The sequence below is a fragment of the Heterocephalus glaber genome, unplaced genomic scaffold (genome assembly GCF_053883595.1).
Source record: "Heterocephalus glaber isolate CG9 unplaced genomic scaffold, H.glaber_assembly_v1.0 deba00001613, whole genome shotgun sequence".
Taxonomy (NCBI): domain Eukaryota; kingdom Metazoa; phylum Chordata; class Mammalia; order Rodentia; family Bathyergidae; genus Heterocephalus; species Heterocephalus glaber.
Genome location: NW_028258384.1, coordinates 29,498,388 through 29,642,566, shown reverse-complemented (window position 1 = coordinate 29,642,566; position 144,179 = coordinate 29,498,388). Strand labels below are relative to the sequence as shown.

At 40.7% G+C, this 144,179-nt stretch overlaps 2 protein-coding genes, 1 long non-coding RNA gene and 1 pseudogene across 7 annotated transcripts; 3 read left to right on the top strand and 1 right to left on the bottom strand.

Moving 5' to 3' along the window:
• Positions 1-41,448: 41,448 nt before the first annotated feature.
• Positions 41,449-67,907, top strand: LOC101700092 (glycine receptor subunit alpha-4). 2 transcript variants are annotated; one of them, XM_087196702.1, is made up of 9 exons: positions 41,449-41,878; positions 45,678-45,805; positions 46,045-46,112; positions 46,744-46,967; positions 47,105-47,187; positions 48,675-48,815; positions 52,239-52,453; positions 57,153-57,302; positions 66,575-67,907. In XM_087196702.1, exons 1-9 carry the CDS (start codon positions 41,808-41,810, stop codon positions 66,662-66,664), a joined length of 1,170 nt encoding a protein of 389 aa, XP_087052828.1. In that variant the 5' UTR covers positions 41,449-41,807; the 3' UTR covers positions 66,665-67,907. The 2 variants fall into 2 exon arrangements, with proteins under 2 accessions (XP_087052828.1, XP_004875148.1); XM_004875091.3 differs by lacking the exon at positions 66,575-67,907 and adding an exon at positions 64,470-65,863.
• LOC110347512 (uncharacterized) lies at positions 57,028-81,881 on the bottom strand. Of its 4 annotated transcripts, XR_002392194.2 has the most exons (6): positions 77,150-81,881; positions 75,809-75,947; positions 65,859-66,022; positions 62,752-62,886; positions 57,885-58,003; positions 57,028-57,215 (listed from the first exon to the last, which is right to left on the bottom strand). It is a non-coding gene; the product is annotated as an uncharacterized LOC110347512 (long non-coding RNA). The 4 variants fall into 4 exon arrangements; XR_015445596.1 differs by lacking the exon at positions 62,752-62,886; XR_015445595.1 differs by lacking the exons at positions 62,752-62,886; positions 65,859-66,022.
• A 438-nt stretch (positions 81,882-82,319) lies between these two features.
• On the top strand, positions 82,320-93,862 carry Morf4l2 (mortality factor 4 like 2). Its single transcript, XM_004875092.4, has 4 exons — positions 82,320-82,578; positions 83,882-83,971; positions 90,688-90,789; positions 92,274-93,862. Exon 4 carries the CDS (start codon positions 92,298-92,300, stop codon positions 93,162-93,164), a length of 867 nt encoding a protein of 288 aa, XP_004875149.1. The 5' UTR covers positions 82,320-82,578; positions 83,882-83,971; positions 90,688-90,789; positions 92,274-92,297; the 3' UTR covers positions 93,165-93,862.
• Positions 93,863-108,076: 14,214 nt separating this feature from the next.
• Positions 108,077-111,556, top strand: LOC101700808 (zinc finger protein 639 pseudogene; annotated as a pseudogene).
• Positions 111,557-144,179: the final 32,623 nt, after the last annotated feature.

The window sequence follows — 144,179 nt, the reverse complement described above, 5'->3', positions numbered from 1 at the left end:
AGTTCAAGGCCAGCCTGAACTGCACTGGGAGATCCTGTCTTTAAAAAATAAACAAAATAATCATAGACTTTTATAGCCACTAGGCCACTGGATTCCTGAGTTGTTTATTCTAGGAGCCACTTTAAACATGACACAGTTTAAACTTTTTAAACAAATTTCACTTCTAGGTCTCACCTCAGTCAAAAGAAGTGGATATTATCAATTATTCATTTTAATCATTTTAATCCTTATTTACACTTTCAGTTTTTCACACTAGAGAAACTATTAGGTATTTACACATGTGTGTCCTATTTATTTCACTGAAGAGTATGGCCTCAATGTGCATCCATTTAGCTATAAATGTCTCTAGTTTCTCATTCTTTATGGCTGAGTAGTACTCCATTTTATAAAAAAAAACATATCTTCCTTTTTTTTTTTTTGGTACTGGGAATCGAACTCAGGACCTTGTGCTTTCGAAGCAGGCAGCGAAACCACTGAGCTAAATCCCTGGCCCAAAAACCACATCTTCTTTATCCAGTCTCCAGTTAATGGGCAATTGGGCTGTTTCCAAGTTTTAGCTATTACAAACTGTGCCTCTATAATCCTAGGTGCGCATATATCACTGTGGTATGACTCTTTTAATTCTTTTGGAAAGATGCCCAGTAGAGGAATAGCTGGGTCAAATGGGACTTCCAATCCTAGTTCTTTGAGGTGTCTCCATATTGATTTCCACAGTGGTTGCACCAGTCTGCACTCTCACCCACAATGAAGAAGGGTTCCTTTCTCCCCACAACCCACCAGCATTTGTTATTGGTTGATTTCATGATAGCAGTCATTCTTTCTGGGGTGAGGTGGAGGAATCTCAGCACTGTTTTCATCTGCATCTCTCGAATGACCAGTAATGTTGAACATTTTTTCATATGTTTATTTGCTGCTTTTACTTTTTTTTTCTGAGAAATGTCTGTTCATTTCTCAGAACCATTTATTAAAGAGGCTCTCTTTCTTCCAGTGTATATTTTTGTCCCTTTTGTCAAAGATCAGATAGCTGAATGTGCCTGGAATTGTTTCAGGCTTTCATTAGATCCAGTGACTAAGGCATAGCTATTTGGTATAAAGGCTGTATTAGCAATAACAAAATATGCACATACATACTTCAATTAGCTTAATTCTAGATCTCCATTATACTTAATGGTTTCTCATGCTATACAAACTGTCCTATTGACAAAATCAGCTCACCACTTTTTAGCTAATAGCCTAACCTATGAAAAATTACTGCTTTTCCCTTTTACAATGTCTGGTGCTGAGGGGCAGTAAACCTAATCATGCATCTTCATTTACTTGAAGAAGGAAGAACCTATAATTGCTTACTTCTGTTAGAGAATTCTCCATTTCCTGCACAATCCATCAGAGACATTTCAGTGCATTTTAACAGGAAGTGTCTAACTCTATTCAATAGCTCAGTTACCTTAGAAGGACACAAGTGTGCGCACTCCTTTCGTCACAACTAATACTTTTGCTCCCAATGCAATCTGTGCCCTTTGAGGGTACTTCTTCATATATAGGCATCATATATCAGTGCCACATCCTAACATATCCTGTGATTTTAGGGTAATTTTAGAGGCTTTTAGATATTTAAAATTACCATTTCTCCAGAAGATGATGTTTCTCTAAAAATACTTTTTAAATTATCGCAATATCATTCATTTACCTTCAATATGAGGCACATACAAGATATCTTGTAGAACTCCCAGAAAGAATCTTTTCATACTTACTATGGAAGCTGTAGATTTTCATATTAACAATAATGTAACAGGCAAAAAATGATTCAAAACTTGCTTCTGACCCCTAGCAAAAGTCAAAAATAACATAACTTCTACTCTAAAAGCCTAACAAACTATTCTAATTTCAATAGCTAGGGTTGTTATAGATAATCACATTGATTTCTTCTTAACTGTTCAAAGATAATTTTATGCTATAACAAATATTTCTATGTCCATATACTATGAGATAAACACAACAGATGACATTTTTTAAAAGTCATTTGTTCCCTGGAATAATAATCATTTCATTTATGACAGTTCTTAGCATTACAATTGGCTGATGTGTTCTGTCCAGTTTCAAATGCCACTGTACAATCATTGTCATTTTAGAGGATTCAACAACTCATCCTGCAACAGAGCAGATGAAAAGAACAGAGTAATGCTAGCCCTTTTACAGACTATATTCTTGCAAGAAAATCTTGCCATTGGTGAAAATCTATCACTGCTTCGTGTCCTATAGCCTGACTTTGCCTGCCCTTTGCTATAAGGAAAGTAGTAAGGAACCAATAAGCAGCCCTAAACAGCTAGGACCTGGCCTGATTCTACCAGATAGGCCTTGCTGTTCTCCTGCTAAACAAATTCACAGAACATCAGTACCAGTCGAGGCAGTACTGATCATGAGAGATCAAAACAAATCAAGATCACTATGTAATCAGATCTCAACACAGACAAAACATGAGCAGTGCTAAACCATAAACATGACAAAGCTTTCCTCCCATTCTGGCTAATATGAATGACTGCTGCTTCTTTAATTACACTTTTATCTTTCTTTCAATACTCTCTCTTTGTAGAGGAGATTTATTGAAATACTCAATTGTAGAATTACCGCACTTCCTCAGTGCCTCCAATCCAGAGCGAAACCCTACTTCCTTAGGTCCTCCCTAAATTACTTAAGACAGGTCAAATCCTATAAGTCATTTCTAACACTGTCTTACTGAGGCTCTACATGATTCCCCACAGTGTGCATTCTCCTTCATTGCAATGCGTAATATGTATATTGCTTACTTCTATCCCAGAAGGAAGAAGTTATTATCATCCCTATTTTACAGATAAAGAAAGTGAGAGATAGAATTTAAAAAACTTTCCCAAAACTACCCAGTTAGTAAGCTGAGAAACCCACACAAGAACCCAGGACTTGCTCTTTGCATTAGGCCACACTGCCCTGAAAGGAGTGCAGAATGGGAGATTCTATGAGGTACCTAGCAATTCCTTTTTTCAACAGGTTACAAGTTATTGTTAGTTAATATATTGGCATAGCATCCCCCGTGATTATTCTTGGCCAATTTGTAAATGTATGTGTATGTCTCTGTGTGTGTGTGTGTGTGTGTGTGTGCACATGTATGCATATGTGTTGTGGATGGATGGGGTGTGATGTATCTTGATATGTCATATAATTTGTTCTATCACTGAATTTGGTTACTAGAATTACTGTGACCATATTTAGACAGAACTAAAACAAGCAAATCTCTTTCTTCAGGCCCCTTCCAGACTGACCCTATTAGCTGAGGAGTTCTGCAGTTCATGGCCAGGCTGCTGTTAACTCAGCAAAGGAGTTTCCAGGGAGTATGAAGGGAGGGGGCAGAGCTACCACTGCAGAACTTCTATTTAGTGCTGACAGAGGAGAATCAGCAGTCAGTCTCCCAGCAAGGATAGAGTAAACTCTTAACTGTTGTCAGCCTCCTGCCCACCTTGCACTAGACAGAGGGTAGAGGGAGTTTTAGCAGGGGTATAAGATATGGTTTCTCCTCTGGGGAAGGCCAATGGATAAGGCCTCTCCCTCTCATCTGGGACCAAGTGTTGAGATGCTAAAAGTAACACTCCTGGGGAGAAGGGGGTTGATGCGCTGGCTAATATGGGCATGAAGCCCAGCCATCAGGGCCCTCAGATGAAGTGTGAGTATTCATTGACCAATTACTAGCAATTACCATTGCTCTAGGAAAATTACCAGGCCAAAAACATAGCCTCCAGGGGTATGGAGGAGGGAATATGGGAGGAGGAGAGGAACAGAGTTCTAGCCATTTTTATGCGACAGAAGCTTTAGAGATGCAATCTGAAGTGTGTATTAGGAGAACAGGAGAGTTTGCCTAGAGGCTGCATTTGTTGATAATTCTGTTTGGATTATACTTTCATTTGGGATGGTTTGGTGAGCAGGTGACAGCTTGCATCAGTAACAGTAGAGCTAAGGTTGCTCCCAGCCATCCCTACTTTCAGGTAGCATGAGAGGTGCTCCTTCTTGAGTCAGCCAGGCAAGAGAGAAACCCCGAAAGAGATGAGACCAAGGAGAAGGACCTGGAGTCTTGAGAAGGGGCCAGCACGGCACACATTATCTTAGATACAGTAGGTCCTTCTTAAGAATAACCTGATTTACCCGGGAATTTAGCTCAGTGGTTCCGCTGCCTGCCTGGCAAGCACAAGGTCCTGAGTTTGATTCTCAATACCCAAAAGAAAAAAAAAAGAATAACTTGATTTTAAAAATTAGCTGGGACAGTAGCTGTTACGGGCTGCCCAACACCATATTCAGGACCTTCCCACAAGGGCACTGTGGTAGTAGGGGCAAGAGTGTTTGCTAGGTAGGTACTACATGTAGTGGATAGAAGGATCAGGCATCCTATCCCCATAAGACACTAGATTATAGTATAGTGCCTTGGCATGGCTGACCTTTATTAAATAAACAGAGAATACCATAGATGTAGTAGAGGAGTAGGACTACTAGAATGATGCTTGGTGTTCTTTGGATTTCATCCTTCTATCTTCAAGATTAGGATGCTAGAGTGGAAGGCTGACTTGGCCCACCCAGACTCCTATTCCATTGTTTATCTCATGACTATCAGCCAGTTTCTGCTCCTCCTCATGGAAAGCCCCAACCCCAACAAAGACACAATGGCTATTTCTCCTTCAGCAGACCAGCTGATACGGTCATCTGCATTTTAAAAAAGGCTCTTCCTTCATTCTTCTCCAAACAGGAGATAATGAATAAAAAAGAATCAATTAAAATTCAACAAAAATATTTCTAAGACACTGACAAATTTTATAAGAGTTTGGGAGAGAGAAGGTGAGCCAGTCCCAGGCACCCAGAAGGAAGCTCCCCTGATGCCATTCCACGCTCCTAGGGCAGAGAAGCTGAGCTGGTCCCAGCACCCAGAAGAAAGATCCCCTGCCACCACTCCATGATGCTAGGGCAGAGAAGCTGAGCGGCACGGGCACGAAAAGCACCCCCCCCACCGTGGAAATGAGAAGACACGTAAACAAGTCTCAAAAACAGAGTTCCATATCACCTACAGCAACCCCAAGGAGAAACGAGATGGAACAATCTGATACTCAACCACCTGGGCTCTCTGAACTAGCAACAAAAGAAGATCTGGAAAAAATGAAAACAGAAATAATTACGCAGATAACAGCAAGAATTGTGCTCATAGTACAAGACATGATTAATAAATCTAGAGAGGACACAGATTAAAAAATAGAGGATCTGAGGAACATGATGGAATCACAACATAGGAAACAAATGGAATCCATAAAACAGATGCAAAGAGATTTGCAAGAGATTAAAAACTCCATTGAAAGTCTACACAGCAGAATGAGTCAATGTGAAGATAGAATTTCAGATACAGAAGATAAGATTGCAATTAATGACCAGGAAAAGAAAAATTGCTTTAAAATTGTAAGGGAACACGAGAAATCAATCCAGCAGCTGCTAGATGACGCAAAGAAGAATAACATAAGACTGACTGGAGTCAATGAAGAAACAGGAGAGAGTGCAGATGACATAAAAAAACTGTTCACAGAAGTGATGGCAGAAAACTTCCCAAGCAGGGGAAAAGAACTTAACATACAGATAAGTGAGGCATATAGGACCCCAAATAGCCTTGATCAAAAAAAAATCTACACATAGGCTTATAATAGTTAGGATTCCGGAAATCCAACAGAAGAACAAAATTCTACAAGCAGTGAGAGAAAAGAAACAAATCACATACAAAGGAAAGCCCATCAGAATCACAGCAGACTTCTCAATGCAAACCATCAAGGCAAGAAGAGCTTACAGTGATGTATTTCAAACCCTAAAGGAAAAGAGCCTCCAATCCAGATTGATGTACCCTGTAAAACTATCTTTCAAAGTTGATGGAGAAATAAGATACTTTCATGATAAAGTGTACCTCATGAACTTCATGAATACCAAACCAGCACTCCAAAAAATTTGACAATATCCTAGGAAAAGACAATGAGGATCACAACCCCAGGAAGCCCAGCAGAATGAATCCATTGGGCATGACAAATTAAATGCTAAGGGGGAGAATCCAACAAAAAGAAAAGTCATGACAAGGCTTTTAAAACTTGTAACTTCATCGTGCTAATGAGTGTATAATTCAATCTTGTTATTGTACTGATTAGTATTTTTCTGACTCTAGAGTTACACACCTTTCCTTGTGCTGTACTGGCTATTTATCATCTTCTTTTGTCTACTTTTTAATTGGGTTGTCTATTAATGAGCTGTAAGAGTTCTTTATATATTCTGGTCATAGGTTATATGCCTTGTAAATATGATCAGTTTAAGGACTACTTTTCATTTTAATGATGTCATTTAAAGTTCTAAATTTTGATTGAATCTCATTTATCAATTTTTTATTTTTTTATTTTTTTGTTAAATTCTTTTATTGGTACATTTTAGGTACACAACACAATTGCATTTCTCATTGGGAATTGTACCTTTACATAATGAATCTTGGTTCTTATTTTTTCCCCATTCCTAGCCCTCCCTTCACGCCCTCAACCCTTCCCTATTTACAAAGACTTTATTTCCATTTTTTCCATTTCTCAGCATTTTTCCTTTTCCTTCTTTCCTTTCCCCTGCCCCTCCCACTACCCCTACCCCTTTGGACCTTTTCTTCCTAGTTTGCATTATTGATTATTCATTCTAATCATTGGTACATTTTAGGTATACAATATAATGACATTCATCAATGGAAATTTGTACCTTTACATAATCTCTCTTGGTTCTTATTTTTCACCCTTGCCCAGCCCTCCCTTCAACCCCTCCAGTCCTCCCTATTTACAAAGATTTTGTTCCTATTTTTCCATTTTCTCATATTAATCCCATTCCCTTCTATCCTTTCCCCTAGCCCTCCCACTTCCTTCCCCTTTGCCCCTTTTCTTCCTATTTCACATGACCTATTATACATTTTAGTCCTTATTTACACTTTCAGTTTCTCACACCAGAGAAACTATTTGGTATTTATACATGTGTGTCCTATTTATTTCACTTAAGAGTATTGCCTCAATCTGCATCCACTTAGCTATAAATGTCTCTAATTTCTCATTTTTTATGGCTGAGTAGTACTCCATTTTATAAAAAAAAACACATTTTCTTTATGCAGTCTCCAGTTGATGGCCATTTGGGCTGTTTCCAACTTTTAGCTATCACAAACTGTGCTGCTATGAGCGTGGGTACACATATATCAGTGTGGTATGATTCTTTCAATTCTTTGGGGAAGATCCCCAGCAGTGGAATAGCAGGGTCAAATGGGACTTCCAGTCCTAGTTCTTTGAGGTATCTCCATACTGATTTCTGCAGTGGTTGCACCAGTCTACACTCCCACCAGTAGTGGAGCAGGGTTCTTCTTTCCTCACAGCCCCACCAGCATTTGTTATTGGTTGATTTCATGATAACAGCCATTCTTTCTTGAGTGAGGTGGAATCTCAGGATTGTTTTCATTTGCATCTCTCAAATGACCAGTGATGTTGAACATTTTTTCATGTATTTATTTGCTATTTCTACTTCTTTGTCTGAGAAATGTCTGTTCATTTCAGATGCCCATTTTCGGATTGGGTCTTTAAATTTAGGAGGTCTGATCTTTTTAAGTTCTTTGTACATTCAAGATAGTAGACCTTTGTCTGAGGAAGAGCATGTGAAGATTTTTCCCCACATTGTGGGTTGTCTCTTCACACTCCTGATGGTTTCTTTTGCTGTGCAGAAGCTTTTTAATAAGAAGAGATCCCACTTGTTGTTTGTGCTAGTTCATGGGCAACTGAGGATTTGTTCATAAAATCTTTTCCTACACCGATGTCATCAAGAGTTCTGCCTAACCTCTGTTCCAGCCAGTTCAGCATTTCTATTTTAATATTTAGATCTTTAATCTCTTTCAATTTTATTTTAGTGCATAGTGAGAGGTATAGGCCTAGTTTCAATCTTTGGCAAGTTGAAACCCAATTTTTCCAGCACCATTTATGAAAGAGGCTATCTTTCCTCCAGTGAGGGTGTTTGGCTCCTTTATTGAGGATGAGATGGCAGAGTGTGTCTGGCATTGTTTCTGCATCTTCCACTCTGTTCCATTGGACCTCAGGTCTGTTTTTTTGCCAGTACCATGCTGTTTTTCTCACAGTAGCTTTGGAGTATAGTTACAGGTTGGGGATTGTGATAATCCCTGCCATGTCTCTGTTACCTAGAATTACTTTTGCTATTCTGGGTCTCCTCTTGTTCCAAATGAATTTTTTGATTGTTTTCTCAAGGTCCATGAAGTATGCTGCTGGGATCTCAATTAGAATTGCATTAAATCTATATAGCAGTTATGGAAGTATGGCCATTTTCACTATATTAATCCTTCCTACACAGGAGCAGGGGATGTCTGTCCATTTTCTGATATCATCTTCAATCTCTCTTTTCAGAGTGCCATAGTTTTCAGAGAAGAGGTCTTTGAATTCTTTCATTAGGTTGATTCCCACGTATTTCAGTTTTTTGGATGCTATTGTGAAAGGAATTATTTTCCTTATTTCTCCCTCAGTGAGTCTGTCATTCTTGTAGAGGAAAGCTATTGATTTTTGCGTGTTGACCTTGTAACCAGCTATTTGACTGAATTTGGTTATTAAGTCTAGAAGACTTTTGGTGGAGTTCTTGGGGTCTTCTATATAGAATATCATGTCATCTGCAAATAATGACAATTTGACTTCTTCATTTCCTATCTTTATTCCTTTTATTTCTTTATCCTGTCTAACTGCCGTGGCTAATGTTTCCAGAACTATATTGAACAAGAGTGGTGATAGTGGACATCCTTGTCTTGTTCCTGATTTTAGTGTGAAGGATTTCAGTTTTTGACGATTTAGTATGATATTGGCTGTTGGTTTTTCATAGATGGCTTCTATCAGTTTGAGGTAGAGACCATCTATTCCAATTTTTTGTAGGGTTTTTATCATAAATGCATGTTGGATTTTGTCAAATGCTTTTTCTGTGTCTATGGAGATAATCGTATGGTTTTTGTCCTTGGCTCTATTGATATAGTGTATTACATTGATTGATTTTTGTATAGTGAACCATCCCTGCATCCCTGGGATGAATCCCACTTGATCAGGGTGTATGATCTTCTTGATGATCTTCTGCATTCTGTTTGCCAGTATCTTATTAAGGATTTTTCCATCTATGTTCATGAGGGAGATTGGCCTATAGTTCTCTTTTTCACTTGGGTCTTTCTCTGCTTTGGGGATCAAGGTGATGCTTGCTTCCAGGAATGAATTTGGGAGTATTGCTTCCCTTTCAATTTCATTGAAGAGTTTAAACAGTAGTGGCAGCAGTTCCTCTCTAAATGTCTTGTAGAATTCAGCAGTGAATCCATCAGGGCCTGGGCTTTTCTTAGTTGATAAGCTTTTAACTACATTTTCAATTGCATTGGTTGATATTGGGTTGTTCAGAATTTTTAGGTCTTCTTCATTCAACTTTGGTAATTCATATGTACCTAGGAATCTGTCGATTTCTTCTGTGTTGTCCATCTTATTGGCCTATAGGTTCTGGAAGTAGGTATTGATGATCCTCTGGATTTCTGCTGGGTCTGTTGTAATTTCACCTTTTTCATTCCTAATTGCATGGATTTGGGCCTTTTCTTTCCTTTTTCTGACAAGGTTAGCTAAGGGATGTCAATTATGTTGATTCTTTTGAAGAACCAACTCCTGGCTTCATTGATTTTTTTGTATCGTTCTCTTAGTCTCCATTGCATTGATTTCTCCTCTGATCTTTACAATTTCCTCCTTTGTATGAGCTCTGGGGTTGTCCTGCTCTTCTTTTTCTAGAAGCTTGAGGTTCAGCATCAGGTTAATTGGGCTCCTTCTGTTTTCCTAATATGCGTATTCACTGCTATGAATTTCCCTTGTAAGACTGCTCTCATTGTGTCCCATAGATTCTGATATGTTGTATTGTCATTGTCATTTAACTGTAGGAACTGTCTGATTTCTTCTTTAATTTCCTCTGTGACTCACTGGATATTCAGAAGTGTGTTGTTCAATTTCCATGTGTTTATGAAATTTTTCGAGTTTCTTTTGCTATGGATCTCCAATTTCATCCCACTATGGTCTGATAATATACAGGGGATAACTTCAATTCCTTTGCACTTACTTAAACATGTTCTATGTGTGAGTATGTGGTCTATTTTGGAGAATGACCCATGTGCAGCTGAGAAGAATGTGTATTCTGATTTTGTGGGGTGGAAGACTGTAAACATCTGTTAAGTTCATTTGTTCAAGAGTTTGATTGAGTTCTAGTATTTTGTTACTTATTTTTTGTCTAGTTGATCTATCTATTTGTGACAGTGGGGTGTTGAGTTCCCCCACTAAAATTGTATTAGTGCATATATGACTTTTCACGTCCATTAGTATTTGTTTTATATAGTTGGGTGTGCTAGTGTTTGGTGCACAGATATTTATGATTGTCATCTCTTCCTCTTGGATTGTTCCCTTTACAAGGATGTAGTGTTCTTCTTCATCTCTCTTAATCAGTGTTGGTTTGAAATCTACTTGATCTGCAAAGAGGATAGCTACTCCTGCTTTTTTGGGGGGTTCCCGTCACATGGAGTATTGTTTTCCACCCTTTAACTTTCAGTCTATGAGTTTCCTTTTGAATTAAGTGTGTTTCTTGTATGCAGCATATTGTTGGATTTTGCTTCTTGACCCATTCTGCCAGTCTATTTCTTTTGATTGGTGAATTGAGACCATTAACATTGATGGTTATAACTGAAACATATTGACTTGTCATTGGCATGACTTTTTCTTTTTGTTGGGTTCTCCCCCTTTACATTTAATTTCTTGTCATGCCAGATGGCTTCATTCTGCTTTGCTTCCTGGGGTTGTGATCCTCAATGTCTGTTCCTAGGATATTGTGTAAAATTCTTTGGAGTGCTGGTTTGGTATTCCTGAAGTTCCTAAGGTGCTCTTTGTCATGAAAGTATCTTATTTCTCCATCCATTTTGAAAGATAGTTTTGCAGGGTACATCTGGGCTGGAGGCTGTTTTCTTTTAGGGCTTGGAATATGTCACTCCAAGTTCTTCTTGCCTTGATGGTTTGCATTGAGAAGTCTGCTGTCATTCTGATGGGCTTTCCTTTGTATGTGATTTGTTTCTTTTCTCTAACTGCTTGGAGAACTTTGTTCTTCTGTTGAGTTTCTGGAATCTTAACAGTTATATGCCTATGTGTAGATTTTTTTGATCAAGGCTATTTGGAGTCCTATATGCCTCACTTGTCTGTATGTCAAGCTCTTTTCCCCTGCTTGGGAAGTTTTCTGCCATCACTTCTGTGAACAGTTTTTTTATGTCATCTGCACTCTCTCCTGTTTCTTCATTGATTCCAGTCAGTCTTATGTCATTCTTCTTTGCATCATCTAGCAGCTGCTGGATTGATTTCTCATTTCCCCTTATAATTTTGAAGCAATTTTTCTTTTCCTGGTCATTAATTGCAATCTTATCTTCTATATCTGAAATTCTGTCCTCACATTGACTCATTCTGCTGTGTAGACTTTCAGTGGAGATTTTCGTTTCCTGGAAATCTATTTGCATCTGTTTTATGGATTCCATTTTCTTCCTATGTTGGGATTCCATCATGTTCCTCAGCTCCTCTCTAGATTTATTAATCATGTCTTGCACTAGGGGCACAATTTCTCCTGTTATCTGAGAAATTATTTCTGATTTCATTTTTTCCAGATCCCCTTTTGTTGCCAGTTCAGTGGGTCCAGGTGGTTGATTATCAGAGTGTTCCATCTCATTTCCCTTTGGGGTTGCTGTAGGTGATCTGGAAGTCTGGTTTTGAGACTTATTTACATGTTTTCTCATTTCGATTGGGGGGGTGCTATTGGCGCCTGCACGGATTACCTCCTCTGATCTGGGAGAGGTGGGACAGGGGCCAGGAGCAGCGGTAGGGATGGTGGCCCAAAAGCCCTTTCCTCTAGGCTGGGAGCAGCGGGAGGGATGGTGGCTGGGAAGCCCCTTCCTCTGCACCAGGAGCAGTGGGACAGTGGCTCAGAAGCCCCTACCTCTGGGCCGGGAGCTGTGGGAGGGATGGTGGCCCGGCAGCCCCTTCCTCTGGGCCAGGAGTGGCAGGACAGAAGGTGGCCCAAAAGCCCTTTCCTGTTGGCTGGGAGCAGCGGGAGGGATGGTCTCTAGGAAGCCCCTTCCTCTGGACCAGGAGCAGTGGGACGGCGGCTCAGAAGCCTGTACCTCTGGGCCAGGAGTGGCGGGACTCAGTACCATGGTATGGTGGTCCAGTGTCCTCTGCATCTTTGTAGTGTGGAACCAGGTGGCTGTACAGAGGAGTGGGGGGCGAGGGTGTCCAGTGTATTGTTGCAGGGGTGTGGGCTGATTCGGAGTGTTTTGCATGATTCACGACCTTGGTAGGGTGTGACCAGAGCTCAATTTTTTTCTTTTATACATCATGTTTTTTGTATCCTAGGAAGTTCTTGCCTACCGTAAATTCATAAACATTTTCCCTTATAATTTCTTCTTAAAGTTTTATACCTTTAGGCTTTCATATTTAGGTTCATAGATCCTTTTAAGTTATTTTTATGCATGGAAATAAAGGGTTGAGGTTAATTTTTTATATACGGATACCAGGTATTCTAGTGCCATTTGCTGAAAGCACTATCTTTTCCTCAGTTCTTGAATTGAGTTTATATTCTATAAAATGTTAATGTTAAATAATCTTTCAAAACTCAGTGGACCATATATGTGTGGTTCTATTTCTAGATTTTCTGTTTTATTCAAATGATCTATATGTCTTTCCTTACACCAGCACTGCCTTGATTACTGTAGCTTTAGAAGAAGTCTTAAAATTAGGTACTAAATGTCTTCCAACACTGTTTGTTTTTTTTTTAACTTTTCTAGGTACTTTGTACTCCTACATAACTTTTAAATTTCAATATCCAATTCTTCATTTATAGCAAGTATACACAGACCTGAATTTTTATGTATACCTTGTGTTTTCTAATGCTGCTAAATTCAAATACAAGTTCTAGGGGCTCCTAGAGATTTCTTAGTATTTTCTCTGTAGGTGATCATTTCATCTACATATAAAGATTTTGATTCTGCCATGCCAATCCTATCCTAATTGTGTCATTTTATCACCAGACTATTTTGGTTGGGCCTAGGTTTCAAAGTTTACTGGACAGATAAAGAGTAAGCATATCTGCCCTTTTTCCCACCTTAAGGAGAAAGCATTGTATCTTCTCCATTCATATAAGGCATTCTCACTGGAAGTATGGAGTACATGTCTTTAATCTGTTGAGAAGGTTTTGTTCTACTTCTAGTCTCCTGATAGCTTTTACCATGAACAGCTGTGGAATTTAGTCCAATACTTTTTCTCCAACTAGTGACATTTCCTCTGTTAAAATGATGACTTTTGGGGGTGGATCTTCCAATGCTGAACCAACACTGCCATCCCTATAACAAAACCACTTTCTATATACTGCCAGATCTGACTTCTAATAGTTTGTTTTGTTAAACAAATTTCTATCTATGTTCATACATTTTTCTTCTATTATCTTTATACAGTTTTAGGATTAGCACAATGTTGAGTTCCTAAAATGAGGGGAGAAGTGTTCCTTTTTTTTCTGCTTTAAATGTTTGATATAATTTATCAGTTAAAATGTTTATGAGCCTGTTGTTGTCATATAGGTAAGTTTTTAAGCTAGGAATATAGTTTCTCTTATAGGTGCTATTCAAATTTTATATTTCCTCCAGAGTTAGTTTCATTAATTTGTCTTCCAAGGTACTTCTTAGAAGTTGTCAAATTTATTTCAAAACACATTTTTGAAATATGCTTTCTATATCCTTTTAAATTCTGTAAAATCTGTGGTAATGTCTCCTAGATCTTGATATTTTAATTTTAAAAATGTATAATTGATATTGTGTAATAGGAAGTAAAGTTCTAAAGGAACAGGGCAAGGGAGAAAGGTAGGGGAAAGGAAAGAAGGGAAAAATATGAGAAAAGGAAAAAAATGGAACCAAAATCTTTGCAAATAGGGAAGGGTGGAGGAGGTGAAGGGAGGTCAGGGGAAGGGGAAAAAAATAAGAACCAAGATACTCATGTAATGGTACAAGATCCCAATGATGTATGTAAATGTATTTTATACCTAAAATGTACCAATAAACTTAATGGGGAAATAAAAATTTATTAGAGTGCCTCACAGAATGGAAAATGCTATTTCCCAAAGTAAGTTTCAGAGAATGCCAGTTCCACTGGATAGTGAAAATGAAATGCAAAAAAGAAAACAAAACAAAACAAAAAGTGTTTTTCAAGCAAATATCCCTGGGAGGGGCTGGTACTATAGTTTGAATATGGTTGGTCCCCTCCAAAACTCATATTGAAATTTGATTCCCAATGTATTGTTGATAGTGACTGGATCTTTAAGAAGTGATTAGGTAGTTAAGAGGGTTTAGTGTTTTTCTTGCAGGGTTGAGTTCTTACTCTCCTGGGACTATATTAGCTATCCCAGGAGTAGGTTACTGTAAAGTAAGGTTGAAACTTGGGTTTTGTCTCTTCTGCTATACCCTTCCCCATGCCTTCACTTTCCATAATCAGTTGAAATAGGATGGGACCCTCACCAGTGCAAGATCTTGGACTTCGTAGCCTCCAGGATGATGGGTCAATAAATCTCTGTTCCTTAAAAAAATTTATTCTCAGGATTTTGTTATATCAACATAAAATAGACTAAGACAGCTGGGTTAACCAAAGTTTCTTTTAGAAAGTGTATCTAAGACTTCTTGGAACATCTACTATGCTAATGTGCATTATGGTCTCTAACAGAGAGAATATAACTTGCAGCACAATGCTATTTATTTATCAAGCACTTTACTGTATACTAGGCTCTGCACTCAGTGTTTAGATGTATAAATCTTCACTTCATTCTCACCAAGTAAAATAGATGCTATTATTACCTTCATTCCATACATGAAGAAATTGAGATGCAGAGAGGTTAAGTAACCCATCCAAGGTCATAGTAATTAGAAGAGCTGATCGTTTTGGGGGTTGCACCAGAGGTTATTGATTAGATCTCTTTGGCAGAGACTGTATAGGTGTTCACAGAACCCATTCCCTCTTCTTACAGGGCTTGCCACTAAATTACATTTCCCAGACTCCCTTGCAATGAAGTGGTCATCACTAACCTGCAGAATGTCAGCAGAGATGTTTCAGTTTTTTACAGCCTGAAGAAGTTAACAGTAGGTATGCCTCCTCTATATTCTCTCTTTCCACAACTATAAAACATGGGCAAATGAGCTTAGGTCTCTGAATAACTGTGTAGATTAGAGCCCACCAGTCCACCTCACCCCACCCTTGGACTGGGATAAAGACAAGAAATCATTGTTGATTTATTAAACAACTGAGATATGCGTATTGCTTTTTATAATATCTATCCTAACCTACCATGACCAATATAATTGGGACATTCTTTTTGCCTATAACTTCTCCTGGGACAAAGATTCTGAAGCATTTGTTTACACTGAAGAATGGTAGTGTAGGATAGTAAGTACTAGTTTCAAAGTCCGTAAGAACTAAATTCAAATCTGCACCAGCTTTGAAGTACTGAGCAAGTTACCTAACTTTTCTGAGCACCTGTTGCCTAAAAGTAGAGATGTCAATACCAAACTCACAGAATAGTTGTGAAGATTAAATAAGCTCATGTGAAGAAATTACCTGAAACAGAGTAGGTGCTCATTAAAAAGTAGCTGTTATCATTACAAGGAAGCCCTGGCACTTTGCCTGACACATAATAGTAAACATCTAATAAATAGCAGTTCTCTTCCTGAAATTCCTTGCTGCATCCCAATAGCATAAGGGCTGGCTTGGCTTGGCCAGACACATTGTTGAATTACTATTCTTTCAACTCTCTCCTGGCTACTGCCTTCTTGGTAGTGCCATCCTTTACCTTGTCCTTAGGAACTGTTTCATCCTCCATCCTCATCCTATTCCAGACAAATGTCAAATCCCCAAGTGAAGCCACATTCTAGTAAGGACCTGCCTCTTTAGAAGACATTGTTGGGTGAATTATTCCCCTCCTAGATTTAAGTTGTCAGCACCAATCCTGTAGCATTCCCTAGGCTGACTCCTTTGGCTAGAAATAAGCAAAACTATGATATCTTCCTCTCCTCCAAGTGTCCAATTTAATGCTAGCTTCAGTACTGGGACCATGTGTGGATTGAGTATCAGCTAACCTAGTGCTACTGAATGCTGCAAAGAGGCACACTCAGACCCCATAAAGAACAGAAGTTGCACAGCTGCCAGCAGAGGGCAAGTGTATAGGTGGGTAGGGGGCAGTGCTTGCTGCAAAGAAAATTCTCATGGCAAGAAGATTCTTGGTGTAATAACTCTGGACAATGATCTAGAAAATTGACCTTATATATGCCTACCTCTTCTAGAATAGGCAGAAAGAATGTTACTTGTGACTTGCCCAGTTCCAACCATTCTCAATCCCCACCATCACCACCACACCAAAAGAAAGAAAATATATTAAAAGCTCAGCTATTTTTAACTCTGTTTCTCCAAAGTTGGCCTGAATGTCTCATCTGCTTTTCCTCATCCCTCTGTACTGGAGTTTTCATTGATTTGAGACACTCTTACTCCCTTAGGCCATAAGCTGATAAACCTCTTGAGGTAACCTCTTTAGTGGGCTAACTGGTGGGTGTCCATGAGGAGCATGTTCTTGCTGAAGGTATGGAGGACCTTCACTCAAGCCCTGCAGGCTATGACTACCTCCCCAGCTCCTGCCAGTATTTCTCATTGTTCTTGACTATGAGGCTCATGGGTATCTAACCCCCTACCCTATCTAGACCATTCTGTCTTCTTTGGGAAGAAGACCAGTCGGTCTTAAGCCCTCAAAGAATCACAAAGTTATAGCCAGCACTGAAAGCACTTTCTGAAGGTCTCAAAGGTTTCAGGGATGAGCACATTGGGCCAAGGCTGATGGATGGACAGAAACCTTTAGGAGGTGCCATGGCCCTCATCAGGGTAGGCACCTAATAGGAGCCTCTGGCTGCTTGGAAGTTAAGAACAAGTCCTGCTATCCCCTAGGAGGCAGACTAAAACTATTTGTAGCTAATAGTTACAGAGTTCTTGGCAAATGCCCATCCCTGTTCTAACTACTTTATAAGTACACACTGAAATTGTGAAACATTCTTTTTTTAGGGGGAGAGAGATAAGATTTATTGATGAACTTGTTAGAGGGGAGTGAACATTCTTATAAGGAAGGTACATTCTTATAAGGAAGATTGTTATCCCCATCTTACAGGGAAGGCAACTGAGGCACTGAAAAGTTTCATAGATGCAAACACATGAAACAAGTTTTGAACTAGACAATCTAATCTAATCTAGTCTTTGATCTAGACAAATTGATCCCACACTTGTAACTGCTATGCATAGCACCAAGCTAGCATGTTTATCATTGATGAAGCCCCTCTTGTGCTCCTCACCTCCTGAGTTCGTCCTTCTTTACAATATGTGGTTCCCAATGTCTGGAGGCTTTATCCACCTCAAAGAAAAACCTAGTGTTTGGCATTAGTAGGATTTGTTTTGCATTGCATAGGATAGTGTGACCTTATGGCACAAAACAGGAAGATCCTCCCAGGAATTTGATGAGGGCCAGGAAAGAAAAGGAGGAAGAGTAGTAAAATGAAACATCTGAAGAAGGATGCAGTTAGTAAGGTCACTGGAGAGCAGATGAGAATCTCTTCCTCTTCCCAGACAATACAACTGCTTCCCCAGCCTTCTGGACATACACAGGTGTGCATGCACTCACACATATACTCCTATGTTCAATTCTTCCAGCAGAAGGGCAGGAAAGGGCGGCCAGAAAAGAGACTGCATGCTAGCTAAGAAGCTTTGTAGACATGTCCTATAGCTCTTCTTTTGGAAGAGGGTAGAGCACTGGGGAATGGGCAACCTGAAAAACTCCTAGGGATCAGAGAGCACTTCCCGCAAGGACAGATGCTGAGAAGACACTAGGCTGCTCTGCAAGACTAGCTCAGTCAACATACTGTGAGCATAGCTTTATGGACAGCCTCTTGGACTTACATTCTGGATCTTTCCTCAGGCAGGCTCAATATGGATATCCAGAAGAAGTTTCATTCCCTCTTCACTCTGCTTCTCCTGCAGGACCCCCTCCACCAGTGGGTTACCTGGCAATGGAGTTCAGTCTCCAGTTTCTTAGGTTTTGACTGCTCTGCATTAAAGAACAGTCCAGGTGAGCCCTCAGTTGCTCAAGAATAACCTGGCTGAACAGTAACCAAAGCCTTCCCAAAATGCTTCTCACAATGTTTCACCATTCTGTGTTGTTAGAAACTGCTCTCCACACACCATCATCTTGGAAATTGGCACCTACTCTGCATACTCTTCTCTTAGTTTTACAGGCACATGGTCTCATATATGTCACTTGTGTAACTCATCTGTAAATTGAATACTGCCCTGTATATCTCCTAGAAGTTTTTGAGAATCTGATGACAAAGTTTTGAATGTCTTGGTCAAGTACAAAACAATGCTATATGTAATAAGAGATACATCTGTTTCACCCACCAGGCTATAAGCTTCAATCTACCTGCTGGTTCCCTTCCTTGTACCCAGCAAAGTACTTTGCACATGGTAGATACTCAATACAAGTGTGCTTCATGAATTCAATATGTGACTGTGGACATAGTATTTTAGGACTCCAAATGCCTATCAAGCCTCTGTTACCATATAATGTTTCACAGTCCAATCCCTAGAACAGGCCCTTGTCATAGTCCCCAAGAGCAGCACTGAGAGGCACCAAATGAAGCTAATGACACTCAGTTGTTTTTAAAGGGATAAGTGAGAGTATGTATATGCTGGGCTGTAAAGAGATTGGATGAAGGCAAAGTTTCTCCCCCCACTGATGACAAGGAGGGAGCAGTGAGGGTAATACCTAAAACCAACACTGTGATAGTAAAGGATGATTGGGAGATAGGAGAACACATAGAAACTATTTTGTCTCTGATTCTTTGCTCATTACAAACTATTTCAGACCCAGTCAATGTGAGCATAGTGAAGGAAGAAAGTTGAGAAGAACCATTTCAGCCCAGCAGCAGGCAGATGGTCTGAGAATCAGGAAAGGGGAAATGATCAAAGACTCACAGAACTGGATGAGACCTTTGAGCCACCTCCACTTATAGCTGAGGCTCAGAAACCTGAAGTAATTCATCCAAGGTCACAGAACCAGGGCAGGACACTGCCATGACTAGAACTCAAGCAGCCCAACTCACAGACCAGGGTTCATGTTATTCCCCAGCCTCCTACCCAGAGGAATGGTTAGTTATTATTTTATATCCCCTAGCCAATTTCATCTTCACAGCAGTTCCATCAGCTTGGCAGGACAGGGGTTGTCATTCCTATTTTAAGCCAAAGGAAACAAGCCCAGAGGGATTTTTGTATTAATGGCCACACATATTAGTAGCAAGACCAGGAGTGTAACCTAATACTCCTGACATCACAGCTTCATGGCTTAGAGCAATGCAAATGAAGTCACATAGACCTGGGTTTGAATTTCAGTCTCACAGTTTACTGTCCGTGCGATTTTGAGGGAGCTATCTATCCTCTTAGAGCCTTGGTGTTCTCAGATCAACTGCAGTGATGGTGAACATTTTAGAGCTTTCAATGATACAAACAGTCCACTGAAGCACACATGCCATTGGTGCACCACCATTGAATTAGAGAATGATAATGGTACTGATATTCCTGAGCTGTAGTAAGCATTAAGTAAAACAAAGAATATAGAGTTCCTGGCATTGTTAGGGAACACATAGTAAGTACTCTCAGTAATTCTTTCTTTCTCTCTTTATCCTCTCAAACTCAGTGCCTCTCTCTTCAAGAATCCAGTGGGAGGAGGCGGGGGAGAAGTTAATAACAAATGCTGAGACAAGAGCTTTGGAACACCTAACCAGCAGCATTCTCCTATCAGCTGGCCCTAGTCTGCCCTCTTCCTCCCTCATCCCAAGGACATTGAACAAAAGAAAATCCAGAGAGGATTGGCACTCCCCATGCCATTTGTGTTGCTGGGCAGGCAACCTGAAAAAATCTTTAAATACAATTTTTTTTAAAAATCAGCAAATCCCAATTGCCTGACCTTGGGGACAAAGAGACAGACAGACAACAGATGTAGACAAATGAGCCAGGAGGACTGAGGGCCCCACAACTTAGGGGTGGGGGAGGAGGTAGAATCAAAGATGAAAGCAAAGAGATAAATCTGCATAAATACAGATGCTCATCACATGATCGAGCCTTTTTTCCCCCAGACAGCCAAGCAGCTTTGTGGCCTAGTAGGACCGGGCCTATATGTCTCTTAATACCACTAAAACCAAGGTCAATGTCAAGTTCTGACACTGGCTCATGAGAATCCTAGCCAGCAAGAGCTTGACTGAGAAGAAATGAAAAAGAAATGACAAGCAATTGCTCTTTTTCAGAAGTCCTTCCTTTTCATGCCCCACGTATACTTTTTTGTTCCTTTCCTATTTATACCATTTTTCCTGCAGAAAACTGGCCTGGCTCTGTCTTGGGACCACTACAACAGAATGCTATCACCCAGCAATAAAATAAGTCAGAGTTAGACAGGAAATGCATTCCTGTCTGATTGCTTCTTTCGTCATGACTCAAGTATGACAGTTGCTCTTCCTTAAACTATGCCCTTGGGAGCTAGGCTTTTCCCATTCCTTCTCTTATTTCTCTTATAGCAGCAAGTCCCTAACCAGATACTAACATTCTTCCATCTGAGCCAGGCTGGGTTAAGCTGATCAGCCTCTTGCAATCATGGCTAAAGCAAATGATAGCAGGCTTTCTAGGTACTTACCTACTAGGGACTCTTCAGCCTAGTGCTTGGGTTGTCTTTAACCAAACAGTATCCTTGCCTTTGGGCTCATTCCCTGTGTCTGTGTACAAGAAGCACAGATTCCTTAAGCCTGTACTTAGATATCATGGCCCTCAGATTCCTGGGCCATGTAGCCCACCTTCCAGAGAAGCTAGGGGAATGTCTCGGCTGGTGTAGTATTGACTCTCTCAGTACAGGAGTAAAGCTTCTCTTTACCCTTGAGTGAATGGGGAAGCTAGACTGGATCCAGGACAGCCAGACCAGTAAGCTTACTGACTGAGTTCCTGGGATCAAGTTCTCAGCACAAAGATGGTGAGACTGGGAACATAAGGAGTAAAAGAGCTCACATGCCAGTGAGACACGTTCAAGATGTGAAGGGACTTTGAAGATCTCTAGTCAGGTGCTCTCATTTCACTTTCAGTTCCCTCCAGCAGGGGCACTTCCTCCTGGTAGACCAATTGATATCAAGGACAGACAGAAAGTCCCAGATTCAATGGCTTCAATGCATCCCCTCAAATTCATGTGTCGAAAACAACCCCCAAAGAAACAGTGTTGGAGGTGGAGCTTTTTGGAAGGTATTTGAGTCATGAGAATTCCACCTTCAAGAGTAGATTAATGCTACTATAAAAAGGGTTTGTGGGAGTTAGTTCACTCTCTCTTGCCCTCCTGCCTTCTGCCTTATAAAGACATCGCATTCCATCTTCATAGAGCATGCAGCAACAGGACACCACCTCAGAACCAGAGACTAAACATGCTGGCACCTTAATTGTGAACTTCCCAGCCTCTAGAACTGAAAGAAAGCTTTTATAAAGTACCCAGTTCGTGGTGTTCTGTTAGAGCAGCACAAAATGGACTAAGACACCAGGTATTTAGTTTCTGGGCTCTTAGTATTCCCTGCTTACTACCACTTCATTGTATAAGAAGAAAAAGGGTGAAGCAGAAAAAAAGGAAAGTTATCATTGCTAAGTGAATATTGGTTACCAGAAATTGTCTTGAGCACTTTCTTATATCGTATCCCATTTATTTCTATTTTCTTTTTGTACTGGAGGATGCGCTTCAGGTGCAAAGAATTTCATTGATTGGAATTCTATTAGTCACATTTTCACTATCAGTTCATGCATGGACACACTTCATTTTATTTCTATTTTATTTTATTTAATTTTATTTCTTTCCCTCTTTATCACTCTTCCCAGTCTCATCTCCTTTACTGATGGACACTCATTCTGTTTTTCTTGCATAAATAGTATTATTCAGTATTATTCTGTGCATCTTTTTCTATTTCATGTATATATATATAATTTCTCTGTCATAGGGTACATAAAAATTCAAACTCTCTAAAACACTTCCAAATTCCTCTCCAAAATGGCTGTATCGATTACCATAATCCTCAGCAGTATGTGAGCATCCCCATCTCCCTATTTGTTACCAACAAACACTCATTAGTTTATTCTTTTTAAATGTTTTGCCAGTCTGATATATATAAAATAGTATCTTTCTGCTCTTTTGTCTTTCCTTGATTGTAATGAGGCTGAAAAGCTCTTCAAATGATTGTTAGGTATTTCTTTGGGCTTCCCCTTCTGGAATTCACTTATTTATACATTTATTGTTTTTTCCATCAGGTTTCTTATCTCTTTCTTGCCCAAATATTGTGGATATTCATCTTTTTTGCCCATATATTTCACAAATACTTTTCCTAATCTGTCACTTCTCTGATATGATTATTTTGTCCTCAGTAGAACAGAAATCTTTACTTTTAGTGGGCAATAATCAAACCAATCTACTAATAATTGTACAGTTTGCCTTTCATATTTAAATCTTCAATAACTCTAGAGCTTATTTTGTATATAACATGAGATAAACATTTAATATTATTTTTTCTATATAATAAGCCACTTCTCCCAATTTCACCATATTATGCCATTTATACATAGCATGGGTCTTCCTGTGGCTCTCAGTACATGAGGGGTAAGTTGAGACATTCACTGATCTCTGACTGTGTTCAGATGCCTTAAGAGGGATTCTAGTGGAGTTCATGATGCAGAGCCTGCCTTCAGGAAACATGCCATCTAGCTAATAAAATAATACATTGATAAAAGAAAAAGATTTGAGAGTTTATACAAAACCATAAATAGGTTAGGATTTTAAAGACTTCGGAAGCAGAGAACACAAATTTGGAGAATTACAAGGGAACAGGTACCTATTGATAGGCTGGGATGGATAAAAAGGCTAGATTAGCGTTATAGGGATATCACGTGATAGAGTGACTCTGAAATGCTCATCCAATCAAGCTAGCTTCATGTAGTTGCTGTAGAATAAAAGTGGAGATAGGAGGCACTGAGACTTCAGCATGTACCATGACCTGGCCTTACTGGTGCACTCAGGGTTCCTTCCCTCTGTATTGCTCCTCAGCCCCAGGGTACCAATTAAGAAGGAAGCAAAGTCAGTTTTGACTACATTCCAGGAATCCAATCCCAAAATCTCCCTGAATCAGCTGCCTCCCTTCACAGACATGGGTTGAAATGAAGAGAACTATTTACAAAGCAATAGCAGTGATAATAGCAATTATTATTATTATAACTTCATAGCCCTTCTAAAGCCCACATTTTCTTTACTAATATGCTCAGTCTTGGTCACCAATGGGAAGGAGAGTAGCTGATCAAGAGAGATTTTGTGAACTGAATGCCTGGACCCCAGTTACAAAAGACCTTGCAGTGTGAGAGGGATAGGATGTAAGTTCCACAATGAGCTGCCTAGTTTTTCTAGAGGCCTCCCTTCAGCCTAAACTCTCGACTTTCAGTTTATGTCTTTCCTATTCTGTGGCCAGAAAGGAAGAACTAATGGGGAAAAATAAGAACCAAGATGGATTATGGAAAGGTGCAAATTTCCAATGATGAATGTCATTATATTGTATACCTTAAATGTACCAAATAAAATTAATTTAAAAAAACTAAAATAAAAAGAAAGGAAGAACTATAAAGGCTTCAGAGAGCTTCAATACCCCCATCCCACAGCAGTCCTTGCCCTGCACCATGCTATAAAGGTATAACATCTTGTATTCCAAAATCTGCCTTCCCAGGTGTCAGCATTGCAAAGTACACACCAATTGTCATCAGCAGGGAAGCCTGTATTTAGTGTAGCCTGCATCAGGAGCTGACTCCGCTCCTAGTAATCTCGTTCTGCTTTAGTGGCTTGAGATTTTGGAGGGGTGGTAGGAGACGACCTGAAGGGAAGGAGAGGTTGGGGAAGAAAAGCAAACAGAACTCATCAAAACCAATAAAGAAAAAAGCTGAAGCTCCCAGCTCCTTAATCCTCCCTGGGCCTACTCCTCACCATGGCAACCAGTAAGCCTCCAGACCTCCTCAGTCCTCAATCCAGTTGTTAGTGAAAAGTGGAGGCTGGCTGCTTTTCCTGGAATGACTTCAATACTGGGTAAATTAAACAGATCTTGGGAAGATACAGAACTTGAAAGAAGGAAGTGGCAGGGAGAAGGAAGGCAAGACTGAAATGAGGAATTCCAAGTTTCCATTAAGCTGAATCTTTTAGAACTCTGTTGCAAAGGTGGCAAGGGCCTCAAATGCCAATTTGTATTAACCCTCAACAGTGTTAGTGAATACTGATTCTTCCCTCTCTTTTCCCCAGTCCTGTAAGGCAACATTATAGTCTAAGGGAAGCTGCAGCATGTATAGGCATTAATCAGCTCTTTGCAACACAAAGTGATTTGTTCCCTCTTTAGCCAAAAGCAAGAAGAGGAGGCAGATAGTAAAAGTTGGAAAGGTACCTTATTTCACCTCACCCAGGAGGTAGCTGGTCATAGGTGAGAGTATCATTTTCCAAAGAAATAGGAAGTGCCCTCCTCAGGAAAGATTCCTAGCAACTCAACTTCTCTGACCTACAACTCTGCTTCACCAAGCCTCCCAATGCTGCCATTGCCAGAGCCCTTGTTTGCTTCTGTCTGACCACTCACTACAAGGCACTGACCACCATGGATGGATAGCCATCCGCTATGGTGAGCAGACCTTCAAGTCTTATCACCCACTGGCTTAACTCCCACTGGCTACTGCTTTGGTTAACTCTCTTTCCTAAATGACTGACGCTAATGCCGGGCTTGGGACTGGAGCCAGATTCACTGACCCACAGAATGCTCTGGGCTTTGACTTAGAAATCAGATGTAAAGCTAGTCCCCATGTAGCTCACACTGGTTCTACACCATAGAAGTATGGAAGAATTCTTAGGTTCTCTTGTAAATTCATGCTTTGATGAGGAAAGGAAAGGGATTAAGTTGGAGAGGAAGAACTTAGGGGATGCCTTGGGAATATTATTCATGTGCACACCTAGTAAAAGGTTACTTGTTCATTTTATTTTCCTAGTGGCTTTGGTTTCCCCATTTTTGAAATAGACACAATTTGTCCTTAAATACAGAACTTTACTTCCTCTGCATGTTCCCTTCTGCCTGACGTATGTGCACACTTTTCCTTGTTCCCCTAGAAAGTAGCTGAGTCCCAGTGTCTGAAAAAATAACCATCTCCCCTTCAGCCTCAACCTACAGGGTCTTGATGACAAAAATACTAATTTCTGAGCTGGGATAGAATCTTGCTTTCACTCACAATTTATTCAGAGTCACTACACTAAACTCCATGAGGCCAGGTGATTTTGCTCAACATTGTTTCCACAGTACTTCATGGCACATAGTAAGTAGTCACTGTAGATTTTTAAAAATTAAGCCTACTGTTTTTATAATCTCAGTTTGTTAATTACTTAAAATAATAAAAGCATGTAAACCCCCCATTTATTTAACAACTACTATATGCCAGGGCATGTGTTAAGTAGCTCATATTCATACTCTAATTTAAAACTTAGGACCGCTCTAGGGAATAGCAACTATTATTAATTTGGTTCCACAGATGAGAATGATGAGGCTCACGGATATTAATTTTTCCAAACTCACATGGTTAACAAATGGCAAGACCTGGTGCCAGACTCAGATCCCTTGGACTCCAAAGTCTGCCTCTGCTACACATATGGTGATAGGTAAATGCCATTGAGACTAAGGTTACTACTGGCTTCCTGCAAAGCAGTTGGGTTTGCACAGATGTAGTTCCTTGGCCACATTCTTTGCTCACAACACTAGCAAATTAGTTTTCCAGAGGGGCCTAGGTGAGGGCTTGTGGGTTGCTCAGTATACCTTTCTATTTGTAAATATCTTTGATATAAGTACAGCATTTTATAGTGTACAAAATCATATGAAGGAGTTCTGTTAGCTGTTACCCATTTTGCAGATAAGGACACTGAGGCTCAGAAGGGTTATACCAATTGCCTAGGGTCATTCAGTCAAACAGTAGTAGAGTCGTGTTAGATTCTAGAATACTAGATTCTAGGACACCAAAGTCCAAGCCCTTGGGTCCTCTTGGCATATAAAGCATTGGAAACCTTGCTTTGTGTCATATGCTAATTGCCACTAAGAGACTGGGATGAGCTAGGGTCACAGTGCTGTGTTCAAATTCTCAACTTAGAAGAAACTTTACACCATCCATTATGTGAGAACAAGAAACACATCACCTTGCAGGAAAAACTCTTGCATGCCTTCTCCTCAAACATGCTGTCTAAGAATTACCCCCTGCACTATGACTGCCCACCACCAACAGGGGAAGGATATGTGCTCAGATGCAGTATAAGTTGGCAAGTTGTTTCTGTGCCTTTTTCACCCCTTAACACTTAAATGAGGATCGACAATGCAGGCTATTCCTTCCCTCCATCTGTACTATTATCCCTTGGAGCACTCCTAATCATTTTGAAAGTCCAGCGAATAAAGAAAACAGGCCACCATTCTTAGATATGACAATGTTACTATTAGGGGTAGGCACTAGTTATAAAGAGATCTCTGGTTCATGGGCCAAAAGCACTAAATTACTGAGGATTTTGCTCCAGCATAAGTAGGTTTAACTCCTAAATGGCAAAGAGGCTTTAACAAGGATCCCTCAGAGTTGTGCTAGTGATTCCTGTGTGGACTTCCTCCTGCTGCTGACCTCTTCTGCCATCATGGCATGCACCTCCCCATTCCTCCCATAATATCATGCAATGGCTCTCCGGCTCTCCCATTGTCAGAGGACTCTTCTTGAAAGAATAACTTTTCCCTTTGTCAAAGATAAGGTGGCTGAGTATGTTTGGGGTTGTTTCTCTTCTGCTATGTTCCACTGACCCTCAGGTCTTTTTTTGTTTGTTTGTTCGTTTGTTTGTTTTTTGCCTGTACCATGATGTTTTTATCACACTAGCTCTGTAGTATAATTTCATGTCTGAAAGAAAGATAGATTCTTTAATAAGTGGTAATGGAAAAACTGGCCTTCTACATGCCAAAGACTAAACCTAGACCTATGTCTCTCACCATGCACCAAACTAAAATCAAAATGGATCAAAGATCTAAATATTAAAACAGAAACACTAAATCTGCTGGAAGATAGAATAAGTAGAACTCTTGAGGACACAGGGGTAGGCAAAGACTTCATGAACAAAACTAAGACTGCACGGGAAATAATACAAATAATCAACAACTGATCTCATCCTATTCAAATTTTTGTAACGCAAAAGAAAAAGAAATCACCAACAGAGTGAAGAGACAACTCACAGAGTGGGAAAAAATTTTAGCCAGTAGTCCCTCAAACAAAGGACTAATATCTAGAACATACAAAGAATTGCAAAACATCAGACCCCCCCAAATTTAGAGACCCAATTCAAAAATGGGCATCTGAAATGAATAGACACTTCTTGGATGAAGGAGTACAAACAGCAAATAAATATAAGAAAAATATTCAACATTACTCGTCATTCAAGAGATGCAAATTAAAACAATGCTGAGATCCTATCTCACCCCAGAAAGAATGGCTAATATCAAGAAATCAACCAACAACAAATGTTGGAAGGGCTGTGGGAAAAAAGGAACCTTTCTCCACTGTTGGTGGGAGTGCGGACTGGTGCAACCATTGTGGAAATCATTATGGAGATTCCTCAAAAAACTAGAATTAGAGGTCCCATTTGACCCAGCTAGTCCCCTTATGGATATCTTCCCAAAAGAATTAAAAGTATCATACCACAACAATATATCCGCACCCACATGTACAGGGACAGTTTGTAATAGCTAAATCTTGGAAAGAACACAAATGTCCATCAACCAATGAATGAGTAGAAAAGATGTGGTTTTTTTATACAATGGAGTACTACTCAGCCATAAAGAAAGATAAACTTGAGACATTTATAACTAAATGGATGAACCTTGAGACTATACTCTTAAGTGAAATAAATTGAACACAAGTGAAAAAATTGCATTTCTTGTCTAGTGTGAGAAACTATGAGAGTAAATGAGAACTAAAATATATAATAAATAATGTGAAATAGGAAGAAATTGTGCAAAAGGAAAGGGAAATTGGCAAGGATGGCGGCTGTGTGCAAAGGGCCTTCAAGGGGCAGGCCTGAAGACAGGGAACAGAAGCTCTGGAGTCTCATAGCCACTGAATGACCACAGTGTGGATCTGGACTGTCATCCTCCTCCAAGCTGTAGTCCAACCCCGGAAAGCCTACTCCTGCCATTGCTTCCCAGACTTAGGACCTTCATAGTGCTGAGGAGTCAGAGAAAATCCAGTCATAAGACTGAAGAGACCTCAGCCTTCCATCTGGGCCACTGGGACTGTGCTTAGCTGGCACCATGGGACAAGTTATCTCTAATTGTAGCTAGAGGGCCAGAAGCCACTTAGGGAGGAGGGCCTGAAGGGGGAGAGGAGATGGAGCTGCCTGTGCTAGCTCTGCCAGTAACAGGTTGGTAGGTCCAGGGCACTGTCAACGTTCCCTTCACTGGAATCCTCTCTGCAGGAGGGAGGTGGCCCATGAGGAGCAGGGCTCCAGAGTGTGGGCTCCAGGGCCAGGATGTGCCATTCATATCCTAAAATCTCTGCATCCTCCAGGGTGTCAGACAGTGGCCACCCATTTAGCCTGACAAAGTTTCAGTCCTCTCATCTCTAAAACACCGACAACAATAGTGCCTACCTCAAAAGATTGCCCAAAACACATATAAGGCAGACAGCAGTTGGCCCAAATAAACAATAAACATTGGCTACTTTGTCTCCCATAGCTTGGTTCTTCCAAAGCTTGACCTGCTGAGCAGTGCCTTTCCAGGCCTGTCTTTCTGGTGGAAGATAACGTTTGCTTGCAGTTTGGCTGAGTCACCCCTTCAGAATATATGTAGATCCATACCTGTTTTGTAAGATTTTATGCAAATGCACATGAGACCACTCATGTCCTAGGCATCCTTGGAAACTCCCATAGAAACCAGTGCTCCCACCACTCACCCAGCCTCTGCACACAGCAAGTGCAGACAAGGACTGAAGACCCCTCAGGGAGGCAGGAAAGCTGCAGAGCCAGGGCAAGAGCGGCAGACAGAACCAGGGGCTCTCCTTGCCCTGGCCTTGGGTATCCAGCCAGCCAGCTGGAGGCATGGCCTTTCCCCTGGCCGCTTACCCAAGATCTGGCTGCTTTGGCTTTGATGTTTGCTGTACACTTTGGGAGTGACTTAGGATCCTACCTAAATACTGCAACCTATGGACATGGGGGCCAGTCCCTTGCTTTGTCACCTTTCAAGTCATTAGAGGTGGTCATGGCCTGAATGTTTTTGAAATTCATATGCTAAATGGAACCCCCAAAATCTGCCATGACGATATTTGAAGATGGGACATTTGAGAGGTAATTAGGTTCACATGAGGTCATGAGTGTGGGGACCCACAATGGGCCCCCATAAAAGGTTGAAGAGACTAGAGCACTTGCACTGATATTCTCTCTCTCTCTCTCTCTCTCTCTCTCTGTGTCTCTCTCTCTGTCTCTCTGTCTCTCTCTCTCTCTCCCTCTCTCTCTCTCTCTCTCTGTATTGGACACAGCAAACTGGTAGCCATTTGCCAGCTAGGAAGAGGAGGGCCTCAGCAGGAACCAACAGTACTGCCATCCTGCTTTTCAGGTGTGATAAACTCTAGACCTGTGAGGAACAATTTTGTTGTGATGGTGTTTCTAGAAACCCTGCCAACTCAGCACTTAGCACTGGCCCCATGGAGGCACTGCCACTCAACCATTATCGGGTAGGGGGGGCACCAGCACCTCCCATGCATTCTTTCATTTGTACACTCATTCAGCACTATTTAGCCACCATGTCCTCTGTGCCCAGCCCTGTGCTAGATGCTGTAGGGTGCACAACAAAGAGATGAGCGGGCCCATCCTCCACTTTGTGCGAGCTCAAGTCTAGTAGGGAGGGGCACCTAGCAAGAACCATTCACAGGAATGTGAGATTACAAACTGTGAGGATTACAATACAATAAAGAAACAGGGTGCTGTTAGTGCCTGATACGATTGTGTAGGAGGCCAGGAGAGAATTCAAAGGTGGTGATGTTTAAGCCTCAACCCCAAGAAAGAGAAGAGAGCAGCCAGGCTGCCGTGCAGGGGAGATTGGTGCAGGTGGAGGTGAGGTTGATCCCTGCCAGAGGTGGGTCCCTGTCCCCAGACCTGGACATTTGGAAACCCTTTTGTCTTGGCAAGGCCGGACTCTCTGAGGTCTGGATGCCTATTGGCTTTCACTTGTTTAACAAACTCTGCTGCCACCCAGGCTTTTTCAACTCCTAACCTTCAGGCCACCTGTGTCCCAGTCACCAGGAAGACTTGAGGAGGTATAGATGTCTGGGCTGCACTGCCCCAGAGACTGTGATTAAGCATAACCCACCCAAAGGTTTATCTTTTTTTCAAGGCTCTCATGTGCTTCTAATGTTATATTAACTTGGAGAGTTTCTTTGCATACTAAATAAAAAGCCTAGCTAGTAAACCAGTGACTGTGTGTAGGATCCTGAGTTAGACAGTGACTTTCTCACATGAGCCCTCTTTTCCCTATTTGCATAATTTTTCAGATATCAGTCTCTGAAGAGTGTGGATTCTCTTCATCTTGAAATTTTTAAATGTTTTTCCTTGGGGTGACCAACCATACTAGTATACCTTGTACCCTCTCAGTTTCAGCATCAAAAGTTTTGCCTCCCAGGAAACCCATTAGTCCTGAGAAAACCAGGATTATTGGTCATTCTGGTTTCTTAGAGAAGCCTTCCTATCTCCCTGTGGCCAATGTGCTCTGTACCTGCTAAAGTCACCTTCTCTTCCATTCCAGAAAGAGGTGGAGAAGGCTTCTGCCTCCAGCTCCCCAGCATGTACTCTCTCTCCATTTTCTTCTTAGACAGCTATCATATCAAAAAGGAGCTGTGACAACAACCTAGTAGGTCCCAGAGCATAATCAAAGTGCTGGAGGTGAAATCATGAATGCTTCACCAAAGTCTAAGCCCTGGGCTCAGGAACTAAAGCAGAAACTATCAGCTGGCAGATGCACAGGGTAATAGAAAAGAAGACATGTCGCATCACCATGGCAACCAGACTCCAAAGGTCCTCAGCACCTGCTCCTTTCTACTTAAGATCTTCCTAAACATGGATATTTCCTGCTTTCTTCTTTTTCAATAAACATGTGAATTTTATTTTCCGTCATTTGTGCTTGATGTTCCAGGAGTAATTTAGTTTCTCCTCAGAAATCCTTGTTCCTCCCCATCTCTCATAAACCTTTTCTTTCCCTGTCTCCTTATCTTTTTTTCTCTACTATTTCTCCTCTGTTTTTTCTCTCTGTCCCCATAATTTTTTGTTTCCCTATAGCTCCCCAATATTTCTCTCTTTTCCAGGAGCTAAGCCCTCAAACTGGATGCTTCAGCATCTGCAGTTCTAGTGGCCTCATAAGCATTTTTCTTTGCTCCGGGCATGCTCTAATGTTCACATCCTCTGTTCTGGTATCCCTCCTACCCCCTAAGCTGGGTTACACAGTACAGTAAAACCATTTTAGACCACAGAGAAATGAAGGTAAAAAAGAGTTCTAGGGTCAAGAATAATAATAGTTATCATTCATTGAGTGTTATGTGCCTGACCCTACTCTAGAGCTTTATGTCTATTATCACATTTAATCTTCATGACATCCTTAATGCCATAGTATTATATATTGTCTCACTAAACAAATAGGAAAAGAGAGACTTAGGCTGGTTAAGACTTTGTAAGTTGTACAGCAAAGATTTAAACCCAGACAGTCTATCACCAAATCCTGTCAATTTATGCCTACTTTCAAAAGAGGTTTCAGGAGGAAGCTCTCCTCTGACTCATTGAATGAGAAGAATGGGGCTCAAGAACACCCTATTATCGACATCATGGTCTGATCATTAAAAAGGCCCTTGTCAAAGCACATACACATCTGTATGCACGTGTATCTTCTGCTTGAGTCCCCAGGAGCAGTGGAGCAGAAAGTGGAATGAAGGAGTGGAGAAGTCCTCACTCTGATCCTCCTTTCTATTCAGCCATTTATCTAACACACATTTAGCCAACATTTCTTATGAGAGTCTCTGTTCAGCTTATCCAGAGGCCTAATGTTATTGAGGAGAGACTGTTGGGTGTAAATAGCCTTGTCTATGAAGCCTAGCTCTCCACTGCCAACTCTGAGCCTGATTCCAGAAATACTACTTATGAATTGACCAGAAACACATCTTTAGAAGTAGTGAATGTGATGCCTGACACAGAGGAGTCTAGTTTGCAGCAGCAAAACATTTCTACATGGCAAAGTTTCATCAAAACAAACGAGGAGTGGTAAATTTTTCCACAAATGATATGGGTCTGGAGGTCCTGAGCCCAATTCCCTCAGGGTGGGCTCTTAAGGCTGGGGGACCTAAGGCTGCCCACATGATGTATCTTCTTGTCTCCTGGAGGAAGTAGCAGTCATTGGGTTAAAAAAGATGCTGATACAACATTATTATCATTATATTGAGAAAATACTCAAGTTCACAAGTGAAGGTGGTTCCACCAAACAGAGTGTGAAGAAATGGTTTGAGTAAAGGGGAAGAATGCCAAAAAAATTCCCAGAAATCTGGACTTTTCTATTTCCTTACTTATCCTCTTCTCTTTCTTCTTTCCTCAGCTCTGTGTTTTAAAGAATGAGTTATTGAGTAAACAGTGGAAGAAACAGCCTGCATGTGTATAGCTGTTTGTGGCTTAATATAAAGAGATGTTCTTTGCCCTACTGCTGAACCTTTACAGTGAAGTGACAATTTGGAGAGCTAGATTGCCCTGAACCTGTGCTCCATTCACCAAGAAGCGCTCATGGCTACAAGGTGCAGCACAGAGTATAGGTGTACACAGGCATGTCTTGTGGGAAAGAGAATAGGGGAAATATCACAATGCACAAAGCAAAGGAGCAGTTTTCACTTTTGGTAGAAGGTAACAGTGTAACAAGGTTTCTCAGCCAAAGTTTCTGAGATCGAATCCAAGCTCTGCACCAAGTCTCTGGATCACACTGAGTCTTTTATTTCACACTCCTGGTCCCTACTATGGCCTTCAGAAGGAGGAGCTTGTATGTGATCTATACTATCTAACCATTTCTATATCTTGGTAGTTTTGCATGGAATTTTGAGGGGTATGGAGAATTCTAGCCTTTCTTCTTCTGTCCCATTCAAGCCTCTCAAATTTTGGTTCTCTCCCAATTCCTTACCAAGTCAATATATTCCAGATACCAAGTAGAAGCCACAAAGAACTTTTAAATTACCTAAGAGGATAATCAAGGCTGCTACCATCTCTGCTCATGGTAGAGGTAGGGCAATCTACAGAGCAGGGTTGAAGATAATTGGTGCCAAGGGGCAAGAGGCTGTGCAGCAAAAAGAATCAAGACCTTATTTCAAAAACTGTGTTCATTTCACGTGTGATTAGTGCGATGGCTAAAAGGATCCCCTCACTGGGATAAAGAGAATTTCATCACTAACCACAGCAAAGTTTGATTTGCAAAGATATATTGATAATTATCCACTATCCTTTAATGTTTCAAGGAAATTTTAAGGATCTAGTTTGTTCTCATTTGACTGGACACAGCTAGTTGGAGCTTACCTGGCATTTTCTCCTGAGTTGATTACCGGCTTGTTTGATCTTTGGGGAAAAGGCCTATTCCTGGATAAACTCCATGGAACACAGGCTATAGAAAGTGCAATTTCTTCTAATAAAAGCCTCCAGAGTATCCTTTAATTCCTACAAAAGCAGGATGCTTGTCCCTTCTCCACTTTTTACTCACCTCCTGAGACCAGGGGGAGCTGCATAGCAGAAATCAAGTCCTACAATGAATCAGTGCTTCTGTACTACTTATTGTCTTTTTTCTTTTTAAATGAAGAGATTAACCTTGACCCTTGCTGGATATCAGGAGATGTCAGTAGGTATCCAGAAGGAGACACTCTGAATATGCTGGTTAGTAGAGGTTCAAGTAAGTACAGAGCAGGGGAGAGGCCAGAGATTGAGTATGAAATTGGACATAGGACAGACACCCAAATATTTCCTGGTCAATAACTACAAAAAAAGAAGACTTGTATCATTTCTAAGCTAGTCTACTTTAATTTTTACCAACTTATAAACATGATATAATTGTGTTTGGGAAAGTGGAGATAAGAGTGGAAGTACAAGACGATAAGTAGAGAAAACAGAGATAATATAGTGTTGTGGGCCTTCCTTTTCCCATCTGTAAAATGGGCCTAGGAAGCATCAATAATACCAGATCAGGTTGAAATTTAATGTGCTAAAATGTATCAAATAAAGGTTCTGCATCCCACCAACTTGTAAGAAATCATCTTCCATACTTCTGACAATTTAAACATTCTCAAATGCCAGAAACTTTTCTTTCCTAGTACCTAGAATACCTTTCCATTTTCCACAGGGATAAGATAATTCCCTTTAGGCAAAGAGGTAGGGAGGGTCTTTTGGGGTCATTAGAGTCTGTGGTAGGCTCAGTTCTATACTAATATTCAATTAACACAATGAATATGGGATAAGACTCCTGAGGCAGGGCTTTTCAGCACTAATTAATAGCTTCTCCCAGATTTGGTCTCTGATGAGGGTTTATTTCTAACTTTCTCGTCTGATTGGAGCTGGTTTTTGCTTGATCCTGAATGGAATCACAAGCTTTTCACCAGAACCTGAGCCATTAAAAAAGGAGGAGGAGGAGGACGAGGAGAAAGAGGAGGAGGAGGAGGAGAAGGAGAAGGAGAAGGAGAAGGAGAAGGAGGAGGAGAAGGAGAAGGAGAAGGAGAAGGAGGAGAAGGAGAAGGAGGAGCAACAGCAGCAGCCACCTCAAATTCTCTCCCTTAAGTAACTCAGGATGAACTGAGCTCCCCTGCTCTCACTTCTGCTTCCTCCTGGATGATTCTTTGAAGTACTAAAATATCAATTCCTACTCTTTGAATCTTTTAAATGGTCTCCTACTCTGTTCTACCATTTCATAGACCTGATTTTGTACGTGGAGGAAACACAGCCTCCCAAATACTTTTCCTTAAGGTGATAAAAATGAGCAGATTTCTTTGCTCTGGCTACTGCTTGCCTTAAAATGTCAAGACCTCAGCGTCTTATTTGTCTCTCTAAAACTGGACCACAATTGAGGCTAGTTGTACTGGGTTTGCAGTTGGGAAACGGCACCTGGCTTTGATTCAGCAGTGGACATAATGCTGTGGAAAGTGAGGGGATTATAGAACACGTAGAATGTAATGCATGCCATAAAGGCAATGTGAAGGTTGCAGAAAGAATCTGACAATGATCAGAAAAGAGAAGTCACATTTCTCAAAGTAACATTCAGTGTCTGATAATGATGCTGCTGACAGTGCAGGAGTGAGTGAGAGCAAAAGCTGGTGTGTTTGACCTGCTGAGATTTGAAGTAGCCTGCTGTCTAATTAGCATTTCTGGTGACTTTTTCCAAGTGCCTGTCATTGATTCGAATTTGTCACTTTTGGCCATAGGCAGCATAAATTCACAAAATGAAATCCACACTCCCCCATACAAAAAAGAATTGGTTCAATCTGGCACCGTACATGGAGATTCCAATTATTCTGGGTAAGTGACTGTGGCTAGAAGGGCTTCATTAGTACAGTACATGTAGAAGTCACAGCCACAAATCAAAAGGACTACTCATCACACCCCAATTTTTTCAGTCACAGTCACACTCTTGGATAATAATTGCTAGCAGCAGGGGCATCACCTTCAGATTATGAAGGAGAGTTTTGTTCTCTGTATGTGTTTGTCTGCATGCAAACATATGTGAATACTCAGATGATGAACCCTACAGCAGTGCAAGGTTAGGGTAATGCATTGTTCATAATATTAAAGTTATAATTCTAGGTATATAAAATTTGCAGAGTTAACCATATCTATATTGTTGGTGTAGTTAATGCAAATTTAGCTTTTTTGTGCAATTCTGTGTAGTCACGAACCAAAATTTTCATTACTTCAGTATCCAATGTCCTACTGTGGGAGGTTTTGAAATTTTTCGAGTTAAAACCTAAAAAAGGAAGAAAAACAGAAGAGAAGACAGAAAACTAGACAGACAGAAAGATGAACTAAAAGAAAGATGGACATGGATAGAGGAAGGAAGGAGAGAGAAAGAGACAGAAGGAGAATCCTAAATAATTAGAGACCACTTAGAGAAATCTCAAAGCTAAGAGTGTTATTAATCCGCTAACTCTACAGTGAAGAAGGTGATTAATAGTAGTTGCAGAAAAATATGTATGCACCACCAGAGATAATCATGAGATTCAGACATGTGTATTCTGTAGGTTTGGATTATTGGAGGATAAGTTTCTTGAGAAGGTGTAGATTCTGTGACGGATGAAAATGAAACTCATTTCTGACTGCTGAAAAAAAAAACTATTATGTTTTCTAGGCCATGTAATAAATGTCTTGCTCAAACACTGTGAGAGACACTCAGGCCCTGGAGGTGACAACCCAAGCAAAAGTCTTTGAGAAGGAAATAAGAACATTACAAACCCGCTAGAATATAAGCTAAGTGAAGATACTGACTTCTGCTCTGTTCACTATTGTATCTCTGGCATCTAGAACATTTGGCATTTTATTTTCACTTAATACATATTTGTTGAATGTATGCATGCATGAATTAGTGGAAATTAGATCCATTCCATACAGTAAATACTTACATAAGGGCTTTATGCCTTATACAACATGGATTATCATAATCCCCAAATAAGTGAAATAAGGTATTCATGAGCACGATAACAAGCAAAAACCAATTTACCTTTGAGGAAAGGCATGACATGGTCCTATCATCAATCTTCAAACAAGAACATTGCAGAGTTATGAGACCGAGAGACAAAGAAAGATAGTGCAAACTCTGTGGAAACCTCATTGAAAGTCTTCTGCATAGCTAGTGAATTGTTCTAAAGTGGCTAATGGGATAAGTGATGATTCTGAGGATCCAGGAGGGGAAAAATGATGCTAGTTGATACAACTTCCCTAACTGGATCTCCCCCACTCTATTGTACTCTGGACATTGAACAAAAAAGCCAGCAACAAAGGCAGGGACATTGCTCACAGGTGCTATCCTGGTGCTGATACCTGGTTTGTGTTTGAGGAGGCGGAGGAGCTCAGTTAATCTCTCTGCTGCCCTCTCCCTCCTGGTTCAGACAACCCAGGTTTTGTCTATAAAACCCCAAACCCTGAAATATTCCATAAAAAGGAGGTCAAATCTTTGAAGCATCAAACTAGAACCAGTCACTCTCCAAAAGTTGAGACTGCGTTGAATGTGTCTAACACGTTTAATTTTGTTCTTTCTTACTCCAGCTGAGTCTAGGACTGTGAACCTCTCAACGCCACCACTGCCCTCCTAAAACACTGCCCCATTTCCTTAAGTCTAGAGAGGGATAAAGAGCTTCCTGCTTCCTGCTTCTGCCACTAATTGTCCTGAGCACCAAAAGTTTAACCCTCACTTTCAAGTGAACTGTCATATATTTAGAATTTGAAAATGGCCCTGAAAAGAAAAATTCACACACAGCAAAATGACGCACCCTTGTTCCTTAGAAATCCAACTGATAGGGCCCAGTCATCATCAGCAAATATTTTTTAAAAGGTATCTGTTTTATTTCAAAACCTCTCCAACTTCTTACCCCAGTGATTTTGAAAAATAGCTAAAGCTCTTGAAGTTTCCTCAGATTAGGAAACTAATCTGAGTCTTCTTAGCCTGTCTTTTGAGGTACCCTCTACTTCAATAAGTGAGACAGACAGTATAGGGGCCATGCCATCTAGGTAACCGGAGTTGAGTACAGAAAGCTATGCCAAATGACTCTCCAACTTTGTTCGTCAAAAATGCAGCCCTAACGTTGGGCACAGTGGCATACACCTGTAATCGCAGCTAGTCAGGGGGCTGAGGAAAGAAGATCTCAAGTTCCAGGCCTGCCTGGGCAATTTAGAGAAGCCCAACTCAAAATAAAAAATGAATAAATAAAAAGGGATGGGGATGTACTCAGTGATATAGCACTTGTGTAGCATGAACAGAGCCCTGGGTTCAATCCTCAATACTACAAAAACAACAACAAAATAGTCAGCCCTAGAAGTTATTAAATTTACAAATAATGTCCATCCCAACCCAGGCATGCTCCTAGTCAGATAAAGTGCTCAGGGAGCCTGCTTGTCAGCAGGGTGTAGTTGCAGTTTTCCCTGCATAGGGCTGAAACATGATGGATGCTTTTCTAGAATGAAATTTTTAAGAAAATGTGTTTCATCCACTTTTAGCAGCTCAGTAGTTTTTCATGACAAAATAATGCATTTCATCCTGAAAAACATGCTGCCTAGTATTGCTTCTATACCACCTCAGCACTGTAATGAAGCCAGTTTTCAGACCAGTGAGGCAGCCAATTGCCAAACAGGAAAAGGTACGATAGATTTTGGTACATGGAGATTCATATACACCATACTTAGAGGAGAAGAGGAAAAGGTTATGGGACAAAGTTGTACATAACATTATACCCTTCTATACCAGAAGGTGCTGAGTTTAACTTCAGAGTGTGGGCCTTCCTGGTAGTGCAGGAAACTCTTTGAGGTGTGTCAACTCCCAGCAGCAACTTACCTAGTTCTTTGTCCTCTTTCCTCCCTTCTTCACCTAAAGAGTCTGCTCCCAGTGTACCCTAGGAAAGCTGTATCTCTTCATCATTCCAGCCAGATATTTGCTCATTGCTGCAGCCTCTCACAAGAAGAGATCTGTCTTCCCACGATGCTGACCCTGCCATGCTCTCAGCACCCAAGGATCCCACGGGCACAAAGGAAGTGAAACCTGAGACAATGGACTAGTCCCCACGGGCCTACCCCTTCCATTACGAAGAATTCCATTTGACTGTGAGGCCATAAATCCAAGGGGCAAGGGCATAAAAACTGCTTCCTCATTTCTCCTTATTACTAATATCTCAGGCTGGTCTTCAAACTTACCATTCTTTTTTGACAGAGGGATGCAAAGGCAGTGAGTTTAGGGAAGTGTCACTGGGTGCTGGATGCATCTATTAACAAATGTCCCTTAATTGCCTGTAGTATACTGGGGATTTGGCAGATAATGTGTCTCTGCTGTCAGGGAGCTCTTGATAGATCAGGGGAGAGATGCACATAAGCTGGCAATTGTGGTAGTGTGACTATGATAAGAAGTGGGAAGAGAAGGGTCTTGGGAAAATGGAACAAGGGGGTCTTTTAATTCTGACTTGAAGGTGGTGAGGGCAGTTCAAGAAGTCTTCCTTGGCAAAATATCCAGAACTGGAAAGACAGAATAGTCAACTCTAGACACATCAGTGGAATAAGCAGAGTGACCAAGTCATGCAGGGTCATGGTGTGCAGCCTGAGAGCAATGGGGAACTGTTGAGACAGGGGAAGTGACACGATCAAAGTGATCAGAGTTGTCAGAGAAGGGATGTTACACAGAGGAGACAGTGCATCTCAGCACCTAGGCCTGAGCTCAGCCGTGAGAGGTTCTGTAAGGCTTGGTTCCTGCTCACAGAGTAGGTAGGGATTGTGATGCTTAAAGGAAACAAGGAGGAAGGGTAAGGAGGTGAAAGCGCAGCCAAAGATGTTTCTAGGATGATTAGTATTTTCCTTTCATAGGCGTTAGTTAAGGCTTATAATAGTCTCAGTCCCAAGTGTAAAATCTCAGCTCATTCATCAGTACTTCAGCAAGTATTCTTAAAAATTCTCTTCTCTCCCTTTCATTTGTGGTTTGAAAATTCTTCTTCCTTAGTGATAACACAGCCAAAAGGGACATGCTGCACACAAGTTCCACATGTTGATGCCTTGTTATTAATCCTTCTATATAGCCAGTGGGGTCCCAGATGCCACAAACCAATGGGTTCCAATGCCCACAAACCCCTCTCTGGCAAGGTTAGGGGAAGCCCCAGTCAGCTTAGGACTAATCCATGCAAAGTGGCACTGACTGCCCTCCCAACCCAGTACACACTCAAATTCAGGACACCTGGTAGGAGAGTTTCACTGAAGAACTGAAAATCCTTGGCTTCTCACTGCTATAATTTAGCAGAGAATGGAAGACTGAAGACATAGGAGAGCTAGAGAGAAAATGGAGGTAGAGAGAAAGTGATGGAGAAAAGAGAGGGAAACAGACACAGAGGATGAGGCACAGAGAAGAAACAGTGAGAGAGACTGAGCCAGAGAAAGGACAAATGAATGAAAACTTCAATGAGAGAGGAGAGGAGGGAAAAAGAGGGAAGGAAGAAGAGGCATTCTATAGCAGAGCTGTTTAGGAAAGTTTGAGGAAGGGTCAGGCAGGAAGAAACTGGAGCTGCTGAAGCACCTGGATAGGATAAGCAAATGTGCAAAGAGCAAAGGAGGACACCATTGGCTTCTTCTCTTCTCCATCTACAGCATCTACTATCTGCAGCCTCTCAGTCCCTGCTCCTTCCACCCCACAATTCCTCTGAAGCCAGCAAAAACTGTGGTGTCCCAGCCTTGCTCTGCCCTCCTGCTGTCCGGGACAGTGGTCTCTTCCCATGAGCAGGGTTGGGGAAGGGGTGTGAAGAAGGATTTTGAGAACTACAGAGAGCCCCAAGCTCCCCAGAGATGAAATGAGGGAGGGAAGCAGGCAGGAGAAAGAATGCATAGCTATGAGGATGAAGGGGGCTGGGGGTAAGCAGACTGGCAGAATGACAGAATGACAGGCAGGCTGACCACATAGGAGAAGGGCTGTGAAGTTCTTCTACCATCTATCCTCTGTGCCTCCATCCAGAGGATGGGGAAAAGCTGCCCCTGCCCTCAGCTTCTTCTTCACCTCCCCTCTTGGATCTGAAGCTGTCAGCTTAAGAAAACCCAGTGGCACTGCCTAACCCCTGTGAGGTCTTTTTCCTTCCTCATAAAAATCATTAGAACTTTACTGTTGGGCCCCAGCTTGGCTCTTGGCTAATAGGAAAGCTGTTGCTTGGGGGACAGCAGGGCCGCCTATGTGCACTCTTCCAGCTGGAGTGTTGGAGGCTGGACAGAACACCTCAGGCTCTCCCCAAGTGGCAGTGGCAGCCCAAGCTCCTCCCTGGCATGTGGCACACAGACAGGCTCTGAACCACACTCCAGTTGCTGGTGACTGTGCCTTTAAATTGCTTCTTTCAGAGGGTGCAACTAGGGGGAGGTGGGAGGGAAGGAAACATCTTCCTACTGGTCTCCCTCCTCCCTCCCTCCAAGACTCTCCAGGGTTTGGAGAGTGATTGCTGCCCAAAGAGAATCTTTTCTAGCTCCCTGGCGACAGGCCCTCCGCAGCCCAAGGCGAGCCTGAGCTGGAACCCCTAGGGTTATTTGTGTCAGGATCATTTCCAGGGGAATAGTTTTGGCCCCTAACTGGTAAAGACAGGGCAAAAGGGAAGAGACAGAAGAAGAAAGAGAGCACAACTCCTAACCCAGCCCCTTTGCTGATTGTGAGCAGCCCAAGTTAGAGGAAGGCACTGTACTTTTGGCATTCCTGCAGGGATATCCCCTTTCACCTTGGCAGTCAGGCTGAGAAAGGGCTCCAAGTTCCCCGTGGAATGACAACTCTTGTTCCTGCAACCCTCTCCTTCCTTCTTCTCTGGACCCTGCCAGGGCAGATCCTCCTCAGGTGAGCTGAGCGGGGGTGAGGAGGTGCATGCAAACACTGGTGGGAGCAGGGGACACCCAGGAGAGCTGGCACAGTTTCCTCTAAGTTTTCAGAAAGAACTCAGTCTGGAGGGCTCCAGGGGAGGACACATTCTTCCCCAATCAGGACCCAGGAGTTTTCCACTGGAGAAGTCAAAGACCCAGTGTGGTGGGAAGGCTTATGCATGGGTGAGAGTTTTCTGGGCTTCAGTAGGGGTAGGGATGGGTGGCTTGGGTAAGGGCTGGGTAGCTGAGCCCCAAAATGGAGGCCATCTGTCCTGTGAGCCAACTGTCTCCCTACCAGCTGGGTCACCTACTGCTCAGATCCCTAAAAATGAGAAAAACATTTCGTCAGCTATCTGCTCAAGAGGTTTCAGATAGCATGGGTTTGATATCAGAATGGAGCTAGGGTACCCAAGCCTTGTCCTTCTGCAATCATCCTGCCTGTGCACACATGGCTGCTAGCTATCCCTCAAGGGGCACTAAGTGGCAATAATTTCCTGGGCTTGTAGCCAAGGAATTCTTGGGGTTCCTTGTAAATGCCACCCTACCAATTGTTCCTTTCTTGTTAGACCAGGAGCCAGTCTAGGTTGACAGGTTGAGCAGAGCAGGAAGGATGGCCATAGCTTGGGCTGAGCTGGTCATAAGAAGAGCGCGTTCCAAGGTGGAAGGAGTGAGTGCCACCACAGCATCCTCCTTTTCTTCTTAATCCAAGGGGTACCCTAGAGCTCTTTGCCTCTGAGGAGCTTTCTGTCCCACTGGCTGGCTTTCAGGCAAAGATGCAGAACAGGACAGTAAACTGAGGAGCAAAAAGCAGCTCAGAGTGGAATGACAGCTCAGTTGGAATTGACAGGGGAATATAAACCAAAGAGGGTACCCAGCTGGACCTTGGTGGCTCTCCTGGAGAGGAAGGCTGACTCAAGGGCTAAGCTCCAGTGGCAGCATTCCCACTTGGGCTTAGGGACTGGAGGCAATTAGAGCAAGATGGGCCCTTAGAGAATCCTGAGTGCCAGTTTTGTTTTTTGTTTTGTTTTCTGGTACTGGAGATCGAACTTAGGACCTTGTGCTTGTGAGGCAGTCGTGATGCCTCTGAGCTAAATCCTCGGTGCTCCAAGTTGCTTATTGTATATATGGAAACTGAGGTTGAAAGAGGGGGAGAGACCTGTGCAAGACTGCTCAGATACCTAGTAGTGAAATTGGTTTTCCCCTCATCCAACCCCAGGGATTAGCATGAGAAAGAATGTCAGCTCTGGATCCTCCTAGGTCCTGCCAGTGTTTGGAAATTTCCAGGAATGAAAGAGAGAAAGAAATGGCTGTACACAGTGACACTAGTCACAGGTCCTCAGACAAGATGGCCCAGATGAGGGTACCACAACAGCAGTTGGGGATGAAGACAGCTGAACCCACAGTCTGACTGTGTCTAGTGGGACTAGTGGGAGAGGTCACCTGAGAGTGGGGCTAAAGACAGAGGGGGAAAGTCTGGTTTTTCCATGTATACGGGCATGTGACCTCTCGTCAGGCAGGTGGCAGGTGGCCAGCAGTAGCAGCAGCACCTGGCTAGCATGGACACCCTGTGGTGAAACCACAAACTTCTGCTTGCTCCAGCACCACCACCAGCCTCCTCAGATTTTCACAGATGGCTTAGGCTACCTGCTTTCATCACTCTTGCTGAGGCCCAGGGTGGTCTCCATGCCCAGTATAAGGGCTTCTTTTGCTTAGGAAACTCAAGGAGGCAGGATTTAAAGATGTCATAGTGGGGCTGCCATTGACTTTCCCCTATTCTGGTTCCTTGGCTGCTCACCCTGGGCTGCTTGCATCGTTTACTGTGGTAGACAGATTCAGTCTTGAAGTAAATAATTCTGGGTTTGAATCTTGGCTTTACCACTTACTAGCTATAGTCATGAAGTCACTTTACTTCACTGATCCTCAGTCTCCTCATCTAGATACAGTCAATTTTTCCACATCCATGGGTTCCACAACTGTGAGTTCAACCAACTGCAGATCAAGAATATATTTTTAAAAAACATTGCTAAACTGAGCAGAGTAATACATGCCTATAATCCAGCTACTTAGAAGGCTGAAGCATGATGATTGCAAGTTTGAGGCCAGCCTGGGCAACTCAGTGAGATCCTGTGTCAAAATAAAATTTAAAAAGAGGTGGGGATGTAGCTCAGTGACAGAGCACTTACCTAGCATGTGCAATATCCTGGATTCAATCCCCAGGACCATAAAACAAAATTGCATATATGCTAAACATCTTCATACTTTTTCTTGTCATTATTCCCTAAATAATACAATCTAACAACTATCTGTATAAAATTTACATTGCACTATGTTTTTAAGTAATCCAGAAATGATTTAAGTGCATAGGAGAATGTATGTATGTTATATGCAAATACTATTCCATTTTATATAAGGGACTTCAACATCCATATATTTTGGCATATATATATATATATATATATATATATATATATATATATATGAATGAACTGGAATCAATTCCCCTGGAACAAATGTAATATGGATAATCAGAAAGGACTGAGGTGAGTACTAAATGAGATAAGCTATATGATGTGTTTAGTATGATGCCTTTCATTTCTCTATTAGTGACTGTTTAGTCTATGGACTTTCTGGGAAAGAAAGGCCCACTAGCTCTAAGGAGACAAGGACCCACAAAGACAGTAGTCACTGTGCTGACTAGCCCCATGGTGCAGCAGCAGCCATGGGAGCAGTGGTGCTGGCTATCATGCTTGACACAGTTATGACAGCAGGATAGAGCAGAATGAAGAAGTCCAGGAGTCGAGCATGGTCTTGGTCCCGAGCTCTGCTCTTGCCCCCAAGGATTTGCTGAGCTCCTGGTCCCTGATCTATCTGTTAGCTGGTAAACTAGTAAGCGGACGTGTGAAAGGAGCTTTGCTATTCTTAGAGGGAAACTTGTCAGGGAAGAAGGAAGCTGGTTTCTAAGCCAGGCCAAAGCATACTGGCACCTGCCTCAAAATCAAGCTGTTAGCAGAGAAAAGATAGGAGTTAATCTTCTCAGCATTATGCGCCTACTGGGAGGCTCTTCCATGTCCATAGGGACCTCTTTGCTTAGACAGTTGAGTTTACCTGCCTGCAGTAGCCCAGAACAAAATCATATCTCAACAGATAGCTTCCTGCTATAAATACCGGAAGCCAAGCCTCTCTCCTTTCAGAAGCTGGATTCTAGATCCTGAGCAGTCCCACATGAAGCCCAAGCAATTAACACCAACTCTCAAGGATGCAGTTTGTCTCTGAGCCCTTCCCATCCTTGGCTAGGCCACATGAACAAAACATTACAAAACATTACAGTGAGATGTCACTTTTGAAAAGTGCTTTTTTTTTTTAGGGCTTTCAAAGCACTTTCAGGAAGAGAACACTGAATGTAGCCTAAGCCCAATATTTAAGTTCTAACCCTGTCACTCATTAGCTCTGAGATTTTAGACAAATAACTCACTTTTAAACCTCAGTTTTTCATCTGTAAAATGGAACAGTCTTCAATTCCATCTTACTGAGAATTGTGAGAGTAAAACGATCTAATCTATGTGAAAGCCCTTTCCTAGGACAATTGGTGAGTTACCATGTTGGCTTATGGCTCTTTTTTTGTTTGTCCTCATTTTGCACAATGGCATCCGGAGGCTCATTCTCTTATCCTCCTGCCTGATGAGAACAGCCAGAGGTGGATGGGGATGAGAATGGAGAGAGTCCGTGATAAATTCAGAATACAACTAGCCTCAGACCTCTTTACCTCTCCTGTCCAGGGCGACCTTGGCAAAAGATGTCAAATCTGGGACCAATGGGTCCCTGCCCATGTCCCCCTCTGATTTCCTAGACAAGCTTATGGGGCGAACATCTGGATATGATGCCAGGATTCGGCCCAATTTTAAAGGTAAGAAACATTCATCCTACATAAACTTCTCCTTCCTTGCCACTTTGGCAGCCTACTACCCACCCCTGCTCCTGTGGCCTGCCCCAAGGAAGGAGGCTGGAGGTCCAGGGCTAGTTCTTACATCTCCCTGTTGCCCATGGCCCTGTGTAGCTCACACTGGCTACTCCCAGCAGTGCCCTCACCTAAAACTCAGCGAGGGAGTCCTAGAACCTGAACAGGTTGTGCTCTACTACTTCTAGGCCCACCAGTGAACGTGACCTGCAACATCTTCATCAACAGTTTTGGTTCTGTCACTGAGACCACCATGGTAAGGGATCTTCCTTTCCCCCACTACAAGTCCAATGTGAATGGGGTAAGCTAAGAAGACAGCATTTCCTCCTCCTGTTACCCTCTTCTTGTTTCAAGGTCATAGCTAAAGTCATAGGATATCTGATGTTATTCAATGAGAAAATATTTTCCCTAGTCCCAGACTTCCACTGCTAAAGACAGACGAGGCTCAGTACCAGAGATCAAATGTGTAGTAGCTTGATGCAGAGAAGTCTTTGAAATCAGAGAAACTTGGATTCAAATTCTGACTCTATCACTTAATAGCTGTGTTGAGCAGATTTACCTAAATCTATTTTGATCACAGTTTCTCATCTGTAAAATTGAGATTATGATGGCACTGTCCTCACAAGACTCGTATGAGATTTAAACAATATGATACATACAAGAAAGCACTTAGAGATTGGCACACAGTAGGTACTTAAATAGATGCCTTTTCCCTTCGTGTTTTTGCTATATCAGTCCAAGGTAGCTCCTTCTTCAGCAGAAAATATTTACTACTCCAAACACATGGCTCCTAGCATTTCCTCCTCACTGCCCTCTTACCCATGTAGACTTGCTGGACCCCTGGTAATAGCACTACCTGTGATAGAACAATCTCTGTACCTTCCCAGGACTACTGGGTAAATGTCTTCTTGAGGCAACAGTGGAATGATCCACGCCTGGCCTACCAAGAATATCCTGATGACTCATTGGACCTTGATCCTTCCATGCTGGACTCTATCTGGAAGCCAGACCTGTTCTTTGCTAATGAGAAAGGGGCCAACTTTCATGAAGTGACTACAGACAACAAGTTGCTGCGCATCTTCAAGAATGGGAATGTGCTTTACAGCATCAGGTACACCTGGTGGATGGCCAGGAGAGTTTATGTCAAAAGGAACAAGCCAGATGGAGGCTGAAGGGTGGGAGGAAGGTCCCCATTGTAGTGCTAAACCCCAGTAAGCTGATGTCACTTTTTCTTATTGTTCCTCCCAGATTGACCCTCATGCTGTCCTGCCCAATGGACCTCAAGAACTTCCCCATGGACATCCAGACTTGCACAATGCAGCTGGAAAGCTGTAAGTATCTGTAGAGTCACAGAACAAGGCCTGAAAAACAGCTAGTTAACCCCAACCCACGATACTCTAGACAGGAAAAGGGCCACTCAGAGTGGGGAGGGACTTATCCAAGTACACACAGTCAATTCTTGGCAGAGATGAGAGTAGAAGCCATGGTTTCCTGATACCCAACCTAGTGTGTTTTTCCATCCCCATACTGTTTGTTAGCTTGGCTGTTTCACAGTGGTGAGGCATGGGAAGTACCAAATGTGCTTGTGCTGTTGGGGGCAGGGGTGATTTGAAGGGCTCCTTCTCTGTCCAAGTTTATGTTCTCTCTTACAGTGCATGAAGTAGTTTTTCCTTATTTCCCGAGTTAAGACATTGAAGGTGCTCATAAAATGCCAGTGTTGGATAGGGCACAGAGATTCTTTGAACTCTAATTCCTCATGAACACAGATAAGCATTCTAGAGAAGAAATAACAGTTCCAAGCAGAGGACTGTGCCTAGAGAGAAGTCAGACAAAGACTCCTCTATAACAGAGGTATCAGCCTATATGGACTACCCAAAGTACAGAGGAACGAAAGGATGGCAAGCCCGGGCCATCACCTATTTCTGTTCCTTCTCCATTTCCTGAGTGAAGTGAGACTGCAAGATCAGGAGATATCCACAAGGTCCTCAGAAAAGGAGGCTTATAAGACCATTTTAGTATATAATAACCATGTTGCACAGAACATGTCCTATGGTCATCTCCTTAAAGTTCATAGACCACTTTCACATCCAGGCTTCCATTACCCTTCATAACAGCTTTGAAAAAAATGGTAGAGCAACTACTATTATCCCCATTTTACAGAAGGGGAAGTGACTTACCCACAGTCACACAGCTCCTTTGGGTCAAGGCCCTACAGTGCTTTTTTCAGCCTTGGTAATTCTGCTCCCATCTCTCCTGTGAATGTTTCCACATTTAGCATGAGCCTTTATGAACTGCTGGCTAGGAAGTCACTTGGCATGTTCAGATATTAACTCTCAGTTTGTCCCAATTTAAGGCCCTGGGTAGGAATCTGTGGTATTCACATTGTTGCATGCATGACTGGCAGGATATAAATAGCTCTTTCTTCCCTGAGGTAAAGAGACAGAATCCCCGGTTCTGAGGTTGGCTAAGCATGTGGTTGGTACACATGCTTATTCCTTTGGGCTTCCTGCTGGGGTCCCTGACATTTTTCCAACCCTCTTGGCCTTCCTTCTAGATCTGCCAGAATAATTTATTTTTTAACCTTTCTTAAGCCTGAAAACTGGATAGAAGATGAGTCTGGAGTCATCTCTCTTAGGATAGGCTCATGAGACAAGTGACCAAGTACTGTCTTTAGACGTTTCCCTTTCCAGGAAGAGCATCCAGTTTCTAAATCTCAGGCCTTACTCCTGATTTGTTCTCTTCTGCCAGTTCTAACTCTACCTCTACCCCTACCCAACACCCACACTCTACAGCTCTCTGCAATCTCTGTCACTTGCAGTTGGCTACACCATGAATGACCTCGTGTTTGAGTGGCTGGAAGATGCTCCTGCTGTCCAAGTAGCTGAGGGGCTGACTCTGCCCCAATTTATCTTGCGGGATGAAAAGGATCTAGGCTATTGTACCAAGAACTACAACACGGGTAAGAACCAAGCTCTTTGCTGGCTTTGAGGCATAGAAGGGCCTCCAGATAGGAGGCAAAGAAACAAGGCAACCATCCTCTATTAAAGTTCCAATCCAGGGAAGATAAGATGTTGCATGCTTTGTACACTTTATCTCATAACTTATGACAATAGTGATTATCAACACCATTTTCAGAAAGACAGCATAGAGGTTCCAAGAGGTTAAGTCAATTGTCCAAGTCATGCAACTAATAAATGACAAATTTGGAATTCAAATCCAGATCCAACTCCAAAGCCCATGTTCTTGTCCCTTTCACATGCTGTAGAGAGAATAACCCTGCACAATGAGTGGCACAAGTCCCACTCTTTGTTGGGCCAAGTTTGTTTGAGAGGTGAGAAATCCAATTCTAAGAGTAGTAAATGGCTGTGCTGAACTGGGAAGGAGCAGGCCTGAAGGCAGCAGCCAGCGTACCATCTGTACCTTACTCTGCTACCAGTGTCCAACTCTCCAGAACCAGCCTGTTTTCCCAGCCCGAAACCTAGGCCAGCAAGTGGAGTGGGGCTGCTTTTCCAGCCTGAGAATCTGCCCTCTGCAGCTTCCCTAAGAGTTGTTTGTTCCTCTTCCTCGCCAGTAATTTGACTGTGAGGAGGTGGAACGCTGAGATACAGGCAGCAGTCTAAAGAGAGGGAGATCCTGAGTCTCTCCTATGGTGTGCTGACATATTTTAGGTGCTTCTCATGCACATGTATGTGCATATATGTGGGGGTGTAGGGTTGTGGGGAGTGGGTAGAGGAATAGTTCATTGAATTTAGAAAATGCAGATGGGAATAGAAATTGGAATAATCTTATGGAGGAAAAATTGACGATTTATATGTAGGGCAGTGGTTTTCAAACTTCGGTATGCAATATATCCCCCTGGAGAGCCTGTTAAAATGTTGATTTTACCTCTCAGAGACTCTGAGTATACATACCAGGAGTGATGCCTATAAATTTGCATTTTGACAAACATCTGGACGATTCTGATGCAGGTGGTCTAGGAAACATGGTATTGTGAGGAACTTTATAGTCTAGAAGCTTCATTTGCCCCCCTATTTTCTCCTATCCAGGAGCTACTTAGAATGTATAATAAGTAAATATCCCAAAATATCACATTGACTTTAGACCACAAGAGGGCTGCTGGGTCACTGTTTATATTACCAAAACTTAGAATTATTCCAAATATCTACCTGTAAGGGCAGAGGTTAAGTAAATTAGTGTTCTTACTTGATGCAATTATGTGCAGATTTTAGAAAGGATGCTTGCAAGGCACTCATATCCACTCGAGTAAATATAACTAAAAAAAAAAGGTAAGATTCAGAGTTGTATACACAGAATGATTATATTGTTATGGAAGAACAAACCAAAAATGTGCATTTAAAAATCCTGGAAGGCGGCTTTTGTGGCTTTCCTCACAATAGCCCACCCTGCATCCTCTAGGGTGTACTTTTACCTTGCTTTTCCTTTTTTACTCAGCCCAAGCTCACTCTATAGAGCTAGTTTCTCCCTCACTCTTCACTTTTGCTTTTTCAAATAAACTTTGTCACTGCTTAAAAAAATCCTAGAAGGTAATACTAGCACTAAATATTTCTAAAGTGTTGTGATATAACAGATGAGAGTAAGAACTTTGGAGTCAAAAAGACCCAAGTTTGAATTCTGGCTTCACTATTTACTAGTTACAGGCCCTTGTTTTAATACTCCTATCTTTAAAATGGGAGATCATGACATTATCTGCCTCAGAGTTGCTATAGGATGAAATGAGATAAAGTATATAAAGTCAGGGCACTTAGTAGAGATTTGATAAATGTAAGCTTATGAATATTATTTCTCCTTTTTTCATTTTTTCTATAATAAGCAAGGGTTAATTTTGTAATTAAAACCAAAGCTACAAAAAAAGAAGGAAGAGAAAGATAACATACATACTTAGTAAATGCATGCCACAGCAAGAAGCCTGTGGTGGCATGAGGTGGGGTAGACCCAGGGAACAATAGGAGGTAACAGTGTCATGCAGCATGTCAGAGCCTTGAGCAGGCATTAATAAAATCACTGGTCTTGAAGAATTAGGTAAGCCTAATAAGAATAAGCCTAGACTAAAATAAAATAATACACAGTCGACTCTCAATATCCACATCCAAAGAATCAACAGACTACAGAACAAATCTATTCATGGAAAAAAAAATTGTATCTGTGCTGAATATAAGCAGACTTTCCCCCTTGTAATTATTCTTTATTGTTTGTTTGTTTGTTGCGCTTGAGACAGGGTCTCACTGTATAGTCCAGGCTGCCTCAGCCACCCAAATTTTGGCGTTATAGGCATGTGCTACCACACATGGCTGTAATTATTCCTTAAATAATATAGTATAACAACTATTTACACAGCATTAACATCTTGATATTATAATATAGAGATGATTTAAAGTATACAGGAGGATGTACATAGGTTATATGCAAACACTACCCCGTTTTATATATAAGAGACTTGAGAATCCAGATTTTGGTATTTGCGGAAGGGTCCTGAAACCAATCCCGCACAGATACTAAGAGATGACTACACACATCCTCTCTTTTATGTATGCCTCTGCTTCTGAGGGAAGCTGCAAACTGCTGTTTTCTTAGCCTTAGAGCTATGGGAGGCAGGGTAAAATGAAGATTGCTGGTAGTGGAGGCAGAGCACTTGTGCATGGGCCAGTGCACTTTTTATTGATGGAATAGAATGCTATTGCCTAATGCTCTACAGGAACCCACTGCCCACTGTCCAGAGCTGGTCTCTGTTGGGTACTGTTTCCTAATGTTTGCTATCTGGCTCTTCTCACTTGTCTAAGACATAGGCAGTGTTCACCACAGCATTGTTGTGGGAGAGCTTCTGGGGTACTAGCAAGAGCAAACAAGGCTGTTCAGATGAGTCTGATTGTTCTGTTAATAATGATATAACAATAGTAATAGCTCCCTGTGTACTCACCACCTCAAATATATTGTCTCCCTTAATTTTTTCAAGGTCTCAGTGATAGACTTGATATTGTCATTACTGCTTTATAGGCAAGGAAACTGAAAGCTTGGGTGTTTTCCTCAGTGTCACACAGATAATAAATGAAAGGTTCAGGATTCAAATCCAGGCAGTCTTACTCTGGAGATCGCTTGCTCTTTATCTTTTTGGTGTGCTATCACTTTAAAGACCTGCTAGAAGCTGAACTGCTGAGAGAAAGAGGGAAAGTCCTTTATGGCTGCTCTGAGAGCTTTCTTAGTACATACATGGCCACTACCTGGGGTCATTTTGAAAGGCTTCTTTATTGGCCCTAGTGAGGTGCTCAAAGGTCAGCCAACAGATAGGGCTGCCCTGGTCCTGCCCCCTCAGGCTCAGCTGCCAACTGAGGACCTGGGGCCTCATTCTTCACCTCTTTCTTTTCAGGGAAATTCACCTGCATCGAGGTAAAGTTTCACCTGGAACGGCAGATGGGCTACTATCTGATTCAGATGTACATCCCTAGCCTACTCATCGTCATCCTGTCCTGGGTCTCCTTCTGGATTAACATGGATGCTGCCCCTGCCCGTGTAGGCCTTGGCATCACCACCGTGCTCACCATGACAACCCAGAGCTCTGGCTCCCGGGCCTCTTTGCCTAAGGTGAAGAGACATGCAAGGGAACCTGCCTGCCATCGAGCTCCCCATTTCCCATTCATCCCATGCTCCTTCCTGCTCACCATTTGCCTTAGATTTAGAGTTGAGAAGAGCCAATGAGCAAGAGCAAATATCTGACATTCTCTCTTCCCCCACAACACTGCTATAACACCACTAACAATGTGGGGGCTAAGGTTAGGGGTGCTGTCTAGCTAAGGAATGAGTAGAGACAGTACCTTACTTACCTTGACTTTCTTTGGGAAATAATCAGCATGTCCAAAATGAAAAGACCCTTATCAAACAGAAAGTCTCACTCCTTCAGGCACAGATTAGAATACAACCCAGGGAGGTAAAATGACCTTCTCAAGGTCATGTCCCACCAGAAATAACCAAGGAAATATCAAGATTTTGAGCCAACTTCTGTCCTTTTGCTTTATCAGATGTAAGGTACTATTGCAAAGCACTCTAGATACAGTATTCTTTGGGGATGCAAAAATTTTGAGGTAGCAAATAGCAATTAAAGCCAGTAGACTCTCATCATCTGGGGCCTGCTGATGTTTTGATTATGCAGAAAGATTTGTGCTGATGAGACTAGTAACAGTTCTCCTAGCCTCAGGTCTTTATGTAGGGAATTTGGGGGTTACTTCAAAGTCCTTAGTCAGCAAGGCTCAGAGCAAATCAAGGAGACTATTAATTTGTTCAGTCAATAAATAATTATTGAACATGTACCATGTACCAAACACTTTTCTTAGTCATAGAGGAATAATGGGAAGCAAAGCAACATAGTTTCTTGTTGATCTTGCAGTGAACATGTTTTCTCTTGCTCTGATTTGTTAAGAACCAGGCCCCCATCTTTCGATGCATGATCCTAATAAGACTTTTTACTAGGGACTTAAGCAAGGGGTAATCTGCAACATCTATGATGAATTTCTGAATTTTCTATATGGGTGAAGCAGTGGTTAAATGTAAGAAAATAAGTCAGGCCTATTTGGGTTTAAATCTTAGCCTCATAGTGTGACCTTAGGTAAATTCTTTAACCTCTCAATTTCTTTGCTCGTAACAAAGGAATAAGAATGTTACCTCTACCATAGGGTAATTATGAAAAATAAGCAATGTAAAACTATACAGGACAGTGTTTGGTACATAATAACTGCTCAATAAATATTATAATGATCAGGTATCAGAGTTGAAAGCAGTGAGTGCTGGATCTGGGACTAAAGCAGCTGGTATTGTCCCCAATTATTTTTGATTTGGTGGGAAACCTTTGAGGTATTCCAAATCTCTTTAGGGCAAAACAGTGACAATACTCAGATGAGGATCAAGTGTCCAAGAAGTTGTTGGGGATCACTTCCTGTAAATATGTTTTATAGGTGGATGGGAATATTGACAAAGCTCTGATGAAGCCAGACTGACTTAGGCAGGTCAGACAGGGATGTGATGGCTGTGTTATGGTAGTGGCCTTGCATGGAGACTAGGGGCAGAAAAGTAATTTTGCACTAAGAACCGTGTCCCAGTTTATTGCCACTGCCATGCACAGAGAGTCTTCTGTAACTCAGGGAGATAGAACAAGGAATTTATGCCTTCTTCTTGCCAAAACTTTTCCTTTTCTAGTCCCCTCTTGTGAGTTAATATTATCCATCTTCTCCCAGGAATCACTTAGTTTCCTCATTTGGAAAACAATGGACTTTGTTGGGAGGTTGTTTGTTTACAACATTTGGCATCTCCTCATCAGATTTTAATGACTTTTTTTATGGCCTCATTGGCCAGTAAGCAAAATACCCAAGCATGTACCCCAAATTAAATACCCTCATTAGCCAGCCCCATAAAGCCAGGGACTCAGTAAGCCAGGGAGCTTCTGCTCACTCAAATTTGTGCAACATCAGGAGCCCCCAGGAAAGACATAGGGCAAAACCAGGGTTTTCTGAAAGCCATACCAGTCACTCTCCCAGTACTTTATTGTCCAGGATGAGAGTGGCAGGGGCTTGCTTTGTAAGAGAACTCAAATGGAGTGGCTATTCCCCATGTTCCCAGGAAACCAATCTTCTTTGCCCCTATGAGGGACCCCAAAGGCACTGATCATTCTCTTTGCCAGGCCCCTGATCTCCACAACTTCAAGCAGCTCAGAGGAAAATGGAAGGACTAAATGGAAATTTCTACCAGAAACTGGCCTAAAGTTACAGCAAGGAGGAAAGACCTACTTTTCTCCAGATGCTATGAGCTCTTGAGACAAGTAATGACAAGAGGGCAGAGAGAAGTAGAATCCAGCACTGACAAACATATTACTAAACCACTCATCTTTTCACTCATTCAAAGAATATTTACTATGTTCTAGGCACTTAGCTTGGTATTGGCAAATAGAATAATGAATAACACAGAAACAGTTCCTGCCATGGAAGAGTTCACAGGCTAGTGGAGGAAATGGCCAGGTGGGTGATGGATACTAAGAAAGTAAGGTAGCCTGGGTACATACAGCAGGACAACCAATATAGACTGGGAAAATCAGGGAAGGCTTTCCAGAAGATGTGGTATCTAAAGAAGAAGCTGAAGGATAAGGAAAAGTTATCCAAGTAAAGGAGGAAAACGGGAAGGGAGATTGGCTTCTTGGAAAACTGCTGAAGTAGCTCATCATCGGCAGGGTCATAGATTGTAAGGGGCACAGTGAGGCATGAAGTATGCCAAGGCTAGATATCATAGTAAGTGGAACATTGATGGACTAATAAGGGTAATGGAGAAACACTGAATGGTTATAAGCAGGGGATTAATATGATCAGGTTTCTATTTTGAAAACAAAACTCTGGCTTCTGTTTGGAGAACAGATTAGAAGTGGCAAGAATAGCTGCTGGGAAACCATTTAGGAAACTGCTGTAGTCCTTTAAACGAGGTAGGATAGTGAGTAGATGGATTCTGGAGACTTTTTTTCATGTATTATTGACATATTAATCATGAACAAGGCCTTCTGCCTGGTACTTATGATATCCTTTCCATTGATGGTCCAAAACCCTTCATGACTCTCATGTAATTAACTCACTGATGTTCACTGCAGTATTTGACATCCCTGGGGGCACAGTGGGACCAGGAGATTGAGCATGAAGTAGGATGCCTTCTTAGTAGGTAGCAATTAGAGACACCAGGGGATGCCTAATCAAAGCTGCCTTGTAACTCACAACTATGCTTTCAACGGAATTGCCCTAAAAGTAGAGCAGGATTTCTCAATCTTCGCACTTCATGTGCCATTTGGGGTGGATAATTTGTGTGTGCAAGCATGCAGGCGTGTGAGTGTGTGTGTGTGTAAGAGGGAGGGGCTATGCATTGTAGGATATTTAGCAGCATCCCTGTCCTATACACATTAAATACCAGTAGCCACTACTACCCAAAAATTGTGTGACCAAAAATGTCTCAAAATATTGTCAAATGCCCCTAGGGGTGGGGCAAAGTTTTCCCCATTATGAACCACTAAGGTAGAGGCTGGTAGTATAGCTCAGTAGTGCAGTGCTTACCAAGCATGTGTGAGGACCTAGGTTGGAGCTACAGCACCAGGAAAAAAAAATGGCTAAGGTACAAAACTTATCCAGTGAAACTTTCTCCTTACTTAGGATCCGCAGCACCACACTCAACCCCGCCCAACATAGCAGAAGCTATGAAAGAAGTCATGTGTCATGCACTCATCCTACTCCTGCTAGGGAGCCTTATACAGTAAGCTCACCATTATGCAGGGAGTCAATAAGGAAGTGAAGAATCTCATAAACCTGAGCTCTGTCTCTTCTTCCTGACCCATTTTGCTGCAACCCTGTTCCAGGAAAGGTCAGTGTTCAACCTTCAGAAGGGAAGTGGGAAAGAAAACCACTTAATAGCTGCCAAAGCAGGTAGTGAGAGACTACTAGGGACTGGATATGTGGATGTCAAGAGGGCCTTGCAATTTGGTGAGTATCTTGATGCTTAGTGAGTGGTATTCCCTCAGGAATATGCCCTGTTCTCCCTTCCAGGGTGAGAGATGATGTTGTCCCAGCTTACTGATGAACTCCCTTACTTAGCAGGGACTCTTGCAAAGAGCAGCAAGGAAAACTGCAGGGTCAAGGGGAAAAACAGCAAGTGGAGGAAGGAAAGGAAGGAGCTCTTAGTCTGTCTGCGAGGCTGTAGCCTAGGAAAATGGCAAAGGCACTGGATTGAGAACCCAGAACCTCCAAGTCCTAATGCCACCTTTTTACTGGGTGATCTTTGATAAGACTCTTTCTCTTTGAGCTCTAAGTATCTTCATGTGTTTCACATGGGAATCATGAACCCTACCAATAACTACCATGACTGTGAAGACCCAAGGGGATAACAGAGAATAAACAAGGCAGTGTTCATGATCATTGCTATTTATTGAAAGAAAAGTAGCAGAAGAAAACAAGAATGAAAAGAATAATAAGAATCAGAAGCAGAAATGTAAAAAGAATAAAAGAAGAAAAGAAAAAAAGTATAGGGAAGAAAGACAGATAGAAGTGGAGGGTGGAGAGTGCAGAGAGTTGAAGGATGATGGGTAGCCTGATGTTTATGACATGAGCGGTCAGATAATGAGACAAACCACGGAAAGCTTCTTTAAAAACGAGAAAAGAATCAGGATAAAGCTGAATAACAGCAGGCAGTTGAAATGGGCTGGATATCCATTCGACTGGCCAGGGAAGGACTCCAAGAAGGCTGACTGCCCTGTTGATGGATGTTGCAGGTGTCCTACGTGAAGGCAATCGACATCTGGATGGCTGTGTGTCTGCTCTTCGTGTTTGCTGCCCTGCTGGAGTATGCTGCTGTCAATTTTGTCTCTCGTCAGCATAAGGAATTCAAGCGACTTCGAAGAAGGCAGAGGCGCCAATGCATAGTGAGTATAGCAGGGTATGGGAGCTTCCTTTTTCCATTAGACTACTTCCTCCCTACTACTTCTCCCACAAACCAGGACGCAACCCAAGGCTGCAAAGAACCCCAATTTTAGTTCTAGGCTGATCACAGTTAGCTAAGTACTGTAACCTCTTTAGCTCTATTTCCTTATCTCTTAATGGGACATTAGCTCCTATAAGGTGGTGCAGTAGAGTGGTTAAGAGTGTGGATTCAGTGTCTGGTACGTAGTAAGCACTGAAAATATGTTATCCAGATTTAGAACATTATTAAGTCAATTCATATGACATTGCTTTGATAAGTAGTAATTATTGTATTTTGGTGTATCCACACACAGAAGGAACATACCCTAGTCTGTCCTACACTAACTGATGGTTAAGAAGTCAAGACAGGGCCGGGGATTTAGCTCAGTGGTTTTGTCGCCTGCTGCGCAAGCGCGAGGACCCAAGTTCGATCCCCAGTACCAAAAACCAAAAACAAAAACAAAAAGAAGTCAAGTCAGACATGAGGGTGCCTTTCTAGGGGAGGATCCCCATAACTAAGATGGAATTGAAAGACTACTACTTGCCTCTTCTGGTTGTTGGGTTTCCTGATCTTCATTGGATGTATCAGAGTTGTTTGGCTTAAGCTGTTGTTCCCCCTCATTCTTGTTGGATAACCTCATTTCTTCTACAGTAGAGTGATCACCTGGAAAAATATAAGAGGAAGTGTGTTGTCATGACAACAGAGGCAATTTACTCTCAGTTGCCCAGACAATAGGTGTAAGTTGTCATGACAACAGAGATGACTGGGCTACCCTCACAGAAACAAGCCTCCCATTATGAGCAAAGCAGAAAAAAACCTTTACTGAGCTACATACTAGTTACTTAATCTCCAGAGACACAGAGTTCTGGTCTGTCTTGAGTTCTGACTCCATGTTTTTTGCCTAATCCAGAGGCTTTAAAACCAAAAAGGCAAGCACATAATGATCTCTGGGGAATAGAAAACTCATTGTTAAAATCCTGGCTCTAGGGGCTCTAGTGGTAAAGCACTTGCCTAGCATGCATATAGGCCCTGGGTTTGACCCTCGGTAACACAGGGGAAAAAATCCTGGTTGTAGCCTCTCTGAGCCACATCAGGACAAGGACTCTTCCTCTTCCTAAAACTCCATTTCTTACTTCAGCTGTTGCTGGGGCACTTCTACCATATGTCCACATTAATAATATCTCACAAACTATCTATATGGTTTCATGCCCCTTGTAAGTTCCTTCTGCAGAGGACAAGGCTGGTGTCTCATATTGGGATTTATCTGTATTTGTCAACTCTTGCCTTGTTGTAGTCCTTTAGGTGGGCCCTAGGTGGCAAGCCCTCTAGTGGATTTATCTACAACTGGATCTCCTTGGGTATTAAAAACTGAGTACTCATTCTTTAAGAGATCTGAAAGCTTTTCCTATCCTATATTGAGAGTTGGGAAAAATACAGAGAGAGCATTGACAGTGGGAAAGGAAAGAAATTGCTTTCTTTTCTAAGCTAACTGTCCCATCTCTTACTTTAGTTGAGTAAAATCTGCCTGAAATTACCAAAATCTTGTTCTTATAGGGATTTTGATCTTGGTACCTTCTTAATGCCTACCTTGGAAAAGAAGAGCAAGTTGCAAACGGGTCCAGAGTCCTTACATCAGCTCAACTGCCTGTGTGGTTGTCCCAGGAATGAAAGACTATAGAGCTACTCTAAGATGACACTAGGCCCACCTCCTTCCCTACACTCATCCAACCCCCAACTGCCCACAGCCTGTCAGCTTCTGGTCATATATAGGTTGATCCTGAGCTCATAATGGAGCCTTGTCATAACCAGTGCTCAGTTATTACAAAAGTCTTAACAGCAGCCCAAGCCTCACTTAGGACCTTGGGGCTACATGAAAATGGATTGAGGCTTATTATTAATGTGAATAAAACCTGAAAATCAAACCTGTGCCATTAATCATATCCCTTGTCCAGTCTCCTTAAAGCTACTGCCATCTCAGCGAAACTGTAACAGGAATCCTGGCGGCACTAAGCAGACTAAACAAGTTCATCCATTACCTGAACCTCTCTCTGGGCCTCACTATTCTAGCTAGAGATGCAGAAGTCTTCAGTCTGAGAGGAGCCCTTGGCGTGGGGGTCAGTTGATTTTCAGGGAGCCCTTATCCAAGAGCAAGATAGAGGAGTATTCTAAGAGCCAGCTAGTTATTCAATCAGGGCCAGGCTTAACCTTTTTCTTCAGTAACCTCTCCTGAACCAGCCATCTCTACTATATGGTGGTCTCCTTCCGTGTCACAGTTTAAAATGGTTATGTTTTTTCCTATTTGCTTACACTTTGTCTTTCCAGCTAGTCTGTAAGATTCACGAGTGAAGCTCTCTTTTGTATCACTTCAGCAGGGCCTTAATACCAAGCTCAGAATATAGCAGCCACGTAACCCAGCCTACCAACTTTGGCTGACTGGCAAGGGCTCTCTATCAAACTGGACAAAGAGGAAACCTTGCCATTGTCAAGAGAAAAACATGAGAACTAAGAGAAATTTCAAAATACTGCCATGTGTTCCTGGTGGCTTGGTCCTTGAACCCTATTCACCTTTCTCTATCTTTTATCCAGCCCCTCCTCTTATTTCTAATCTCTTTTCTTCTTGCCACTCTTACTTCTATACATGTTACTCTTTCCCATCTCCACACCTCACTCCCTACTGTGCCTTTCCTCTCCAGCTTGGTTTTTAGAATATATATTCTCCCAGCTTCTCAGCTCTCCTCCCCTATACACAGCTAGAAAAAATAAAGTTCTACTTCATAGCTATGTAAGTTGTGTTTAAGACTCCACTGTGACTTTCTAACATCCATCCATACATATATACACACACACATATACACACACATGTGCAGGCACACAAAAGGAAACAGAATTTGGTCTATATAGATGATACCCAAATCCAGGACCCCCCACCCTTGGATTTCAGGCCATTCACCTTTTGTCTCCCAACTACAAGAGATTCATATTAAAATGAAAAACAGCCTAGAGCAGCTTACTCTATTGGCCGTATTTTCTCTCCTGTTTGAAATGGTTTTTTTCTAGCCTGGGAAATATTTCCAGATAATTCCCTTCAGATTTACTGTGATGGGAGAAAAGGGGAAATAATTGTATCTATAGAAATAGACATAGCAGTAGGATCCAAGTTTCTCTTTCAGAGTATTTTTTTTCAAATATGTACTATATCTTCTACAGGGGACAGATGAGCAGTGGAAAACAAAGTAATCTGAGGGAACCTGAACTGGAAAGCAAGAGAAATTCCTTGGGAGATAATATGCTTGTCTCTGTTTCTTTATCTCTATAATGGGTCCAGCAAACCTCTTCTGAACAAAATGTATAAAAATGAAGGTTTTTGGTGAAAGAAGCTATGGGAATAGCTTTGAGCAAAGAGCTAAAGCTGCCCCACTACAACTATTCAGGTTCAAAGTACATCCACAATAGTCAATCGCCTCTGACCTGCACGCATATAACTCTCTCTACAAAAACTGTAACAAATCAAGGAGAGGGCAGCAAAGCTATCTGGTGAGCAAACACGGATTCTTTTCTATGCCAAAAGTATCACTCCCTTTCTAGAGGCCAAAGGACATCGTGGCATTGTGCAGAGTGGGGCAAGGAGTAATTTTGTTTTCCTGCCAAGTACTTTGTAATTCAGTGAAATTCTCTTCTGAGGACACTCTTCTGTTTGAGACCCTAAGAGGATGTTGGCTTCACAAAAACAATAGGCCAATCCTTTTCCTTTATTCTGAAGCACATGGCTCATCAGTCCATACACTCATTCAACAGATACTATCTATTGAGTGCCTGTCAGGTTCCAGGCACAGTGCTAGGCACTGGGGATACAGCAGGAAATTAGACCACCGTCCAAGTTTGTACTGTAAGTCCACAAGCAACAGAGGAGGGATAGAATCTGCTGGTGAAATTCTGGCCTGAGTTTGCCTGTCCCTGGTGACTGTTACCAGGCCTACCCTCATGACAATTCAACTTCTGGTGATGCAATAATCAAGGGTTACAAGGACATACCACACCAATACCTAATCTATGAAGCTTCTTTTCAATGTGCCACTATAGCTGCAGAGGCCTCAGTATAAGCATCCTATGATGCACAGTATTTAAAAATGTCATATCCATACCATATACATATATGTTAGTGCTAGAATTTTTTTTTTTTGGTACCGGGGATCGAACTCGGGACTTCCCACTTGCCATATACATATATCTTGTTCTTACCCTTTATAGTAACTACCTAAGGTAGCTGTAGAGTAACTAACTGGGTTGTTTTTGGAATTCTCCAGTTTTAGCACTGAAAGACTCAAGAAGCCCCTTGATTCTGGTTCTGGAAAAACCAAGACATTTTACAAGGGGACATTTTATTTTGATTTCTTAGCGTAAGTTTTCATTCCAAAACCTTCAATAATTCAAAAATTGTAACCATATATATATATATATATATATATTTTTTTTTTTTTTTTTCTTTTGTACTGGGGATCGAACTCAGGGCCTTATGCTTACAAGGCAGGCATGGTGCCACTGAGCTAAATCCCTGGCCCTGAAGGATTTATATTTTTAACTGCCGTTTAGAAGTAGATAAAATTAAGCTTATTTGGATCTTTAAAATTTTTATTAGTATATTTTGCAACACATAATAAATATATTTATTGTGAGGTATCGGTCTTAAATAAAATAAGAGCAAATAGGTTCTGAATGGAAGCCCAAGGGCCTACTATATAAATAAAACTCTATTGATCACCCAGGGGCTTTGGTTCTCCCCTCCCCTATTTTTATAAAGTGTGATAAAAAATACAGTGAATGCTGCTGTCTAGTGCCACCCAAAAGAAAAGGCAGGGTCATAAAAACATTACAATATGTCCTCATCCACCTTATTCTCTGGATCTGGCACTATGAGACTTCTGGATCTTCCACAAAGTCAAAATGATCATGAAAGCCAAATGTTTTGGATCGACTCAGGACATTAGGGTAGCCCAATAATGCAAGTAAGGACACTTACAAAAGAGAGCTTTCCAGAACGATTTAAAAAAGGTGCAAGAAGGATGGAATTACTGTACTCAAAGATAAGTGTTTTGAGGGGGATTAATAGCAATGTGTCTTTTGCTGTAATCTATTTTTTAATCTTAAACATTCACTGTATTTTTTTCAATTTTTTATTAGTACAAGTTTGCAATATAGAATGAAATTTCATGGGAGTTGGTACATGTACATAACACATCCTAATTTTTTTCATTCCTTTTCCCTCCTCCTCCCTCCCTCCATCCATCTCTTGATCCCCTTATTTATCACCCTATTACCTATCTTTTATTTTACTCTTTATTTATATTTTGGGTTTCTCATAAAAGAGAAAACATGTAATAATTAAGCTTATGTGTTTGATTTATTTCACTTACTATTATGATCTAAAGGTGCATTCATTTTCCTCCAAATGACTGAAGTTTAAAGAAACAGTATAGTGGGCTGGGGATTTAGCTCAGAGGTTCTGCAGCCTGCCTCAAAAGCACAAGTCCCGAGTTCAATCCCTGGTACTGGGAAAAAAAAAAAAAAAAAGGAAATGGCATAGTATTCCATTGTGTATAAATAACACATTTTCTTTTTTGATCATACCATGGTGTGTGTGTGTGTGTGTGTGTGTGTGTGTGGTAGTACTGGGGATTGAACTCAGGGCCTTCACACTGAGTTACAATCCCCAGCCCTTTTTGTAATTTTTATTTTTATTTATTTATTTATTTGGTACTGAGGATCGAAACTCAGGACCTTGTGCTTGTGAGGCAGACAGCAGCACCACTGAGCTAAATCCCCAGCCTTTTTTTTGGTACCAGGGATTGAACTCAGGACCTTGGGCTTGCAGGGCAGGTGCGGTGCCACTGAGCTAAATCCCAGCCCTTTTTAAAATTTTGAGACAGGATCTCACTAAATCACTAAGTTCCCCAGGCCTGGCTCAAACCTGTGATCCTGGCTCCGCCTCCCAGAGTGCTGAGATTACAGTCATGTACCACCACATTTGACTTCTATCTCTTTTATCAATATATTTCTGTCCTTACTTCCTGGCTGCTGGCTGTGTTATATCGACTTAAGGCTGTCATCTGATTATTGGATAAATGTATTTTTATAGTTTGCCACACAACTTAGTGCTTACATAAAATTTACTCCTTTAGTTTTGATGTATTTATTATAATGCATGTATGGTACATGAATAGAATGTTCATTAGGTAATAAATATACTGACCCTTATGACAAAATTTCTAATCTGCAGACAAATACACATATCTGCAATAGAGTGATCAGCTTTATTCTATTTTCAATGACCCATTAGGTTATTTAAAACTTTTGGAATTTTCAGCATGAAGTTAAGATAATTTTTAAAATATATCATATATAAGGAAAGCTAATTTTGAAGATTTTGAAAGTCATTAAATTTCACGACATCTAAATATCTTAGCTTTACTGTCTGGTGATTTTGTTGTTCTGTTTATTACTAGCCAGAGATAACCTGACATCGACATGCCTTCTCATGGTAGATGGTACTTCACTGAGTTTTAGATGGATCTAAATGATGTTATGCATTTTAAAAAGGCAGCTGCAAAAGTGTAAATAAGGACTAAAAGGTATAATAATGTGAAATAGGAAGAAAAGCGGCAAAGGGGAAGGGGAAGTGGGAGGGGTAGGAGAAAGGAAAGAAGGGAATGGAATTAATATGAGAAAATGAAAAAAAGGAAACAAAGTCTTTGTAAATAGGGAGGGATGGAGGAGTTGAAGGGAGGGCAGGGCAAGGGGGAAAAAATAAGAACCAAGAGAGATTATGTAAAGGTGCATATCTCCAATGATGAATGTCATTATACTGTACACCTAAAATGTACCAATAAAAGGATATACAAAAAAAAGGCAGCTGCAAACCTGTCTGTAAGTGGAATCATAACATATACCATATATATAGGTGCTTAGCATACAACTGTCTTTTGAGTTTTGTTGCTATCAAAAATGTAAGCCTGTGTGCTCAGTCACCTTGTCTTCAGTGCATCATCTATGAGATATTTGTGTGACCTGACATTTATCCCTCTGCCTTAGAGTTTTAACCTCAAATTCTGCCTTTTCTTCCTTATAATTTCAGGAGGAAGACATCATACGAGAAAGCCGCTTCTACTTCCATGGCTATGGCCTAGGCCACTGCTTACAGGGAAGGGATGGAGGTCCAATGAAAGGTTGTAGTATTTATAGCCCCCAACCTCCAGCTCCTCTTCTAAAAGAGGGAGAAACCATGAGGAAACTCTATGTGGATCGAGCTAAAAGAATTGATACCATCTCCCGGGCTGTCTTCCCTTTTACTTTTCTCATCTTCAATATCTTCTACTGGGTTGTCTATAAAGTGCTATGGTCAGAAGATATCCACCAGGCACTATGAATTGGGTGGGAGCTATACAGTCCAGCTGCTGGCTTCCTGCTTTCCCTGGGTGGGGTTTCCCTCTCTATTAGACCCCATCAAGGACTTAGACATGATCTTTCCCTCCCAGAACAACTACCAGTCCCACAACTACCAGTCCCTATACCGCATAGTGACAATGGTGGCTGTACTTACAAGATGGCTCATCTACCCTAATCCAGATTTTCTCCATACTCTCCCAATTCCCATGAGAATAAAGCTTGGGCATGTTCCTGTGGCCAGGATGACCTCCTGCCCTTTCTGGGGACCCTCTGTTTTCCACTATTTTAGCGCAGAATATTTAGACCACTGCTATTATATCCTGGTGTTTCTCATCTTAATCTGCCCCACTCCTCATCCTTCAACCATCTACTCAAAGCTTGGCCTTTATTTAGTCCTCTGTTCCTTCAACTGCATGCTCAGAGGCCTTGCCTATTCACAAGTGCTGCCCTGCGTGATCCGGTCAGGTTTTCTTAGTGAGAGGAAGGCAAAGGCAGAGGTTCCCCTTCTCATAACAAAAATAAAGTCATGTACTAAGCTAAGGCACTGTTATGTGGCCCAAGAGGTATCCAAGTCTCCTGAGAAGCCCAACACTATCAGAATTAGGTAAGGAATCTTGGACCGACCTTCAGAAAGATGGCCATTCCAGATACACCCAAAGTTGCTGGTCTCAAAAATATTTGTTCTGTTCCCTAATTAGCATGGTGACAGGGAGTACTGAGCTTCTGAGTAGCAAAAAAAGATAAAAAATACTTATTCTTTAAATAAATTACTTGATGATGCTAGGAAGCTCAAGAAAAAATGAGACCAGGCTGGACACAGTGGCGCATGCCTATAATCCCAGCTACTAGTGCCAGGTTGGGCAACTTGGCAAGACCCTGTCTCAAAAATATTTTTTTGTAAAATAAAAAGGGCTGGGGTTGTATTTCAATGGTAGAGTGCTTGCCTAGCATATGTGAGGCCCTGAGTTCAGTCTCCAGTACCGCAAAAAAAAAAAAAAAAAAGGAAGAGGGGAGAAAGGGAAAAGAAAAGTGAGATCAAAGGTAGTAGAACACAGGAAGAGCAGAATACAGAAACTACCCTCAGAGAGTCTGTTGTGGGCTGAGTTTTCATTTGTTTCTTCTTTTTCTCCAAAGTCTCTTTACTTTTCAGGACCTTTCATTTCCAACTTGCTCCTTCACCTTCTTTTGGTAAGCAAATGGTGCCAAGGAACCTTTTTCAGGGTGGAGTGGGCTTCAAAGTTCCTGGGGAGGAAGTAGGTATACAGAAGACCCATATCTTGGACAAACACTGAGGGAAAAACTCTTTTTCCCTCTCTCCTTCTCCCTCCCCTCACTTCAGGGTGTTCCATATTGAAAGTCAATAGAACAATGGTCAAAGTAAATCCTATAATCAAACTAAAAGCTCAGCTTTCTTTCTCCCTTTTCCTATTGAGCTTATCCTTTCTTATTCACTGAGCTAGTCCTCGTTTCCTTGGATTTGAGAGAAGGTCTAGAAATTATTTTTACTGGTTATATCATCATGCTGGTATCAAGAAGATTAAAATTTTAAAACTGGCTTAAACAAGATTAAATTGAGAAGGGCAGAGAGCCCCTGTTTTCCCATTTCTGCCCAGGTAGTGCCAAATCAATGAGAGGCCACTAGCAATACTCCTTTGAAAGGAGGAGAGAGTATCTCTTTGATACTCTCTATGGTGGAGCTGGGGTGTCAGGCTGCTGCAGCCCGAACAGGGTGGGGGGGTAGAGGGGGGTGGACTATGGAGATGAGCTTATTGCACAGAGATCTACTTGTTATAGACCTTGTCCAGATGGGCCAACTACACAAATCTGCCCTGTTGGAAGTCTCAAGAACAATGCCTTGGAGACAGCTACATAACTGAGCAATAGAGCCTGCCCAACTGGGACTCAGATCAGGGCATCAGCTGGTGCTGGGAATCAAAGAAGCCAAAGAACCAACCAACATAATAGCCAAAGGAACTCACAAAGCTACTCAGAGGCAATGCCAGGTGAAAGGTACTATCCCTCCCATTGGGGCCCCTAGGTAGAGAAGGGTGATACATAGTGGCAGAATCAGATATAAATGGCTTTCATTTTCCTTACCCTTTCCACATACACACAGGGGCAAGAGGAGTGCTAGGTCTCACTGAGGGCATCTAACATCTAGCAATATACTCAATCACAGAATTCTTAAACTTAGACCCTTCTTACCAAAGTGAATTCCAAGAGGTGATATAAGAGGTTCATTTAGAGATAACTTCCATTTATCATCATTCTTATACTACTCACTCCTCCAGAGACTCACATTATTTTCTCCCTGAATCACATCTGAAATGATTTTAGGATTTAAAACAGCATTTTAAAAGGACAAACACTCCCTAAAGTGTTACAAGTGTTTTCATTGTTATTAATATTTAATATGAGTTACATAGTTTATGCATTCATTTTTCCATAGAAATGGCTTTATTTTTTCGGTTGTTGTTAAGGCTATCAGCACCTCCATCTTCTTTCAGCTTGCTCTGCTCTTTGGAAAACCAGTGTTCTGTCTTCCTCTTTCCCCTTAACACACTACCAGAGCCTCTTTTCCTCCCAGAATGTATAGGCAAAGCAAAAAAAAGCTTTCTCTTTGGAAAGAGTAGTGAATTAAATTTATTCCTTTAATTTTCCCCCATAAGCATTTTCCTTACCTATCACCAAAGAACAGGCACTCTTCTATTTAAAATGTTAAGTTGATTTAAAGTTATTTTTTTCTTTTCACTCAGCAATGGTAATATCGCAACTTTGTCTAGAATCTGGGAATCTTTATATATGCCCTCACTTGCCTCTCTCCATTCTCAATTTATTATCAGTATTATATTTATTATTCTTATCTCATCATTTCTAGCTACCAAAATCTGAAGTTTGACTTCAGTATGTTGCAATTAATGATTTCATTAAACTGCTTTGTTAATGTCACCAAATCAATAAAGCATGGGAACCATTCGGGAATTAGGAAGCTAAGTAGTACTATCATTGGTTCAATGGAAGAAATGTAGAATAACCTCTTTGGGGGAAGCTACTGCATTTTATACAACTTGTTAGCCTACATTACTTCTGGTGTCAATATATGTATATAGAATAAAACCATGACCAATCAATTGCTTTATCATATACCACATTTCTGTTCATTTTTTTACATTAGTTTATTGATTGCAGAAAAACATTCCTGGGAGTTTATAAAATAATCACATAAAATTTACACACACACACACGCACACAGAGCACATCTTTGGTGTAACAGAAACAAAGTTAAGAAGACAGAAAAACCTTGTAAATTGCATCACTGAATGAAGAATCATACTGTTCTGATTAAACATTAATAATAACCCGTACATGAAGGCTAGAATCAATCTTATTTCAAAAACCAATCACCAGATGAAAACTGGTAATGACAAGTGGGTACGATGGTGGGGATTTTAGGATTTTAGCAGTATAACCATGTGCAATCCGCCCCTGCTCTTTATACTGTTCCTGCTAGAAAAACAGCCCTCTGAAGGGACAGCAAGTAAGCTGTTCTTCCTAGCCTGTCACTCTTTGCTATAACATACTTCACAATTAGAATAATATTTATATTCTACAAATGTGGGCTGATGGCATCAGAACAGTTTGCTAGGAAACTTTAGGCAGGAGGAAGAAGGGTATCTGAGCTATTGTACCTTCATATTCTCTCCATGGAAGAATGACAAAGTGTGCTGTCAAGGAGCCACCTGAAGAAGTCATGAAAACTCAACTATTGTCACCTCTCCTAGGTAGCCTTGTTTTTTGCAGCTTCTGCTTTCACTGTGAAGCTGTCTACAAATCCCATGCTGTATTATACCATGTGGCACATTACAACAGAAGTATAAGCAAGTATAAGCTTTCAGTATCAATTCCCTAGAATAAGGGCAAATTCTTACCAGCATCTAAATTTGGGGAGTATGTTGCCTTACAGAGATGGATCTAGAAAAATAGACACATATTATCTATTTTACAGCTTCCATTCTGAACTGTGTTGATTAAGACAATGCGGTGACTTTGGTACCAGACAAAGCCTGGGTTTGAATTACAATACCAGCACTTATGACATATAGGTTCCTGGAAAAATTACTTCACCTCTCTCAGCCTAAGTTTCCTCCTTTGAAGGGCCATTTAAAGGCTCAAAGATCCAGCATGCAATAATTCTGCAGCCTTGAGTAAATTACTAATCTCTTCTGTGCTTTACTTTTCATATCTGTTAAATGAAAGTAATAACAGAACCTACCTCAAAGGGTTGCTGTGGGAAATAAATTAGATAATGCTGGTAAAGTGCCTAACTCAGAACTCTGAACATAGTAAGTACTCAATACAAATTAGTTACTATATGAGCAAATTACATCATCATAGTCGCTCTTCTACACCTGTCAAATTTCTAACACAGGGTCCTCTTTGGAACTTCAAATTTGCACTTTGTGAGTCAGTCTGCTGAGGCCATACTTGAAAGTTCAGGCTAGACTTGCTTCTCATACATTTTCATCCTTGTCACTGGCACTGAATTATTTATATCATATAACATAAAAACTACATAACCATGGAAAACTGTTTAATCTCCCTGAACCTCTTTTTATCCAAAAAGAAAAATGAAAAAAACCCATTTGACCTTGAATTTCTCTCTAGCTGCTAACCTACAGCCCTTCTGTTTACCACCAAGTTTCTTAAAAGATGTTTTTATTGCCATTTCTACATCCTCACCTTTACTATTTACTCCTTAACACAATGCAGTCTACTTTCATCCCCATACCCACTCTACAAGTGCTTTTTCCATGTTCCTCACAGTACATTCTTTTTTTTTTTTTGGTGCCAGGGTTCGAACTCGGGTCCTTGCACTTGCGCAGCAGGCGGTGAAACCACTGAGCTAAATCCCCGGCCCTCCTCACAGTACATTCTTAATTGCTATGTTATCAACACTCTTCTGTCCTAATCTCTCATAATTTCTTGTAACATGTTAAGCCATCATTGCTACTTTGAAATTCTCTTCTCCCCTGATTTTCATTCTCTAATTTCTTCTCTTGTCCTTCTGACCATTTCTTATTCTCCAGGATTTCATCTCTGGACTTCATTGCTCCTCACTGTATATCTTCTGCTTGGCTGTTGTCAACTATTTCCATGGCTGGGATAACTTGCATGCTGGTGATTCTCAAATTACTGCCTCCATCCACTCAACAAGTTCAATGCCAAACAGCATACAAAATCCTTCAGCTGGAGATTTAGCTCAGTGGTTCCACCACCTGCCTTGAAGGCGCAAGGTCCCAAGTTCGATCCCCGGTACCAAAAGAATAATAAAATCCTTCAAACTTTCTTTCCCACTCCATTTTACAATCTTTCAAATCTCGATGAGTGGTACTTCCACACATGTAGTCACTTAAGCCAGACACCTGGGAGTCATTCTTGACAACTTCTTCCACAGCCCTCAGATAAAATCAATCACCAACTCTTGTTGAGTATACATTGCAAATATTTCTGAAATCACCCCTCTTTACCTATCCTTCCTGACTTCATCTTTGCTCAACCACTGATTCCAGTATGGTTTCCTATCTTCCACACTAGTACCAATTTGATCATAGGCTGTTCTAAAACAGTCTTTTTGACACTTCCTTGTTTTTAATTTTCCAATAGCTCCCTCCCATGTCTCAGGGAAAAGTCCAAGTTCCTTAAATCGGCCTCCAAGGGATTTTCTTCTCTGGCCCCTGCCAGTGCCTCCACCCTCTTCTCTCATGTCCCCTTCACATCCCTAAATGAGCCCTGCACTTTGCATGCTATTCCACCCACAGAATCCTGAACTCAGCAACTGACTCTGTCTAATGCTTTCTGTTTTTGTGAGAGCTGTTCCCTAGCCTTTAAATTCTTCCACTGACTTCTTCCACCAGAGGTACTTATACTTATCTGTCAAGACTACCTAGATATCATGTTTTCTGTGAAGCATTCTCAAACCCCTGCCCCTCCAATATTCAGACAGATTTAGGCTCTCCAATGATACTCTATACATAGGAAATGTGGCTGAAAAATAAGGTGAATGTTTAATTTTTTATCACAGTCAGAGTCACATTACCACTCAAAACACTTCCCCTACATTTGAACACACTTATTCCATTATTCTTGCCACTTTCTCAAGTAGTTCTATAAGTCCTCTTTCATGAGTGTCTTTAGTTGGACTGTTGTGGCTGCCCCAATGTCCTGACTCAATTCAAAAAATTTACCTTTCATGGTCATTTTAACACTGGGGAAGAGCCCAAAGTCACCTGGTGCCAGATCCAGTGAATAAGTTGGATAAACACACACTGTAATACTTTTACAAGCCTGCTTATCCATTGGATGGCACTCAGGAGCAGCATTCATCATAGTTTTGATCGTATCTTGTAAAGATATTGAGGAAGACTTCCAGAACTGCTTTAGAAAGTGGCAAGAATGATGGGATAAGTGTACTATAAGTTAAGAGGGTATTCTGAGGGAGATTAACGGCAATGTGTCTTTATTGTAATAATTTTTTTAAAAATTTAAACATTCAGCAAATGTATTGATATCTCATAATGTATATACTTACAAGATTATATAGTTAAATATATAATTAAAAATTCGGTTTACAAACACAAGCATTCAACAAATTTGCTTCCATTCACAAATTCCGCATCAGGTTACAAACATGACCATGGTCATCTTCCCCACATGAACACAAATGCAGCCATCTTCCTCAAAATTGTAAAACAAATTAAGTTCATAAACAGAGGTATACTGTAGTTGTCTTCTGAACACACACATATACTATATGAGTTTTGAACATGTGCATAAATACTAGTTTGAGGCCAGGGATTATAATGTATTTATCTTGTATACCAAGCCTATAGCATGAAATAAATTAGTGTTTGCCACATAATTTTTAAAGTAATGAGCACTATAGCTCTTCAAAAATTTTTTTCTACCACCCAGTTGCAGTGCTAGTTCTCATCAACTATGCTTTCTTTGAAAAGGGTTATGCCATAAAGGACCATACTATCCAGGTGACCTTGTACTTTTTCTTTGCAAAATATTTATCTGCCATGTCATCCTCAAAGCAACCTTTGAGGTAAGACAAGCACATATTTATGTAAGAAGTGAGGAAATGAGGCTCAGAGAGGTTAAGTGGCTTACCCAAGTCTTACAACAGAAGCAAGTTCTAGGTTATAAAGATAGCCCTGACTATCGGAAGAGCAAGAATGCTTGGGACCATGGTCATAATAACACATTTGCTATATTGGCTGTATTTAATACTCGCCACTCTTCCCACACAGAGAAACAAAAACAGTTAGCTTTATTAGAAAACTAGTATCTTGTGGGATTTCCCATAAGATAGCTTGCTCAACAGATCAAAATATCTTAGAATTCTAAAAACTGGCACAACAGGGAAGGGCCTGGCTCAGACCATTTAATCCTGGCTCTTCATCAGACAACATAGGAATATTGAAAGTTTGATGAGGCAAAGCCCAAATCCTAACTGTAACCCCCTTTTTTTCTCAACTTAGTTGAAATTATCAAAGAATAAAATAGAAAGTAAAATATTTGAGTGCACCATCATTTATTAGCCACAGTGTTTCACTTGGGACTACTCTGAATCACATATTGCAACAGATGCATGGGTAAGGTAATTTGCACCAGAGGAAATTGTTCCTCTGATGACCATGCAGTCCTCAACCTCTGCCTTGATCATCACTTGATTGACACCCATATTAGATGTCTAGAGTTCCCATAGAAAAGGGAATTGCACAAATCTTGGCAACAGGATAATACTACAGATGTTAAAAAGGCCATGCTGAGCTCCACTTCTAGAAATTCAGGGTCTCCTTTACCCAAATTTCTTTATGAATTTATGAATTCCTTAGATTTATACTTATTTTAGCCTTTCACAGTAGAAACATAAACTGTTATAATCATTTGGTTGGCCTAAGCTTCAAGGCAGTCCTTTAAGGAAGGAGACAATGTAGTTTTTCCTTAATACATCATTATCTTTCTATAAAATATACTTCATTGATTTTGGCTTTTGTCTTTTTTGTTTTGTTTAACTCAATTTATTTTGAAGTTAATCTTTCCTATCCCATGTCATTAGGATTTCAAATTTTAGGTTTATGAAATCTCTTCATCCAAAGTCACCTAACAGAAAACAATGAATCATGGAAATCAATCTCATTCTTTTCTATATGTTACTTATATAGTACCCCTTCCTAATATCCTCATGGTGGAGTCATGTTCAGGATAAAGGATTCAAGGGAGAGAGCGAAGGTCAAAGCTAATGAAATACATCTTCAGAGTATCACAGATACCATATCTGATGTTATTCTTCAACCAACAGATATGCAATTACTAATGAAAGTGCAAAATAGTATCCATTTCTTCACTTTACCCTTCCTCTGAAGCAAGGAAGTAAGGGGTATGTCAGGGGTACATGTGCACCGACTGATGTCTTACTTTGCTAGTTTCATAGCCACCTGAAACTTAAAGTTGAAAAGAAATCGAGCCCCTGGCACTAACATGTACTCTAGTATGAAGACTATGCTCTCTCTTTGGAAGATTCTTGGAGCTACTTTCCAGTTTCAGCCCTCTGGGGATATAGGGCAGCTGCTCTATTTTACTGGGAAATCCCATTCTATTTCCTGTCATTCCTTTAGTTTCTCTACTCTGCTTTACATAAGAAGTACATCTTGGTGGCCTATTTGCATCACTAATACCAGTTTAGTAAGGTTAAGGGATGTCATCTCCCTGAAGGCCTCCAGATATTCTCTATTCTGCCATCTAATCTCTATGAGGTAGAGGAAAAAGTCTGGTGAGATTGGCATAAGTATCCATTCCCTGAGTCTGACTGAGTCACCAGTTTTACAGAGGTTGTACCCCGGAAATTAAGGTTCTTTAAAGGCTCTAACACCCAGAAAATTCTCCCTTATTGAACCAATGTAAAGTAAAGCCCTTCACCAGAAATTTGAAGCTATCAAGTGAGTGATGAGTACAAAAGGTTCACTCAATTGTGAGTTCCATTAAAGCAGGGAGAAGTACTGTTCTTGGAACAACAGAGGTGGGAAATAAACACCAGCTGAATGAACAACTGCACATGTGGAAGTAAATATATTTGTCCATTCTGCCAAATTTCTCAGGTTAGGAGGACCAATAAGTATGATTTCTTCTGCTTTTTGGAGGAGGAACAGTGAGGGAGTGAACATGAGTCTGTAAGATAACTGGGAGGTGAGAGTTGGGGTAAGCTGAGGTTACTATTTTCTGTGTTTTGATTGTTTTTTATTTTGTTTTGTTTTGTTTTTTAGAAGCCAATGTTCTCTGAGGGGCTGGGGGTGTAGCTCAGTGGGACAGCACTGGCCTAGCATGGATAAGGTCCTAGGTTTGATCCCCAGCACTACCAAAAAATATTTTTTAAAAAGTCAGTGTTCTTTCATGATTTCTTCCTCACATAATTGAAAAGTTTTAGTTTCTATTTGCACCTAAGTATAAGATCAATCTTTTAGGTTGGGTTTCACCTACCAATATCACTTTATCTCCTTTGGATTCATTCACAAGTTTGTTTTTTTTTTAATAATATCTACTACAAAATACCAGAAACTACTAAATACAGGAGAAACACAGTGAGAAAGAAACATTTCCTGCCCTCAGATGGCTTATATTCTGGTGGGGGAGACAAACTGGGACTGTTGTTGGAGAATAGCAAAATGGAAAAAATGTGCAAGTATTGTGGAATTATGTAAAAGAAGGACCCAACATAGTTCTAGTAGAAGTTAGCAAAGAGGATGTCATTGAAGGCTTTCCTGAGATATGGAGAGATAAGATGTGACCTGAAGAAAAAGAAAGAGGGAAAGGAACAGAAAGACCACTGAGGCAAAGGAAAAGAGAGATATGAGGGGTAGAAAAGTTTCAAAGGAACAGATTTGCATTTTTTATTTTGCAAAAAAACATCTGAATGCATCGTGGAGAACAAATCACACAGAGAAAAAAGTTGATCATCAGGTGAAAATGGTGGTGTTTTGGAAAGGGAATGAGTGCTATGGGAACATAAAGCAAGACATTCAACTTGGTCCTAGAGAATAGAGAAGGCCTCCCTAAGGAAGTGACATTTAAAGGGATGTCTTTATCCCTTTAAATGTCACTTTAAATGAGGCCTGGGTTAGTCATAGTGACGACTATGAGGCTATGTGAAGTAGAGAGACTCTCTGGTACACTAATCTGCTTTAGCCAAAGCTAGCTTCATTTTTACTAATAATTTAGTCCTCAACTGGAGTGTCTCGTACCTTTTCTTCCTAGCCAAAGAATGAATGATATGCTAAAGGAGCGGTGGTGAACCTAAGGCACGCGTGCTGTTTGCTATTAAAAGCTCTAAAAGGGGTCGAGGATTTAGCTCAGTGGTTCCAGCGCCTGCCTTGAAAGAGCAAGGTCCTGAGTTTGATCCCTGGTACCAAAAAATAAAAAAACAAACAAACAAAAGCTCTAAAAGGTTCGCCATCACAGCACTAGAGGCTCTAAAGTCCTCCTCTAATAACTCACTATTACCTGTGAAGCTGACACAAGGAAAGTGGTCTGCTATCCCTACAAGATATTGACTACTTGCATCCAAAGAGCTAAGATCTGAAATTGACAGCTTTTTTTTTACTGGGCACTTCTTCTTACCCCCTTGTAACTCTGTCCCTCCCCACCACCACCTTCTATTGTTTCTTCTGTCTCCTGGTTGTCATCCAGGATGAGAAAATGGTCTAGCTGTCCTCAGAGACTTACACCAGCCTGGACTGCTCCGCAGTGCCATGAAGGGCCAGGACATTTGTTTACAGCTGGGAGCATGGTGAGGTGGTGCACACAGCTGACAGCCCCACTCTGGAGCAAACCTCAATCATCCTCTGTCCTCTCAGCCAGCTTTCACAGACCAGCTCTATTGAAAGCTGGCTGTACCCGCCTGGGTCCCACTGACGTCCCATCCACAACTCTGGCCTGGGAGCAGCTGGGTGAATCTCAGCTTTGTACCTTTTAGGAACTATTCTTGCTCTCTTTCTCAGTCCTCAATTTTGAACCATTTTGTCTCAAACTCAGGGCCTTCAAAGAACATGTTTTCTGAGGTCTTGCCTTAAACAGTGCCCCCATCACCAACCATATCTGCTTACTCCTGGAAGTATACAAACAGAGCTCATTAACTTAGTCACATAATAAAAACATTGAAAACAAAGTAGTGAAAAACCACATAATTTCAATGTGTACTTTATGTAACCTGCCTTTGCAAACTAAACAGTCAGGTTCTATGTCTTTAAATGTGTGTATATGTGTGTGTATGCATGTGTGCACACATACATGGTTTTTGCTTTTCAGATGGCGTTTCTACTGTTTTAAAACTGTATCAGATGGGACATGATACCTTCCAAGAATACTTGGAAGGTCTTGCTGGATGTGGTGGCACACTCTTGTAATCCCAGCACTCGGGAGGCTGAGGCAGGAAAATCGCCACAAGTTTGAGGCCCATCTAGGCTATATGGTGAGTTCAAGGCCAGCATGAAGTATACAGCAAGACCCTGTCTAAAGAAAGAAAAGAATATCCAGAAGGTCTTGAGTGACGACCTCTGTCACATATTCTGCTTCGTTTACTTCATTCCTTAGCAGCTTTACCTTCTACAATACTTACTAGGGGTATATATGAAGCCCCATTACAGTCCTAGTTCTGTCTCTTGTTCCCAGATTCCCTTTGCCTGTGTTTTTCTGCCTGCTCACTAACATGGTTTTCACCCATTAACTGAGGCCTCTTTCTATGGTTTCAACCTCTCTGCATTCCTAAATGCCCAAGGGATGGGTGATGCTTCTTTCACTAACAGTAGCTCATTACAGTGATGTTTCCTATGGGTTCTGATGAAGGGGGACTACAAGCAGGAGGTGATTCCCCTTCTGGAAAATCTTAACAGAATGTCTGCCAATGATGCTTTTTAAATCTAAATGCCTCACTTCCCAAATTTTCACATGGTCCATCTTTACTGAAGGGCTGTATTTCACCCAACTCCTTGGCTAATAAGTACTCTTCTAAAGAGAAACCCAGGGATATTATTTGCCCCAGGATTGATGAAGCAATTGTTTAAATTTTCTTCTACTTTTAAAGTTATTTTACCATAGAAACATTCAAAGATACACAATGTAGAAAAAAATAGTATAATGAACCCCTAAATGTCCATCATTATGCTTTAATAATTTAGACATAGAAATTTAAGTATTACTGTTGTCCTTTCTTAAAATAATATGACAGCTGACATTTTCAGAAGCCACAGTTTTTATCATTTCCAATGAACCGGAGACATAAGTAGAAGTTATAAGCATAAGTAAACTTACCTCTTGGAAAAGGCTCAAAGCATCCTCTTGAGGTAAAGCTTAGATTATAGGCATCAGCAAACACAGGTGGAAATCAGTCCTCATCGCTTGGCTGATGTGTAACATGGACAACTTTACATGATGATTCTAAGTGACGTGTGTCCTTCATAAAACCACGAATCTGGCAAACTGTGTACTAAACTATCGACTCAGAAAGGGGAAAATAAAAGAAAATGTTCAAATCTGGCATCCCAATGTCACCCAAAGACTTCAATAATTAGGTTCAGTTTTTCACTGTTTTCAGACACTTGAAAAAAACCCTCTATCAAACGATGGGTCAGTCATGGGGCAGGGGTTAATTATAGGAGGAGAGAATAGATACTCCTAAAAAGATAAAACTTTTCCGTGATCTTTTCCAATTTTTGCTCTGTCTGTTATGTATTAGCAAACTAGACTGATCTAGACTAATTTACTGGACTGGTTTTATGAAATTCCTATGAAGTGAAGCATGTATAAACACTCAGTAAGATACCCTCAATATAGAAATACCATTTTTCTTAGCCTTGAAATATTAGGATTTTTAACACTTAGATTAAGTAAACACTATCGTATAAATATCCAATTTGCTCGTCAGAAACACATTTTTAAAATATCAAATAAACCTTACAATAGGCCAATTTCATCCATTACCCAAAAGCCATGAGAGGACACTAGTGTCTCTCTACACTCTCCAGAACAGTCTAAGTACTACATTCCAGACCTAGGATAGCTATCTTAGCCACAAGGTAAGATAAAGCCAGCAAATAGTGTCAGGCAAGTTGCATTCTACACAACAGTACTCAACTAAGAGAGCACAAGTCCAGGCTGAAATTTATTTTCCAACTGCCCTGGTAAGATCACAGCAGCCCCAGAGAAAAAAATGCACTTTTCTCATTGTTCCACTGAAGTGGACACTTCTCAACAATTTGTCCACCCCTAGGTGCCATGTGTTTCTAACTAACACTAACGCACTGTATGAACTAATGGTAGCCTTACAAATCAACATAGGGTTCTTGGAGCCATTAGGTGTCCTGTGAAGCCTGAGGCCGTAGTTTCTATTTGGCGTTGGGCCTTGGAACCAAACAAGCCTCAACTATTTTTCCCTTCCAACTGAAACAGATTGTGAAGACAATGATTTGGCTATAAATTCTAAAGAGTAACACATTTTCAGAGAACTCACTTTAAGTCAGGAATCTGCTGAAGTCTTATTCCACTAGTAAGCATAGATGGCAGGGGAATACTCACAGCTATTCATATTGAAGGGGTAGCATGACATAAGAGGAAAAAGCCTGGGCATTAGAGTCAGAGAGAAGCCTGAATCCTTGCTCTGTCATTTACTTGCTGAGCAACTTGGTATTAACTTCTCTGTGCTTCAGTGAGGATTTAGAGAGGTAACAGAGTTAAAAAGAGCTGAGCACTTTGCTGCCTGGCACATAGGAAGCACTCAGTTCCTATGCCTTTCTCTCATACCACTCTGATTCCAAAACTAACTGACATTATTTATGCCCTTAGCCTTTAAATCTCAGTAAAGCATAAGAATGAGTCTACTAGAGAGAATGTTGGAGTAAGTCAGGAGATGTGGATTCCTTGTTATAGCACCTTGGGTTAGTTACTCCTCTCTCCTAATTTTATCATTAAAACAGAATACTCAATAGTTCTGATGCTGAAAAGAAAGAGCAAAGGAAATCACTTTTCTTTGGTACCTACCATGAGACATGAAGTATACTATGCCCTTTTACATACCTTATGATCTCTCAATAAGCACCATCTAATAGGATTTTTCTGTGATGTTGAAAATGTTCTTTATCTGTATTACTGGAGTAGCTGCTAGCCTTAAGTACTATAGCTGGTGCACCTTTAAAATGTGGCTGGTACAACTAAGAACTGAATTTTTAAAAAATTTATTTAATTTTAATTCAAATTTAAAAGCTACATGTGCTAGCGGACACTGTATTGGATAGTGTGGTTCTAAACTGTAATGCATTAATACCTGTTTTCACTTAATATAGTATATGGGAACACTGAGGCTTGGAAAAGTTAGAGAACTTGTTAAAAGTCACTTAAATAGGGCCGGGGATGTAACTCACTGGTGCCGCACCTGCCTGGCAAGTGCAAGGTCCTGAGTTCGATCCTCAGTACTGGAAAAAAAAAAAGTCACTTGAATAGTAAAAGGCTTACCAAATTCAAAACACAGGTCTGGAAAGTTTAGTAGGATAATAGAGTCAGCTATACCAGGAATTATCCAAGCTCCATTACTTACAAGTCATATGTCCAAACAAAAATAATTACAGACTAAATACTCACTTTTGTGATGTATAAAAGGATAACTGTCACCTAACTTACAGGCTTATTAGGATTAAGGGTATACAGCAATATAGTATAGTTCCTAATAGGTTTTCAACAAGTATATTTCCTCACCACTCTGATTCACCCATCACACATAAGAGAGTCAGGTATAAACTAAAAAGCTGAAGAGTAGAGAGTATTGGAAAATAAAAAACCAACAAGGGAAACACTCATGTGATACTGTATTACAGAATGGAGAAGAGGAAGGGTATGAAAATCAACATATTCCCATTTACTTGGTTTGGTTTTCTGCACTCTTCTGGATATTACAATATTAGCCAGAGAACAGGATACCTATAAATGTACGGTATTTTGAGGCTCTAAAAGACAAGCCTTTATGGTTGAACAAGCAAGTATTAATCCTGGTCCCCATACTTGTTGTGTGCACTTGGAAAAATAACTTAACACCTCTAAACATTAGTTTTAATCTGTACAAGACCAATAATATGCAGGGTGTCTCAGAACATATACATCATTTATTATTTTGCTTTATATTCTGTGGCACCCTCTAGTGGTATGTATAAAAATAAGCATTGCATTTCTGCTCTTCAAAACAATGGTTCTCAAACTTTAACATGCATTAGATTCACTGGGAATAGTTTCACAGATTGTCAAACCCCACCCAAGAATTTATGATTAAGTTTGAGGTGGGACCTGAGAATCTGAGTTTCTGACAACTTTCCAGGTGATGCTGATGCTTTTGGTCTATCTGGAAAAACACTTTGAGAGCTACTACTCTAAAAACTCAACTTGTATATAGAACTATGTGTGATTCATAACTGAAAGGCTTGATTTCTATTGATTTTAATATAGTAGTACCAATCTAGTAAAATTTTTGTGAAGAAAAAAGGAATATCTGTGTGTGGGATGCAACAGCATCTAAAATATAATAAGCATGCAAAAGTGAGAATCACAACATAAATTTGGCCAGAATCACAGAGCTAGTAAGTGGTGAAATAGGATTTACAATTAAGTTTCTGACAGTAAAGACACAATAAAATTTAGTAGTACACTGTAGAAAATAGGGTACAAATACATATGTTAAAAATTTTTAAAGGAAAGAAATTAGTTTTCAATACCAGAGTCTAACTTTTACCTCAGAGTTATCTTTACTGAGTTACTAATCATCTGTAGTGTATTTTATTTTGGGGGAATTCTGAGTATTTCAAAAGAAAGTGTGCAAGAAAGATTAGGATTTTCATCAATTCAGTAGCTAGGGTCATCAAATCTGTGACTATAAAATGCAAGGGGTAGTGAAGAGAGGGATGCTGGAGAATATTTTTTTTAAGGAAATACTGGGGATTTAGGTCAGTGGCGCCATGCCTGCCTCCCAAGCACAAGGTCCTGAGTTTGATCCCTGGTACGGAGAGAAAAAAAAAGGAAAGGAAGGAAATAGCAAGAATATTTCAATTGAATTGTTTTAGTCCTCCGCCTAATAGGGCTGTTTACAGAAGTCAGTTTTATTTTTCCTCAGGAATGAAGATAACAGGATCCTCAGATTATTTGGAGAATTTAGCAAATGGGAAGGGGGGCAAAATGCCATAATTACAAGAGCAGCTGCTGGGGATGTTGCTCAGTGGCGCTGCGCTGCCTGCCCAGCAAGCGCAAGGTCCTGAGTTCAATTGCCGTTGCCGGAAGGAAAACAAAACAAAACAAAACAAAAAACAGCGAATCCTTTGCTGGGATTTGGCGGCATCTAGTGGTAAACTCATATGATGTTTAAATCTCAACCAGAGAACTTTCTGGAAAATTAACAGTGCGTATTTGCCTAAAGAAGGGCACAGGGCTTGGAGATCAGGATGAAAGGAAAGAGAACGTCAGTCCCTACAAAAATTTGGGGAGTCCCTAGAAGGGAGTAAGTCTGGATTCTCATTAGAAAATATTTCTGCGAGAATTGCATCGGGGGCGGGGACTAGAATCGTAAGGAGCCTGTAAGCCACAGCCTCCTTCGAATTACTAATGTGAGAATGAGGAGAGTAGCTGCTCTTAAAGCATTGGAAGGTTGTAATTTAGAACTGGATTTTGGCACAGAGATAAACATGGGAAAAAGTATAGTTTTAGGGTCTAACATCAGTAGGAAAGCCCGAAATATTTCTAACAAAAGTCCTTTATTTCTGTTATGGACACTTTGCCTTATTTTCCTTATCGTTAAAAGTTTTTCAAATACACATAAAAGTAAAAAACAATTTAGGTCTGCGCTTGCGCGCGCGCACACACTCTCAGACACCCTAAGGCTAGGAGCGCAAGCCTGCGCACACCCACAACCTCCGGCGCCACAGGGGCTGGCGCGCTTTTACACTCCAACCCCACGGCCACACGAGCTTGCCCGCGCAAGTACACCCTGGCCCTAACGCCATTCGCCCGCGACACTCACCACCCCCACTCGCACACACGTCAAAACCTCCATTGCGCCTTTTTCGTCCTTCTCCGAGAGTTGCGTAACAGCCTTAGGGGCGTGGCCCTAGGGTTGACCTCGCGCTTCCCCACTCGCGGGAATCTTAGCTCATTTCCGCCTATCCTATTTCTGCAGGCCACGTAGACACTTCCTTTCCCAGTGGGGGGGAACCCACAAACCCATAATCCCTCCCTGCAGAAGAGAGAGAGAGGAAAAAAAAAAGCCGCTCTGGCCAGGGGAACTCTGGGTCGTGAAAATAGGCCACGTGAAACACTCTGCCCTATAGACTTATGACCCAACGGCTGTCGCGCTTTGGGAGGACGGGCTAAGAACCTAAAAGGACAAACGTCATTGGCCAAAACCGCAGCAAAGACGGAAGATGATTGGTTTTCTGTGGGCCTTAACCATGAAGAAGCAGGTTGCTAGCGCCCGCCTTTACTGCGGCTAAGTGTCACTGCTGACGTGGGGGTAGTAATCCAATCATTTGGTTATGGAACATTCTAAAACTCAGAGAAGACGATTGTGATTGGCAGAAGGGCTTAAGCCCGCCTCCAGGGTGACGTGTCTGCCTATGGATATCAGTTACCAGAGAAACCTGGCTTTACTATGGCGGTTGGAGGGACAGCGGTGATCACACGTCCTACTGGAAAGAGCTGGATTCTCGTTTCAGGTTTCGGGGTGGGGGTGGGGAGAAAGGGTCGATGATTTCCTCTTTTCGCCGTGTGTATAGACAGGACTCGCTTGTGGCTTTACAGTCGGCAGAACTAGATTTGTATTCCTGCTCGCCAACGCCCAGCTTGGGCAAGGCTGTGTTCTTTCTGTGTCTCGGTTTCCATGTTTGTAAAATGGTGATAATAGTATTTACCTCAGAGACGTGTACTGTATAATAGTGCGTATAAGGCACTTAATATGAAGCCTAGCTTCTACAGATATTAGCTATTGTTAATGGGGGTAAATGTTCGCGTAACAGAATGAGAAAAATTACAAATTGCGTAAATACTCTCATTATAGTGCCATTTCTGTATATCAACTTCCCTAGAAGAAATTAATGATAAAAATATTAACCTTTACTGGTGAAATAATTTGCTACCTGAAAATCACCTCAAATTAGCGGGGATTGGAATTTCCCCATATTGAAAAGTTAAAAAAAAAAAAAAAAAAAAGGGAGATGGAGAGCGAGCTGGAGATAAACCACATGCGATGAGTAGGCCTTGTTTGAATCCTGATTCGAACGCAGCAACTGTAAAAATCTAATCTGCATCAGGAAAATTTAAATGCGTATTCGATATTTGATGATGTTTAAGGAATTGATGTCATTTTTTAGACGTGGGAGTCATATTGTGGTTATGTTTTCAAATTGTCTTTTATTTGTGGAATTAATGCTTATGGATTAAATAATGCCTGGGATTGACTTCAAAATATGCTGATGACTAGGATTTGCTTCAAAATAATTTTACGATAGGGAGAAATGGGGAGGGGTATAAATGAAATAAAATTAGGGCCCTAAATTAATCACCATCTATGCTGAATGATAGGCGGATGAGGTCCCTTATATTCGTCTGTTTTCTTTAGTATATATTAGAAATTTTCCATAATATAGAAGTCGACTATTTGGTGAGCTTAAAAAAATCGGAGGGGGGGGGGAGCAGTGGGTGGGGTTACAGATGAAACAAGATGGCCTTCAGTTGGTAATTGTTGAAGCTGGTTGATGGATTCCAGTGGGTTTGTAATACTATTCCCTCTAATTTTATCCATTTGAAATTATTCAAATAAAAGTATTTTTTTCAAAAATTAGATAAGTGTACAGTAAAGTGAATGTGAAACTATCCACAAGAAAGAAAAAAAAAACTTGTATATTATTTATCAGCTGTGGCATCCTTTGTGTGTGATAAAATTGCATTGACTGATGGAGAAGAAAACCATTATTTCATATCTTTTTATGTTCTTTTCTGTCCTTTTGTTTGACCTTCTAGGTCACCATCAGAAAAGCTAAGTTTGCCATAAAATAAGGATCAGGAAATCTGATCCTGATTGCAGAACCATCCTTGATTACAGAATCTTGGGTAAGTGCCTTCCTCCTCTAGGCCTTAACCTTCCTAGCTTAAAGATTAATAAGCTCCTATCTAGGAAAGTACTCTGAATTCTGAGAAGGGAAAGATAGAGCTAAATCCATTGCTGCTTCCAGTATAGAAAATGAATAAACAACAAAGGGCTGTGTAATCTTACAACCCTTAATAAAAAATACTGAAATTGATCCTCTATAGTACCACAAATCTCAATATTATGGTTGTTTTCGTATGGGACATTCCATATGCAGCATAGTTTGGTGATTGAGGGCAAACACCGATGTGCTAAATTTAAATCCTAGCTCTGCCACTTACTGTGTGATCCTGGGCATGACACTTACTTTGTATGTAAGTTTCCTTCTTTCTAGGATCATTGAAGGGGTTACATTTAAAGTACACTGGACAGTGCCTAGCACGTATAAGTGTTTGCTTTAATAATTAAGGCTCTATTCATCCTGACACATGCTGTTTTATATAGAGTCTGCCGAAAAAAGTATACACACTTCAGGGAAAAAAACTTATATAAATATTTTAATATTAAATTTACTGAGACATTGTGAGATTGATATAAGTTACATTTGGCCTCTACAATTACAAAGTGGTGGCCATTAGCTTTCGGACATTTATTAGTACGACAAACTGCTGCTTGGGTAACCTTGGTCACTGAGATTGCTGCACATGCATTTTCAATTTCTTCTGTAAGGGCTGGGAGTGTAGTGGGTTTTCTTCAGTATACAACAACCTCTAGGGTCCCACATAACAGGGTAACACCATCTGTTGGAAAACATCATACTATTTTTCTTTTCCTGAAGTGTGTATATATTTTTTGGTGGACTCTGTGTGTACACTTGTACTTCTTTTTGGAATTGTAAAAAAATTAATACTGTTGATTTCTCTCATTTTCCAGAAGCAGCAGTTACTACTAGAACTGAATTCTGAAATTATGACTTCTGGCTTGTCCTAACAATCTAGAAAGGCTTTAAGTTTATTATATTTATAAGGAAATTTCCAGCAGCTACAATATTAACTAGCAGATCACAACGTATTCAGTCTGCTAATGGTTTTTATATGATTCCTTGTTTGTTCAGACTAAAAATCTGTTAAAGGAAATGCTCCAAGATCCAAAAGAGAAAATTGATATAAATGTAACTGATAGTGTCCAATTCAAGGTTTATTCCAACAAACTGTAGGAATTGTTATTCACACTCATTTGTGACAAATACCTGCCAACACGAAAGATTACTATTTGGAGCCTGAATCCCAAATGGTCCATTGCTTGCCATGAAGAGGTGAAGGAAAGCTTTTTAGTCTCTTGACAGCTCTGTTTTCTCATGGAGTCTATATTTTCCGTCTTATTTTTTCCCTACTGAAAGCTAGGTTTCAGAGAAAGGCACTTCCCTGGTGGAAGAGAAATTAGAAAGGTAGGCACAAAATCCATTTACATGAGGTCATTTAGAGAATGATTAAGGGCCAAAGGTAGGGAGGTACGCTTTTTGGTCTGTTGGAGCTCAGAGAAAGCACGGGCCAGGATGACCTGAAATAGAGAAAGCCTCAAAGAGGAAAGAGACCTGGACCTCGAAGGATGGGCAAAACCTAGAAAAGGGGAGAGAAACAAGTCTGAGTGGTATACCTACAAAGTATATAATATGCAATGGTGACTAACTGAAAAATTAGGATACATGTATCTTATAAATTTGTAGACACATAATTGATATGTACATACAATCTTGTAAGCAGTTTATATTATAGAGTAGCCTCAGTTTTCCTTTTCTTACCACCCTGTTATTTTTCTGTCCCTCATCACCCTTTATAGTTTGCTCTATTTCCTTCTAGATCACTAAATTATATATGTCTTAAAAATATGTACGGATATATATATATAATGTTTCGTGTTTTTCTGTGTACAAATATGGTGTCACTATAGGTAATGTGCAACTGTTTTTATTTAAGAAATTGCCTTCGATATCTTTGTGTCCATTCATAGAATTCTGATTTCTTTCACAGTGACATTGTTTTAACTAGCAAAGATAGGCCACATTATTACATTTTATTTTACCAAGTCACAATTAGTATCCTTTTAAATTGACTCCAGTGTTTTGTTACTTCAAATAATACTGCATCAAACATCCTTGTTACCCATTATAAGTGTCACTGTAGGCCCGAACATCCATGTTTTTGCTGGGAGTACAAATTTAAAAAGTTCTTTCTGAGCTGAATCTGGCTCTATCTCATCAGAGTTATAAATATGCAAATCCTTACACTTGAATATTTCCTCTCACAATATATCCTTCAGAGATAAATATTTCAGACATACAAGGATAATTAAATTATGATACATAAGATTATAGAATGAGAGGTAGATATTAAGAGTTGAGTATGTATTGAAATGTAAAAGCACCCATGATGTGAGAAAAGCATGGTGCAGAGCAATAGGAATCTCAATTTTATAAAAGTAAATGTGTATTCACATGAATATATATATATATATATAACATACACATTGAGTTTGAAAGATTTTATGTGAAAGTATATTAAGATTTGAAGGCCAGGGATTTAGCTCAGTGGTTCTGGCACCTGCCTCGCAAGCGCAAGGTCCTGAGTTCAATCCCCGGTACCAAAAAAAAAAAAGAATTGAAATTATACACAGAGTACTTCTGTGTTTGAGGGGTGGGAGATGATAAAGAATGCTTATATGTTTACATAGCTTGGTATAAGTAAATAATGCCACAAAATATAATTACTTGGGAGATAATATAACTAGTTAATAGTCTTTAATTTTTGGATTAAAATATTTAAAAAATTCTGTGAGACTGAGGATATAACTCAGTGGTAGAACACTTTCCTAGCATGGGCAAACCCCTGGTCTCAGTTCCCAGCAACAAAAAGTAAAGTATAAAACAAATCTGCAAAATAATTATCAATTCTAATTTTTTAGCTTAAACGTGAAAGGGAAAACCATGTATCTTATGTAAAACAAAATCTGACCACAAGACACTAAAAGAACACCCTAGGGGAAAATATTCACCAGAAATATCTAAAAAACTGTCAAAGTCACTGAGAACAATTTCAAAGAACAGAAGTATAAATTAATACTAGGCACATTTTTAAATGTTAAGACATTGCTAATATAACTGAAGGCTGGGGATGTAGCTCAGTGGTAGAGCATTTATCTAGCATGTGCAAGGTGGTGACTTAATCCCCAGCACTGCCCTCCAATAAATAGAGTGAACAATTAAACCCATTTCCTTAGCTAATTCACAAATTGTAAAATGAAGACTATTAGGGTGTAGGGTGTGGTCAACATTTGACCCACTAGTAAAATTCTTAGTGCAACTTTGGGAAGAAATTTAGAAATAATAGGAGCCTTAAGTGGTATTCCTCCAGCTTGGAGTGTGGCTCAGTAGTAAAGCACTTGCAGGAGGCCTAGGGTTTGATCCCAGGTACCACTAAAGAACTGTTGTACCTTGACCTGCTAAGTCTGCTTCCTAAAAAAAATAGGAAATATAGCCAAAAAATGCTTGCATGAAATACTTTAGTGATTTACAGAATGAATAGGTGAGATAGCACAAGGTACAGTGGTACCTCAGTTCACAAACTTAATTCCATGATTCTGGTTGCAAATTGAATTGGATAAGAACCAAATCAAATTCAGTGGTTAGGTTCACTGTTGACCTTATGGGGAAATTTGATTTTCCAAAGAGAGTAACAGTAGATTAAGTATACCCATTTGATGAAGTAGCAATTCATTAGTCTCAGAACTTGCATGTTATAACCTTACTGTTGGAAAATGACTAGTTACAGTAACTTTTTAAAATGAGATGTAGGGTTTAATAGTGTGAACTTACCTGTTTACATGTATATTTAACTATTACAAGATTAAAGGTAGAAAACAACGCAAACATACAAATGGGTTTTCTCAATTTCTGGCTTACCCTAGAGCTGAATTATAAGGAACAGCTGGGAAAGTAGTGACTGTCCACAGCCTTGGTTTGTGAACCCCCTTTCTTCCTATGTTGAATTACATCCCCATATTTGATTCATTATTGTATGCCCACCAAGAACTTAAGTGTTGCTGCAAGAGATGCAAGATAGGTATAGCACAAGTACTTTACCAATTGAAATAAGCAATCTGGTTCCATAAGTAAAACGAATGCATGAAACCCAGGGTACTGTAAGGTACATTTGGCAGTGGAGATAGGAGAGAAATGGACAAGAGTAGTTAGCGAAGACTTAAAGAGGTGGTAAGACAATATTTAGATGGAGAGAGAAACTGGAGCAAAAAGTACACTGAGCAATCAACAGCAGCCTGAAATTCGAGAGAAACTGGCAGATCCCAAGTTTGTAACAACTTGGAAATGTTAAAGTATGTACATAGCAGTATCATGGAATCATGCAGCAGTGTTAAGCTTCTGGGAAGAAAAGTACAAAATGGAGTGACAGTAGCAAAGCTCTCCATGAACTTGTATTATAACTAGGAGCCAGGCATCAAAAGGAAGGGAATTTCATCTGGAAGTGGTGGTGTACCCCCGTTATCCCTGGACTCTGGAAGGTTGAGACAGTTTCACAAATTCAACCCCAGCCTGGGCAATTTAACAATTTAAGGAGATCCTCTTAAAAAAAAAAAAATGCTGGGGATGTAGCTTAGTGCAAAGGCCCTGAGTTCAATTCTCGGTACTGTAGGGGAAAAAAAGACTTGATGTCTGGCCCCCAACTCCTGGGTAGTAGTGGCTGTTAAAAGAATAGGATGCCCAGATGAAAATAGAAGTCACTAAGGCAGTTGTTTAGGAAAACTTCATGGCTTTATTCACTGTAGCTAAGCAACCCTTGGCTAATGCTGCAGTTGTATTTTTGTAGCCATGTCAGACATTGCATTCAGCACAGTAATTTATGTGAATTATAGAAGAATTTGTAGAAGGTGAACTTTTTTTGTGGTTTTCTTAATGTGAATGTGCAGTCACTACCAAAGATATACAGTAAGTTAAGCTGACCTTTGGGGAAGGAATTACTGATGACCATTCTGGCTTCCAAAATAGTCTTTATCTAGCCCAGCATTATTCAGTGTTTTACACAGTTTGGTTTGTAATAAGCAATCTTTAGGTGGTATTTTAACTACCATCTGTTGTGTGGGACCTCTGCACTGTATGATGCCCCATGATGGGCTTTCTGGATTTTGCTCATATTAACTAAGTTCTCTGATAACCTCATACTTTATCCTCTCTGTTCCAGTCACAATGAATTCCTTTATAAAAAACTGCAAAAGTAGTATTTGGTAAGAATGATGACATGATATTATCCACTATTACCACTATCTAGAAGGTTTTTGATCTCATAGGGTCAGTCTATATTCATAGATCTGATGCTATGCAGGCTGGTGTTGCCCTTTACTGTCTGCTCAGAGCTTTGTGCCCTTTCAGTTGTAGGATACTGTTTACTTAGTGAAACTAAGTGTTACTAGTGCCTAGGCATCTTCCCAAAACACTCCTGATCCAGGGCCCCCATTTTTAAGCATGTCTTTGTTTATTTTGCAGTACCGGGGATTGAACCCAGGGCCTTCACATTGAACTACACCTATACCCCCAACCTGTTGTTGTTTTGTTTTTTTTTTTTTGAGCCAGGGTTTCAATTAAGTTGTGCAGGCTAGGCTTGAACTTGGAATCTTCCTACCTCAGCCTCCTAAAGTGCTGAGGTTACAGACAGATGGCACCACTCCCATCTTCAAGAGTGTCTTGACTGAGCACCTCTTTGGAGCTTGGCTGAGACCTCATGGAGTCTTAAGGGATAGTGATTGATGGGGTTTGGGTGAAAGTTGTTAGAGAAACCTGACTTAAGGCTAGTGTATCATTCCTTTCTCAGAGGTTACCCTGATTTTAACATGCTGGAATTTATCTAGATTTCCCTGTACACTTAAACATGTTTAAAATAGAAATGAGATCACGTTGATAAGGAGTATTTTGAGACATGCTTAATCCTACACATGTCCGTTCCTTTGGGATCCTACAGTACACAGTATTAATGCAACGTGCCCATTTCCCTAATGACATATTGAACATCTTTCTATGTCAGTATATAGACCTCTTAAACTCATTTGAATATTATGTAGTGTGCATACATAATTTATATTACGTTCCTATTAAAGAATATTCAGCTTCCAATTCTTTAGTATTCCAAACACCACTGCTGTGAACAAGTTTGTGTCTATGTTTACATGCTCAAGTATTCCTGTGAAGTATTGTGCTATCTTTTCACATCAAATTTATGAAATTCTTAAAAGAGCCTATGAAGTCTAGAAAAAATTTCTGTCTGGGCATGGTGGCACATGCCTGAAACCTCAGCACTCTGGGAAACTGAGGCAGGAGGATCACCAAGTTTGAGCCCAGCCCGAGAAACTTAATAAGACCCTATTAAAATAAGCCTTAATAAGCCCTATTTTAAAAAAAAAGGCTGGGGATGGGGATGCAGCTCAGTGCTAAAGCCCTGGGTTCAATCCTTAGCACTGCAAAAAAAAATAAATTGCCACAATAATAGATGAGAAGAAGCTAAGAGTACACAAGGTCTCATAACTCATCACTGGGAGACTAATTGGAGTAAAGGATTGTCTGGCAAACAGGATTCGTATTTTCCTTCATGGCTCCATTATAAACCACATAATTTTTTTTCCCCCTTCAGTGGTTTTACAAAAGTCCTTCATTGCACATACCTGCTTTCCTTTCTAGGTTGTGTCTCCCACTTCATCCTTCCAGACCATCCCTGAAGACCTATAAGATTCCATCTGGGAAATTACTAGCAGTTCTTGGAAGGGAAAGAAGGAAGATTGTGTAAGTCAAAGGAATTGTTTCTTGTTACACCATAAGAATAATAGTCTGTTTTTACACCCTTATCTTACTAGCTCTCCCTGCTTCATTTTTTCAGTGTGGATTATCTCTTTGAAACTCAACTTGTTTGGCTTCTACAGTAACATTCTCTTAATTCTCCAATGGCTACACTTAGCATTTTTGTTTTGTTTGTGGTCTCTTTCTCTGCCCACTCCTTAAATGTCTTTCTTCCTTAGGTTTTTCAGAATTCTAAACTTTGAAATTCTGCCTCTGTTCTCCCTGTATGATTTCATTGGCTCTCACAGTGTTCATTACTTGCTATATACTAATGATTCTTAGTTCTCCATTTCTAGATCTGACCTCTCACCTGAGCTTTTAAAGTGCTATGTTTAACTGAACATCTCATGTGCAATAAGTCCAATACTAAACTTTGTCCTCTAATCAGTTTCTTTCTGTAAATGCCATCTCATTTGGCAGTGATACTAATGACTCAGTCACCATCCTCAACACTTGATCACTGACTTCTCTCTCACCAATTTTTTACCTCCTCCACCAAGCAGTCATTGACAGTGATATCATAATTGTCACTTCTGATGTTTGAATCCTTAATGCCTACCATAATATTTATCCAAAAGCAGATATGTAGTAATGTATGATGACTGAGGTTAATGAAAGGATAAATTACCTTTGTTCTTTCATTGCTGCTAATTTCAAACTAGCTCTTAAAATCCATGCTTTATTCATATTCTCCTGGGTTGAAATTATAGGCACATTGAACATCTTTCGTGTCATAACTTCTCCTTCAGTTACCATATTCTTCCATATAATTTCCAGTTTCTTTTTACTGTCATTGCCCTAGTTGAGGCCCATCTAGACTTTTACACATAAACCTTTCTTATTACTCATTTTGCCTCCTGTCAACTAAATTAATCTCCATATTTCTTTTAAATTGTCATTACTCCCTTTCCAAAGTCTCCAATTTCAATTCCACTGCCTTTTTTTTTCCAGTGCTAGGGATTGAATCCAGGGCCTTCACACTGAGCTACATTCCCAGCCTGTCTTACTTTTTTTATTTTCAGATGGGGTCTTGCTACGTTACTAAGCTGCCCAGGCTGGGCTAGAACTTGACAGTCCTCCTCCTTCAGCCTCCCAGAGTGCTGGGATTCCATGCATGTTCCAAACTGCCCGAGTTCCACTGCCTTTTATGGTTTCTTTTCTATTCAATTCCTTTTTTCTCTAAAATCTCAGTTTTATCTTTTAAGTGCATCAAAAAACTAACTTATGGGCATGTCTGATGAATAGTTGGATGGGGTGCAGGTGATTGTGAGGATCAGAGAGGGGTGAGGAGATGGAAGTTACATGTTCCTGAAATAGGATTTGAAATCCAAATTTCAAGAGAGTTAATATGTATTGTGTTCTCATGGGCCTTTATGTAGCATAAAGGTTTACATAGAAAACAACCAAGTAAAATACTTTATGTATTACAGTGGTTGGAAAAAAAACAGGGTTGAATGAGTTCCAGAAAGCAGGGTTCTCAAACTCGTGGACAGCAATCTGCAGAAGAAGACAACTTCAAAAAGCCATCCCGAAGCAATATGCAGAGAAGTAAGATGAGAGGGGCCTCCTCAGGAAAGAAGACAGCTGGTCCACAGCCAAAGAATCTCGAGCCAGCTCTTCCAGGAAGATGGGGAGGTCGCTCTGTGGAGAACCCTCCTTCGGGATCTGTGAGGAAGACGAGAAAGAACAAACAGAAGACTCCTGGGAATGGAGATGGTGGCAGTACCAGTGAAGCACCCCAGCCCCCTCGGAAGAAAAGGGCCCGGGCAGACCCTACCGTTGAAAGTGAGGAGGCATTTAAGAATAGAATGGAAGTTAAGGTGAAGATTCCTGAAGAATTAAAACCATGGCTTGTTGAGGACTGGGACTTAGTGACCAGGCAGAAGCAGCTCTTTCAACTTCCTGCTAAGAAAAATGTAGATGCCATTCTGGAAGAGTATGCAAATTGTAAGAAATCACAAGGAAATGTTGATAATAAGGAATATGCAGTTAATGAAGTTGTCGCGGGAATAAAAGAGTATTTCAATGTGATGTTGGGCACTCAGCTGCTCTACAAATTTGAGAGGCCCCAATATGCTGAAATCCTCTTGGCTCACCCTGATGCGCCAATGTCCCAGGTTTATGGAGCGCCACACCTGTTGCGATTATTTGTAAGAATAGGAGCAATGTTGGCCTATACACCCCTTGATGAGAAGAGCCTTGCATTGTTGTTGGGCTATTTGCATGATTTCCTAAAGTATCTGGCAAAGAATTCTGCATCACTGTTTACTGCCAGTGATTACAAAGTGGCTTCTGCTGACTACCATCGCAGAGCCCTGTGAGGGTCTACTGACCACTCACTGTTAATGTCTGATATCTGTAAACATTTTCTGTTCTTAGTCTTTTACTTGTATAATTGATGTTCTTTAAAATTGTCAATGTACAACAGGGCTTATGTTTCAGTTTGTTTTCTGCTTTAAACAGAAAATAAAAGGAGTATAAACTCCTTTCCTCATTTTGAAGTTGCTACCAGTGTATGCAGTAATTAGACAAAAAAAAACATTCAGTAGACCATTTTATTGCGTAGTTGACAACATTGCTTAAATACTGGTGGTTCTATCCCTTTGACACTACACAATTTTCTAATATGTGTTAAATGCTATGTGACAAAGCGCCCTGATTCCTAGTGCCAAAGGTTCAACTTAATGTATATACCTGAAAACCCATACATTTGTGCTCTTTTTTTTTTATGGTGCTTGAATGAAGTAAAACAGCCCATCCTCTGCAAATCCACCTATGTTGTTCCTTAGGCATTCTATGGCTCAAATTGTTGAAGGATGGTGGTTTGTTTCATGGTTTTGCTCAAATTGTTGAAGGATGGTGGTTTGTTTCATGGTTTTTGTATTTGAGTCCAATGCACGTTCTAACATGATAGAGGCAATGCATTATTGTGTAGACACAGTTTTCTGGCAAAGTTGATATTTTAGAATTGTATTTCAGATCTTAAATAAAATTTGTTTCTAAATTTCAAAGCAAGAAATTTTGCAGTGTGCCTTTAATGTTTCTGAGACTGACAAACTCAGAAGGCTCAGGAGAAATATGGGTAGTGTCACAAGAGTTGTGACTCCCAAGTGAAAAAATTCCTTTTCTCACTGGATGTGGGAGCCACAAGTGTGCCTTTTCGGGCCATTTCCCCTTCTTTCCCCTCTGTGTGGCTTCTTGGGGTAGACTGCTTATTAGTGCTCCTTATATGAGCTAGTTTTTTCCTGACACTTCTTACCCTATGAGTCTGCCTAGTGTAATGGGACATTTAATGGGTATTCCAATGGTCCTATGTATGCAGAGCTTTGCTCCTCTTCCACCAAAGAAAGCGTGGGTAACCAGCCACCTTAGGTATTAATTATATCTATCAAAAATACTTGTAGGTTTTTAGCCAAGAATGGCAGACTTCCCTAGTTTCAGCACAAATATTATGTTCCCTCTGCTTTTATAATCCCTTGGATGCTGCGTTGGGAATTTTAAGTAGAGGATCTGGAGGGAGAGAGGGTATGTAAAGAAAAGAGATAGTGTTAGATGCCATTGCTTATAAACCCATCTTAACATGGAAATTGCCCAGTCCAAATTTTTTCATGACTGCTCATGTCTTTAGGAAGAAAAGTGTTCCAGGGTTATTGTAGAAATTTTGAAATAGATAATTATGAACAAATAATAGAAATAGAGTCATGTATAACCCTATTGGGTCAGGCAGGGTCCCAGCAAGAAATAAGTGGATTTGAGGGCAGTTAATAAAGAATTTTTTCCCAAGTTGTCAGAATGGTAGGGTCATGGTGTGTATTAGTCACTCCTGCTGACATAACAAAGTGTCATAGCCTGAGTAGCGTAAACAACATTTTTTCTCACAGTTCTGGAGGCTGGAAGACAGTTCAAGGTATTGGTAGAGTTGATTTTTTAAGGCCTCTCTTGGCTTGTACCTGGCTATCTCCTCCTCCCTATGTCTTCACAGTCTTTTTCTCTCTCTACCTGACTGTGTCTTAATATCTTACAAGAACACCAGTCACTGGATTAGGGCCCACCTCAATGACCTGATTTTAACTTTATTATCTCTTTAAAGGCCCTATTTTCAAATAACATTCACTTTCTGAGTTATTAAAGGTTAGGACTTCAATGCACGAATGGTGGGGCAATTCAGAGCATCACACAGGATTAGTACTTGCAGGCAAAGGGGAAGACAACAGAGAGTAGAAGAGGGGAAGCAGAAGATGTTCTGGAGGAACGGGAGGGAGAGGAGCAGGGGAGGGGTAATGGGAATGGTATACATCGGTGTGGAAAGGGCTTCTGGATAGCAGCTGTGATCTTCAGAATGCAGTTGGCTCACAGCACCCTGAAGAGAGAACCCGGGACAAATAAATACCTAACTTCACTTTTTTTCCTTCTGTTTCTTGCTGGGTATTTCTCTTTGGCCAAACTGGAAGTCTTATCGGTAAGCCTAAGGTATACAGAACAGGGAGGGAAGAACAAGGGGGGCAGTGCAAATTGGCAATACCTAGAACACCCAAAATAACTATTATTACTTTGCCATATATCTGGATAATTATGCATGTGTATATATGTTTGAAAGATCACAACAATTTTTTTTTATAAAATTGGGAGCATTATACATATAATTTTTATGTATTTTCTCTCCAAATTGATATAAAAAGGAAATTCAAACCTAATGAAACCAGTTTATTTTTAAGTGACTAATGAAAATAAAATGTGAAAATTGGAAGATTCTGAAAAAGAAAAGGATTTCCTGTGTAGTAAAAATTTGTTATAGAATGGTACTATAAAACAGTTTGGGTCACCAGAATAGATCAGAGGAGCAGAATGGGAATGTCTGACTCTCTATATGTATTTTCTTCATATGTTACAGGGAACATTAGAATCAGTCATGAAAGAAGAGTATAGTCAAGAAATATTTGGAGAAAATATTTGGGAGAAATGTTCGACTTTTTGGTTTATGTTACACTTTTCTACATTCCAAATGGTTTAAAGATTCACACTTAATAAATGAAACTAAAGGTTGCTTCCCTAAAATGAAGATTTTATAATCTTTACTCAGGTTACCTTTCTAAACATTAGATTACTGACAATGTGCCACAGGAAAAGTTAGATAGATTTGAGTACATAAATATTTTAATTAACTTTATAATGAAACAACATGAAGGAATTTTTTAGACATGTTGCACAAGAACAGAATAGTCATCTATAAATATATAACATATATAAAAGATGAATAGTTGATATCCTTAAAATGTAAAGTGTTTTTTACAAGTTATAGGAGACTAAAGTCCATACATACAAAAAGGCTAATTTTATTTATTTTTTATTGGTACATGTTTGCAGTACACACAGTTTACAGTCATCTTGGGGAGTGGGTACATGTACATAATACAGCTTGATTCTTTTTTTAATCCCCTTCCCTCATACCTCCTCTCCTCCTATAAATCCCCTTTCCCCATTTTCATTCCTGTTGATATTATTAATCATAGCTTATGTTTATGACATGTTTTAGGTTATTAGGTCCCTGTAAATGGCATATCTTTATTCTATTAATTTTTCCTTTCCCTTCTCTCTTCTCATCTAGATTCTCTTGGACCCCTTCACATTTGCAAGAGATCTATCCTTTTGTCTCCTATCCATTTTTTTTTTTTTTTTTTGGTACTAGGGATCGAACTCTATCCATTCTTTATTGTGCTCTTTGTACTGTACTTTGCCTTACTCAAATGAGAGATACTATGTGGTATTTAACCTTGTGTGTCTGATTTATTTCACTCAACATTGTTTTTCATGTACATCCATTTTCCTATAAATGTCTCAAATTTGCCAGGGATGTAGCTCAGTGGCACTGCATCTGCCTCACAAGCACAAGGTCCTGAGTTCAATCCCTAGTACCACAAATATCTCACATTATCCTTCTTTATAGCTGAGTAGCATTCTAATATAGATACCACATTTTCTTTATCCATTTGTTGATATATAGGCTGCTTCCAGGATTTAGCTATTATGAGTTGTGCTGCTATAAACATTGGTATGCATGTACTGTTGTAGTATGGTACCTTGATGATTGCAATCTTGATTGCTATCCTTTCTGGTGTAAGGTGGAAGCTTTTTTTTTAATTTTTAAAAATTTTTTGAGACATGGTCTTGCTGACCTTGAGCTCATTATGTAGTCCAGGTTAGCCTCGAACTTGTGGCGATCCTCCTGCCTCAGCCTCACAAGTGCTGAGACTACAGGTGTGCACCACCACTCCCTGCATAAGATGGAATCTTAGTGTTGTTTTGATTTGTATTTCTCTAATGGCTAAGGATGTTGAAGATTGTTTCATATATTTGTTGGCTATTTGGACTTCATCCTCTGAGAAGTATCTGTTCATGTCACTTGCCCATTCTTGATTGGGTCTTTTATTTTAGGTCGTCTAATTTTTTGAGTTCTTTATATATTCTTGCTATTAGTCCTCTGAGAAATAGCTTGCAAAATTTTTTTCCCATTCTGTACGTTTTCTCTTCACTGTACCAATTGATGGCTGTCAGAAGCTTTGTAATTTGATGTGATCCCATTTGTTGATTCTTGCTATTATTTCTTGTGCAATTGAGGTTCTCTTTAGGAAATCATTTCCTATACATATGACTTTAAGTGTTTTACCTATGTTATTTTATAGTAGGTTCGATGTTTCTGTTTTAATGTTTAGATCTTTGATTCACTTTGATTTTTAGTTTAGTAAATGGTGAAAGATATGGGTCAAGTTTCAATCTTCTGCAAACAGATACCAGTTTTCCCAGCACCATTTGTTGAAGAGGCTTTCTTTCCTCCAACATATGCTTTTGGCCCCTTTGTCAAAGATCAAATAGCTGAATGTGTCTGAGAATGTTTCTGTATCCTCTATTATGTTCCATTGATCCACATGTCATAAACAGGCTAATTTTAAAAAGAAATGCAAATTGCAAGTAAACAAAGTATCTTCATTTACCCTACACAGAAATACTTAAAATAAGTACTGCTATTGTCACCATCTTAGAATAGGTACTACTAAGTCATTTACTTGAACATGCTTTAAGTGTTTAGTCAATATAGTTGTCAGAGTGGTAAAACCCAGCTGAGCTCCTAGGCTGGCAGCATCATGACTATTACACCACTGTGCAATGACTAGACCCATCATGTGTCGATTATTCCTCTTCAACTTCTTGTTTGTTTGTTTGTTTGTTTGTTTTGGTACCGGGGATCAAACTCGGGACCTTGCACTTCCGAGGCAGGCGCCGGAACCACTGAGCTAAATCCCCCCCCCTTGCTCTTCAATTTCTGCTCAGTTTTGGTTAATGGATAGACAGGGGAGTGACAGGAGAAGGGACCCATGTAAAGAAGAAAAGGGTTTTGTTTATAGTTTCATGTGTCTTATCGTTACGTAAATATCAGCTGTCTGTAACTGGTTGATCAAATGCGTGTTTAATGAAGAAAAGTACTTCTTGGACTTTGAGTCATAGTGAATGCCATGTTAGTAGGTTAATTCCTGGTGTCAGATGGCTTAAAGTGATTCAAGTTCTTTATTGGTGATTGATAAATGACCCTGTGGGCAGCTTTGGAAATCTCTCACCCTTGTGTCCTCGGTGGGATCTAAGGCCTGGCCAACTAAATGACTTCTTAAAAAAGGACTCCTAGCCCTTTCAAGGGAGTTGTGAAATAGCTTATGGTATTCATAAAACACACTAAAATAAGGATCTGTTATTGGAACTTTGAACAGAAAGTTTACCAAACAAAAATGAAACTCAGTTTATATGCTTTAGTATATAAGAAATATCCCATTTTCAAATTACCTTAAAATAACATAAACATGAGCCATATCCAACCCTGATACGGAAATCAACTTCAGTTGTTATCAGGGATGTCCCATCTCCATTAGTTGTACAAACATTCTATGGATTTAACCTAGTACCAAAGGGTAAGGTGGTCCCTGCTGTCATCAGACACTGGTTAGAAATAATATGCTTATTTTTGGAACTGGCAAGATATCTTTAGATCCTGTATTCTTCTTGCTTCCATCCAACTCTGGGTAGGTGAATCTTTGGCAAGAGCAGGTGGTTAACTTCCCAGGCCTACCACAGAGTCTTCCTTGTATCCTGACATGGAGAAATGCTCATATCTCAGCTACTGAAAAGACCTACAGATCCTGACCTCTCTTCTCTTGATACCTTCCAGTGTCCTCCATTCCCATCCAGGGACATCTGGCTTGATTTTACCAATAAATATAATCCTTGTCAATTTTTAAGCAAATCCATTGGTTTCACTCAGCTTCTACTTCCAGGTCTGCCACTAACCTCCCTTTCCTTGATCTCTGCTGGAAATAGGAAGAGAAATAATGGCTGATAATTTAGTATTTTCCAGTTAAGATCATAGAGTATTTCTTATTTTGACTGATTTCTTGTTTGTTTGTTTTTGTGGTACTGGGGATTGGACCCAGGGCCTTTACACTGAGCCCTTCAGCCTTTTTTTCCCCCTGAAACAGGGCCTCACTAAGGCACTGAATTGCCCAGACTGGGCTTGAAATTACAGTCTTCCTACCTTATCCTCCCAGGGTGCTGAAATTGCAGGCTTGCACCATCATGCATGCCAGACTAATACTGTTTTATTCTTTTTAAAAGTCCTAAGAATATTCAAGAAAGACCTAAAATACTTTATTAGGCCTTAGACCTATGATTTTTTTAAAAGAGGGCAATTGTAAGTAAGGATATCCAAATTCTTAGCTAAATCTCTATTGATTTAGCAAGTTTCTTGTATTAAAACTATACAGATAACATAGGTTCATGTAGCTTAATGACTTCTCTTCTAAAAGAGTTGTTTTAAGAGTCTATTTACTCCTGGGCTGGAGGCTGGAGATTTAGCTCAGTGGTTCCTGTGCCTGCCTGGCAAGTGCAGGGTCCCGAGTTCGATCCCTGGTACCAAAAAAAAAAAAAAAAAAAGCCTGTTTACTCCCATGACATTTAATACCAGCTAATATGATGAGTCCATGATAAATGGCTATTGTAATTGTGTAGGGTGGTGTTTGTTTGTTTGGGGCAGTGCTGTGGATTGAACCCAGGGCCTTAGCACTGAGCTACATACCCAGTCTTTTTTATCTTTTATTTTTGAGACAGGGTCTCATTGAGTTGCTAAGTTGCCCAGAATGGGCTCAAACTTTTGATCCTCCTGCCTCAGCTTTCCAGCTTACAATTGTTATTTACTATTGTCATCAATATCAACAATGTAAATATCCCCGTTTTCCATTCAGAAGAATGAATTTGGATTGGTACAAAATCATGTGAAATAACTCACATGATAACAGTAAAATACCTGAAAAAGAAGGTAGCCACTAAATATAAGGCTTTCTTGCCTAAGGCAAATTTCTGGCATAGAGTAAATGTTCACGTATGACAGTTCTCTTCTTTCTCCCTTCTCAAAAGGGAAGGGTGAAGAATATATTCCTAAGAACTATATTTCTCAACCTGAGGTCTGTAGACTCTTAAGAGTCTTTAAGGAAACCATTAAGAATTGAAGTGGTTCATACCTGTAATCCCAGCATTCTGTGAGGCTGAGGATGGAAGATTGAGGAAGGAAGATTGTAAGTTTGAGCCCAGCCTGGGCAACTTAACAACTCAGTAAGACCCCGTCTCAAAATAATAAAATAAAAAAGGCTGGGCATTTAGTTTAGTGCAAAGGTCCTGGCTTCAATCCCCATTATTAGAAAAAAAAAATTGGACAGTTCTCTTCATTTTTTTTCTTTTTGATTCATTATGGAGGTAACACTTAGGTGAATGTTTTCTAGAATCAAAACAATATATTTTAAAGTGCATAATTTACTGAACTAAAATAATGATAATGATTAATAGTTTATCTTATACAAATGTCAATTATCATAAGTTATATATTTTTTCTAAAATGTTAAAATCTGTACAAGGAAGAGGAGAGAAGTGGAAGATATCTTAGATTTTGTTTGAAAAATGTAAAGGGCCAAATGCAGTGACGCCTACCTACAATCCCAGCTACTCACAAGGCTGAGGAAGGAGGATCAGAAGTTAAAGACCAGTGTGAGCAAATTAGACAGACCCTAAAACTCAAAATTAAAAAGGGTTGGAGATGTAGCTCAGTGATAAAATGCTTGTCTGGCATACACAAGGGTTTCTAGTACTGCAAATAAATAAATTTTAAAATATAATAAAAAATAAAAGAATAGCAATTTGGAAAAAACTTATGATAAACACTAAAAGATTAAAATAGTATGTGTAAATTCCAAACAATAATTCATTACTCCAACAGTAAGGAAAGGAGGGGAGGGGAAAGTGTAAAGAAAATGAATGGTAAATGAAAAACACAAAGTAAGAAAGTGAAAGTGGGGCCGGGGATTTAGCTCAGTGGTTTCGCCACCTGCTGCCTGCTGCGCAAGCGCAAGGACCCGAGTTCAATCCCCGATACGGAAAAAAAAGAAAGTGAAAGTAGAAATACAAATAGAATGTTAATATATGTAAATTCACATTTTAAAATAAAGCCTCAGATTGTTTTTTTTTAAAACTGGTGCAGATTCTCAGAGATGCACTTAAAAATATCCAGAAAAGTTTGAAATAAAACAGATGAAAAGGAGCTGAGGTAGAGGAAAGGAACAGTGGGACAGGGGCTGTCTCGCATGCTGAAGATTCTGGGATCCATCTCCAGCATTCACCACCACCACCACCACCAAAAATAAAAATAAAAATAAAAGATAGAAGAACATATACCAGGCAAATACAAAGCAAAAGAAAACTAGTATAGCAGAATTCATAGAATTGTTGCAGGAATTAAAAAAGAGTGAACCAATCTAAAACACCGATCACAGCATCTGGGCCTTAGTGGATACTCAAGAAAATGTTAGTTATTTCCCTACTGTGCCTTTCTTTCCTGGAAAGTCATGTCTTTGATATACTCTACCTTATATCTGTTCAGGCCCTCCTAGTAGATGTCAAGACAAAATTCAACATGCACAACAGGTTTGTTGGAGAAGCACCTATAAAATGTAAAGAGGGAGAGACAAGAAAAATTAAAGAGAGTCTAGACTGTGATGCCCATCACACACTTGTGTAAGGAGAGGGAAGGAAGAGGAATTAAGCACGAAGAAACTCAGACTACAGTGCATCAGTGAGAACCTAGGCCATACCAATGAGGATATAAGCAAAGAGCTCCCCATCAAGAAGTAAGGCCTCAGGGCTGGGGATGTAGCTCAGTGGCACCATGCCTGCCTTACAAGCGCAGGGTCCTGATTTCAATCCCCGGTACCAAAAATGATAAAGAAAGAAAGAAGTAAAGGCCTGAATCTAGTGGCCCATCTCTGCTCAGACATGTTGAGGGAGCTGTCTGGGCAATGTGTGGCCTCTATGAATCACCCATGTAAGGGTAGATCAAGTGACTATTTCTTTGCAGTTATCCACATATTTAATGCTGACTGGCCTGAACATGTTGCTAGGACCTAAGCATGGTCCCTTCTACATTGTCTTACCGTAGGTGCTCCCATTATTATGTACTATCTCCTAAGATCAGGGAAATCATTGTTATCATATGGCTTTCTCTTTAATGATCCTGGATCTAGGATCCTGGACCTTCAATGTGTTTAGTTCTGAAGTTGGCAGGCAAGTCATTGCTTGGACATGTGACTTGAATAGCCTTCTATGTGAACAAGTTGGTGGCGAAGAGTCCAGAGAACAAGCTCTGGATGCTGTTGACCCTTCATCATTAATGCCTTAAAAAGCAGCTCTTAGCTTGACTCTCCTATTTCCCAAGTCATAAACAAGGCCAGCAGTACATATGACTATGTGAATGTTCAGATAGGAAGTTACATCCCTTTCTTCCTGAGTAGTAGAACCACATGTCTTTGCAAGCTCCTTTCACCTGGGGTCTTCTGTACTTCTGAACCAGAGCTGACTCAGACATCAGTTGCCCTGCACCAGCTAAGTTATCACAGAACCAACAAAACAGGCCAGGGTACATCCCAGGCCCTTCTAGGAGTCTGAGAAAGGTGGGTGGGAGAGGGGTGGATGAGGTCTTTTCTGCTGGCTAACCTCACTTTTGCCTCAGTAGTTTTGGAGGCTATACTGCACTGGACCCTGAGGGAAGGTCAGCCCCTTCTGCTTTAACCCCAAGTTACCTGATCTGATCCAGTTCAGGCACCTGCATGCTCAAAGACTATCCCAACCCGTGTTTCCAGTTAAGAAATTTTGGCGCTTTACTTTCTCCCCTACAAAAATGACCCCCAGAGGAGAAATAGTAAAGAAGGCAAAGTCAACATGCTGACTTGCAATGGGGCAGCCATCCTCTTCTAGGTAAGTCAGTCCAAGACAGCCCAGCTATCAGCCCTGAAGGGCCTGGTGCCCACTGCAGGTTGGAGCAAAGAAACCAAAGGCAGACCCATCCTGGAAAGGAGTGTGGCTTGGGTGATCCCACAGTATCCTGCCTGAGAGTTCCCTCTAACTACTTGCAAAATAAATAAATAAATAAATAAAATCTAGATTTGTTCTGTTTTGTAAAAGTGAAACAGTGAGCCTCTGAACCTGATCTCACTTCAACTGGAATTCCAGCTCCAGAAACATCCTTCAAGCTGCCACAACCATGAAAAGTGGTCTGAAGGCATGAAGAGCTCCCAGAATATCACAGAGAAAACAAAAAGGAAAAGACACGATTCATTTTTGCTTTGCTGCATTGAAACTTTATTTTTTATTACACTTGTCACTTTTTCTTCAGGATTTTTAATTTCTGTTTTGTTATAGCATTTTAGAAAACCATTCCCCCTTGAATTCTTATGAATATTTTCTTATAGGTTTTTCTTTTTCTCGCTTTATAGTTTACAGACTCTGCACAGAAAGCTATTTTTCCTAGTCCCTTCCCACCCTAGCCCTTGCTGTTAAGTGAAGCCACTTGATTAGTTTTAGTTAATCTGCTGTGAACAGCAGGAACATATTATTTCTAGACTATTGTATAATGGGTGAAATATTTTCATAACTCCCAGGCCCAGTGATCAGCAATGTTCCATGCTGTGGTGGCTGTTAATCTGGATCCCTAAGAGACCTTGAAAATAGAGCCCTATTCACCCGTGATCTTCACTAACACATGTTAGACATTTATTGTGAGCTAACAGTAATCTTTTTCTATGCTAAACCACTGGTTTTCTTCCCAAATGGAATGGGGAGGTGAGGCAAGATTTTAGGGTATCCAGTCTTGGAAATGATATGCTACAGTGTCCCTCTGTCTGAGCTCTGGCAGCTACAGGCACCAGCCACTCCCATAGCCATCCTACAGGGATGCATGGTGCTCACCTCTTTCTCCTCTTTCACTCAGCATGCCTACATTCTCCTGCAATAGGAAGCTGGTACCTACATAAGGTTTCACTCATTTCCTCAGCAGACTTCTTTTTTCACCATTTTCTGAATCAAAATGGACAGAAGGAATGGCTGTGGTGTGGGAACTGTAATACAAGCCCTGCTGCAGTGTCTGTTTGCCTACTCTTTTTCATTTTAGGGACTTGGAGGTAGTTCCCATCCTAGCTCCAACTTTTACATATACAGGGCATTTTCCTCCTCCTCTAGACCTGGGCTGGAAGCCAGCCTACTTTCAATGCAGTAGGGAGCTGGTACTCAAACCTTACCACCATCCCTTTCTCAGATCCCTCCCCTAAGTCCTCCACTACCCGCTAATGGATAGGAGTAGGGGCAAGAAAGGCATGCACTTACAATATAATCTTGATCTGCTTCATCCTCACCTTTGCCTAACTTTAGGGCATCTTCTGCTCATTCAAACCTTGTCAGATCCAGAGTAAGCAGTCTTCTCCTCCTTTTCTGCCTAGTGCCCCTAAGCGTGCCTGCCCGCCTGCCTCCAAGGCAATAGAGAGAATGGCCCTCAGGTGGGAAAGAAGACTTGGACTACATAGTGACTTAAATTCATGTTGCCATTTGTCCGGTAAAATCTGTTAACAGCTCAGGCCCCCAGTTAACCCAATAGTATTTCAATAGGAGCTGGCTCACCCCTCCCCACTTAATCCTTTCTGTCTGACGCAGACTCTAGAAGTATATCATCTTCCTGAAATTTCTGTTTGCCTTTCCCAGATTATCAGGGAAGATAGACCTCTTGGAGTTAATAAACCGTGTCTCCTTTATTTCTCTCCTACTACCTAAACTCCCTACCTCCCCTGCCCCAGACTTTTAAATTGTACTTTTTCCCTTGTAGTTGGTCCAGAGGCTGAAATGATCTGGGAATGAGAGTGAAATATTTTTACTAGTTCTTTTCAATGTTTGTCTGTTCTGTTCATTATGGTTGTTATTATTGTTTTTACTGTTGTTACTATCAGCCTACATTCTGTTTTTCATTAGAAAATAGAAAAAAACCTATCAATTTTCATTTGGGAAGCAAGTAGATAAAAGTGTGCATGTGGGTAAACGACTCAGCCACCTGTTTTTACCACTTGGTGATAACACAAATATAGATCCAGTACTATTTTGCAATGTACAGAGCAGCTGGAATATCCTCTTATGTGTGTGTATGAGGCTTTTCCATGAAGTCAGCCACTATGGCCACATAATCCCACAGTACAAAGGACACCTTGGATTTTCAGACTCTAAAAGCTCGTCTCAATGTTCTGGCCTTCAAAAATTTTACTAATGCAACCTCTGCAATTGCTGTATTTTACAGTTCTCTACCATATCCACAACCATATTACTCCTTGCAGTTGCAGCCATAAAGCTCCTGTTCCTTATCATCTCAGGGACAGATCCAGATTGAGAGGCTCTAAATTTTACAATTTGAGGAAGCTTCTTTTAAGAAAAAGGATATTAAAAAGATAGTGGCAATGCAGCCAGCTGAGTATAAGGGAATATTTATTCATAATGAGAAATCATAAATTACAGATTTTGAATAGCTGCCAGATTAAAAAGATCCCAATTCCCAGAAAAATGAAATTTTCTTAACTACCAGGCACACCTCTACAATGATTGGTTTCTCCTACAATTTTTGGCTACAAATGCTTTGAGCTTCTCTTCATAAGACATTTTTGTAGCATGTTCCCTGGAAGAAATTTAAAGATAATTCAGTCTTTGGCATGATTAATCAAATTTTTATTGTTGACTTTTAAAAGTTTCAGCTTTATAGCTTATTATTAGTTGGGCCGGGGATTTAGCTCAGTGGTTCCAGCGCCTGCCTCACAAGCGCAAGGTCCCAAGTTCGATCCCCGGTACCAAAAAAAAAAAAAAAAAAAAAAGAAAGAACAGCTTATTATTAGTGATGTGTAAACTTTTAGTATTGTCAAATTTGAGGAAACTACTATTAACTATTAATCTCTGTCAACAAGTTTTTTTCTTATGAGTTTAAGATTTCAAAGGATTTCAAGTTTTCTTGTGTAGATAAATCCTAAATATTTATTTTCTTTAATGCAGTACTGGGAAGTAAACCCAGACCCTTCATAGTAAGATACATTCCCAGCACTTTTTTTTAAAATTTTGAGACAAGGTTTCACTAAGTCACTAAATTGCCCAAGCTGGGCTTGAACTTGTGATCTTCCTGCCTCAGCCTCCCAGGAGTGCTGGGATTACAGATTACAGAAGCTGGCCCTGGAAACCATGTCTGTGGACTCCCAGCTATTTGTTTTAGACTTTGTGACTATCCCTTATAATTCAGGAGGGCCTTGTTCCCCTCATCTCACCTTCTAGAGTATTTCAAAATATGGTACATAGATGCTGTCCTGCTGAAAGCTGCTCATGGTCAGTGGGTTCGAACCACATTTTCACACACCAATATAGGTACTACAGACCTTTTCAGGAAGCAGAAGCTGAAGGTATCAGGAGGCAGGGCGGGCAGTCATGCAGAAAGGGGGAAGGCAGTCAGCTCTGGACACCTGCTGCCATGGCAACAGTCTCTAGGACTATATCCTTTTATGGGAGATCTGAGGAAGCTCTGAGTGGGCTTCTAGTGCAAGGACTCCTGGGCCTGATGGGGCTGCACTTCTGTGGCAGGAACAGAGCCCTTCCTCCCCGAGTCCCCTCATTTTCCCTTGGCAGGGCCTGTCTGTTGGAGTTGAGGAGCTCTGTCTCCCCTACCCAGCCTGACCCCTGCTGCTACCCCCTCTGCATTCTTTCCTAGTGGCCCTAATGACAGAACTTGCTCTCAGAGTTGAAGCTGTTGATTGCACCAGGTCTTGTCCAGTCTGTGAGGGCAGCCTGTGTCTCCTGCCGTCTCCCTGCCCCAGTGTGAGTCTCCAAGTAAAAAAACCAATGACTGATGCCTTCTCTGTTCTGATTCTTGCCTCATCCTAAATGAGGCCTACACACACACACACACACACACACACACACACACACACACACACACACACACACCTCTCTTGTAGGTACCCAGGGAAACAAAGATGAGGCTCTGAGGGAAAGTCGGGTAGCAACTGAGACTGACAGAAACTCAGGGAAAAGGATGGCAGGTCCAGGCCTGGGCCGAAGAAAGGAGACTGTAGCAGGTTAGGGGCTGGGGCAGAATTCATGCTGTCACTCACACATTGGGGCCATAGAGACAAGGGAGCCCCCTAAGTCTCTCTTTGCCTCTGTTTATTTCTTTTTTTGCTTCCTAAAAGTAGGTAAGGCTATAATAAAACTGTGAATGGGTCCTATCTAGCTTTAGGATGCTGTGATTCCTCTTGCCCACCATGCCGAGGATGGGTTTCTCTTAGGAATAAAGCTGTCTGACATATTGGCTTGTCCTTCACAAACTTGTTTTTTTACAAACTCTTTTTAAATTATAAAGAAAAACCACTTCTAGTTCTTGTACTCCGAGCACATTACTGGGAGACTGAGGTGGGAGGATCACAAGTTTGAGCCTAGCCTGGGTATCTTAGTGATTCAGCAAAACTTTTTCTCAAAATAAAATATATAAACAGAAAACAAGGCTGGGAATATAGCTCAATGCCAAGGTCCTCTGTTCAACTGCCAGCACCTAGATAAATAAATACATGCCACGGGAAGCCCTCAGGGCGGCCCGGCCGGGGCGGCTGCGCCGCCTGGACTCCGCCGCGCCCGGGAGGGACCCCCCATCGCCCCTCGCCCCGAAGAGGCCTGCGACGGCGCGGAGGTGCCAGCAGGGGGCGCGGGCCTCCCCCGGGCTGGAGGCCGGTGGTCTACCCAGGCTGGTGCGCGGAGGCCGCCATCCCCCCCCCCCCCCCCCCGCCAGGCCCCCGTGTCACCTCGTCACCTCCCGCCCTCGTGGCGGCCCGGGCGCGCGGCGCAGGCGCGAACGCGGCGGTGATTACCTTCCGTTCTTTCCAGTTGGTGATTAAGAACTGGAAATAAGGGGCAGCTTGCTAGTGGCAGTGCTTAGCAGTGAAGATTTGCTCATGTGTAGTTATCCAGTGCCCAGGAATCAGAAGACATGTATTGTAGTCCCTGGTTCTGCCACTTCTTGGTTGACTTGACCTGTCCTGAGTCTGTGTCCTCATCAGTAAAAATGAGGCATTTTTTACCGTCTGTGGAAGCTTCCCCATAGTTCATTTTTTCTCACTGCAATATTAATTATATCAAATTGAAAAGATATGAATGAATATCCTAAAAAAGAGAAAGACTTTACACCCTTCTCGTTATTCAGATTCCTCTGGAATAAGCAGAATTGCAGATGGATTCAGTGGCATTTTTTCTGATCATTGTTACAGTGTCTGTTCTATGAGACAGCCAGACTTAAAATATTTTGACAGTAAAGATGATTCGGATACTGAAATATCAAATGACCTACCAAAACTTGCAGAAGGAATCAAGGCCAGAAACAGAAATCATAACTATCCGGTTCCCAGTCCTGTACTTAGAATTCTAGACCACACTTCCTTTTCTTCAGAAAATTCTGCTGATGTTGAAATTTGTGATGAAGAGTGTGACTCACCTGAATCAGTCAACCAGCAAACTCACGAGGAGAATCCTATAGAAGTCCACACTGCCGAAGATGTTCCAATTGCTGTGGAGGTACATGCAATTTCGGAGGATTATGATATAGAGACAGAAAACAATTACTCAGAAAGCCTCCAAGACCAAACTGATGAAGAGCCACCCACTAAACTTTGTAAGATTCTTGACAAAAGCCAAGCTTTGAATGTAACTGCCCAGCAGAAATGGCCTTTACTGAGAGCTAATAGCAGTGGCTTCTATAAATGTGAACTTTGTATTCAACAGTAAATATTTTTCTGATTTAAAGCAGCATATGATCCTAAAGCATAAACGTACTGATTCAAATGTGTGCCGAGTATGCAAGGAAAGTTTCTCTACCAACATGCTTCTGATTGAACATGCCAAACTACATGAAGAGGATCCCTACATTTGTAAATACTGTGACTATAAGACAGTCATTTTTGAGAACCTCAGCCAGCACATTGCAGACACCCACTTTAGTGATCACCTCTACTGGTGTGAGCAGTGTGATGTGCAGTTTTCCTCAAGCAGTGAGCTCTACCTACATTTCCAGGAGCACAGCTGTGATGAACAGTACTTGTGTCAATTCTGTGAACACGAAACCAATGATCCAGAAGACTTGCACAGCCATGTGGTAAATGAGCATGCATGTAAATTAATAGAATTAAGTGATAAGTATAACAATGGACAACATGGACAGTACAGCCTCTTAAGCAAAATTACTTTTGACAAATGTAAGAACTTCTTCATATGTCAAGTATGTGGTTTTCGGAGCAGACTTCATACAAATGTTAACAGGCATGTTACTATTGAACATACTAAAATATTTCCTCATGTTTGTGATGACTGTGGGAAAGGCTTTTCAAGCATGCTAGAATACTGCAAGCATTTAAATTCACATTTATCTGAAGGGATTTATTTATGTCAGTATTGTGAATATTCAACAGGACAAATTGAAGATCTTAAAATTCACTTGGATTTCAAGCATTCGGCTGACTTACCTCATAAATGTAGTGACTGTTTGATGAGGTTTGGAAATGGAAGGGAATTAATAAGCCACCTGCCAGTCCATGAGACAACTTGATTATTTTCTTTGTTTTTACTGACATTATGTAAAATAATAAATTCAACTTTCTGGAAAAATAAAAATAAATAAAGAAATAAATAAATACATGCCATACCTAAATCATTAAGGTATTAAATGTTAGAATTAGCTGTTCCAGTGAAAAGAAACAAGAGAAATATCAATCATGAGACCTCCTAGTCAGTAATCTTTAGCTATACAGAACCCAGAAGACCTGCTGACCTTTAGCTAACATCAGAATATGTGCCAAATAAATGGACCACTGTAGGATTAATAACTACTCCGTTGCCCACCCATCTGTGGCAAAAATATGTATATACCCCCTTAAATTTCCTTTATGTGTTCTTCATTCATGGTTGTTAGCTAAGAGTGTCCTTCAGGTGATAGTCTGGCCATGTTCTCATCAGCTAGCTTATCACAATAATGTTCTCTACCACTGTCTTTTCTCTTGGCTTCTGTTGTACCAGGTGCAGACCAAACCTTTTGTGTGGTAATGGGATCACCATTTGTCCTGCATGGGGGGTATGGGGACCTCCTCTGAACTATGGCTACTGCCACCTTTTCGTGAAATCAATCCAGACAAGCCCAGACCATAAGACATACCCTATGCTGGCTTTTTCTGCTGGGCTCCAACACATCCATAGCTACTATTCACCTTGGGGACTCTGTAAAAGACCTATGGGACCTACAGCCCCAGTCTGAGGTGTGGGTGATATACATTGGAATAGAGGTGGCAGAATCTTGGCTATTTGGTTCGATAAGCTTATATTTAATGAGTGCTTGTTCTTACCCTCTGTCCTGTAAATGCTGATAAAAAAAGATACAAGTGTCCTTGAAGAGTTCATTGGCTTATAGAGACAGAAGATAGATGCCTAAAAATAATTCTAACACATAATAATAATAAAAAGTCTAAGTCATTTGGTACTTTAAAAGCACCCAACAAGAGACCTAGCTCAGCATGCTTTGGCCTCTCTCAGGAATGTCCTCTAGGAGTGATACTTCACTTTGTTGATTGACGTTTTTTTTTTTACTACTGGGGTTGGAAACTAGGAGTATTCTTTCACTGAGCTACATCCCCAGCCCCCTTTTTTTTGTTGTTATTTTGAGACAGAGTCTCACTAGGTTGCCTAAGCTGGCCTTAAATTTGCGATCCTTCTGCCTCAGCCTCACAAGTCGCTGAGATTACAGCTTTTTACCACCATGCCCAGCTTCAGTTGAATTTTAATGATTGAATAGGATTTTGCTGAACTGAGAAGGGAAGGGCAATCTAAACAGAAGCAGCAGCATGAACAAAAACATGGAGGGTTGGTCTCAAAGGCCTGACTGCACTAGACTAACCAAAGTCTAAGAATCCAATGACAAATATCTGTTACAGAGTCCAGTTTGGCAGTGAACACTAAATGCACCTTATAACTCAACAGTTCCAGTTCTGGTCAGCTGTCCTAGAGAAATTCACATATGTACAAGGAGGTGTGCACAAAAAAACCCCACTAAGGCATATTTGTAATAGCAAAGCACTAGAAACCTCTATCTTAAGGGAATGTCTATCTTAAATATGCTTAGAGTATTCAATATGTGCATCAATTGTATATGAACTAGATTTATAGGTAAAAACATGGATAGATTTCCAAGACATACTGTTAAGTGAAAAAAAAATTTTATTGAGTGAAATGCAGGATATGCTGCCATTTATGTAATATCATTTAGATCCTATATTTATATGTATATATATGAATGTTATATAGTAGTATAATGTATGTGCATATATTTATATACACAAAAATTATTTATATACACAAATATACTATATTTATGTAATATATTAATATCATATATTTTTGTTATATTAAATGCATATATAATATTAATATTATATACATTATTTATATACACACCAAAAATTGTATTGGTTCTCATGTGACTTAACTTCTCCAAACACTTTGTTCATTTTTCATTGAGTGAATAGAACTTTTTTTGTGTGTTTTTATTTAGGGTTTTTTTGTGACAGGGTCTCGCTATGTACTTCAGGCTACCCTTGAACTCACTATGTGTAGCCCAGGCTGACCTTGAGCTGGTGGTGACCCTCCTGCCTCAGCTTCCTGAGTGCTGGGATTACATGCATGTGCCACCATGCCCATTGACCTTTTCATTTTTAAAAGATGATATCTAAATCTGTAATGTATGTTTTCAATGTTACATTCTAGTTTTTTATATATTATTTAATATTATTTGTGATCTTTTGTACTTGAAAGATTTTAAAAGAGATGGGGAGGGAGAGTTGGGGAAAGGTTAGTAAAAAGGTTGAGTAAATGATCAACTGATACTGTTAGAGTTAGGAGAAACAGATTCTGGTGTTCTATTGCACAGTAGGTGACAATAGATAATGACAATGTACTGAATATGTCAAAACAAGGTAGAAGAAAGTATTTTGATGTTTCACAACAAGCAAATGATAATTATTTGAGAAGAGATATATTTATCCTGATTTGAATATTGCTCCTCCATTAATACATACAATTATTTTTACAGTGCTGGGAACTAAACCCAGGGCCCTACCCACTGTACAACTTTTACATGTCAAGTAAAAATGCAAATCAAGATTAAATACAAGTTTTATTAACTTTTAATGGGCAAACATACTTCTAGAGAAAAAACTCAAACTTTATAAGAGTAGGGCATGAGAGAACAGAATATTCACAACTTTTCTGACATCTAGAAGATGAATGGAATTAGAAGTGACAATAAGAAACAAAGTAAAATTTTAGGAGAAAACAAGGCCTAATGGGTAAAAAGTCTTACTTATGGATTTAATTTGAATTCAGATCCAGAATCCTTCATTTAATGGCTGTGTGACCCCGGGTAAGTCATCTAAACTTTCTGGACCTCAGTTTTCTCATCTATAATAAGTACTTAATTTTCTCAAAGAGGTGTAAGGATTAAGAGATTTTAATTATAAAGTGCTGACCCAAAGTAGGTGGTTGATTACTTTGAATTTATTTGCTCCACTACAAACAAAGTCAGTATACTTTCCTCTACTTTATGCTTTTGGGAGACTTTTCCATTTCATGGCCTTCAAATATAGATCTCTGAGATCAAAGAAAACACTTTTATTTTCATCGTGACATCAAGGGTTATGGTTTGTGGAGTACCCATACAGATGACTTTTATAGCACATATGTAAATAAAAATAAAGAAATAGGCCCGGGGATTTAGCTCAATGGTTCTGCCGCCTGCTTCACAAGCTCAAGGTCCTGAGTTGGATCCCCGGTACTAAAAAAAAAAAAAAAAAAAAGCAATAAAATGCATGCTTTCAAGATTCAACTACAAATATATAAATGAATACATAAAAGCATTTTAATATTAAATATATAAAGTAATATGGATATATGTATACTATATAACAAAATTGATAGAGTACATAAAAGGAGATGTATACACACAATATACGTAGAGGCACCTCAGTATCAACAATGATTTTCATTAGGTAGAGGAAAAATAGGTGATTTATATCTTTTGATACTTCTCTGTATTTTTTAGTAGAAACATATACCTTTTTCATTAAGAGAAAAATTAAAAATATCATACAACCATTCAATGTTAAACACACTCACATGCACATACATGCATGTACACATTTATCTTGACTTGGGATAAGGAAAAAAACACCTAACCCTATGTTGCTTTTTTGTGGCACTTTAACCATCCTCCAGGAAGAGCTTGACCCATGTGACCTGTGTTGGTCTGACATGAGTCAGAGTGCAAGCATCCTTCTTCTGAATATTAAATCTCCCCATCACCCTCTTAGATTCTCTCCTATCTCTTCTTTGTTAGGTAGGTTTAACTGGCAGTTCTAACTCTCGTCACCAGATGGATGGCTTGCTTCCTTCCTTCTTTTTTTTTTTCTTTCTTTTTTTTTGTACAGAGATTGAACCCAGACCCTGACACTTGCTAGGCATGTGCTCTTCTACTGATCTATATCACCATGCATTTTTTTCTTTGGAGACAGAGTCTCACTAAGTTGCCCAGGCTGGCCTCAAACTTGCAATTCTCCTGCTTCAGTTTATCAAATAGCTGGAATTACAAATGTGTACCACCACTTCTGCTACCATTCTCTCTCTCTAAATATTTCCTCAAAAATGTATTGGCTTGGTAAAAGAGAAGGTTTTGAAATTTTTCAACTGTAACACACAAGTTGAAAAACAGTACACTCAGTAGAATCCTACTTCTTTTTGAAAATGGATTCATAGAAAAGTATAGAAGTATAAACAATTGGATTCTTCACCCATTCATTGCAAATATTCATAGAGTGTTTGCTATGTGCCAGGTACGACCAGTCAAAACCTGTATTTCCATTTCAATCTCTTTCTCAAACTGCAGACACATATCTTTCTTCACCACTACTGGACATTACGTACAACAAAATAAAAATGTGAAAATTCACTGACATCCACAAAACAACAAGGACAATGTATTAGCAAATCTAAATCAGTTATTCCCTGAGCCTCAAAAAATTATCATCTATTGGAGGAAATATAGAGTCCAGAGGACACTGAATTTCATGTAAACAAATCTGAGTTAGAAAACAGGTTGTGTCTCTTAATTATCTGTATTATCTTATCCCCCATTTGTCAAAATAATTGAGTTTGTTATTTCTGTCATGTGTGTGTATGTGTATTGGGGTTGAACCCAGGGCCTCTTGCAGTTTAGTATTTCTCAATGGGGGAGGGAGAAATCTCTGGTCATTTTGCTAGGACTTTGAACCTGATCCCTCCTCATGCCACCCCGACTCCCATACTAGAGAGTGAACCCAGGGCCTTTGCACTAAGCTACATCACCAGCCCTTTTACAATTTTGAGACAGGGTCTTACTAAGTTGCCCAGGCTGGCCTCAAACTTGTGATCCTCTTACCTCAGCCTCCCGGGTAGCTGTGATTACAGGCATGTGCCAAGGAGCCTGATCTCTTCTACATTGCCTCACCAGGACCTGTGTGTGTGTGTGTGTGTGTGTGTGTGTGTGTGTGTGTGTGTGTGTGTGTGTTCCTAGGGATTGAACATGGGGCAGCCCTAATTTTTTAAAATATTATTTTGAGACAGTTTAAGTTGCCCAATCTGGGCTTGAACTTGTGATCCACCTGCCTAACCTCCTGAATCACTGAGATTATAGGCACATGCCACCATGCCCAGCTCACTCTTAATGTCTTCTAAGAGGAGAGCAATCCTGGTAACCAGAGGGCTTTTTCTCCAGTGTCTCAAACCCTCAATGCTTTCTGCTCTGGAGTTGGCTAGGCAAGTTGCTGCTTGAACGTGTGAGATACCAGCCTTCTGTATGGGCAGGGAGGTGGTGAGGGTCTGTCTTACTCAATTTTATGCTGCTATAAGAGAATACCTGAGACTGGGTAATTTATAAAGAACAAAAATTTATTTTTTTCATAGTCTTGAAGGTTGGGAATTCCAAGATCAAGGTGCCAGCATGTGGTGTGGGCCTTCTTACTATGCTTTCACATGATGGAAGGCAGAAGAGCAAAAGACGTCCTATCTGTGTTCTCACATGGCAAGAGCAGAAGAGAAAGAACCTATTCCAATCAGCCATTTTTTTTAGCAACATTGATCCATTCATGAGGACAAAGCCACTTTCCATTATGCCCCAACTGTGGCACAACAATTATGGGAGACAGGTTCAAATCACAGCAGGGTCCCAAGGAAGTAGGATCTGGATACCACTGACCGTCCGAGATTAATGCTTTAAAAATCATCTGAGGTAGAAGTATCACAAGTTTGGGTCCTACCTGGACAACTTGGCAAGACCCTGTCTCAAGAAAAAAAAAAAAAAAGCTGAGGATGTAACTCAGGGTGAAGGCACTGAGTTTAATTCCCAGCACCAAACGAAATATCATCTTCATACCAATTCATAGCTTGACTGTCCTGGTCCCTAAGTCATAGACCAAGACTGCAGTGCTTAGTCAGTATTTGAGTGTTCAGCTAGAAAATTATGTCCCTTTCCTCCTGAGTTGTAGAACCACATGTCTTTGCAAGCTCCCTTCAACTGGTGTCTCCTGTACTTCTGAACCAGAGCTGACTCAGACATCAGTTGCCCTGCACCAGCTAAATCATCACAGAACCAACAAAACAGGCCAGGGCACATCTCAGACCCCTCTGGGAGTCAGCAAGGTGGGTGGGAGAGGGGTGGATGAGGTCTTTTCTGCTGGCTAACCTCATTTTGGTCCCAGTAGTTTTGGAGGCTATACTGCACTGGACCCTGAGGGAAGGTCAGCAGCTTCTGCTTTAACCCCAAGTTACCTAATCAGACCCATTGCAGACATCTGTTTGCTCAGAGACCTCATAACTCACACAGAAAGCTGGTATCTCAATCACATGTCCAACCAGTGTTTCCAGTTAGGAATCTTTGTAGCTTTACCATCTCTCCTAAAAAATGACCCCCAGTGGAGAATGGAAAAGAGGGGAAAGTCAATATGTTCTGACTTGCAATGGAGCAGCCATTCTCCTCCAGGTGTCTGTCCAAGTCAACTCAGCTGTCAGCCCTGGAGGGCCTGGTGCCCTCTGCAGGTTGGAGCAAAGAAATCAAGGGCAGCCCCATCCTGGAAAGGAGTGTGACTTGGGTGGGCCCTTCCACATCCTGCCTTACAGCCCCTCCCCCTGCAAGGAGAGCCAGCCAGCCGGATTTTTTTCTGTCTTGTAAAAGTGTCACAGTGTGCCTCTGGAACCTAATATTACTCCAGCTGGAATTCCAGCCCCACCAGCGTCCTTCAGGCTGTCACAACCTTTAATCATGATCTGGAGACAGGTAATGCTCCCAAGATGACATTATACAATGAAAAATAAAAACAAAGAGCCAGATATGGTCGCACAAGCCTGTAATCCCAACACACTGGAGGCTGTGGCAGGAGGACTGAAAGGTTGGTACTAGCCTGAGCTGCAAAGGAAGTTCCAGGCCACCCTGGACTACACAGGGAGACCCTGTCTCAAACCTAAATTGTACTAAACTATGAAAATAAAGCCAAGGGCATAGGGTTGACTAAACTATTTTGTAAGATGAATATCAAAGGAGACTTTGAATTTATGTCTGATGTATTTTACTCACATTGGAAAGAAGGAATGTAAGACATTTACTGTACTGTATAGTGTCAGTTGTGAAAATACATCTTGCTATTAAGTCATGCTTTTGCTTTTTGTGTATCATCTTGCTATGCTGTAAGAAATCCTCTAAATTTTGTTATAAAATTAGTGAAGTTGCTGGGCACAGTGATGCACACCAGAAACCCCAGCATTTCAGAGGCTGAGGCAGCAGAATGGCAAATTTTAGTCCTGCCTGGGAAACTTACCAAGACTCTGTCTTAAAATAAAAATGGCAGGGGATTTACCTCAGTGTGAAATCACGGAGTTCAATCACAAGTCCCACAAAAAATAAAATAAAATTGATAAAGTTGTCTGGATTTTCTTTCTTTTTTCTTTTTCTTTTTTTTATGGAAAGGCTATTGGGTGCTGTTGCAAACTGGTCAGTAATCTGCAATCTTGTTGAACTGATGTCTGCTTTAACAATAGTTCCTGATGTAACAAGGGGTGCATTTTAGCATATCAAATCTTATATTTTTCTCCAGTACCGGGATCTAACTCAGGACCTGGCAAGGCAGGTGCAGTGCCACTGAGCTAGATCCCCAGCCCCCAAATCTTAAGTAATTTAAGCTCTTCATATAATCTGATTCAGAAAGAGAAAACTGTAGCCAAAGGTAAGCTTAAAATCTAATTATCTTACATTCATGTCATGGTTTATTTTGAAGTAAAATCAGAATTATACTGTATATACTTTCAGCCCTCCTATTTTAATGTGCTAATTTACAGAACAGATTTAGTGGGTCTGGAGCAGAGCCCTAGCTTCTACATTTTTTTGGTAAGAGAAATATTGATATATAAAATATCTAAATAATTTTAATGTCAAATTTGAGGAATTAATCCCTCCCCACTGTGTTCTTTTTGGAATTGCAAATCATAGTTCTAGAGAAGTGTACACAGTGACACAGAGTTACTCAAACAGAAACTCAGAGTTTAAGACAGGTCATAATTTTTTAAAAAATTATTAACCACTATTTGTATTTTGACCATTAACAGGATCAATAAAATAAATTCTATGAATTATAAAGGTAGTTAATGTAGAACTCACAATATCTGATATATATATATACTTTATTTATATACACATATAATATGTTAACATCTTACAACATACTTTTGCATGTTTCTTCTTGATATGGCATAGTGTAGATGGGGAATTTCCTAGTTTGAGCCCAAGTGTTATTTTCCTTCTATACAAGTTAGTTGAGTTGGTTAGGCAAGTCTGCCAGAAGCTCTTGAGAGAGAATTCACCATCAGGCAAGTTACGTAATTGTTATCATAGTTATCTTTGGATATGGGGGGCTCTCGATTCTAAGTACACAGTATAATATCTGCCTCACAAATTTGCCTTCTAGCCCAAGAGGCAGTGGACTCATGTTTGAGTTCAGGGAAGGAAAGTGAGGCTTTAAGAAAAAAAAATGGAAAGATCTATTTTGCCAGTCATTCTTTTCAGCCTTCTAGGTCTAAGCAGCACTGGGATTCTATATACTTGGGGAAGTGTGATTGTTCAAATGAGAAGAGGGGTATTCTCCATTTACTTGTAGGAAACAGTGCAGTTTCAGCTCATCAGGGATTGCAAAGCAATCAGTGAAGTTTTGCACCTTGAGGATATCAGCAGTGAAGGGGCAACTGTACTTGGCATGTATGGCAATATCTGAGAGTACAGTAGGAGAGGAAGAGAATGTGGCACTCATCTGAATTTCACAGGAATTGTTAGTGAGCAGTTGGGTACTATCCTTTGTATGAAGAGAATCTACAGGGGTTAGAGTCCGGCAGGTGAAGAAAGAAAAAAGACACAGCTCACACAATCTATCTCACTTGGTCCCACAGCAGAAATGTAAGGCAGGTCTTATTCCTATTTAAGTTGGAAAAATATGACTCTTAAATATAATAAGCACCAGCTTTATATTTCTGCCTAAGAGATTCAGAAGAAATACAAGATCCATTTGAGTTCTGACAAATATTTAAGGATCACATTGCCTTTATAACTGATGAGCAGATTTTTTCCAAAATTGCTTCACATTTTTCATTATATTGTTTCTTTTGCAGTACAAGTAGTATGTTTTGAAAAATGAGAAATTCACACAAGCCAAAATAAAAAAGATAAAAATCAACTATTACATAGTCACTGTTGAGCCTTGTAATACTTTTAGCTTTTTCTTTACATATTTATAAATAGACATGTTTTCTTTTACAAAAACAGGATACTATATATACACCTTTTCACAGTCGCCTTTTTCACAATATATAATGTACATATTTCCATGCAGATGGGCAGGACCCAGATGTCAGGAGGTAAAATATAAAGAATGTCCATTTTATGTCAGTTACAAGCAAAACACCTAAAATAAAACTGTGCTCATATCCCAACGTTCCGAGGTTTAATCCATGTCCATAACTCCATCATATCCATGTATGTCCTATCAGCATGTTTTCATCTCATTACTGATGAGAGACAGTCTTTTATTTTTGCTTGATGTCACTATTTTGTTTTTGAGCCCCAGACATATATTAGAAGATCTAATCTAGGGCCGGGAATTTAGCTCAGTTGGCGCCTCACCTGCCTCGAAAGTGCAAGGTCCTGAGTTCGATCCCTAGTACCAGAAAAAAAAAAAAATAGAAGCTTCAATCATTCCAGACTCTAGAAAGTGGTTTTGTAAAATATATAAATCTGAAAAGACTCAATACTTTTGATTTTCATAAATCAAAATACACATTTGTCCATTTAAGTACACGTAACCTGGAAAACTTTTTTTTTTTTTGGTAACGGGGATCGAACTCGGGACCTTGCGCTTTCAAGGGAGGCGGCAGAACCACTGAGCTAATTCCCCGGCCCTAGAAAACTTATTTTTATCTGAAATGGGAGAGTTCTTGATATAAATTATGGAATATTTTCTCTCTCTTTATTTCTACACACACACACTAAACAGTTTATATATAAATTGTTTAATATTTATTCAAAATAGAATAACGTTTTTACTGAGATTCTAAATCTTTAATCAGCCACCTCTTCTTGTTTCTGGTTGAGAAAGCTTATATTAATTTATGAAATCAACAAATAATTGCTTCCTGGGACTGCTAGACCCCAAAAGATAGATGTAGCAGAGAGGACATTCAGTATTAAACTACCCAGTAATTGTGTTGACAATATTTTGAGTAGCAGAGTAGAAATCATGCTAACATAATCAACTGTCATTCCAAGTACTATGTATTTTTGAATTTAACAATTTTTTACAATCTTTAACCTTGTGCCTAAATCTCATCTATTCAAAAAGCGTGGATACTGCTTACTCATGCAAATGACCTTTCTTTCAGAGAATAGATTACATATCCCTCCGCCCCCCATTTTACATTTTCAGGGTAAGTGACCATCTGATCTGTGAGGGTTCTAGGATTTTTTTTTCAAACCTAGGCTGTTCAGTAAATTCTGAAAAGAAATTCACATATGAAATTTCCCATGCTAGGAAATGTTGGTTGTTCTTCTCTGGTATCTAACTACTTTGTGCTGAGATAGCAAAGTAGTAGTTTACTTATATATTTTTTCAATAATTGTTTTAATGTTCCACTTTTCATTGATATATGTCTTTTTATTAGTACATGTTTGTAGCACATAATGTTTAAATTTCTCGTGTGGAGTTGGTATATGTACATAATACATCTTAATGCCTTTCTTCATCCTCTTTCTCTCCCTTCCCTCCCCCCATCTCAAAGTCCCTTTCCTATTCAAGAAAGATCTATCTCCCTACTTCTTGTCTTTTATTTTGTTCTTTATAATTTGTGTTTCTCATATAAGTGAAACCATGGAGTATTTAAACTTGTGTGTCTGATTTATTTCACTTAATATTATGGTCTCAAGATTCATCCATTTTCATACAAATGATTCAAGTTTATCTTTATGGCAACATGGTATCCCACTGTGTGTACATACCACGTTTTCATTATCCATCTTTTGATGGATATATAGGCTGCTGCAAAATTTAGCTATTATGAATTGTGCTGTTATAAACATGGGTATGCTTCTGTTGCTATAATATGATGTCTTTAACTCTTTCAGAAAGATGCCTAGAAGGGGAATAGCTGGGTCAAATGGAATTTGTAGTTTTAGTTTTTTGAGAAATCTCCCTACTGATTTCTATAGTGGCAAACAGAACCCTGGTCATACAGGAAATACTACCAAGAATCAACAAATGGAATCATATCAAATTAAAAAGCTTTTGAACAGCAAATCCAACAACCAACAGAGTGAAATGACAATATACAGAATAGAAAAAAGTTTTTGCCAGCTATTTCACAGAGGACTAATATCTAGGATACATAAAGAATTTAAAAAAGACTCCCAAAATAAAAGGCCCAGTCAAAAAAATGGGCAAATAAAGTGAATAGACACTTCACAGAAGAACTTCAAATGGCTAATAAATACATGAAGGAATATTCAACATCTCTGGCCATTAGAGAAATAGAAATTAAAACAACACTGACCTGGGTGTGGTGGCCCACACTCCGGAGACTCAGGCAGGAGGATCACCATGAGTTCAAGGCCAGCTTGGGCTACATAGTGAGTTCAAGGCTACCATGATCCTGTCTCAAAAACCAAATGAACAACAACAAAAAAATTAACACTGAGATTCCTTCCATCTTACTTCAAAAAGAATGGCCATCCTCAAGAAATAACAAACGCTGGTAAGACTCTGGGAAAAAATGTTCTCTACATTGTTGATGGGACTGATATATGGTTTTGTTTTGTTTTGTTTTCAGATTTTTGAGACAGTGTCTCACTATGTAGTTCAGACTTGTTTTGAACTCACTATGTAGGCCAGGATGGCCTTGAAATCAGGGTGATCCTCCTGCCTCAGCCTCCGGAGTATTGAGATTACAGGCATGCACCACCACACTTGGCAATTTATGTCTTTGAAATGAAGCTTACCTATATCTTCTTTCTTTTCCTGTGTGTTTGTGTGTGTGTGTGTGTGTGTGTGTGTGTGTGTGTGATACTGGGGATTGATTCTAGGGTCTTTGCATTGAACTACATTTCTAGCCCTTTTTATTTTTTGTTTATTTTGACACAGGTCCTCAATAAGTTGCCCAGGCTAGGCTGAAATTTGCAATCCTTCTGCCTTAGCCCCCCAAAGTGCTGAGATTGTCACATCTGAGGGATGTGTGCACCATGCCACGGCACACCACTGCTCTGCTGGAACAGACAGTTACTGGGATCCTACCCAGATCATAAACTTGGCAACAGAAATAAATTAAAGAGGCAGAGTTTAAAATAAAATAAGACAGTTTATTTGGAAAAGGGCAGAAAAAATAGAAGAGAGACAGCTACTCTGGAAGAATAGGGGACATCAGAAAGTGAATACCCATGGATTTTTGTCCTCAGCTCCTTTTTAGTTAGGGCTAGTGATTACTCCCATCCCCCATGTGGGCTCCTGAAAGTTCTTGCCATCTAATGGGCTCTCTGGCTGTTTTTGATCCTAACCTAAACATCTCTATCTACATTCTTTCTGGCCTTTTGATTCTTTCCTGCCCTTTTGTGATGGATAAGTATGGGAAGGAGGAGCCTCATAGAAGGCAGCTTAGAGTTAGAATTAAGTAAAGGGGTGTCAGAGCCAGTGGGCTGAAGGGAGGTCCGGTCAGGTGAGGTTTTCAAAGAAAAGAACACGCATGGAGCAGACATCATAAAAAAACAGGAACCATCTTTAATTTCCAGCATCAGGGCAGCATCATAGCATGAGTGTTGCAGCTGCAGCTGCTGAGCTCAAGAGCTGCAAGTCTTTATCAGCTTTTCTGAGACAAACTTAGACAAAACAGCCTCACAACCTTGCATAGCCGTGTGGTGCATGCGTGGTTGTCCATGCTGATTTATTATTATTATAACAAAGTCTGTCATGTGCCTGTGCTATTGGCTTTTTTTTTTTTTGGTACCGGGGATCGAACTCGCGTCCTTGTGCTTGAGCAGCAGGCGGGGAAACCACTGAGCTAAATCTCTGGCCCAAAAGTATGAACTTGAACTTTTTTTTTTTTTCGGTACCGGGGATCGAACTCAGGTCCTTGTGCTTGTGCAGCAGGTGGCAAAACCACTGAGCTAAATCCCCAGCCCTGCCTGTGCTAAATGAGAGAGTTGTGTCCTCAAGTCCCTTCTGTTGTCATCAAATGCCCTGGCTTTGACACATCTCACAGTGGCCTCCTACAAGGAGACATGTGTATATCTGGTATAGTGGTATACTGATGCTAAAGTGAGAATATGCATATATATATATACATATATGTGTGTGTCATATATATATATATATATATATATATATAAAATAAGAATCCTTAGGTGGCTGCCCCTTATCTCCTTTGTATTTTATTGGGGGTGGGGCGGGGCTGGTTACCCTGGTCTTTCATGTTTCTGGCTACATCCCTGTTTTGCCTGTAAACTCTTCCTTCTAAACTCTTATGTTAATTGTGTTACCTTGTGCCTTTCTGGGTCTGGTTTCTCTCTCTTTCTTTACCTCTGTCTTTCTAATTGCTGGAGTCTAACTGCAGAGGCAAAAGCTGCCTGTAGTAAGATTTCCTATTAATTTCTTTAATAAAGCTTACTGAGATCCTATTTTATCCTTTATCCTGCCTGGGATCCCTGCCCCTACAGGATTATAGCATTTGCCACCATGCCCAGCACCTTATTTCTTTTTTTAAAATTAATTAAATTTATTGGCACATTTTAGGTATACAATATGATTACATTCATTTATGGGAATTTGTACCTATATGGATATATCTTAGTTCTTATTTTTTCCCATTCCCCTTCCCTCCCTTCAACCCCTCCACCCCTCCCCATTTACAAAAGCTTTGTTTCTGTTTTTTCCTACTTATTTTTTCCCTTCTTTCCTTCCCCCTGCCCTTCCTCCCTATTTCCCTTTTCCCTTTGAATATTTTTGATACTCACAAACTGAAAATTTGTATCCAATTTCAAAACTCAATACTCTTTCCCTACACAGTCTTTGAAGCTATCATTCTACCATGAACCATGATCCTGAATTCACACCATTAAACTGCCAAAATAATGTTATCAAGGAGGCAGGATTTACGGGTCTTTATGTTGAATTTTGGTATTTTTCCCAATCTTCATTTCAGTGGATATCATATTTACTGAATTAGACTTGCCTGCAGGAACACCGACTTAGGATACATTTTAGCATTATTTTCCCTCAGTTGGAGATTCTATCTTTATTTTCCTTACATCTTATGATAGACAATTCACTATCTTATAAGACATTTCACTGAAATTTTACAGTTCTAATCATTCAGAGTTTATTTTAATTAATACATACAAAGTAAATAATAGATGCTTTCTTTTATACAATATATGTTCAGACCATAAACATAAAATGATCAAAATTTGACATCTCTTTAAATTTGGTCTTGACATTTAAACTTGATCTAAATCTGCTTGCATGGATTAAACAAGCATTTTGTTATTGTATATTTGAGATACACTTGTATATTGGTGATAAGTCTATTTGCAGTGATTAATACTGTTTCCTAAACTTATTGGAGCTATAAAGATGTCCTTAATTCTTGTCAATATAATTATACCTTATAAAACCTATTAAAGGAGTCTAAAATTGTCTTAAGAGTAAAAATTAAATATATGTAAAGTTTCTATATAGCTGTGATACTAATTATTGCTAACCTCATATTATATTAAATGGTATATTTGTGTTTCCCAAGTGTAGAGAAATACAATGAAGCATACTAAAAACATCACAGTGGTGACTTCCAGCTAAAGTTTTTTATGGTGGTAAACCTTTTAGGCTCACATGTCTGGCTTTCTCTTACTTGTGTTCCAGCTATTTGTGAGGAAATGTGCATACCAATCCAATATGAGACAGCCAGCCTGATGATTCAAATATGTTTTCCAGCTCATGCTTGTGTGATTGTTATATAATTGTGTCATACCAGTTACAAGTACCTAAACCGTGCAGTCCAGACAAGGTCTTTCTAATGATTAGAGATTAGGCATTAATAACCTATAAAATACATCTATAAATAAGTACATTCTACTTACATGTCAGAAGAGAGTTAAAAGATAAAAAATTAGGTAAAAGTTTTTTATGTCATTTAATATTCTGTATTTCGATAAAGATAACTAAAAAGTTATTGTATACTAAAATGGAGATTTAAATGGGTTTCAGAGATAATAATGTCATCACTGGGCTCTCAAGATAAAATGTTATTCTGCCCTTAATCTCAGATCTTTTTGTAAAACTTTATTTGTTAGCATTCTACAAAAATTTGACTTCTAAGGTGACCATGATTATTAAAAAAACAAAAAACAAAAAACAAAAAAACAGTTTTCTGGTCATACTTTGTATTTCAAGGTGCTTGATATCTAGATAAGATAGTTAAATAAATCTACTGCTCCTACTGCAGAATGGGTGAAACTTATCTCCTGGGTGTTCAACAACTGAGGTTTGAGCTAAGAAAGGATGACTGGCTAAGAGGAGAACCAATATTTTGGCTCTGGGCCTGCAAAGTGAACAGGGCGCCAAGACATGGTATGTGTGTGGGGGGGCTTTCCACAAGATTCTACAACTCCAGTGAGTCACCCAACCCCCTGAGCAGGGAGACTGTTTGACCCCAGAGAACAGGAATCAACAATGTACAGTGTGGTAAAAAGGAGAGTCACCAGAGAGAAACATCTCCCATGCTTCTATGGGAAACCACATGGTCAAGCAACACAGTGAGCCATTCTGGCAACTGACACTGACAGAGGAGCTGAGAGGCTCTGTACATGATTCCAAAAGTAACCCCTAAGGAGCTGTAACTGACCTTGACTTAGATAGCAAGAGGTTAACCTTTTTCTTTTTTCTTTCTTTCATTTTTTTTTTTTGGTACCAGGAATCGAACTCGGGGCCTCATGCTTGTCAGCCAGGCACTGTGTTGCTGAAATACTTCTTGGGCCCAGCAAGAGGTTAATCTTGATTCACACAGATCTCATTTTAACTTGGTCCTAAACACCAAACAGAAAAGTATAACCAAAAGATATACAAAAAATAATACCATTGTAATAAAGGCTAAACATAGAAAAGGAGCTCCAATCCCTGACCTCTGCTGGCAGTTTCTAGCTACACCTATATCTGACCACTCTTATGGTTCAATGAGACTGGAAAGCTACAGGGGAAGCTATAAAAACTCAACAAGTCTTTAAATTCCTTTGCTAAAACTGTTCTTCAAAATCACCAAAATCTCCATCTTCTTTTAGCTAAAACTGGACGGACTTATAACAAAAAATTGACTTAGAGATAACCTCAATTAGTAGAGCGGTTTAGGAACCAGCTGGTTACAATCACTATTCTACTCCCTAAGATCAGTGTCTGGAAGTGGCTCTTTTCCTCAATCTGTCTTTCCATTCCACTGCTCATACTTTGGTTGTACATGCTTTAATCTCTTGGAAAAATGTGTTTATTCTCACCTAGATTTTGCCAAACTCCAAGTGATCATGCAGATGGAACCAATGACAAATGTGTCAGAATCCTTTACAGGAATCCACTAGATCGACCTTGTAAAGAGAGTTCATATTGCTAAACTGCAACATGACTTCTATCCAGGGTCCCTTAGATTAGCCCTCTGGAGAAGGTCCCTGACTGCAGTCTCCTCTACACTGACCCTTCTAATCTCAAAGCAGTTAGATTGAAACTTCTCACTTAGGTAGAGTTAGGGATAGCTCTTCAGAGTGGGAAAATATTATGGGGAGCTAAGTTAGATAGAAATAAATATATAATCAGAGAGGGGCTGGGCTGCCAAGGAAGTCAGCAGAAAAATAAAGACATCAAAATTGTGGCTGGAGGTGCATCTGAAGAAGGCAAGGCCTCAAGATAAAGTCACAATGGCCAGACTTGAATACCTCCCAAGGAGATGAACAGAAACTTAAGATTTTACTGTAATACCACCCAGTCCATTAAGTCTAGATATGCATCAGACACCAAGGGGGGTGACCAGAACACCTGGAACCATCCCTTCCCCAAAATATTCCTGTTTTAGAAGTCACAGATAACCCAAGGTTAATGAGGCTAGCCATATGCCCTTGCTACATGCCTTGCTTTCTTACTGAATCAATATTAGCTAAATGGCTGTGCTTGTAATCCTATAGGTTGATGGTAGTTTGACCCACATTGTATCCACATTATGATTTTGCTGTATAAATTACCCCTGACAAAGTGCCTTGGTGGCAACCTACTTTGAGGACCCCTCCTTTCTCTCAGGAGCTATCTCTATAAAATTTTCCTACTCTTATCCTGCATTGTTCCTTGGAATCCATTCCTTGATTTCAGGGGACATGAACTCAGCACATCTAGCAGATTGGGAGCTGTATTTCTCCTACATCACTATCAGTTGTATTTTCCAATTCTCATCAATGGTTAATTTATATTGGTTTGAAAATTTTCAGGGATAGCTGTGTCTTCTATTAGCAATACTAGAAAATAAGGAATCCTGTCACTGGACAGGGTAGGAAGAGGTCCCCGAAGCAGAGATGGTTAACCTCAATTCACCCCAACCCATAGGTAAGTTGTAGATTTGCTGATTTTCATCACAAAAAATGAATTTGCAGAATTTATCAGTAAGAGCCATAAAGGAATTTATTAGGTAGAACTTTGAAAGTACACACTCAATGAAATAGAGTGCAGGCAAGAAAGAGAGATCTTTTGTGGTGTTTAGCTGCTTATATTTATGAAGGGTGAGGGAGTGGGAATCTGTGGAATTTAAGAATCTATTGAAAGATAGGATTCAATTTATAGATGAAAGATAATGGCCCTTTCTGCAGGGGATAGGTGATGACCCAGGGATTTGGGAGTGGAAATCTGTGGAATTTGTGAGTCTATGGAAAAAACTCAATTTATAGATGAAAGGTGATGGCCCTTTCTACGGTAAAAGGGTGATGTATGGCCCATTTGTAAGTGATAACCATCACAGGTGTTATGGCAGTGGCCCATCCATAAGGTAAAGGCCCATTTTACAGGGAAAAGGGGATGGCCTATTCCCAGGTGAACAGGACCACTTAACAGGTAAAAAGAAATGCCCAAACTCATTTATGGGTAAAAAGGAAGGGCCCCAGACTTATTGTGTCTTTAAGAACCTTAGGAAGTTTTTACTGGGTTTTTATCCTACAGCTGCACTTTTTATTAAAAGTACAATTTTTAAATTATTACTTTCCTTGTCTCTTTCCTACTTATGTTTATTTCTTTTATCCCACCTTAATTTCATCCTGAGAAGCCTCATTGAGAGGAGTGGAATTAGCCTGGTATGGGATATTCCTGGCTGCCACAAACAATAAGAAGAAAATTTTCACTTGGAATCAGAACTCTCTCTCTCTTGAGATTTCTCCTATATATTTTCTGAGTGCTGATTTTATCACCCTGTTGAGTACTGATGACATGCTTTAAATTAATGCTTTGTAGCTAATATACTGAATAACAGAATCTCAATTTAAAGAACAAGGAATTGAAACTAACAAGATAATGTTTAACCCAGAAAAACAGAATTATCTGTACTTGGATTATGATTAAAATAATGTGCAGAAGTGTTGTGCCCAGATCGCGAAGTCCCCAAAGACCACCAAGGACCCGATTCTGATGCAAGCGCACAAGGGTCGTTTATTCAAGCTCGAGCAGGGACTCTCAATTGTCACCAATGCAGCGGATCAAGATCGAGAGCCCCAAATTTCAAATCAGTGGGGATGTTTATAGAGGTTACAGCGAGGTTTGGAGATCTTTTACTTAGCAGTTACATGATTGGTTAACATTTAGCAAGCATGAAGTGTACATTTCTGATTGGCTAGGTACATCGGGGGTTGAGGGGTGGCTACATGTGGGTTTTACGAGGGAAAAGAGGGACAAAGGTTAGTGGCCGACTGTCACGTACTGATGGTCAGCAGACACACTGACTAATAGTCACGACCATTATGTACTGACAGTCAGCACATCTACAGATTGTTCTATGGATAGTGGACCCAGAACATTTATTTCCCGGGTAAACAGATGGCTGGGCAATTAACTCAGGAACTTTGTTTCGTTACAGATTGTGTCTTTTGTCCCACTGCAAGCACATTTGAACCATTAACTTGTGAGAGACTAGGGCAATGGTGCATTTTAGCAAAATGGAGTTGCTTTGGTCTCTCATTCCCCCCTTTTCATGATGCTATAGAGGACCAATCATGGGCCTCTCGGGGTTAATTCTATTAGGTCTGTAGAAACTGGTTGGTATTGGGACCTGAGTACCATTAGCTGTACAGCGTTGATGCGTTCTCTGATGAACGAGACTAATCTATTGAGTATACAAGGTCCAAGGGTTAACAGTAGTAACAAAATAAGCAAGGGGCCCAATAGAGTAGAGATTAGGGTAGTCAGCCATGGGGAGAAATTAAACCAGGATTCGAACCAATTTTGAGTTTGTCCCCTTTCTCGTTTTCGTTTGGCGATGCCCTCTCTAACTTTGGCCATAGATTCTTTGACCACCCCTGAGTGATCTACATAGAAACAACATTCTTCACCTAAGGCAATGCAGAGTCCTCCCTGTTGAAGAAAAATTAGATCTAGCCCCCTTCAGTTTTGGAGGACCATTTCTGCCAGTGAGGTTAGAGACTCTTGCAGGTGGGAGATTGAGCTTTCCAACCTCTCAATGTCTATGTCTATGGCTGTTCTTAAATCATTGTAATGTTTACTTTGTAACACTAATGATGAGACCCCCGTTCCTGCCCCAGCTAATCCTAAACCTAGGAGAACTGTCAAAGTAATGGCTGTCATAGCTTCCTGTTTAACTCTGGCGGAGAACTCAACCAAGCAATTGAAAATATCTTTTTCTTGATGATATAACAGTCTAGGAACTAATTGTACTAGTACACAAAAGTCTCCAGTCTGATTGAGCACTTTTCCATGTGCGCAAGGGGTAAGTCCTGTGGAGCATGTCCACCATCCATCAGAAGGGGGTATGAGATATTTTTCTGAACTAGACTGATAAGTTTGGTTGCAAAGGTGTTGATGAGTAGCCGGGACACTACCAACACAGACTCCCTGTCCATTTACAAACTGTAGGGTCAGCCTGGCTGTTCCCTTCTGTTGCCACCTGCATAGAGTGGGACTGTCTGACTCAGTAAAATTTCCTGAGAAAGCTATTCCCTCATAATAAGGGGGCTTAATGTCATAGCACAGCCAACAAGACTGAGTGAGATCTGGTCAGGAGGCATTAAGGACCTTGAAAGTGTGAACCATCAGTCCCCAAAGGGGGTCCTGGTCTGGGTTGAGGTTGACTAGGGGGCCCTGGGTGGCAACCTGACAGGGAAGCTGGGGCACGGGTGGGGACGTGGGAGGCTTTGGGGGTGTGGGTGCAGGGCCAGGTGAGGTTTTCTGGGGAGAGGGCTTGGTGGGTCTAGAAGGAGCTGGGGGGGGCAGTGGGGCTAGTGCAGAATTTGGCCCAACCAGTTGGGGAGGCCCCGTAATGTACGGTTCTATTTTTAGTCTTACAGTGAATAACAGCCCATTGTCATGACCATCCTGATGTAGGCGGAGTCCCCACGTTCGGCCTGATTCCCATCTGGTATATTTTTTACCTTGGTCGGTAAACGAAAGTCTAACTGGGTTACAGAGGAATCCTGTGCATGGACCGCTAAGGACCCTGATGTTGCCGTTTCTGCAGCCTGTTTGAAGGCCAGGAGCCCCAGGGACTCTTTTTAAAGAAATTAAGTCATCTGTGACAGGTGGAGCCCACGAGATGGTACCTGTAGACTCACATCCCCATTTTGCACAATAAAATTCATCACTTCCCCCACATTTTTCCACTTGAGATCTTGAGCATCCTTCCCCCGGGCAGACATAGAAAGGGGTGTTTTGCAAAACATTTCTCTCAGTGGGTTGGCTACACCCAGGGCCTAGTCCTCTTGGAGCCATGGATAGGGACACCCAAGGAGGGGTCAGACTTTCATCACATTTGTTGGTACCTGTTTTACATATGGGTTTTCCCCCGGGTCCGATTTCCCAGTCTCCGGTGATCCAGGTCCCGGCAGCGAGTCGACACAGATCAAAGTCAAGGGTGGGCCACCAGGTCAGTGGCGGTGTCACTTTAGATGTACTGTTGACAGTGTCACCCGTGGATGTACTAATGATCATCCAAGTTAAATTCAGGGGAGCGTGTGGGTTCTGTCTTCCCAATACTGGTGTTAAGAGTACAGTCACTATAATTATGACCAATGACGATGCAGCTTGAGTTTGAGTGGGTTGTCTCAGTCTTTGGACACCTGTCATGATGGGATGAAGTCTTCTAGGATGGCGTGTGGATCTGCGGGGCAGACGTGAGTGTAATGTACAAACGAGGCAATCCCATCGACCTTGAGAGCGGTGGGCGTGGTGGTCAGGACAGTAACATAGGGTCCTTTCCAACGAGGCTCAAGGTCTTTCTACCGATGTCGTTGGACAAAGACCCAGTCTCCTGGTCGGAAGCGGTGGGGCTCAGGAGGCGGTCCAGACTCATATAGGGCTTTTAGTTGGGGCCATATGTCTTCGTGAACACACTGGAGATTGTGCAAGGAAAACAACAATTTTTGATCATCAAATTCAGATTCAATCAGCACTTTTGACTGGAGGTTAGGGATAATGGGAGGGGGCACTCCAAACATAATTTCGAAGGGTGTCATCCCTAGTTTATAGGGAGAATTACGTACCCTATAGAGGGCAAAGGGGAGGAGAGTCACCCAATCACCGCCAGTCTCTAAGGTTAATTTAGTTAAGGTCTCTTTTAGGGTCCTGTTCATTCTCTCTACTTGTCCTGAACTTTGGGGCCTGTATGCACAATGTAATTTCCAATCTGCCCCCAGCACCCGTGCTAAACCTTGACTCACCTTGGAAATGAAGGCAGGTCCATTGTCTGACCCTAACATCACTGGGAAACCATACCTTGGCAAGATGTCTTCTAGCAGTTTCTTGGCTACAATCTGTGCCATCTCATGTTTGGTAGGAAAAGCTTCTGTCCATCCTGAAAAAGTGTCTACAAAAACTAGCAGGTACTTATAACCATACCTTCCAGGTTTTACCTCAGTGAAGTCCAACTCCCAGTATGTTCCAGGTCAGTTTCCTCTCAGCCTATTGCCAGGGTTAGCCTTATTTGAAGTGGCATTGGTCAGTTGGCAGGCCTTACAAGTAGTGACAATGTGTTCTATTTTGGAGTTAGCATCCCGGACCTTGATTCCAGTGTGTCTCAAGAGGTCTTGCATTATTCGAGTGCCCATGTGGGTGGCCCGGTGCATTTTGGAGAGAACTTGCTCTCCCAGTGTTTCAGGCAGGATGACCTTACAATCAGAGGATCTCCACCACCCATTGAGGCATTGGGGCATAGGTAATTGTTTTATCCATTTCAAGTCTGCCTCAGTGTACTGAGGTTTTTCTGGCAGAGCAGCGCCCCCTGGATCGGGTAGTTGAGTGGTCAGCATCAGATTAGCCTCTAGGGCTATTTTTCGAGCTGTCTGGTCGGCCAAATTATTTCCTCAGGCAATTGGAGTATCATTTTTTTGGTGCCCGGGACAGTGGATAATAGCCAATTTCTTTGGTAGCCACAGGGCCGCCAGTAGGGCGAGAATCTCCTCTTTGTTTTTAATAGTCTTTCCTTCAGCCGTTAACAGTCCTTTTTCCCTGTATATGGCCCCATGTATGTGAGCAGTGGCAAAAGTGTACCTGCTGTCTGTGTACACATTTAGCCTCTGGTCTTTTCCCAAAGTTAGTGCCTTGGTTAGCGCTATGAGCTCCACTCGCTGTGCTGACATTCCAGTGGGCAAGGGCTCAGCCCAAATGACCTCAGTCTCAGTGACCACAGTCGCCCCCGCATACCTCTGGCCATTCTGGACAAAACTGCTCCCATCGGTGTACTGGGTGTCTTCAGCATCTGGCCACGGTTGGTCCTTCAGGTCCTCTTGGGTCCCATGTACCTGAGCCAAGATGCCAGCACAGTCATGCAGTGGGGCTTCCAGATCTGGGTCAGGCAGTAACGTAGCCGGGTTTAAGATGGCTGGGGTCTGGAAGACAACTCGGGTCGGGTTTAAGAGTAGGCCCTGATAGTGGGTGAGGGGGGCATTGCTGAGCCACCTATCTGGAGGCTGTTTTAGAACCCCTTCAATGGCGTGGGGGGTGGTCACATACAGCTCTTGGCCCAAGGCCAACTTGTCAGCATCTTTGACCATTAGGGCCACTGCGGTGATCATTCTCAGACATGGGGGCCATCCAGCCACAACAGGATCAAGTTTCTTGGACAGGTATGCTACTGGTTGGCGCCATGGGCCCAGATATTGGACTAGGATGCCCTTGGCAACCCCTTTGTTCTCATCAATGTAAAGGTGAAAGGGCTTAGTTATGTCGGGCAAGCCCAAGGCTGGTGCTGACAACAAAGCAGCCTTAATTTGGTCGAAGGACTTTTGTAATTTATTTGTCCATTGAAAAGCCTGATTGTCTTTAGTTGCCTCATAAAGGGGCCTCGCAAGATCCGCGAACCCTGGTATCCATAAGCGGCAGAAGCCAGCTGATCCCACGAATTCTCTAACTTTTCGAGGGGAATCTGGTGCGGGTATCTTAAGAACTGTCTCTTTTCTAGCATCTGACAGCCATCTTTGCCCCTTTTTAAGCATATACCCCAGGTAGCTTACCTCAGGTTTGTAGATTTGGGCCTTTTTGGCAGACACCCGGTATCCAGTTCCCCTATGACCGTTAAGAGCTTCTTGGTTCCATCTAGGCAATCCTCTTGTGTCTCGGCTGCTATGAGGAGATCATCTACATATTGTAACAGAGTCAATTGGGGATTTTGGAGATGGAACTCATCCAGATCTTCATGTAGGGCCTCGTCGAAGATGGTGGGAGAATTTTTGAACCCCTGAGGCAATCGGGTCCAAGTTAACTGCCCATTAAGGCCTTGTTCCTGGTCACTCCATTCAAATGCAAAGATATGCTGGCTCTTGGGTGCCAGTGGAAGGCTAAAGAAGGCATCTTTGAGATCCAAGACCGTGTACCATTGATGGCTTGGGGGAAGAGAACTCAGAAGGGTGTATGGATTAGGCACTGTAGGGTGAATATCCATGACTCTCCTGTTCACCTCACGGAGGTTCTGTACTGGTCAATAGTCATTTGAGTGAGGTTTTCACACCAGCAACAAGGGGGTGTTCCAGGCTGACTGACAGGGCCTTAGGATACCTTGGGCAAGCAACCTCCTGATGTGTGGAGATATTCCCTTGTGGGCTTCTAGGGACATGGGATATTGGTGAACTCACACAGGGTCCGCTCCTGGCTTTATCTCTACAAACACAGGTGCCTGGTGCGCAGCTAGTCCCATGCCCCCAGTCTCTGCCCATGCTCGTGGGAACATGGCAAGCCATTGTTCCATGTCAGGATCAGGAGGGGGCTGTTCTTGATGTAACAGATATTCATCTTCAAGGCTCATGGTTAACACTTGGATGGGCTTTCCCTCTTGGTTAAAGACCTTTGCACCCCCAGGCTGAAAATGGATTTGGGCTTCTAATTTAGTGAGCAAGTCTCTTCCAAGTAAAGGGTAAGGGCAGTCAGGTATAATCATAAATGAGTGGGTTACCCGGCCCACTCCCAAATCCACCGTTCTTTGGGTAGTCCATGAATATTTTTTCATGCCTGTAGCTCCTTGAACCCAGGAAGTTTTGTCAGAAACATGGCCATGTGGTTCAAGCAGAACTGAATGTTGGGCACCGGTATCTATCAGGAACTCAACGGGCTCCCCCTCCACTTTAAGGGTTACCCTGGGCTCGGGGAGGGGCGCTGAGCCCCATCCCCCCTAGTCACTCAGTTCGTCCATGGTCAAGACGGAGGTCTTTGGGTGGTCCCCCTTTGGCCTTTTGGGGCACTCTTTAGCCTAGTAGCCTTCCTCTCTGCAATAAGTGCACTGGTTCTTTCCCATTCGGGGGCAATCCCTACATCCCCCCTTACCTTGTCCTTCTGCCGCAATCTTTCTTAAACGACGTTCACACTCCTTCAGCTCTCCTGCAGAGTTGGCCAGAAGAATTCAAGCTAAGTTTCGGGTCTGGCGGTCATCTGTTTTTATCTGTTTCTCCTCTGTGGTTTCCCTGTTGTTATATACCTTCTCTGCCACTGCCACTAAGTCCTGAATACTTTTTTCTCCCAACCTATCTACTTTCTGTAACTTTCTTTTAATATCTAGTGCTGCCTGGTTGACAAAATGTATTATTACAGCTGCCTTTGTCTCAGTTGCTTCCGGGTCCATAGGAGTATACCTACGGAAGGCTTCCTGAATTCTTTCTAGGAAGGCTGCAGGGCTTTCATTTGGCCCCTGTTGTATATCCCCTACCTTGGTCAAATTGGTGGGCTTGCAAGCTGCCGCTTTGAGACCTCCCAACAGAGCCTGGCGATAGACCCAGAGCCTCTCCTTACCTTCTGCTGTGTTGAAGTCCCAGTCAGGCCGAGACAAAGGGAATGAGATATTAATAGTGTCAACATTGATGGTGGGTTGACCATTATCGCCAGGAACCAATTTCCTGGCCTTGTTTTGGATTCTCTCCCACTCCTCTGTGGTAAACAGGATCTGGAGGAGTTGCTGACAATCATCCCAAGTGGGCTGATGAGTGAACAAGACAGTTTCTAACAGGTTAATCAAATCCCTAGGGTTATCAGAGAATTTGGCATGCTGAATACACCAGTTATAGAGGTCACTAGTGGCAAAGGGCCAGTAATGATGAGGCTGGTTACCATGTTCATCAGGGGGCCCTATCGCTCTCAGCAGACAAACAGTAGAGTCCACCGGGCCTGCCGGAGAGGCGGCACGCCAGTGGCGAGTATTCTGGGAGGGGCCATCATGGCTGCTGGCACCTGGGGCCGACCCTCCTTCCCCAGCTCCGGCTGGGGCCGGGTCATTTCTTTCTGCCTGTTGCCATGGGGGAGGAGAGAGAGAGTAAGGGGGAGGAAAAATGAGATCATCCTTGGTCCCTCCTTGGAGGACCGGGTAAAGTGGCGTGGTCGGCTTGGTTTCAGTTTTTCTTTTTTCTCCGTGCTCTCTGGAGGTCTTTTCACAGGCTGTCAGGATTACCTCTGGCTGCTGTTTCTGTGGAGGCAAAAAGGGCTTGACCCATGGGGGTGGGTCACAGATTAGACTCTCCCAAGTGACAATGTAGGGAATTTGATCAGGGTGTCCCGTATGAGAACGGAAGACGACCTCCCAGACTCTCTTCGTGGTCCCTAGATCAAAGGTCCCCTCGGGTGGCCAACCTACCCCAAAGGTGGGCCATTCCGAGCTACAAAGAGTAATGAATTTAGTCTTTTTAATTTCTAAACTTAAGTTATGAGCGTGCTCCCTAACCTTTTTGAAATGGTCCTTCATGAGGGAAAGAGGGGTAGTCACAGTCTGTCCCATCGTCTCAGTCCAAGTCACCACAATAAACAGACAAACAAACACAACAACAAAACAAAAAGCAAGACAAAACCGGCCTCCGCCTGATCAGAGGCAATACCGAAAATGGGACGACGGCCTCACGCTGTACCTCGGGAGCGACCCGCACCGTCCCTCCAGGAGTCTCACAGACTCATACCTATGGGGCACTCCATCCCCTCCAGAAGGATCCGGAATGTCTTCCAGGATCCCAGGTCGGCGGTCCTCGCAGTGCGTTCGCCTAGACCGTCTGCCGACCTACTCAGAAATTGGGCCCCCGAATTACAGACAAACAAAGAGACATTAGACACTCACCGGCCAGTGTTGACCCTCCAGTACGGGGATCCTGGGGTCCTGGGGGATCCCAGATGAGCCCCCAAATGTTGTGCCCAGATTGCGAAGTCCCCAAAGACCACCAAGGACCCGATTCCAATGCAAGCACACAAGGGTCGTTTATTCAAGCTCGAGCAGGGACTCTCAATTGTCACCAACGCAGAGAATCAAGATCGAGAGCCCCAAATTTCAAATCAATGGGGATGTTTATAGAGGTTACAGCAAGGTTTGGAGATCTTTTACTTAGCAGTTACATGATTGGTTAACATTTAGCAAGCATGAAGTGTACATTTCTGATTGGCTAGGTACATCGGGGGTTGAGGGGTGGCTACATGTGGGTTTTACGAGGGAAAAGAGGGACAAAGGTTAGTGGCCAACTGTCACGTACTGATGGTCAGCAGACACACTGACTAATAGTCACGACCATTATGTACTGACAGTCAGCACATCTACAGATTGTTCTATGGATAGTGGACCCAGAACATTTATTTCCCGGGTAAACAGATGGCTGGGCAATTAACTCAGGAACTTTGTTTCGTTACAGATTGTGTCTTTTGTCCCAATGCAAGCACATTTTAACCATTAACTTGTGAGAGACTAGGGGAGTGGTGTATTTTAGCAAAATGGAGTCGCTTTGGTCTCTCAAAGTACATTAACAACTGTATGTATAAAATTGTCAGGCAAGTGTGGATCTCAGTTGACTACAATTTGAGCTGGATCCAATAGTGTGATATGTATGGCATTCACAATATCTACTATGACCTTCAGATGCATCTCTAAATATATACTGTATAGTGTTTATCCTAGAATGAAGGGAGTGATGACTCTATTATACAATAGGCAAAAGATGCAGTATTTTCCAAAACATTTACAAATTCAGCAACATGTTGATTGGTTAATGACCTCGAAAAACTGTCACATTAGAAATAGCTAAAGTAACTAGAGAAATGTCTTAGTTACTTGTTGCTGAAGTGATATATCTGACACCCAAAGTTAAAGGAAGAAAGGTTTATTTCAGCTCATAGTTTGTAGAGACTTCAGTTCATAATCAGCTGGCTCCATGGCAGAAGGGCATCACAGAGGAGAAACAGTTCATGGCAGGGAGAAAGAGCACCAAGTAGCAAAATAGCAGCCCTTCTTTCTGTGCCTCATATTTTATCCTGATTACCCACCCTTAGGGCAGGTATCACTCACACCCTTAATGCCAGCATCGGACTGTGAATCAATTCCAGCATCACATTCTTAATCCCAATATCACACACTGTAGATACCAGTCACCTCCAGCAAGCCCCACCTGTGGCCATGTGAAGCTTTGGGGGGACATCTAGACATAAGCCATAACAGGAAGTTTAACCTAAATTTTTAAAAAATGTCTTGGTGGGAACAACTGTCTAAGGATACACAAGATGGCATATTAAAAATAGGGCAGGCCAGGGATTTAGCTCAGTGGCACCACGGCTGCCTTGCAAGCACTAGGTCCTGAGTTCGATCCTCAGTACCAAAAAAAAAAAAAATTGAGCAATGCCTAGCAAAAAATGTTGAATTAATATTGTTGCCAAACCTAAGTCCATTTAGTTGCCATTTGAGGGGGTTAATGAATCAAGAATAAATTATTGGGGCAAAGAAAAAACTTATTTCTGAAGGTTTTTTCTCTTTGACACCATGCTGGGCATCAAAGCTAGTGCCAGGCAAGCTTCCTCTACCACTGAATTACATCTTCAACCTCAGGATTTACTTGTAATATTACAGGCCGCTTAGGTTCATATGCTCATTTTCATCTGCTGGCAAGTGAATAAGTCAAAGGAGGCCATTTTTTTGCCTAAAAAGGAAAAATAACTCCTAGAAGATGGAAGGGCCCATTTGCCTCAAATCACCATCTCCCCATTTACAGGTGATCAAGGGTCTTTTATAGTGAGGAACAGAGGGCAGGGGGAAACAAAGAGAGAGAATGCAGATCTTTACACTTGTTTTATCACTTCCAGCCACCTTCAGCTCATCCTCCTCTTTTTGTAGCAAAGAAACCAGGCTCCTAGCCTTCTGGGACTAACATTTGCATATCCTGTCACTTCTTTTAAACTGAGGAGTGGTAGGGGAAGCTGTTTATACCCTAGGCCTCAGGAAGCCACTTGTCTCTAAATGAAACAAAAAGTTCCATTTTGCAGTGCTGCTTAAAATTTTCCCTTTGCTTCTATACTGGGCATCAAAGTTAGTGCCAGGCAAGCCTTCCTCTACCACTGAATTACATCTTCAACCTCAAGATTTACTTGTAATGCCAGCAAAAAGAGATGGCTGGCTAGTATTCTGGAAATCAAACTCAACTCAGTCTAGATTTCAAGCTTCTTTTATCCTTATGCAAAGAAAAAGGAAGGAAGGCTTAGAGAAAGGACTGATGACTGGACACTTTGAGGCTTCACTCTGGTGTTCAGGAACAGGGTGTTGTGAATGTTAGTGGCTGGTACATATGTTAAGCCTAGAATCATGATGCCCCTGTTAACATCAAAGATCTTTGGGTTACCTTTGTTTTGTCATCAACAATTTGAGGAGAAGAAATTGAGGAGGTTTTCAGTGCATCGATTTGCATTACCAATTCTAGAGAAACACACCTTAAGTTACTAACATATTTACCTGCACAGTTGATCAGAAATCTGACCCAACAAAAGGCTAAGGTAGCAAACATGAAAGCTTTTCATCCTATTTAGTCACCCATTAGATATCTGCAGGCTCAAGTAAAGTGTCAGTGCTTTCAGCAAGAGTGGCCTTAAAGTCTGAAAAGTAACCCAGGCAACCAGTGTCACCATAACCTGCATGTCAAAGGTTCTATCTACAGCAAAGCTAGTGAAAAACTAGTAATATATTACATAGCTGTGTGATGCCTAAAAATTGTGGTATTTAAAGTCAACCAAATGCAAGTGAAACTATAGGTTTTATTTGGGCTTTCTCTTGGTTATATTTATAATCAAAGAATAAAAATTAGTATGACTGTTGTTATACCATTATTATTCCTGCTATCATTACAGTTAGTACTTATAGAGAATTTTCTATGTGCTAGGCATTATTCCATATGAAGCTATTGACTCATTGACTCTCTTACTAATCCTATGCCATATGTACTTACTACAATTGTCTCCAATTTTGTAGGTGAGGGAGATGAGTCACAGAAAGTTTAAGTAGATTGTATCACAGAAGGGAAAAGGAAAGAACCACAACTGGCTATTTTGAGCTTTCAAGGATAAAAGACACTTTTATTATTTTTTACTTATTTTGTATCACTACAGAGAGGTCAGGGCCAGGACCAATATGTATAAACAATTTAAGGCAGATTTAAATTTAACAGAAGGACAAATACATTAATTAATGAAATGAGGAGTGGTAGCACATGCTTGAAGTCCCAGCACTCTGGGAGGTCAAGGCAGAGAATTACAAATTCGAGCCCAGCCTGGGCAGTTTAGCAATTTAGAAAGACCCAATCTCAAAATAAAAACTAAAAAGAGATTTAAGGATGTTAAAGGCCCTGAATTTAATCCTCAGTACAGTCAAAAGCAAAAGTCAAAACAAAAATAATTTGTAGTCTTAACTTAAATATGTAGTCTTAACTCAATAACTTAACTTTAAAGCTTAGACTCACATCATACCTTGTTTTTAGATGTATACATACATATTAGCCCAAATATATGTTATGCCATAAACTAAGATAATAGTTCATTATTTAACCAATCATGAATTAATTATTAAAAACATTTTGTAGGTTAACATTCAAATACTCTTTAACTTTTTTATTTTATTTATTTTATTTTTATGTTTCTATTTTTACTCTTTAACTCTTAAAGCTTACTTTTCAGTAACCAAAAGCCTAACAATGAGAACACAAAAAAATTATTTTAGAAAATATAGAACCTTTGATTTAAATCTAGTTTTGTAAGTTTAACCAAGAGCATCTCAATATTTTAGAAAACCATATTATTTTAGACATAGAAAACTTAACCATTTAATTGTAGCCAAATATGTTAGCAACTTCAAAAACATCTTTATTCTTCCCAAGTGATTTAAATTAGTCTACTGTTGAGCTATATGAGCCACAAGCATTTGAGATAAGGTCTTGAGTGTTTATTTTTCTATAAGCCAACTTAAATAGAGCTTTTGGAGGGTAATGTATACTTAAAAATTAACACACAGAAACAAACATATTAATCTAAATCATATGTAATGTAAGCTTTATGTTATCAAACTTTAAAGCTTTTATTCCTATGTAATCCTTGAGCCTGTCAGTTCTCATGTAATGTTTTAAATGAGTTTGGCTACCCTGCAAACCTATACAAATGGTTTTCCATGGAAATATCAAAAAGAACCAGAAGAAGAAAAAGAAATTTTTGAGCTCAAACATTTTTTACCTAAACAATTCAGCTGCAGGTGTTTTAACCAGTTATTAATACAGATTGAACAGACAGACAGATAAACATACACAAGACAATTGCATTTAAATCAGAGTGCACTCTCAGATGTTTGGTCAAATCAAACTACAATAACCCTTTTACAGTTTTTAGGTTTTTATCTATAAATAGACTAGTCAGAACTTTTATTATAAGTCATTAATTAACAGAGATCTCTTGTAATAAGAGCCAGAAAGAATAAATCCTTTTACACCTGTGAAACCAACGGCTGGCTTAAGAAGGGACTTAGGCTGACCATTAATCTTAATGAAATAGTCAGCTATACAGGCTTCTCATTGTTGTTTTGATAGCCACAGTTGTTTGGTAGCCACTGCTGTTAGCCAAAACTGGTGTTTTGATAGCCACATGTGTTTTGATAGTTCCCTCTAAAGGATCAGACTGTTAATGTTATTTCAACTGTTTTATTTTCAGGGAAGTGCTCAGGCCACATTGGGTGTGGAAAGAGACCAAGTGACATTCTTTGGAGCTAAGTGTGTATTCCAAAAGGTGTGGGAAGAAGGCCTGCCAAGGCTCCAATCTGTCCTGGTGTAGATGTCTACATAGGACAGTTTCTTCCTGTTTTGAAAAGAAAGAAGGGGAATGAAGGAATCCCTCTCTATTCCTTTTGCTCTGTGCCTAATCTAAGGCCTCCCTTAGTGTTAACCTAGTCCAGCATGGGCAGCAGTGAACTGGAGATGTGAGGAAGTGGCCAGGACCAGGTTAGCCACTCTTATCACGCACCTGGGCCCCCTTTGTCATGATCCTGTGACCCTTGGACCATATTTAGCTATAGGCTTTTAATGGTTGCTGGCCTGGCAAGATGTTCTGGAGAGAAATTATGGCAAGAGAGAGGCAGTCCTCTAGGGACTGGGCTTCTGGCTATCCCTTAATACCTGTATCTGTTTAAAGCATTAAACTCATGAGAGTCCCTACAAATGTTTTTTGTTCTATGAATGAATTCATCTGTGCTATAAAAACCAGTCAGTCTGCCCTGTGGAGCACTATTCTTGAGGGGAGATGGAAGTGAAAGGAGTTAATGTCCAGTTCTGCCTAAGAGCTAAAAGCCTAATAAATTTGGACTAAAACTTTTACATTTATTCTTTGACAGTTTAAGGATAAAATCTAGACCAATTTTTAAGAATATGGCCCAGAGGGGCCAGGGATTTAGCTCAGTGACACCGTGCCTGCCTCTCAAGTGCAAGGTCCTGAGTTTGATCCCTGGTACCACACAGGCACAAAAAAATATGGTCCAGAGATAAGTGAAGGTCAGCTTCACTCTAGAAGGGTCGCAGGAAAGGAGAAAATCACCATTCTGCAAACCACGTCCTGGAATCCAGAAGCCACATAGAGGAGAATTGCCTTGGAGCATGAGAACAAAATCCTAACTATCTCAAGGCAGAAAGACAATCAAGACCAAAAGCTTTCCCAGAGTGGGTCTCCAGTCTTTAGCAAAACATGCCTCCAAAGACAAAAGTTACAATTAACTCCAATTGCATTGCCAAGCAGAAATCCAACAATCAAACTACCCTAATGACCACTTTTTAACTTTCTGAGAGAGAGAGAGCAAGAGAGAGAGAGAGAGAGAGAGAGAGAGAGAGAGAGAGAGAGAGAGAGAGAGAGAGAAAGAGAGAAAGAAAATCAAAGGACATATTGGAGTGCTCCTTTTAGCTTTATTGTTTGGGAATCATGTGTGTGTGTGCTTTCTACGTTTATTTTAAGACTCTGAATTGAGAAGCTGTAAAACATAAGAGCAGGAAGGGAGAACATTATTCCTTATATGACACCTAATTCCTCTTGAGGTTACAAACCAAATTGTCAGGGATATTGGACTAGTGACAGAACAAACACTGCAAAGTCCCAGCCTAGGAAGGAGATCTATCACCTCCAGGAATAAAGGTATGTAATGGTCCAGAAGATATCCTGCCCTAGAGTCCTAGGGCAAAGAAGTCTGTGGGACATTTTTGTGGTATCCACTGAAACATCCAGGCAATCTCTCTAAGGATCAGGACAAGGTTAGGTTTTACTCAAAACCCACTCTGAAGATTTCTGTATCTCAGTGTCTGCAATACATTTATGAAACTCAGAGACTAAACCCTGTACTCATTGCCCAGCAACCACAAATTATGAATTAGCAGAAGTAGATATATCAGTTTCTTCCTTCCTTTACACACATAAGTGATGAGAACCAGAGCTAGGAGAGGAAAGAACAAGGAGATTGGGGCCTTTTTGTGAGAGTGAGAGAGTGAGAAAGTGAAAGAGAAAAAGTAAGCCACTGCTTTCAAGTCCATAGACTCCCAAGACCCATGGATTGCATCAGCTATTACCTGATCTGCCAATTGAATATACATGGCTTGGGAAAAGGGGAGCCACGGTATCAGGCAGACTGAGTGTATGACATTTGTTTTAGGGAGAGATAGAAAGAGAAGTTTGGAAAACATCCCTCAAACTAAAATGTGTTTAGATCCCCTCAGATGCGTATGCTCTGAAGGTAGCTTCCTGTAGTGTCACCTAGAGGCCAGTTCCCTTCATTGGGTCTCAGAATTCAGTTTCATGTGCCAGTTGCACTGGAGACACTGGATGGGGGCTTCATCCTTATTCACGTTCTCCTGGATGAGCGAAATTCCAAATCTCATCTGCTCCAGAGACGGAAGTGAGTGTTCCTCATCTAAACAATTTCCTATTCGAAGCTGCTACACATTCTGAAGTGTGCCTCCTGACACTTCTTTCTATTTCTAGCCAGAGAGAGCAAATGCCTCTTATCTTTGGTGTCCTCATAAATGAGCATTAATTTTCTAGGGGCTCAGGAGCTTCCAAATGAAAGGAAAAAAGATTTTCAGGATTGCAAAGAGAAACATGATGCCATTTACTGACAATGATAAAAACCATCTAAAACAGAGTTGAAGTGCCAAAACTTGTCCTCTAGCCTCAGACATACCTAAGAATGTGACCTGCTAAGCAATTAGAAATTCCAAAAGCCATTCCAGAGAGCTCTTTAAAATAAGACCACAAGTG

Bases quoted from the DNA above. Each gene is read 5' to 3' on its own strand.
- Morf4l2 (XM_004875092.4), top strand. From the start codon at position 92,298: ATGAGTTCCAGAAAGCAGGGTTCTCAAACTCGTGGACAGCAATCTGCA.
- LOC101700092 (XM_004875091.3), top strand. From the start codon at position 41,808: ATGACAACTCTTGTTCCTGCAACCCTCTCCTTCCTTCTTCTCTGGACC. The intron at 46,113-46,743 runs GTAAGGGATCTT...GTACCTTCCCAG, and splicing joins CTGTCACTGAGACCACCATG to GACTACTGGGTAAATGTCTT. The intron at 57,303-64,469 runs GTGAGTATAGCA...TTATAATTTCAG, and splicing joins GGCAGAGGCGCCAATGCATA to GAGGAAGACATCATACGAGA.